The following is a 123279-nucleotide window of genomic DNA, read 5'->3' as shown; positions in this document are numbered from 1 at the left end:
ACCATTACACACACTCTTACACAAAGCTAACACACTACGAAAAAAAAGAATAAATGAAGGAATACAGTGGGGCACCGCCTTGGAACGGTCAGTGGCAAAACCACCACTGGGGAGCTTAAAGCAGTTTATGGTGCACCTAACCTTACTCTTACCCCCCACCGCGTCCCAAAGTCACAGGAAAGTGTAAATAAGAGTTAGGTGAAACCCTTACATACGCAATGGCAACAGAAGGCATGTTATGTAAAACACAAAAATGCTCCTTAAGAATCTAAAACGCATCTAAAGCATCAAAATCTTACGAAATTTGTAAACCACATCCCCATAAAAATCGGGATTTGATACACCTTCTTGCAGAAGTGTCTTTAAATTATTATTATATTTTAAAACCAAATCTGAATTACGACAGTCAAATTTGCAAAAGTATTTACGTAATTTATAATAACGGTAGCCTTGTTGAAGTAGCTTCTTTGTAATATATTGATTACGTTCCTTGAAATCCTCAACATGACTTAACGCTCTTGCAAACCGAATTAATTGAGAAATATATATCCAATAAATGTTACCTGGGGTACATCCCCAGCCAAATGGGGGAGATTTACAATACTAAAATTAAAATCACCTCTCTTGTCATAATTTGTTGTATGTTTAAAATTGTCGTAAATAGAAAGATGTAAATCTAGAAATGAAGCAGTAGTATCCGAATTGTTAGTTTTATTTACCTGGAGCTCCTGTGGATAAATAGTATCCACCAATTGAGCAAAAAAAAGAGCAGATTATCCATATTAAGAATATCATCCAGATAGCGTGATGTGTTATTAAATGCAGTGATAATGGCTACCTGTGTATATGGAGAAAGGCCCAGCATAAAATCCCTTTCATAACTATATAAAAACAAATCTGCGACAAGGGGTGCACAATTTGTTTCCGTGGAAATACCAAGTACTTGTCTGAAAACTGCATTCCCAAACCTGACGTAAATATTGTTCAATAAAAAGGAAAGGGCTTTACAAACTTCGTCACAGATCCACATACATGTATTATATTTCTTTACCAAACAACTAGTAAAAAATTGCTGTCAAGAAAAGTAGCATTTCCCTGGCAAAACTCTTTTGAATTCGGGCAATTAATTTTTCATTTATCAATTTATGTAGTAAAGTGGTATTATAAAGTAGAGAAATCGTATGTAATGACTGAAGACACCTTGTTATTATTAATTCTAAACTTATCCAGGATTTCGCCAGAATATTTTACCAACCAAAATAAATTTTTACCAGAGTTTTTGGATACTTTATCACAATATCTTTTCACGTGGGTTTCGACAGCAGTAAGGCATGGTGTTAATAACTTAGAAATATTTGTAGATTAGCGATAAAACGAGCTTTATATATGATTGTTTATGCAACTTTGGAATCCAGTACATTGATGGAAGTTTAAATTGCTGGCCATCTATACGAACTTTAAAATTTGTGATCAGTGACCAAATGTTGTTCAACAGAAGTACTCAGTGTAAAAGCTCAACTATTCACTTCGTTTCGTAAAACATTAATATAATGTAGGCGTTAAATGATAATAATATTGTTAGCCACATTGTCTGCTGGAACTAGAACATACATAAAATGAAACTCTTTGATTTCCTTTTTCAGATGTCTTAAAGTAAACTTGGGTTTAGGTCGAAGTAGGTGCTCATTTGTTTTATAAAATTTTATAAGAGACAAATTTATAGAAGATAAAATTAAAAAGCAGGCACCATATCAAATGGATGATTATACCATACCCAAAGGTATAAAAGCGGGAGCACTGGAATCATCCAAACCGAAACGTTCAGGTTGAAAACTAAATAGTACCACTAATGCAACATTACTGTAATCTTGAATGATCTGAAATAATAGAAATATATCAATTCTGAGTGAATGTACAAGTGTCGCAATAAGGACTATCTCATCATTATGCCCTAAGACATCCACTTATCAACATTCCAACAACCCCGAATTTAGAAGGCTAGGAATCCTGTTGGAGATTGTATAGAGTTTGGTGCCGGCAGTGGACATCCGTGACTTTTTAGTCGGACACATAATCAAACTTGTCCAATATAAAAACAAAAACATTCTTAATAACCATTGTTTCATATTGCAAAGTGCACGCAAACTGATAGTGTTACATAAGTACGGGTTGGGGTCTCCTATGAAGTCAACCATACTTTCACAATTCAGAAGAATTCCAATCAATACATAATAATGGTAGCTATGCTTAGCTTTTTACAGGAAAAAGGTCAGTAATTTGGTCGAAAAAGTGCTTCTTTAATGTAGTCGAAATGTGTCCAAAATAAATAGGTCCTAATTTTCCATTTTTTTTTTGGTGCAAATTCGTGTAAAACGGGTGCTTTAATCACACTTTTTCACTGCTAAAATACATTTTGCAGGAAATGAAATGGTTTTCATGTTTATACTCCAACGATGGCGAGTTTTGCAGATCGTAACCATAAATAGGGCTTATTGAACAGACAAGTGGAAATATGCACCATTTTCAGGGTAGCAGACCTCCACTGACTGGCATTTCACTACGAACTATTCAACCCTCTATTTTTCTTTCATTTTTGATTAATTTATGATAAAACTTTCATGAAATATAAATGTAGGAAAAAGTTATGTTCTATAAAGATACATAAGTGCCACCTGAAGATGACGTTTTACGTATGAAACAAAAAAGGATATGAATTACTGACCTTTAACCTACAGACGCCTGCAAAGAAATAGAGGCTGATCACAACCGAAACAAATGTAAGCCTCTGCTGGTCTAGTAGTCCAAATATAAATAGTGCTAATCTTTTCCTTTCCTAGTGCTTTTTCTCAACAGCATCGTGCTTACTTTTACTCTACCGCGTGTCACTATGTATCACTTTGCATTCTATTGAAATTGGCATGTTCCTATCGCATGCTAGGTAAAAATGGTAGTGTAAGAATTTAATGTCTCGAAAAGAGAAATTGAAAGAAGCGAAAAATAGTAAATTCAGCGGGTTGTATTTAACGAACTGTAGTTTTCTTATATAAAAATTAACACCCTCTTATGTTTTTGTTTTTCTAAAGTAGCGATATAGTTCTTTATGGGATTAAAAGTCTTTGAAAATCTGATATGCTAGAAAATGTCGAAAAACCGTTATGAAGTAAATGGATTTTATATGAAATAAAGAACAGCTAGACTTAGAGGTGTTCAGCCTAGATGCCCCGAGCGCATATTGCTGATTTTCACAAAAAGTAATTCGTATGTACATATACGTCACGGGCACCTGCTTTATTGTTGGTAACAAATATGGCGGCGGAAGATGATTCCGATATTCCAGGTAAAATTTTTATCAAATATTTGCATACTCTGTGTACATTTACGACTTTTAATGGCTTCATGCATAAAAAATATATTTCAAGTTTACAACATGTCATACTTTCATAAGAAGTAGATGGTTCTACTGTTTGCATATGCATTTTGATACTGACTTGGACGATTTTTTCATGTCCAAACCTCTCCTCTTTTTTTAGTCTTTCGACTAAGTTTTCCAATTTTCTTGTCATAAGTTAAAATTGTATGAAACTTTATGCATCATATATTTTCTTTGACCGTTACAAATGTCGCAGGGTGAGAAAAGTGTGCAGCCAGACTGGGACTCGAACCCGGGGCCTTGTGATACTGAATTCCGATGCTCTACCGACTGAGCTACCTGGCCACCTACACATTTTCTCCCTGTTAAAATATTCAAGTTATATACCTTGACATATTTCCCCACCATTTTGAAATTTCTCAGTCAGTCAGTGCAAGAAAAAGATTTATACAAATTTATATTTAAGTATTGACAGTGAGATGTCAAAGTGATAAAGTGAGACTGAAACAAAAGTTAAAAGTGTTAGATATACAGACAAGAGTAGTAAAATCTGCTTAAAAATGCACTTTTTCGGATGGGAGGTTGTTCCATAAGACCCGGGTCTATAAGATCATAGCAGGGTTCTCGCCAGGCTATTATCGCCTGTCGCGTGCGACATGCCTTCAGGCTTTGAGTTGTATATTCGACATCCCTTATTTGCCCCGTCATCCCTTAATTGCCGAAGCGACTTGTCATAAAATCATCCCAATAAACACCCCGATTAATCCGATAGTATATTCGAAAAGCTTCCCCGTGCTTACCCGATAGTTTAGGTAAAGCGATGCCAGTTAAGATAACCGATAAACCAATGACAGCTTCCTATATGTGGAACGTGTGACGTAAATTTCATCGTAGCTCCGCCTTTAAATCCTTTGACAGGCGGTATCTTGTGATATGTACATGAAAGTGACTGTTTTTGCAAGTTATAAGATTATAGATACGTTAGATATGACAGATGATTCAACAATTATCGTCCGAATGTTTTTTGCAGTAAAGGAAAGACACTGTAAGGAATTAAGTCAAAAATTGTGCAACACAGTAAAATGCTTCTAACCAATTATCGCTGTAATATCAATGTTTTTCACATGTATGAAATGTGTTTTATCGGGCGGAATATCGAAAGACAATGCAAGAATTAATGTTTTCTGTCGTCAGTGTCAAAATAGAACCTGTAGAGAAAAGTTTAAAATACCCACCGTGCATTATTTCATCACGAACGGACACTTTGGTAGAACCGCCGACCTTCCGTAAGCCACCTGGATGGCTTCCTCACATGAAGAACCTCACATGAAGAATTCAACACCCCGAATGAGGTTTGAACCCACATCGATGAGGGGCAAATGATTTGAAGCCAGCGACCTTAATCACCCGGCCACGGAGGCCCCGATCACAATTTCAGAATCCCTCACAGCCACGCCAAATGGCCAAAGGAAATCGCGCATTGATCCAAAATGGAAACCAGTGTTTCCCTGGATGACAGTCTCAGATTGTGTTGTTTTACATGTATGTACAACAAACAGTTGACATTTTCAAAAACTTAAAATGGATAAGTTTTCAGCAAATTAACTTCGCAGGAATAGAAGACATAAACTTTAAAATACAAATAGATCTGTGTGCAGTGCTAAAATCGTGCTGTTTTATGTACAATAAATAGTAAATGAACATTTTTAGCAACTTAAAATTGATGAACTTTTAATTGCCATTCAGCAAATAAACTCCATAGGATTTTTATGACCTAATATCTTTTCTTGTTGTACATGTAAATGATGCTTATTAATCACTGACAATACCACTATGTTTTTCACCTAAAATGCACCAGAATGCACCAAAATGAGTTGTAGTAGCACAAAATTTTCTGGGGTATCCCCTCCCGCACCCACCCCTTAGCTTGTCAAAAAATATCCTTCTGCTACATGCCTTCAGAAATTCCTGGCTAGAATCCTGCATAGTTATTCAAACTACAATAGTGTAACAAACATGTTATATGATCTTAGTTGGCAGACACTCGAGGACAGACGGACAATTGCTAGACTTCTCATGTTCTACAAAATCGTTCATGGTTAAGTAGCTATTTTAATCTAGTACAGACATTGAGACAAACTAGTCATATGCACAACTATTCCCTCAGGCAGATCCATACAAATATTAATGTTTTCAAGTTCTCCTTCTTTCTGTACACCGTTACTATATGGAATCAACTGCTACCCCTGAGCGTTAATCAGCCTGATCCTGAACATTTCAGACAGGCTGTTATCGCAATACTACTTAATGACCACACCCTGTTTTTATCCTGATTTTATTCTTGTTAATACAGTTTTGTCTTTCGCTATCTTCCTTTGACATCTTACTGTCATTCTTTTAACTTTTATTCTGGCACAGACGCGCACCTGCTACTTATACCTGAAAAGGGCATCAAGCAGCATAGATACATACATAGAAGCAATTACAGGCATCGGAAACTAACCAGTATAATACCATCACGGTCCCTTGTTGGGCACCAAATGTCATAGGGTGAGTAAAATATACAGCTAGACTGGGACTCGAACCTGGGGCCTCGGAATACCGTTCCGATGCTCTGTCGACTGAGCTACCTGGCCACCAACGCACTTTCTCCCCGCTTTAATATTCACGTCCTATACCATGACATACATGTATCTTCAGATAATATCTAAGCCTTTACAGTGGCATAGACACTGCCATGCAAACAAGCCACTAAGATTGTTAGTAGAAAATAAAAGAAAATCGGGCCAAATAAAAGGGATAGGAAAATTTGTTATTGATGTAAAAGATAAAAATGGGTGGAAAGCAAGGTTATGGTGAAGTATGTTCAGTGTTGCAAACAGCCACATTGAACTGCTCAGGGGTTGGAAGGAAGGGAATGTCAGGAGGAAGATTATTCGATAGGGGGGAAAAGAGTATTTGCAGTGGTTGCAGAGATTAACCTGTAAGACAGTGTATGGTAATGACGTGATTGCCTTGTTCTAAAGGGGGATGAGATGATCTTCCAAGGGGATTGTCAAGCCTCTGTCATCGTTACGTTTGCAGATGATACATCACTGACATCTTCTGGACACACCATACAAGAAGTTCACAAAAATTTCCAAACAAATCCACTGAATAATCTTTAAACTTGCATGAATGACAATAAAAGTAGGGTCTATTTATCTTCTAAGCAAGAAAAAACATGTGTTTTTATGAGCGGATAGTAATACAGTACTGCTGCTTCTGAAATTGAGTTTTATTGGGCTAGATCCCATCTCTGTAATGGTAGTGTACCCGCCTCAATTGTAGGAGGTGGTGGGATCGCTCCCAGGCCGTGTCATACTGAAGATGTGAAAAATTGTACAACTCGCTTCATCACCTAGTGCTCAGTATTAAGAGGATAGTTCTAGGATAGGTTAGCCCAGTGTCAGAATAATGTAATTGGTAGGGGTATCATGTCATATCTCCACGGCATGATCTTCCAGTAAGGCAGCATTATAAAACTGGGTATTATACTTACTGCTACAAGTAATCACTGTAGTTTCTATGACTGAAAAATTGATGAAAAAGATGCATAACACAGACAAAAAATAAAAAAATTTGGCAAAATACAACCTTCTGTCTCAGATTTTTCTTCCAGAAATAGATTCACAATGAAATCTTAACAAGAATGGGTCATACATATCCAGCTTTGACTATCTCAAATGGAAAAAAAAATGAATTTGATAACTGCCATTCATGATCCTTTTACCAGCTACCTGTAAGGTACACTAACTTGTATTCTAATTAGCATCAATGTTAATATTTTGAACGCATTGTTCCAGATAAAATAAGTTGAACTATTTGTTTTCCATATCATATTATTTCAGATTCTGGAGCAGTTTTCACTTTTGGAAAGAGCAAATTTGCAGATAATTTGCCGAACAAGTTCTGGGTAAGAAATGACAATGTACGAGATGTGGCTTGTGGAGACGAACATACAGCATTGGTAGCAGGTAAGTGATATGAAGGATATTTGTCTATATCAGTGTAAGTTTGAAATATCTTTCACCAAATGAACACTAGATGGTGGCAGAGGCACTAACATGAAGTGAATATATATGTTCTGGAATTTATGAGTTAAAAAATATTTTGATCATATATGTTAAACAAACAAATTTTCTTTTTAGTTTGTATATTTTCAATTGTTTTGACCAAAATTTACAGTAGGATAGTTTGATACCCATTTTGTAATACTGTACTAGTAAAAAATAAATATGGTATTTTTCAGTGGGAAATTATCAGATATATTTCACTGTGGTATTTAACTAATTCACCATTAAAACATTAGTTAAGAGTCATAGTACTGTGTTTTGTTTACAGATCAAACTTCTTTTAAATAAATTAGACAAAAATGTAATTTTTTCCCTTAGATATCATACTTGCAGTTTTGTGATGATGTTAATGTATTTCAGAGTAACTATTTAAGAATATAATGTTGAAAAATAATTTTTCAGAGAGTGGGAGAGTATTCACATTTGGTTCCAATGACTGGGGCCAACTTGGACTGGGCACCAGTAAAACAGCGGATAGACCCAGCTGTATCAAATGTAAGAATTTATTCTTAGAGTTACATGTATTAGTACAAAGTTATGTATTTCTGTAAAGGTAGGTATCATGTTAAAGTGCTGTTCTTAGTGAAATACTCACAGCAGCACACTTTTGAATTGTCTGTATGCACAATGTAGTCAAAGCATAGTGCCATAATGACAGATACATGTACACATCAAAAAACATTTTACAGACTTCGGAACAGTTAGTCAGACAAAATGTATGTTGTATATGTCCAAGAACATTTTGCTTGAATGTTTTGTTTTATGATATGGCTTTTTTTCTTTCTATAGCACGGGTTGTTTACAGGTGTCTTCTTCTTAGAATTTTTCTTTCACACAATACCCTCAGTCTACGCAGGGAGCATTAAACTTAATTTTTTTCTTTTCAATTTTTTTTCTTCATTGACCAACTCTGTAAATCATTTCCCCTAAAATTGATTTTACACTGGGATTCCTATTTCCCGTTGTCCAGATACTAAGTTAACTCCCCTAGTAACAAATACAGGCCTCTTCCCCTTTAAGTGAAAAAAAGCCTGGGCCTATATGACGTACAACAGCAGAACTCTGTGCCCCTAAAAAAATTTTAATGGAGGGAGGTGTGGTGGGGGTACTTAGATTTGTCCCTGTCTGTATCTGCACTGTATTGCAGATATATAGTAGAAGTTTCTCATTTAGATATACACACGAATATACCTTTTTCAAGTTTTTCAATCATCCAGTCACAATGTAAACTCTTTTATAAATGTCAAAATGTTGTTTTTCCTGAAAAATGACAAGTACATGTATACTTTTGCAGCATTAAAGACAGAGAAAGTGAAGTTGGTAGCATGTGGAAGAGTTCATACAATTGTTGCAACAGGTAATTCTGAATCCGAGATAAAATGTGGAAGAGATACTATGTCCTGTTATACACCATACTGTCACATATTTTGTTTCTTTCATGTGAAATTCTCTTGCACTAGTAGTCCTGACATTGTACTACAAATTTAATTTCTTGCTTATGGTTCTGAATTTTCTGTATTCCTTTATTTAAAAATGGGACAGGAGATTTCAACATTCTCAAAAGCTTGTATCAGTTGTACAACATCATTTGACCATAGGATTCATGACATGTAAATTGTAATATAATAAAAAAGTTATGATATGTACAAGAAATATCCAGTCTTAGAGTATTTTTGCACTACCTTATGTGTGTAATAGTATCACTATTTCATAACTTTAGCATAATTATGTCTCAGAACAAATCTAATAATTTATTGTTATGTACAGTAAAGTTTTAATAATGGTTGTTGTTTTGAAATTTGTTGTCTGGTTGTTTTATCCTTAGTCAGTTAAGTAGGCATCAGAGCTGAATATACATGTATTGTATAGTTTTAGGTCTTGCTGACTTAAAATAAAAGTTATCTGGTCTTATCTTTTATTTTACCAATGTTAAACTATCAACAATACTATACTTGTTACATTCTATCTTATTTTACAAATCTTTTCCAGAATCAGGGAAGATTTATTCATTTGGAGCCAATGGAGAAGGGCAGCTGGGTGTGGAAGATTCACCAGCCAGCAATGTTCCCAAATGTATAGACAGTTTAGTAGAACAGCAATACAAGATGTTAGCAGCAGGGGCAGATCACTCTGTTGCTCTCACAGGTACATTGCTTTTTAATTCAGATTTGTCTGATGGGTGTTTTAACTTAATGTGAAAGTCGCCATATAATACAAAATTGTGTCAGTGTGGCGCTAAACCAAACAAAATACAAAAACCCACAGTTTATTGTATGGATATATAGTGTAAAGTTACTTTTAGTCAACACAGTCTGCATATTCTATTTTATAAATTGTACACTTACTGTCACTTACCCACTTCTTGGATATTTCATGTTTCTTGAAATCATTTGGTCAAATCATCACTGGTAAACGAAATCAAGAACAGAGGTTCAGAATGAACAGCCACATTTCAAAACATTGTATTGAACATAAAAGCATGGATGTGGTTAATGTTTCTACTGTGTTTGTTGACCATTTGTTAAACTTGGTTTTTATGGTGTCATTTTAAGTATTGTATATGATAAGTTTTGAAATAAAAAAGTTAGCATTGGCTATAATTAGAATCAAATAAAATAGAAAAAAGATTGCATGTTATTTTTTTTATATCTGTTTGATACATATTAAGACTTGAAATAATAAAAAATTAATTTTGTATGTTTATAGAGGATGGTGCAGTTTTTGTTTGGGGAGGGGGCAGTGAGGGACAGTTGGGCCTAGGAGGAAAGACAGAATGTCCAGACCCAGAGGAATTACAAATAGAGGATGTGGTTACTTGTATATCTTGTGGATATTACCATACAGCAATGGTCACAGGTAACTGAATTAACTTTTCTAATCTAATCTGATGTTGATATTGGTCACAGGTAACTAAATATCTTAACTTTTCTAAATCTAATCTAATGTTGATATTGGTCACAGGTAACTAAATGTCTGCTTTTTAAACCTTCATACATAAAGATTATCCTAAGAATGGTTTTTATACCCCCACCAAACAAAGTTTGGTGGGGTATATAGGAGTGAGCTTGGCGGTCGGTCCGTTGGTTTTGCATGGTTTCTGGATGATAACTCAAGAACAGCTTGACCAATTTAAATAATTTTTGGTACACAGATGTAACATCAGAAAATACAGGTCAGGTTCGAATTTGGGGTCAGTAGGTCAAAGGTCACAGTGACCCTGAACAGTTAAATAGTTTGCGGATGATAACTTGAGAACGCTTGGGCCTAGGATCATAAATTTTGGTACACAGGTGTAACATCCTGAAATGCAGGTCAAATTCGACTTTGAGGTCTGTAGGTCAAAGGTCAAGGTCACAGGGACTCGGAACAGTTAAATGGATTCCGGATGATAACTTGAGAACTCTTGGGCCTAGGATCATAAATTTTGGTACACAGATGTAACATCCTGAAATGCAGGTCAAGTTCGACTTTGAGGTCTGTAGGTCAAAGGTCAAGGTCACAGTGACTCAGAACAGTTAAATGATTTCTGGATGATAACTTGAGGACGCTTGGGTCTAGGATCATAATTTTTGGTACACAGGTGTAACTTCATGAAATACAGGTCAAGTTCTACTTTGAGGTCAGTAGGTCAAAGGTCAAGGTCACAGTGATTTGGAACAGTTAAACTGTTTCAGGATGATAACTTGAGAATGCTTGGGTCTAGGATCATGAAAATTGAAAGGGAGGTTGGTTATGACTAGCAGACGACCCCTAATGACTTTGAGGTCAGTAGGTTACAGGTCAAGGTCACAGTGACCCGGAACATTTAAACAGTTTTCGGACAATAACTTGAGAATGCTTGGGACTAGGATCAGGAAACTTAATCTGGAGGTTGGTCATGTCAAGCAGATGACCCATATTGATTTTGAGTTCCAAAGGTCAAAGGTCATTTAAACCTTTTACGGACAATAACTTTAGAACGCTTGGGCGGAGGATCATGAAACTTCATAGGCAGGTTGATCATGACTAGCAGATGACCTCTATTGATTTTGTGGTCAGTAGGTCAAAGGTCAAGCAAGTTTGGCTTTGACATTGGCTTAGTTCTGTGACAAGGCCATATTGTGGGGGTATAATTCGTCACTCCTGTGACAACTCTAGTTAGACTTTTCATGAAGAATGTCAAATTGAATTTGTTTGCAAATTTTGCTTAGTCTCTCTGCATATAAGTTTAGTTTCTCTTCAACTTCCACATGGGTCAGTTTTCATATAGGATAGTTTTCACTACCAGTGATATATTCATGCATTCGGAAAAATAATTTTTTATGAGTTAATTATGTGTGAAGAAATATGTCTTGTGTATAATCTTTAAACTATACGATTTATCAAATATGTATTTATATTTAATTTCTAAAATTTTACAGATGTTTTTTTATTCAGCTATTTGTGGCACGTAATGTAGTAAGTTTTCCTGCAAGATGGAACAATATACAAATTCTGTTTTTATGTTTACAATTGTTGAACAAGACTGAGGCTGATAAGTTTACTTGTGTATATATCATGAATTCTTTAACTTGTCTATTTCAGAATCGGGAGATTTATACACATTTGGTGAGAGTGAAGGGGGCAAGTTAGGGTTGGGCGATGACCCTGATGATACAGATACCCCACAGAAAGTAGACATACCGGAGAGGGTCACGGGAGTCGCATGTGGGGGTTCACATACTGTAGCAATGACAGGTAGGAAAACTGAAATTTTTAGTCAGTCCTGAAAACAGGCTATTCTTTAAAAAAATGTTTTTTGTGTATTTTGAAGAAATAGTACCTACCAGTATATCAGGCTTGCGTGTGTAGACTTTGAGAAATTGTCCAGTCCTGAATAAGGGCTTGAGATGACATACATGTACCTTCCTATTTATAGTATGCTCACTGTTGAGACATGAATGGATTGCAATGGTGAACAAAATTTGACTTTTTACTTTAAAATTTTAGTGCAATTTCAGATTATTTACATTTTTATATGTCGTCTGAATTGTTTATTTGGCAGCATCCATTGTTTTTAACGGCAGCTCTTGTTTTTTTTACTTTTAAAGCTACTGTCATGATATTTGAATTATATATGCAGTTTCTTCTAGCAAGCTCTTGACGGGCGTATTTTGTGACTATGTGTTTATTCTAACATTACGGTAGTTTACTTCACAAAAATTTATGAAAATGCTTTCAACTAAATTATTTTTATATATATTTTCAGAAAATGGCAATGTTTACACATTTGGTGATGGACCAAGTGGTCAGCTAGGCCACGGAACTCATTTTTTGCAAATATCTACGCCAAGAAAACTCAATATAAACTTTAAAGTAAAATATATAGCATGTGGGGAAAGTCATTCCACACTTATATCAGGTACAATTGCCCTTTTTGTCTCTACTATTTAGGGTGTTATCAACATACTGTATTGTGTTGTGTTATTAAAAATAAATGTTTCATACAGTATTTGTTTTTTGAAATAATAGTATGCCATTTTTGTATTACCAGCATAACACTAGAAAATCATTTTAAGAAGTTGTGACAACAATGAACAAAAAGCTGGAAAGTATTTTTTTGAAATTCAGAATGAAGAATTATTAGTTGTCAAGTGAAGTATGAAGGTGGCATACAACACTTAATTGAATTTTATGCACTAAAACACTTGCGTTGGCGTTTGCGTGAGCTTTCTTGGTTAAAGTTTTTTGGCAACCTTTGTTTTTATGTCATATCTTTGTTCCTATTTCTTATATCTTACTGTAACTTCACATAAACATTGTCCAGCATACAAACAAAATATGTGCAGGGGCTGGGCCCATTATACCCAAGGTCAAGGTCACCAAGTTATATTACTTTGAATTATTTTCATGTTAAATTTTTTTGAAAGCTCCATTTAGAGACATAGCTTTGGTACTTTAAAAGATAATGACTTGAAATAAAAAATATTTCTTTATTATCATCATCTGCATGTGTGGTTACAATCCTCATAACTCTTATTGTATTTTTGACAGAATTATGCCCCTTTCATACTTAAAGTTTTTTGGCAATTTTCGCTTTCTGGATATAACTTTAGTATATTATAAGATAAAGACTTGAAACTTAAAATGTATCTTTATCATCATCATCTGCATGTGTGGTAACAATCCCCATAACTCTGATTTGTATTTTTGACTAAATTATGCCCCTTGGTATATCTTCCTTTTAAAGTAGAGGTCTCTTATTGAGATGTATATTCATTTTACTGTCATATCGCCAAATTGTGGAGTGCACTGTCCTATGGACAGCTCTTGTTTATTATATTATTTATAAATTTTTATGTCACCTAACCTGTTTTGTATGGGGTTGGCAGTCAGTAGTACAAACTTTTTATGTATTGGTTCATACTTATTTCAGACAAAGGGCAGCTTTACACATTTGGAGATGGGAGACATGGGAAATTAGCATTAGGACAAGAAAGTTTTTCAAATCAATTCATACCATTTAGAGTTAAAAGATTTTCAAAATTTACTGTACAGAAAGTAAGTATTTCCTCTTCCTAATTTAAGCTATTACCACAATGTTAGCTAATCTTAGTACAAAGTGCTCAGGGTGAGCTGTTGTAATCACTCACAGTCCATCATCCGTCTGTCTGTCCATTTACATTTTTCTTCAAATGACATCTCTGAAATTAATGGTCAGAATTTTGCCGAACTTGGTTAATAGTAGCATCTTGGCATGGTCCTGGATCAGCTTGTTAAAATGTTCAAGTTTGGCCCCTTTCAGGGACGGCCAGAGCTGAAAATAGAAAAAAAACTTTAAATGACTTCTCATGAAGCGCTTGATCTATCTTCATCTTTGTCTGTGGCGTCATTATAAGGTCCTCTCCAAATTTTATTCAAATTGTAGGTACTTGGTTCAAGATCTTCCTCCACCTTATCTATAACATCATTGTCAAGTCTGCTCCCAATATTATCTTCAAAAGGGTGGCACCCAGCACCTTTTAGGGGCTGCCAATGTTAAGAATAGAAATACCCTTGAATGCTTTGTTTCATGAACTACTTGACAGATCTTCATAAAACTTTGTAAGTTCATTATAATTCCCACTCCCAATTTTGTGAAGATTTGGGGCATGAACTGCTGGATTGATCTTCATTAAACTTGATCTGTAGCATCACTGTAAGACCTCTTCCTAAATTTGTTCAAATGGGGGCACTTTGAGAGGTCACTAGGGCTAAAATAATAATGCCTTTAAATGACTTCTTCTCATGACAGCTTAATGGACCTTAACCAAAATTTATCAAATGGATGCACCTAGCCCCTTTTTTGGGCCACTAGAGCTAATTATAGAAATACCTTTAAGCAACTTCTCATGAATTACTGGATACAGATAACCGTTTTAAAGAAACCTTCCAAAACACCTTCACCTGCTCCAGTGGCCTGTGTGTATTTTTCCAACCAGTTTTAAACACCTAAGAAACCTATAGTGTTTGAAATTGTTTGTCATCTCTGTCACCAGTTTATGTAATCAACTTCAAGTTGCACACTCTCTAGCCTGTTAACTCTAAAACTCTGATGAATGATCTAAAGTCATCGTGGCCGTTTTGTTGTTGTTCCAATTCATTTAATGGTTTGCAAGATTCTGATGCCATTGTACCTGGCACCAACAAGTATTTTGCCTAGAGATTGTTATTCTGTAATGTGAACTTGTGCATCTTGGTGTTTCAATCGGGATTTCAGAGTTATGGCCCTTGACTTAGTCAAAAACATGCAGACAGTGACAGCAGTAGGGGCATTAGTGAGTCATTTCCCACTGCATAATTGGGTGATAATGAATATTTTATGTTAAATATGATTTGGTTGTTATAAATATTTCCATCGGTATGATTTGGTTGTAATGAATATTTTTCCTTCTGCAGGTTATGTGTGGTGGTTGTCACATGATTTGTTTAGCCAAACCTAATAGAGGGTGTGATGAACAGTTCAGTTCAGAGGATGAGTTGATAGGTGAACCAAAGATGAATGGTATGCTGAACAGTAGTTTACGAGCCGATGGATCTATAGATCTGAACAATAGTGTAACAGCAAGAGTTAGACGAAGAAAAACGAATGAATCTGTAAGTGTTTTAGTGCTGCTCTGTTTCAAATCATTTCACAATATAGCTAGGTGTGTCTGGTATAATATAGAAAGTTTAGTGTAGTGTTTATAAAGTTATGCAAATATTTTTAAATAACCAAAACAACTTTTTTTATTTGAATATCCACAGAATTGAAATGGTCTGGTCAATATATTTGAACCCTGCTTAACTTCGTATCATCACCAAGTAAATACATATTCTAAGTTCACTAATAATATTTTTGTTTGCAAAGTCGGCGTTATTTAGAAATTCTAGATAAGTGTCATTTTTTATTGCAAAACTCCCAGTCCATGCCGATTGTAAAACCAAAGTCAGTATTTTTGACCAATAGCTCACAATTGTTTTGTTGTACATTTGTCATTGAAGTAATAAGCAAAACAAATGTGACAGAATAATTGAAAACATGTAGTTGTCATTTTCAGTTTAAGAATGATTTAAATCGCACCCTGCCTCCACTTGCTGGTGCCCACAAGGTGCCATCAGAGCAGTTACACCAGACAGTACCAGCACCTAAGTCACGCAGAATAGAGTCAGCTCCAGTACAAAAACATACAGGTAATACAAACTTTCTAAAGTTAATAAAATCCCTCTATTTGTGAAAATGTCCCGAAGCTAAGTTTGTACATTTTTACCTAAGACTTTTTTTGAGCTGGGAAAATTGGTAATTACAATAGAGACAAAACTTGTAAACAGTGTCCTGTATTGAAAGAGCAGTCAGATTGTAATCAGTTTACTTAATCAAGCTGGCTATGATGGTTTTTTTCTGAAATCTTATTTTTTCACACCTTGATGATAGTATGCAGTCAGTGAATGTTATTGCAACAAATTCTTTACGTCATAAACCAGATTTGGGCATTAATTGTTTATATATCTGTACCAAATTTACTTGACATGAATTGTTGATGTATCTGTACCAAATTTCACTTGCTATAAATTATAGATATTTTTTTCCATGAATTAATATAGTTGTACCAAAGTCACTTGCCTTAAATTGCTGATAGATCTGTAGCAGATTCACTTGCCTTTAATTGTTGATATATCTTTACCAGATTCACACCAGGCTGAAGATGAAGTTCATGAAGAAGTTATAAAGGTGAGAGTTTGTATCATATTAGCAAGAGATTTGTTTGTACCAGTTAGCATTTGTATACATATACAGAACTTGAGTATTTGTTGAGATTTTTAAAAACAAACAAATAAAATTCCAGTTAATTTTTAGCTTGACTATTCGAAGAATAAGGAGAGCTATCCTACTCACCGTGGCATCGATGTCGGAGTCACACCTTGGTTAAGTTTTTCATACTTGTCCGCATTTTGACCAAACCTCTTGATATATAGCTTTAAAACTTTCAACACTTGTGTACTATCACCATGTCCAGTTTTAGGCAAGAGTACACAACTCCATCAAGGATTTTGTCTGTATTATGGCCCCTTTTAACTTAAAATCTTGTTTTTAGCTCACATGTCACAAAGTGACAGTGTGAGCTTTTGTGATCGCGCAGCGTCCGTCGTCCGTCGTCCGTCCGTGCGTCCATGCGTCCGTGCGTAAACTTTTGCTTGTGACCTCTCTAGAGGTCACATTTTTCACGGGATCTTTATGAAAGTTGGTCAGAATGTTCATCTTGATGATATCTAGGTCAAGTTCGAAACTGGGTCACGTGCGGTCAAAAACTAGGTCAGTAGGTCTAAAAATAGAAAAACCTTGTGACCTCTCTAGAGGCCATATTTTTCAAAAGATCTTCATGAAAGTTGGTCAGAATGTTCAACTTGATGATATCTAGGTCAAGTTCGAAACTGGGTCACGTGCCTTCAAAAACTAGGTCAGTAGGTCAAATAATAGAAAAACCTTGTGACCTCTCTAGAGGCCATATTTTTCATGGGATCTGTATGAAAGTTGGTCTGAATGTTCATCTTGATGATATCTAGGTCAAGTTCGAAACTGGGTCAGCTGCGGTCAAAAACTAGGTCATTAGGTCTAAAAATAGAAAAACCTTGTGACCTCTCTAGAGGCCATATTTTTCAAAAGATCTTCATGAAAGTTGGTCAGAATGTTCATCTTGATGATATCTAGGTCAAGTTTGAAACTGGGTCACGTGCCATCAATAACTAGGTCAGTAGGTCAAATAATAAAAAAACCTTGTGGCCTCTCTAGAAGCCATATTTTTCATGGGAACTATATGAAGGTTGGTCTGAATGTTCATCTTGATGATATCTAGGTCAAGTTCGAAACTGGGTCACATGCGGTCAAAAACTAGGTCAGTAGGTCTAAAACTAGAAAAACCTTGTGACCTCTCTAGAGGCCATATTTTTCAAAAGATCTTCATGAATATTGGTCAGAATGTTCATCTTGATGATATCTAGGTCAAGTTCGAAACTGGGTCACGTGCCTTCAAAAACTAGGTCAGTAGGTCAAATAATAGAAAAACCTTGTGACCTCTCTAGAGGCCATATTTTTCATGGGATCTGTATGAAAGTTGGTCTGAATGTTCATCTTGATGATATCTAGGTCAAGTTCGAAACTGGGTCAGCTGCGGTCAAAAACTAGGTCATTAGGTCTAAAAATAGAAAAACCTTGTGACCTCTCTAGAGGTCATACTTTTGAATGGATCTTCATGAAAATTGGTCAGAATGTTCACCTTGATGATATCTAGGTCAAGTTTGAAACTGGGTCACGTGCCATCAATAACTAGGTCAGTAGGTCAAATAATAAAAAAACCTTGTGACCTCTCTAGAAGCCATATTTTTCATGGGAACTATATGAAGGTTGGTCTGAATGTTCATCTTGATGATATCTAGGCCAAGTTCGAAACTGGGCAACTGTGGTTAAAAACTAGGTCAGTAGGTCTAAAAATAGAAAAACCTTGTGACCTCTCTAGAGGCCATATTTTTCACAAGGTCTTCATGAAAATTGGTCAGAATGTTCACGTTGATGATATCTAGTTCAAGTTTGAAACTGGGTCATGTGCCATCAAAAACTAGGTCAGTAGGTCAAATAATAGAAAAACCTTGTGACCTCTCTAGAGGCCATATTTTTCATGGGATCTGTATGAAAGTTGGTCTGAATGTTCATCTTGATGATATCTAGAATAATTTCGAAACTGGGTCAGCTGCGATCAAAAACTAGGTCATTAGGTCTAAAAATAGAAAAAGCTTGTGACCTCTCTAGAGGCCATACTTTTGAATGGATCTTCATGAAAATTGGTCAGAATGTTCATCTTGATGATATCTAGATCAAGTTTGAAACTGGGTCACGTGCCGTCAATAACTAGGTCAGTAGCTCAATTAATGAAAAAGCCTTGTGACCTCTCTAGAGGCCAAATTTTTCATGGGATTTGTATGACAGTTGGTCTGAATGTTCATCTTGATGATATCTAGGTCAGGTTCAAAACTGGGTCACATGAGCTCAAAAACTAGGTAACTATGTCAAATAATAGAAAAAAAATGACGTCATACTCAGTTCAAAACTGGGTCATGTTGGGACAGGTGAGCGATTCAGGACCATCATGGTCCTCTTGTTTATCAGTTCATATTTTGTGTAAACTGTTTGACATATGGCTTTAAAACTTTTATCACTTGTTTATTAAAACAGTCTCTATCTGTAGGCAAGAGTACATAACTCTTTCAAGTATTTTGGCTGAATTATGGCTCTTTTTGGACTTGGAAATCGGTTCAGTTTTGTCAAATCCATTTGACATGTGGCTTCGAAACTTTGAACACTTGTTCAATGTGAAGATCTCCATCAGTTTTCAAGGGTATGTAACTGTGTCAAAGATATTTGGCTGAATTTTGGCCCTTTTTAGCTCATCTGATTTTTTGAAAAAAAATGATGAGTTATTGTCATCACTTGAGCGGTTGTCGGCGTCGGCGTCTGCGTCGGCGTTGCCTGGCTAAGTTTTATGTTTAGGTCAGCTTTTCTCCTAAACTATCAAAGCTATTGCTTTGAAACTTGGAATACTTGTTCACCATCATAAGCTGACCCTGTATAGCAAGAAACATAACTCCATCTTGCTTTTTGCAAGATTTATGGCCCCTTTTGTACTTAGAAAATATCAGATTTCTTGGTTAAGTTTTATGTTTAGGTCAACTTTTCTCCCAAACTGTCAAAGCTATTGCTTTGAAACTTGGAATACTTGTTCACCATCATAAGCTGACCCTGTACAGCAAGAAACATAACTCCATCTTGCTTTTTGCAAGATTTATTGCCCCTTTTGGACTTAGAAAATCAGTTTTCTTGGTTAAGTTTTATGTTTAGGTCAGCTTTTATCCTAAACTATCAAAGCTATTGCTTTAAAACTTGCAACACTTGTTCACCATCATAAGTTGACCCTGTACAGCAAGAAACATAACTCCATCCTGCTTTTTGCAAGATTTATGGCCCCTTTTGGACTTAGAAAATATCAGATTTCTTGGTTAAGTTTTATGTTTAGGTCAACTTTTTCTCTTAAACTATCAAAGCTATTGCTTTGAAACTTGCAACACTTGTTCACCATCATAAGCTGACCCTGTACAGCAAGCAGCGTAACTCCATCCTGATTTTTGCAATAATTATTGCCCCTTTTGGACTTAGAAAATCATTTTCTTGGTTGAGTATTATGTTTAAGTCAACTTTTCTCATAAACTATCAAAGCTATTGCTTTAAAACTTGCAACAGTTTTTCACCATCATAAGTGGACACTGTACATCAAGAAACATAACTCTATCCTGCTTTTTGCAAGAATGATGGCCCTTTTTAGACTTAGAAAATCATGGGTAGGACAATATTTCTATTACACAAAAAAAATCAGATGAGCGTCAGCACCCGCAAGGCGGTGCTCTTGTTGGACTTGGAAATCAGTTGAGTTTTTCGCACCCCTCCATATTATGTCTGAACTGTTTGACATATATGACTTTTAAACTTTGACAACTTGTTTATCATCAAAGTAACCATATGTAGGCAAGACTACATAACTAGGACAAAGGTATTTGCTCAGTTATGGCCCTATTTTGATGTAGAACTTAGTGTTTCACGTACTATTCCATATTTTATCAAACTGTTTGATATATGGCTTTACATTTACATAATATCATTACACATTGCCATATAAGCAAGACTTATCCAGTTCCACAAATACAGGTACACATTGTTCGTCTTATCTATTTTCTTTCTTTTGTCTGAAAATCTCCGTACTCCCGTACTCACATCAGTTCTTTGAATAGTGGAGAGCGCTGTCAACAGTTGTTGTTTATCAAAGATTTGAAATCAGTGGTTTCATGTACCAGTGAAATACTGGTACCCACTTATTTGCTGATCCACATAATTTTTTTGCCAATGAATTTATATGATTTCATAGTACATATTTTTTGAAACAAGCTCTAATTTTCCTTTATAGGCTGAAAATATGAAACAAACTATATCTTATCTTTTCAGGCTGAAAGTAGAGAAGTAGAGTCTTCCCCGAAAGCTCTTCCACGACCCTTACCTAGACGTCATGCTGGAATGGTAATAGATTTACAACAAGAATCACTATTTTATTAGTCAGGTTTTCTCAAAGTTCAAAACCTGTACATTGGCTATATCATTCAGTAGGTGGACAGGCAGGCGGATGGGCGGTATCAAACTTATTCTGTCTGCTCAATAACATTACTTTGCGTTGAATTATTGAAATCAGACTTAAGCAATAGTTAGCTTATAGTAAGAGCAAGGTTGAGACTGCATTTTGGTTTGACTGGGTCTGGATCAAGGTCTTTGTTATAATTAAAATACAGAAAGTGTCTGCTCAATAACAAGTTGGATTGTTATATTGAAATAAAATTTGGCTTATATGTAGCTTATAGAAAATAAAGATTGGGACCGCATATGGATGGGACTAGTAGTGTCAATGTCAAGGTGAACATGGCTTAATTTTTCTGTATATTTGAAAAATATCATATGGCATGAATGGCTAAGGCTTTAGTCTATGTATTTTTAACTCATATATTTGAAATTTTTCAAATAGTAGAGCTATTATAATCACCCTTATGTTAGCATTGGTGTTTCGCATACGAGTCAATGTCATTAAAGGTTAAAAAAAAATTCATTTAAGCAGGTTTCTCAGAAACTGCTAGGCCATATGCTTTCAAACTTCTCACATCTTTGGCATTATTAGGTGATCTCATTTGGTAAGTTATATAACTCTAGCTTTTATTTTGTCAAAATTATGCCCCTCTTTAACATAGAAATTTTGTGACTGTTTGCATGAAAGCATGTTCCTCGGAGATTACTTGACCAAATATTTTTTCAGATTCTCCATTCGTCTTAGGTATCTTGGGATGACCTCACATGACATGTTTCATGACTCTGGCTTACATTTTAGCAAAATTATGCCCCATTTTTACTTAGAAAATTTTGCTAAAGCTTTTGTATGTAAGCTGATATTAGGTGGAAAGGCCACACTGTCAACTCTTGTTCTAATGTGCAGTAATAACTGTAACTCTGATGCATTTATTCAGTGTTATGGCCCGTTTATATATAGAAAATTAGTATTTATAGAATATATTCTATGATTACATTTTCTGTTAAAGTTTACTTTTCTCAAAAACTATGACTTGTATAAGAGCTATATCTTTGAAACAATGAATTTATCATCATGAGATGAATAAAGTACTTCAAGAATCATAACTGTCTCTTTCCTTTTTGTTAGAATTATGGCCCTTCTTGTGTTTTTTGCTGTAAAAGAACCATTTACATCATGGTCAATGTAAATGAAAACAAAAAAAAGTTTGAGGTAACACATGTCCATATTTTAGAATTGAAGCATATTAAAAGATGTTATCTTAAGTGTAAAGTCAAATGACTTGCCCACACGGCTGTTGCTTTGAGTCGTGCAAGGATTTGTATTTTGATAAGAAAAAAATGATCAGGGTGCCTTGCTGTTAATTGTTCATAAAACAGTAATGTTATCTAGTTAACCTGTACCAGTAAAGCTGGAAAACCACATGAGCATAGCTGACTATCGTTTAAAACCCAAGATCTTATATTTTCTTACATGTAGCCTGAAGCAAAGTCAGAAGAGGAGGAAAGTGAGGAAGAAGAGAGTGAAGAAGAAGTACAGGATATGTCACAATCTACTAGGGTAAATCAGCTTTACAATATCATGTTTAAAACTTCAAGCAAATAAACATACAGTTACAGGCTTTTCTTCTTTAGCTGCTAGTTAAAGTATGATTTATAGCTCAACTATGGGAAGAATATTGGATGCTATTATACTGGCCGTTGCACTGCCATTGATATTACATTCAGGTTAATGCCTAAATGTGCATATCTTTGACATGTTTTGCTCAGATTATTTTTGGCAGCATTGTGGCCTCAAATGTCATTTTTAGCTCACCTGTCACATAGTGACAGGGTGAGCTTTTATGATCGTCCGTCGTCAGTCCACAATTTCTTGTCTGCACGATAGAGGTTTCATTTATGATTTTATTTTAACCAAACTTGCACACAACTTGTATCACCATAAGATCTCGGTTCCTTTCTTGAACTGGCCAGATCCCATTATGGGTTCCAGAGTTATGGCCCCTGAAAGGGCCAAAATTAGCTATTTTGACCTTGTCTGCACAATAGCAACTTTATTTATGATTTGATTTTTACCAAACTTGCACACAACTTGTATTACCATAAGATCTCGGTTCCTGTCTTGAACTGGCCAGATTCCTTTATGGGTTCCAGAGTTATGGCCCCTGAAAGGGCCAAAATTAGCTATTTTGACATTGTCTGCACAGTAGCAGCTTTATTTATGATTTGATTTTTACCAAACTGACACACAACTTGTATCACCATAAGATCTTGGTTCCTTTCTTGAACTGGCCAGATTCCAATATGGGTTCCAGAGTTATGACCCCTGAAAGGGCCAAAATTAGCTATTTTGACCTTGTCTGCACAAAAGCAGCTTCATTTATGATTTGATTTTAACCAAACTGGCATACAACTTGTATCACCATAAGATCTTGGTTTCTTTGTTGAACTGGCGAGATTCCATTATGGGTTCCAGAGTTATGACCCCTGAAAGGGCCAAAATTAGCTATTTTGACATTGTCTGCACAATAGCAGCTTTATTTGTGATTTGATTTTTACCAAACTGGCATACAACTTGTATCACCATAAGATCTCAGTTCCTTTCTTGAACTGGCCAGATCCCATTATGGGTTCCAGAGTTATGGCCCCTGAAAGGGCCAAAATTAGCTATTTTGACCTTGTCTGCACAATAGCAGCTTCATTTATTATTCGATTTTAACCAAACTTGCACACAACTTGTATCACCACAAAGTCTTGGTTCCTTTCTTGAACGGGCCAGATTTCTTCATGGGTTCCAGAGTTATGGCCCCTTAAAGGTCCAAAATTAGCTATTTCGGCTTTTGCAGCCATATAGAGACTTCATTTATGGCTTTATTTGATACAAACTTCCAAAATAACTTCAACAATAATAATTCTTGGATTCCATGACAAATCAGATCCAAGCGTAGGTTCAGAGTTATTTTATATCTGATTACCTCCCCTGATTGTAATCAAAATGGATTTATATCAGTAAGTACTTATAGTACTTATTTGAAATTTCATTATTGTCATTAGTTGGACTGAGCCAGTCAGGGTAGATAACTATGGACTGATTTTATGTCAAATTACCTCCCTTTATTTCAAATTAAAATGGGTATATCTCCGTAACTAATGAAGATACTGATCTGAAATTTCATTTATGTCAACAGATTTATTTGGCAGATCCTTCTTTTCTTCACTTACAATAAAAAAAATTTTTTAATTACTTCCCTTTTACATTACTATAAATAGCTTATTTTTAGTAACTTTTTTATTATTGGCCGTAGGGAAAAACCGAGACCACTTTTCTGTGGTACAACATGGATGGTACCTCCAATTTGTAGGTGTATTTTGACATACCTGTACCTTGTAAGAATTTTTTTTTCTTTTTGGTTAAATTTCTTCCCTTTGTTGTTACTGTCCTTTGGACTTAGTTATTTTTTCTGAGGACCTTCTTGTCCTCAAGTGCAATGATAACAGGTGAGCGATATAGGGCCATCATGGCCCTCTTGTTTAATAAAATTTGTCCAGACTACTTCTCATATACTATTGGTAGGATTTGATTGAAACTTCATAGGAATTATTCTTTTTGAGCCTTGTTGTGAATATTATGTGGGTTTGAATGTTTAAGGACTTTTCACTGAGTTTTGGTCCTTTGACTTTTATACACAAGGTCTACATAGAGATTCTTGTTAGCACACAGTTTCAAAATCTGCTGGTTGGATTTCAGTGAAACTTCAAAGGAGTGATTGATAGTAATGATAGTTACACATATCATTGTTACATTTCATTAAAATTAGTTATTGCAGTTTTTCAGAACCACAGTGGCAAAATGATCCACAACACAGATTAATTTTGGTTAATTTTACCTATTTCAGGCATTGCCTCAAGCTCCCGTTCCTCCGCCAAGAGCCTTACCAAAGATTGGCGATATGGCTGAATCAGACGAAGATGCCGATGAAGAAGAAGAACATGAAGAAAAAGCTAAGAAAATAAAAGAAAAGAAACCAAAGAAAAGTACGATAAAATATTTTTAATCTAAATAGTGTTTGGTGTCTTACAGTTAAAATATTTTAATGTTATAAAGATATGAACTGGTCAGAATTTCCCTGTTTACATGGTCTGGAGTTTTCTAGTGTTGATTTGAGTGCCTAATGTTGTACTTTAGTAGAAGCCCGCCTGCTTAGTTGGCAGTTACTTGCGAAGAACAGATTTTTACTGGTACAGAATCCAAGAACACTGGTTAGGTTAACTGCCCTCCGTTAATTAACTGAAATACTGTTGAAAAATGGTGTTTAATCCAAAACAAACAAACAAATTGGCACAGAGCAAGCTTAGTACAGTTGTAGATGTTATGTCATACAGAGTGTAGTCAGTCAGTTTACAAGTAATACAGAGTGTAGTCAGTCAGCTTATAAGTCATTCAGATTGTTAATTACTTTTCTAGGCATTCAGTCTAGCAGTCATACAGTTTACAATCAGATAGTTATGTTTCATAATAGATATTTTGTTCACCATTGATTTTACTAGAAATTCACCTGTACGAGCAATTAATGTGAACCAGAAACATGTACATGTATTTTTACCTATTCATAGCTGTACCCATATTCATTGGAATTCACAACCTTCCTGTAATGGTTTATGATGTGCTTGTAAATGAATTATGACAACAGAAAAAATCTGCCTTATTAAAAATGTACATTCTTAAGGCTAAAGTTAAATTAAGATATATGTAAGGAATACATGTATATAAAAATACATAGAAAAAATGTCAAAGATTTATTAGTGCTACAGTGAGAACATGTAAATGATGTCTTCAGAGAAAAAAGACAAGAAGGGTGGAATGGGAATATTTGGTAGGAAAAAAACGGGTATATCAGATGATGAAGATGAAGAAGAAGGAGATGAGGAGGATGAGCAAGATGAGGAGGAAGAAGAAGATCAAGTAGAAAAGGCTGAGAAAAAAGAAAAAGAGGAAAAATCTGAAAAGGAAGAAGATGAGGATGAAGAAGAAGAAACTAAAGGTAAAGTTTATTATATTGCAAAGTTTGCTGCATATTAGGACTTTCATTGACTGAAAATGTTTGACATACAATTTGTCCTTGCATAATTTATATGGATAATACTTCGATATATATGGATTGACTCCTTATCTGCGATTAAACATTGAGCTGAAGAAGTAGAATAAAAATGGGATGGCATTTCTGAAGTGGTAAACATCTAAATATTGAGTTGGAAGATATTAATTTGAATCACTTTAGGGTAGAAAACTTGTGCAGTTTTTTTCTAAATTCCCATATAATTTTTATGTACTGGTCTGACAGAAGCCTAGGAAGCAGTCAGGGTGTTACGAATCATTGAAATTAATGTTTCAAGATGTATTGCTCCAGTGATGTGCATATGTTAAGCCTGTTTCACAATACTGAAATGATACGGTAAAAAGTAGAAAATTTGAATGTAAAGATCTATACAATCAGTTGTAAATAAAGTAACTCAACACAATATCATTAACTAACATTCATTTTCACATTAAAGCAAATTTTCTAATGCTATCCAACTGTAGGAACCTTGAATACTTTTTCATTTTGTTTCGTAAATGCTGACTTTTAGTACTGAATTTGTATCTAAGTATGTATTGCAATGTTGGTTCTGTATCAAGATACATACAGTACCGTAACACCCTGAGTTACAAGAAATTTTATACAAGGGGTGTAAACATTATCACAGTTTACTAGTTTCCATCCGAGTATAAAATACATGACCATGTTTTGCGTATCACAAATGGAATTTACTTGGCCACAATTTGAATCTTTTTCCGTTTGATATTATTGATCAAGTGTTGCATACTTTTTAAGTTAAATAGATTTTTTACAGGATGAAATCGTCAATCAGATGCAACTTTTTGTAATAGCTGAAGTTCTAGCATTGCAACACAATATATAAGCTTTTCCTAACATGTACATATCTCATATGATAGTGTGACATATTATATTATAAACTATTGAAACATATTGACCTCTGGAATATTTTGTCTTCATATTCAGTGGATTTCATGGGAATTTGAAAGTCAACCGGAAAGAATTGCAATTGGTATTCCCTCTTGAAACATGGTGAATGTAAAGAATATTTTGTCTAAAATCAAAATATTTTTTGCTCCCCCAAGGGCGTGTATATAGTTGCTGCTTTGTCCGTCCGTCAGTCCGTCAGTCTGTCCGTCACACTTTTGTCCGGAGTATAACTTGAAAAGTATTAATGACATTTGATTGAAACTTCACATCATAGAGGCCATTGGGACAAAGTGCAGTGTCAAAGAATCATAACTCTACCTTAAACTAGTTTTTGAATTATCTCCCTTAATTATACAAAATAAGGCTTGTCCGGAGCATTACTTGAAAAGTATTAATGGCATTTCATTGAAACTTAACAAAATGATAGAGGCCATTTTTTGTTTGTTTCTGATATGTTATTCCCCATATTGGGACTCACACATGTATCGGGGAGCATCATTCGGTTTTACCGATTCCTTACTTATACATTTGAGGAAAGTGCCACTCAATTTTATTTGAAACATAAATTGAATGAACTTATTTTAGGAAAGAAGAAGGATAAAAAAGATAAAAAGAAGGACAAAAAAGATAAAAAGGACAAGGAAGATAAAAAGAAAGATAAGAAAAAGGATAAAAAGAAAAAAGATGATGAGGAGGAAGAAGATGAAGAAGAGAAGGATGAAGAAGAAGATGGTAAGTTATTTTTCTTGAGAAAATCATTGACAGTTTCACATGGTTTCACACTTAATACACAGGATATAATAGATTCTAGACAACTTTTATGCTACCAGTATAACGGCTGAAAGACAATTTTCTAGGCTTTTCAGTGTTATGCTGTTTATTTTGGTGAATCAAACATGCTTAATTTCCGTAAGCTGTACTTGGTACTATAGCATTACAGTATCAGACGTGTTGCTTTGAAATTGCTGATATAGCTTTAAATATGCAAGTATTTTACAAGTCTGTTGGTGTTTTTTCCAGTAAAACTGGTGTATTTCACCTGGTTTCTATGGAAATCATTCAAAACAGAGAGACAATACTGTAAAAGAACATATTTTCGCTGGGTTAAAATTTTGGATTTTGAAATCTTGAGCATGTTCAGGAGGTTTACTATTGCGATATTGTTAAAATGGTATCCTACTTTACTTTGAATTATATACATTGTAAACATTTACACGAGGATTACTTTTCGCGAGATGTAGTACCTCGCGAATATAGCGAAAAATTAAACCCTCGCGAAAATTTCTGCTTTTACAGTACATGCTTGATTATAAATACGACAAAATAATTTTTAATGGACTAAAAGATTTTTTCTATTCTAGATGATGAAGAAACAGACAAGAAAAAGAAAGGAAAGAAAGACAAGAAGGAGAAAGACAAAAAGAAAGACAAGAAGGATAAAAAGAAAGATAAAAAGAAAGACAAGAAGGATGAAGAGGAGGAGGAAGATGAAGAGAAAGGTTCAGAAGAAGAGGTAAATCTAAATGACGCGTCCTATTTAAAGGGTATACAGAGTTATCTTTAAATAGATCCATTTTACATTTATACCATTTTATTGGAAATGGAAAGTCCACAAATAATTTTCATTAGAGAAATGAAATTTTTTGTAGCAGATCATATGATAAAAGATATGAGCTGCTAAAAACCGTTTATCTTTGATATTAATGAAGTGGATGGTATATTTTATTGATAGCAATTTATAGGTAACATTTTAATCTGGCATATGTAGGCCTACCTGGTCTTGGAAATATGCACTTTCTTTATCTTTGTTAGAAATTATGTTAGCCATCTTTGTAAGAACTAATATTAGGAGAAGGCTCATAATGAGCTTCTGTGTGTTTATTAGTGTAACACTGTTATTTTAGCAGTCTTTCTGTTAACAACAAATTTCAGTTAAAAGTATATGTGGGAAGTCTAGTGTGCATCACCCATCATGAGCATTTTACTTAAATTAATCTTATAAATAGCTGGGTTAATCTTCACGCAACTTAGTATGTGGCATCTTTGCATGATCCTTTCAGAAGTAAAATTGCAAGGGCCATATTGGGGCTGCTGTGGGTTGGTGTCCTTTTGAATCATGTAGTCCATGCATTTTGTTTGTGGTAGGTAGAGGTGTTGCACATAATATTGCTGCTCATGAATAGACTCAGTGAAGCCAAGTCTGCTATTACTTTTCTTGATTGCGTTTTATACTTTTAAGAGATCATCTTCTAGATTGTACCTGCAGAAAGAAATGACATGGGATTAATGGTTATTTTCATTTTGAAATTCAGGATGAGGACGGAAAGAAAGGTGACAAGAAATCCAAAAAAAAAGACAAGAAAAAAGACAAAGATAAAAAGAAAAAGGTACTTTTTTAGACAAGAGCATGTGATACTCAAATAGAAAATGAATGAAATTTTGTCTGTCCATAATTATATAGTTTAACCCAAACACGTCATAGTATCTTTAATTAAAAGCAGGTCTTCTTACAGAGCGTAATAGTAGGTCAAAGCTTGTCAAAATGTTTATATTACCTAGCACATGAAATTTGAAGTGGGGGGATTGGTATACAGCCAGTCTGTCATAGTTTTTCAAGGTCATACCAACATTACAGAGAAATAAATCTTCAGCTTTGAAATGTGTATACTTCATTATTGTGAATAGAAGTTTGTTGCTCGAACTACTTCAAGTGTTAACTGTATTTCCATGAAATTTCATATGCCTGATGATCCTAAAGTGTAGATGTGGTTGATATATTTTCTTAGGGTCAGTGGAGGGTTTGCAGGGGTGTGCACCCTTCGGATTTAGACAGATCTTAATACTGCATTATTGGTACATTCAGTTTGTTTGTTACATGTTCTATTTATTAATAGTATCGCTGTTCTTATTACCTGTGGCAAAGAGGTATTGTGGGAGTATTAGTCACTTTACAAGTTCGCTCTACTTTACCGTATACAGGTAGAAAGTCAATTTTAGTAATAACTGTCTCAGTCTTTGCTAAGGGATATTTAGGAGTGCAGAATTCATGGCAGCTGGGTTAAAATTGTGCAACATACTTTCCTAAGACAGTATTTTATAGTTAGAATTTCATTTTAACAAAACTGTAGTCTCCCATTTTTGCTTTAAAAGCGTGTAAATGATGACTATATTAAGAGACATATGGTTTGAACACTTTCTGTATTATCAAACAAAACTCATTGGGGGATACAGTGATCCAGTGATTAAGGTGTCAGCTGCTTAGCCTGGTGCTCATGGGTTCAAGCCCCACTGGGGTCATGTGACCTCGTGTGACACTTATACTGGTTTTTCCAGAAAGCGGACTTGAGAGTGGTTCAAATAAGCTTGAAGCTTTCATTATAATTGAGCTGAAATAAATTAGTGTACCGGTAAACTACCAATACTGGTAAACCCATTGGTTTATGATAAACTATTATATGTATCAGGATAAGGACAAAGATAAGGATAAAGAAGATGAGAAATCGGAAGATGAAAAGGAAGAAGAGAAAGATAAAACAGAGGAGAATAAAGAGCCAGAAAAACCTGCTGAACCTCCTAAGAAAAAAGTGAGTACATTTTCCTTTATTTCTATATTCATTCCTGTATCGTTTTCAATAGGTCAAAAACATTCTATAAAGTATAAAGAGGGCTCATGAATTGCAAAATTTTACTCTGATTGGTATTGTTGTTCAAAAACATTTTTAGTATAAAGAGGCCCATAATTCTTAAGGATTGCAAGATTATAGTCTGATTTTTAAAAGATGATTAACAAGGTATTGTGAATGAGAAACATTCTAAGTATAAAGAACACCATAATTCTTATGGATTGCAAAATTTTTGTCAGATTTGATAAAATGATTATTGTTGTTGAAAAAAACATTCTTAGTAAAAAGAGGGCCATAATTCTACTACATAGATATATCATTATTGCGGGTGCCAGTGTGATCAAGTGGTTAAGACTGCTGAACTTGAATTGCTTGGCCCTCACTGCTTAATTCAAAGAAGGATTTTTCCATATTAGGAAACTATCAAGGTGGCATGCAGAAATTAATTGCTTTTACCTGCATGTCCACCTGTGACTGGAATGATTAATATTGTCCAAATGGCACTTGAGCCATCTAAACTAGATAGTTGCCATATGACTCAATACACAACAAAAAAGCATTATTGTGACTTATATACATTACTGATAATGAACACACAATAACTGTTTATACATTGAAAAGTTTTAAAATTATCGCCTTAAGTTAATTTTTCACAGAACCTCATTAGTAGAGTTTGTATTTGTGCACCCACTTGCTTAAAAAATTAAATAAATCAGTTTGTTATTAAATTTGTATTTGTAGTCATATCCATTGGTCTGACAAAGTGAGTTGTTGCCTTTAATCAGCTTCACTAAAAGGCAGTAGGCATGGGCATGCAATTTCATTGTTTTTGTCCAAAGAAATGAATTCACAGATTTCTCAGGATAAAATGGATGGATTTGACTTGTTTGTTGGGATTTAATTTCACGTCAGTTAGTCCTCCATGATGAGTAATAATTTCACAGATTGCAAAATTGTTTTCCTTCTGTTTTCAGTCACGGACATGTACAATATTGTGATATTCCAAATACGTTCCAAGCTTAGAGATGTACTGGATTCATTACACATGCAGGAGTTTTTGGTACAGACAGAGAATATAGACAGACAGATGTTGAAGAGCTTCTGTGAAAGTCACATCCAAATGTTAAGAAAGTGTAGTGTTGATAAACATTATATCAAGTGATAGGCTGTGTCAAAGATGATACAAGTAGTAGTGTGAGATAGCTTTGGTGCTACAATCTTGGTGATATATGTACGTTTGTCCATCTGTATTTAAGCTCAGCTGATATTAGCCATTTTAGTTCTGTGTGTCTAGACTGGTTGTAGTTTTCACTTCTAGAAGTAGACTGGTTGTAGTTTTCACTTCAAGAAGTAGACTGGTTACAGTTTACACTTCTAGAAGTAGACTGGTTACAGTTTACACTTCTAAAAGTAGACTGATTATAGTTTCACTTTTAGATGTAGACTGGTTATAGTTTACATTTCTAGAAGTAGAGGGTAGAATCACACATGCATTTGCTGTGAGTTACCTATTTCACATTGATATTATAGGTTAGCATCTTGCTGCATATGGGCTTTAAATGTAAATCCTTGTTATCTTTGATTTATCATTTATTTTTAACTAACTTGACATATATTGCTGTGTAAGTTTCATGTTCAGAGCAAATGGCCTATCAAAATACCAGAGATATAGATTGTTTCTTGCCAGTCCTAAATCATCTATTATAGCACAATCTGTGATTTGTTATTTTATGACACCATAGTTACTTTAAAATTGTAAAAGGTTGTGAAATATTATTTTGATGTATCAAAGGTAGTATCCTTTGGTTGTTTATACAATAAGTTGTTGCATCAAAGTTGATAAATAACATATCCTCATTCTGCAGAAGTTCATATATCAGGGATACATTAATTCCAGCAATCTTTTTAAATGAGTTGAGCTTTGGACAGTTTAGTATGTAGAAGTTGCTTTTATATAAATGTGTATATGTTTTACAACAAATATAGATATATAGTACCAAAGAATAAGATATGAGAATTGTATTTTGTTATACAATTAAGTGCCTAATTAAAGTTCACAAAATATTTTTCCTATAGACTTGCATGTATTTCTCACAGTTTTGTAAAAACAGCTGCATTTTTTTATATTCACCAGCATTTAATGATTTATAAATATCACATATTAAGAAAGATAATACATTTTTCAGCATTGTACTTTGATTTTTAGCTTACCTGAGCCAAAGGCTCATGGTGAGCTTTTGTGACCGCTGAATGTCCGTCATGCATCAGTCAACATTTTCTAAAAAAATCTTCTTGAAAACCAATAGACAGAATTACATCAAACTTCACAGGAATGATCCTTGGGTGGTCCCCTTTCAAAATTTTTCAAAGAATTGAATTCCATGCAGAACTCTGGTTGCCATGGCAACCGAAAGGAAAAACTTTAAAAACCTTCTTGTCCAAAACCACAAGGTGTAGAGCCTTGATATTTGGCATGTGACATCATCTAATGGTCCTCTATGAAGATTGTTCAAATTATGCCCCTGGGGTGAAAAGAGGCCCCGGCCCGATGGTCCCAAGTTTTACATAGACTTATAAAGGAAAAAACTTTAAAAATCTTCTTGCCTGAAACTGCAAGGTCTATGCTTTTGATATTTGTTATGTTGTCCTCTACCAAAATTGTTCAGATTATGCCCCTGTGGTGAAAAGAGGCCCTGCCCTGGGGGTACCAAATTTAACATAGACTTATATAGGGAAAAAAACCTTGTCTGAAAGTTCAAAGCCTAGGCCTTTGATATTTGGTATGTAGCATTGCCTAGTGGATGTCTAACAAGATTGTTCACTATTTTCTTGTTTTTTTAAGATACAACCTTGAAATTTGGATAACATGTACAGTTCTGCACACTAATCATAAAACTGACTTTCATTGACCATGAATATGACCTTCTGACCTACTTTCTAATATTTTAGCATCAGTTTACCATTTTAAACATGTGGCTTATATTACTCAGGTGAGCGATTCAGGGTCATCATGACCCTCTTGCAATATTTTTTTGCCATAAAGCATATAGAGAAAACAGATTTTAAAATTTTTGAGGTCTGATTGATGTCACTGGTAAACCCAGGGAATATTGACAGTAATTTCTCAACTTTACAACACTTCATCAAAAAGACTTGTAAATCTTATGTTTATTTTTGTTTTGCAGTGCTGTGTATAGGTATCATTGTATAATTTGAAGAAAAATACAATTCAAGAACTTGTTGAAAAAGTCTAAAATGCATGCACGTTTATTGGAAATTCTATGTTATGAATTTTTATTTGACACATAACTGTAGTAGAATTGAATATGTCAATGTTAAATTTCTACTGAGGTGTTTTAACAGGGGAATGTAAATGTTGGTTATTACCTTTATTATTGAGGTATTTGTATAGGGGAATGTAAGACCGGTTGTTGCCAAGCCATATGCTGTGATACAAAGGCCAAACTAAAATAATGTGGTGGTTCTGTTGTTGTTGCTTATATAACACAGTTTAAATATCTGTTTCATACATTTATGCAAAAAATACCTCTTATTTGTCTTGGAATTATGCAAAAAACACTTGTCTGGCATTTATCCAAACATTTTTCTTACATTTATGCAAATACATTTATTTCATGAAAAGTACTTTTTTTTCTCTAAGACTATATTGAGGTACATTTATGCAAAAATTACGTCATTTCTACATGTACTTATAACACTTCTGATAATTAATGAACAGTAAGGTTTAGAGATTATAAAAAAAATCCTCATGCTTCAAAGTCGAGAAGTTAAAGGATAAAATTGTTATCTGTTGTTTGACAAGCTGATCCTGCATTTATCGTTGATCAGTTTTGTGTTAGAAAAGAAGTAATACTGATTGTTTACCTGTTTAACCCTTACCCTGCTAAATTTCAATAATGAACTTGTCCATGTTTCAGTTTAGACAGTACCATTAACTGTTAATTGGGGTGCTTACCAAAAAGATACTGACTGAATGGTGAACAGTGCAGATCATGATCAGACTGTATGGATGTGACATTGTAGAAAAGAAGACAGTAACCACAACAATATTTTGTTTTGGTCATTATAAATTACTTTTTCAGATGTAGTTAATAAATGAAAAAACTCATTGGAATTGTAATTCTTGCTTATTGAATGTTAATTAATAAATTATATGGTATATGTTAATGCATTTTACCAGTGTTACATGTTACTGTTTATGTCAAGCTTATATTTAGTTAGTTATTGTCTGTAATTGTTGTATAGCAATGTTTTAAATATTTATGTCTGTAATTGTTGTATAGCAATGTTTTAAATAGTTCATGTCTGTTGTATTTTTGTATAGTTTATATCTGTTTTGTCAAAAACATAAAGTGCTATATGTCTTTTGTAATTGATAGAGAGAACTTGTATAGGTTGCCATTTCAGGTTGGCATTTCATACTTGTTAGGTTGCCATTTCAGGTTGGCATTTCATATCTGTATGGGTTGGCATTTCATACTTGTTTGAGTTGGCATTTCATACTTGTATGGGTTGCCATTTCATACTTGTATGGTTTACCATTTCATACTTGTTTGAGTTGGCATTTCATACTTGTGTAGGTTGCCATTTCAGGTTGGCATTTTATACCAGTATGGGTTGGCATTTCATACCTGTATAAGTTGCCATTTCATACTTGTATGGGTTCGCATATGTGTACAATTTCATTCTTTACTTTAAAAAGCATCCAGTGTGTCAAAATTCAGAACAAAATTCAGTTATATGCACAGTTCCACTTTTTGCATTCAAAATATACTTGTATTACCAAACTCTGAAGTTTTAAATTGATCAGATACTTATTTACTCACTGACAGATGCTTCTTGTTTATAAAGAGGGATTTATTACACGTATTGTCTACACACATAGATACTGAATAACAATTTCTCTTGTTTCTAAGTGTACACTTCTACTAATGATCCCACATAACATGCACGTTTCCATATAAAGTTTAAAAGATTTTGATAACCTTTTTCAGAAACCACATTTTCTGCATTTTTCATTTTTGTAGCAATGAAACAAACATTAATTATTTTAGTGGCATAGTTTTAAAATATCTCGTATATATTGAAGCTAAGGGGTTGAGTTTTTTTTTTTATTTACTAGATATTCACAAACATAATTTGCCAAAGTCTTACTTCTTACATAATTTCATATATGAGATATTAAATTGGGTTTGTGTACTGATAAAAGAGAGATCTCTTTCTGTTTCTATTTTTATCAGGTTTTTCTAAAATCTAGGACAATGTTATATTCTACATACATTTTCAATACAATTTAGCACCTAAAGGGCAAAACTTTTATAATTTCATGTGAATAAAATGTGAGAAACAAAAGTTTTATGTCGAGAAGTTTATTTGTTTTGTGAAAAAAAATGTTAATATATATATATTCCGTCCACTTATTTGTATATTTTTAGCTTAGGTCGTAAGTGCCAACAAGTTATAGGTTGAATCTTAAAATTATATATATAAACAGACCGAGTTTATTTTACCTACCTAGATTCTCAATATAGTCAGTATTGCCTAGGTTTACTGTATAAATGTAATTATTTGGTGCATATACTGCTATACACTTATTTAATGGCTTGCTGGTCATTAGTCAAAACTATTGCCGGGGTCAGAATCCTTAACTGTTTTATCACACAACATCAGAAATTAATTTTAACAAATTTATACTTACTAAACCAGCAAAATTGTGTTGAATACAGACTGGTCATGTTATATTGGGAACTCTTTGATTCACCAGCTCTGTTTACAGGCAAGCCTGCCCGCTTAGCTCAATATAGAGAGTGCAGATCTACGGATCACGGGGGTGTGAGTTCAATTTCCAGGTGAGACATGTTCTCCATGACAATTTGATAAAAGACATTGTGTCTGAAATCATTCGTCCTCCACCTCAGTTTATTGTAGGGAAGTTGGCAGTTACTTACGGAGAACAGGTTTGTGCTGGTACAGAATCCATGAACACTGGTTAGGTTAACTGCCCGCCGTTACATGACTGAAATACTGTTGAAAAACGGCGTTAAACCCAAAACAGACAAACAAATCTGTTTACAGGCATTTTTTAAAACTACTTTTAAAGATATATAAATTGTACATTATTCTAAAGGGTTTCATATTAAGGCATTTGGGTTGTTTAGAATGATATATAATACCTTTCTTCTGTTTAATATTAAAAGTTAAAAACAATAACTTTGTTATGGAATAGCTGAATCAGGTATTACTGTATTAGAATACAGTGATTTTCTTTTTGGGAAAGGAAAGAGAAACAGCTAGCTCCTTATATCCTCTTAGTGACGAAATAATTTTGAGCAAAAATCTTAGTTTTATTTTTCTCTTTTCTAAAAAACATCTGAAAGCCACATCTGAGGGTGCAAGGAGCTTGGAGAAGAACTTGAGACATTCATGCATTGTGTTTTTTAGTTTAATATACAACATAAAGTTAGTAACAGAGTAGAACAAAACAGAGATGATCTGTTTTGAAGGTGTGAAATCCGATAATATAATCATATAATATTTTAGGAATATGTAGAATACATAACATATGTTCTGTAGAACTAGCAATTGGTATACGATATATAAAATGCTCATGTATATATTAATGCCACTGTCAATATTTATTTGCTCATTTTTTCAGTCATTAACTGAATCATGAATAAATTATATACACCATGAGCAGTTTTACTTATTTATTCTTATTGTTCTGCATGGCATGTTTCTTTGTCAGTTTGCCTTGTGGCTCCAGGACTAGCTTTTGTTTTATAACAACCAACTTACTTATGAGGTTGAATCATTGTTTTGTTGCGTTTAACGTCGCGCCGACACATTTATAGATCATATGGCGACTTTCCAGCTTTTATGGTGGAGGAAGGGCCCAAGGTGCACCAAGTGCATTAGTTCATCACAAGCGGGCACCTGGGTAGAACCACCGACCTTCCGTAAGCCAGCATGGTTGCTTCCTCACATGAAGAATTCATCGCCCCGAGTGAGGCTGTAACACACATTGGTTGACTCATCGGGGCAGAAACTATCCCATTAACAATTTGACCAGAATGGCTATTTATCGACAATGCCATAGTGCTAGAAATCATTCTAATCTTGTTTTGGTTGCTGTATTTGATACGTACTTGCAAGAACGTAGCACTTTTATACCTAAGATTTAAAATTACTATCTTAAGATTGTTTTGAGGTTTGAACGCAATACTGTCGTAAGTCCTTTATCTAATAGAAGTTACTACAGTATTGCGTTCAACCGTCGGTTTGGTTGATCAAGATATTGCTATTATCTAGTGTTTGCAAAGAAACCCTAGTAATAAAGATTAAGGCATCAACTACTCCATTTTTTGTGCCTGTTTGGTAGAAACGGACATATGTAATGGTGTGTGCATCTGTCCGTCCATTTGTCTGTTTGTCCCTCGTCGTTAGTGCCCGAAGAATAACTAAATAACTATTTAAGGTATTGACTTTAAACTTGACTTACGGGTAGGTAGTAATAAAATAATGTGCAGAGCGCTAGTGCCCAGGTCAAGGTCACAAATGGAGCTCAAAGGTCAAATTTGTCCCTCATATTTTGTTTCCAGAGCATAACTTAATAACCATACAAGGTATTGACTTAAATCTTGTAATTAGAGTGGCGATGAGATCATGTGCAGAGGACATGAACCAGGTCTGCATCTCCTCTTTGACTGTCATCTGATGGGTCATCATTATCTAATAAACTTGCATATCTCTTTATCAAATTTCTTGTTATTTCTCTTTATCAAATTTCTTCTAACTCTAGGATATTCATGCTTGAACTCATTTTATTTGCTCTATTTTTAGCTCACCTGAGCAATGCTCAGATGAGTTATTGTGATCGCTCGATGTCCGGCGTCTGTCTGTCTGTCTGTCTTTCGTCTGTCAACATTTAGCTTGTGTATGCGATAGAGGCTGTATTTTTCAACTGATCTTCATGAAATTTTGTCAGAATGATAACCTAAAATAAAATCTAGGCCAAGTTCGAAATTGAGTCATCTTGGGTAAAAAACTAGGTCACTAGGTCAAATCAAAGAAAAACCTTGTGTATGCAATAGAGGCTGTATTTTTCAACTGATCTTCATGAAATTTTGTCAGAATAATAACCTTGATAAAATCTAGGACAAATTCGAAAATGGGTCATCTGGGCTCAAAAACTAGATCACTAGATCAAATCAAAGAAAAACCTTGTGTATGCGATAGGGGCTGTATTTTTCAATTGATCTTCATGAAATTTTGTCAGAATGATAACCTTGATGAAATGTAGGCCAAGTTCGAAAATAAGTCATCTGGGTTTAAAAACTAGGTCACTAGATCAAATCTAAGAAAAACCTTGTGTATGCAATAGGGACTGCATTTTATACCGGAACTTCATGAAATTTGATAAGAGTGTTTGTCTTGATGAAATCTAGGTTGATTTTGAATATAGGTCATCTGGGGTCAGAAACTAGGTCACCTGGTCAAATTAAAGCAAAACCTTATGTACGCAATAGGGGCTGCATTTCATAAAATTTAGTGAGAATGATTGCCTTGATGAAATCTAGGTTAAGTTAGAATATGGGTCATCTGTGGTGAAAAACTAGGTCACTAGGTCAATCAAAGAAAAACCTTGTGTATGCGATAGAGACTGTATTTTTTAACTGTTTTTCATAAAATTTGGTCAGAATAATAGCCTTGATGAAATTAAGGTCAAATTTGAATATGGGTCATCTGGGGTCAAAAACGGGGGCGCTAGGACAAATCAAAGAAGAATGTTTTGTATGTGATAGAGGCTGTATATTTTAATTGAGGTTCATGAAATTTAGTCAGAATGATTGCCTTGATCAAATCTAGGTCAAGTTCGAATGTAGGTCATCTTGGCTCGAAAGCTAGGTCACTACCCTAGGTCAAATTGAAGAAAATACTTGTTTACACTTAAGAGACCACATTTTTGGTCCAATCTTAATGAAAATTGGTCAGAATATTTGTTTCCATGAAATCACTAGGTCAAACATGTTTACACTGTGTGTTTCTCAGGTGAGCGCCCTAGGGCCATCTTGGCCCTCTTGTTACATTTGAGATACTTATGCTCATCAAAATATCTATTCCGCATTTCAAAGGGTATCTGATTCCACTAAGGTTTATATTAAATTTTCTTGTTCTGTTCTTTTAAAAGAAACGTTGGATTTTTATGGATGTGTGGGTTTAAAAGGCAGTTTATGACACATTTCAGATTTCAAAAAAAGACCACCCCATCCATTGCACGTTATACCAACAATCCGATTTCGAGTGGGAAAATTTGACATTCCATTCATTGCATAAATGGATTCCAAATAACTGTGACAGTCCCAAAAACAGTGCAGTTCCACCAAGGCCTTTGCAAAAAGCTGTACATGACTAATTACAATGTACTTCTCTAATACCAATTCAGAAACATCAATCAACACATTGCTACACATATATTAGATGTTATTTACATATATTCACATGTTTATGAGACCAACCAGCGTATAAAACGTTGTATGAATGTAGACATTTTCATGTTATAGGCTGGTGGCCTTCATCCGTAAATACTTCGTCATAATAAATAATTGTCATCGCATTTGCAAACATAAATACATTTTTAGAAAATGTCCCAGTTCTCCAAACCTGTTTCCCTTACAATTAACTGCATAAATTTCAGACTGCATTGAATTCGCGTTTTCTTTCTGCCTTCGACCCAGATCGTCGGTTGTCAGCATAATCATCAAGAACATAAATTCTAGAACACAAAGTAAGGCACTGCTATCATCAAATTGTAAAGATCAAAATTAATGTTTAAATTCTTCAGTAAAACATGATTAATACATAATTATATTCAGAAGGAAGCTGTATTGCAAATCATAAAGAATTTCTCATAACAATAGTAAATCTGACACTTCCAAATTCATCAGCTTCTTCGGGAGCAGAAAGTAAATTCGAGATTTTTAATAAATAAACATCACTGGTCAAGTGAATAATTCAATAAACGGAAACATAAATTATGTAGTTTTCCTTGAACCACTTATTCCTTATACACTGTATCAGCATGTAGATGGCAGAAATCGCACGTGTCTGTCAAACTTGTTGTAGTGCCACTTATTTAATACGATATACGCGTTTGCTCTGTAGCATGTACTGGATTATATGCAATGATATATTTAAACAGGTTTGAAAACTGCAGGAAGTCACAATAGAGATACTACTTCTTTTTTCAGAGAGACCAAAAAAAAACAAAAACTGTGAAGAGAAGATAACTGTTTTCTCTCTAAGTTCAACTTTGGCTAATCAACGGAATTCTGAAAAAGCAAAACTGAAGGTTCGTCGACTGTGACTGTTAACGAAGTTGAGTATCTGGTGTAATTCTTGACTTGACATTATAGGAAGAAAATGTAATTTGACTTCAACTGGGTGCTGACATGCCTCTACAGTGTGTAGAAACTCTTCCATTGATTCGCTTGTTATTGTTACCTCTTTCAGTTCGAACTGTTTTCGTCCGTATCTGGAACTGCCCCCTGTAACTGCTGATGGCAAAGGGATATCATGTTTCGTTGCGTCTGCCTGGTCATCAGTGTTGTTATCTTTCAAGACAACCATGCAAAGTTTCATTTTTACTGCCTGTTGATAATTCAGCATGTGGAATTGTCTGTTTGTCATCCTCAGAGACGATAATTTCAGGTGTTTAAGATGAAGGAGCTTGGAAATTGTATCAATCAGAAAGGTCACATCATCCTGATCTTCTATGTTTTCACATTCTAGTGTATGCAGCTTCGTTGCCATTGAGAGACATCTAAATACGGCTGTACCAGAACCAGAGGGTTTGTGAGAAATATGACATTCTTCCAGAGACAAAGGATTACCTTTTAAATCTGATACAGGTACATTACCTAGATTAAGCTCCTGTAAGTATTCATTCAGGTGTAATGTCGTCACAGGAACAGATGTCAGGCGAAGTTTCTGCAAATGTTTATTTGTTTGTATCTGTGATAAAGGTACAACACTCAGACGAAGTTTCTGCAAATTGTTGTTTAGCTGTTACTGTGAGACTTGTACTGTCGATAGTTCAAGCTCCTCCAGATGTTCATTCAGTTGTAACTGCGTCAGAGGAATATCCATCAGGTTAAGTTTTTGTAAGTGCTTATTCAGTTGTAACTGCGGTAATGGTACTTGACTTAGCTCGAGCTGCTGTAAATATTCATTCAGTCGTAACTCTTGTATAGGCATTCTTTCCATGTCAAGCCGATTTAAACTTTCAAAACAAGTGAAGTCTAAGGATGTGTCAAAACATTGCTGTCTATAATACATATGCTTTCCAATGTGTTGAACGATCTAGGTAATAGGACTGGAAGTAGACTTTCAAGTATCCTGTATTCGTCATTTTTTGAGAGATCCAGTTGCGATTACACTGTCTTCATCCTTTTCAAAATGTACTGGAAATAGTCCCAATGACCTAATTTTGCCAGCATTGGACTGAATAATATTCAAATATTCTGGGCGATATGAATCTACAAATATGCAAATATCTTGTAAAGGAAACATAGAAGCAGGAGAGGTTAAGTGGCCATTGCTTTTACTTTCTGAAACACAGTCGGCAATCATGTTCTGGATCATCAAGACCACCTCCCGGTTGAATATTCCACCTCTATATCTATAGTCCTGTATTATGTCATCATCACTGATCGTAGTTTGCAAGCTCTCCAAGAGGCTACTTGATATTCTCGGGCTGAATCCACTGAGGAATATGAACAAAGTTTCCATTTCCAAAATTGTAGAAACTTTGTTGCATCGTTCCATGATCTTTCACCTGTTTTCCAATTAAGGTGGAATGCGCCCCAAATTTTTTTGCCGAATTTTGTCCTGAAATTTATACTGTACAAAATTCAAGATATATGCGATTGAGCTCTGGTTTTACTTTGTCGCCATATTGTTCGTGTTTTTTGCTATTGTGTCACAAACATGGCCCCTGACGTCACTTTTCGTGTAACTCCCAGTTTCGGGAGCTTTCGGCATTTTTCCTTTCCTGCGCTCTGAATGTCATATCAATGATTTATACAAAATAATTGTCACTTTGCATTCAGAAAATGCTACTTAATGGTATGAAATTCAGCGAATTAAGATTTACGCCTAGGACGTGAGAGACGATATTGTGACGTCAGAACGGAAAAACTCACATCAAGTTTTGTTACAAATTTTGCCTTAAAATCCAGTTTATGAAAAATTGACTCGATAAAAAACCATAAAATTTTGGTATGTTGTTTCGCAGTGTGTGTACGTCTAGTAGACACATAAATACTTTGAGGTCACCTACTTTAATTTTTCAATATTTGACGATATTTTACCCCTACCCCATTAAGAAATGACGCGTTTAATCGTCATTTTTTAAACAAAATAATCTAAAGAATATGCGAGGCTGCATGTATTAACGGTAAATTCGAAATGAATTGATGAAATGAATCAACATGAAAGTATTGAGAGACATATGGTGAGATTTGCTAAAAAAAGTGTTAAAGAAAAAGTCGAATTTTTTTAAAACATGTAATAACATTCAGGTGATTACGGACATGTTCCGAAAAGAAGAGTTGTAGATATGAAATATCTTAATGAGATATTTGATAAAGGGTGTAAATTTTGTAAACGACATTTCGCATCTATGGATACTAGTATTATCGAAAAAGACTTTTGATCATTGGTTAATCAACATGTATTATGTGTGTTGATTCCTTGATATGACTTAAAATTATTTAAATTCAAGTGTTCACATTGTGAACACGGAACTACAGTTTCTACATCTATACCCAGGGCATCCGGAGGAACAGATATGGCTTTTACTTGTTCCGTACTTCTTAAATCTGAAAGCTGCAACTAGTGAGTGTTTTATGACTGAATATTTTCTAGTATTCATTATTAAGAGCTTGTAACTGCTCTTGATCAGAAGGTTCCCGCTAAAAAATAAATTACTTGCATCGGAGCAGCCGTTGTGCTTGATTGTAATAAAAAGACACTGTCTCAAGAATAAATTCTCTGCGTCTGACCAGCAGCAATGCTTTATAACCATCTGAAGATCTTTGTTTTTAAGAATAAAGTCTGTTCGCTGGACTAGCTACTCTGCCTTACTATGACCTCACTGTCTTTGTCTCTTTGTCTCCCTCGTGCGGAAGGTCGGGACTTTGATCGCTAGTCGTTTACCAAGGATATAAAAAAAATACCAGTTGCTCAGCATTATGCGTATAGAACAGACTCTTCTCTCAACTCGTAATCTCGCACGAATGAGATGTGGAAATTGATGTCTAAATTGGTAAAATATTAATTTCATATCAGATAGAGGATCTGGTATACTATTTTCTAACATCTTTTTTTTTTTTCAAATTTCACTACAAATTTTACAAGCCGGAAAATTAATACACTTATCTATTTATTTTTATGGTTCATTTATTAAAAAGAAATATACTTGTATTCAAGATATTTTGTAGTAAGTGTCGAATAAAATCTTTAAAGGTATCTTAGATAAAAAGATAAATTACTCCCGAAAATATATACTACAAGAGAAAACAATTAGATTTCGTGAAAATCGTTGCAAAAGACATTGTAAGAATAAAAGCAAATACGGTAACACTTCATTTTATTGAATTTAAAAAATGGTCTGCGGTAATTTCGTACCCGTGGTAACGTGCGTGGAAGTCAGACGGATAACTATAAAGGTTATTTGTGTAATTATAGATCTTTTCAGGATACAATATTGCGTAAAGTAACGAAAACGTCCGAAAATATCAGCGAAGATTGATGAGTGTCAGGTCAAATACTTAAGGACAATAAACATTTTGTCAAAGGTGTTTCCTTTCACTAGTACATGGCATCCGAAGTTGAGATCGAATATATTGTAAAAATTTCTTATAATAAATACATCTCGTTTTAAACACGAACTGAGTTGTGTAGGTTGAAACACATTCTTGTTTACTCTAACGTCATATAGCCACAAACCATGTGGGGGTGAGGGTAAAGTTTTGTTATATTGCGAAAAAATAAAGTCGGTGACCCCAAAGTATTTATATGTCTACTAGACGTACTCACATTGCGAAACAACATACCAAAATCATACGTTTTTTTATCGAGCCGATTTTTAATAAACTGAATTTTAAGGCAAAATTTTTAGCAAAACTTGGTGTGATTTTTTCCGTTCTGACGTCACAAAATCATCACTGACGTTCTAAGCGTCAATTTCATTTCACTGAATTTTATACCATTGAGTAGTATTTTCTGTTTGCAAAATGAACATTATTTTGTAATTTTCATTTATATGACATTCAGAGCGCAGGAAAGGAAAAATGCCGAAAACACTCGGAACTCGGCATTGCACGAAAAGTGACGTCAGGGGCCATGTTTGTGACACAATAGCAAAAAACACGAACAATATGGCGAAAAAGTAAAACCGGAACTCAATCGCATATATCCTGAATTTTGTACAGTATAGATTTCAGGACTATATTCGGCCAAAAAATTTGGGGCGCATTCCACCTTAACTTTAAAGTTGACGTCTCCCTGGATACCATCGGGAAAGGAGGGACGTAAGTCTCAACAATGGCACATCTACTATTGCATCTGATAGTGGTGACAGGAAAAGTTTGTTACATGAATTTCTGTAATGGCATGGCTGATGAGATCTTCCTGTAAATCTTGAAGAAAAAAAAACAACAACATTAACACCATTAACAGTATCAGCAGATTAAGCATAATAATTATATTTCTACAACTCCTCTATTCTATATACTGAAAATTGTTAAATGGACTAACAAAAATTGCGAATACCACTCACTGAGTTAACGTATCCACATGTGGTATACTTGTATTATACATACAAAAGAAAACATTAAACTGTAAAATAATTGTCAAACTTTCATTCCAATGTCATTCCAAAATAACATACGGAGTCGGCGTCTAATTTTTTAATTGCACAAAACCATCTCTCACAGAAGCAGACGTGAAAAGGTATCAAAATGAGGAAATAAATGAAATGATTATGTAAAGACAGATGAAAGAACTATGGTTCCTGCACATTGCACTCTCTCTGAATGTCCTCATTACATGTGTTATCAAATACACACCTTGAATAGCTCAACAGTGCACATCACTATCAACGCCCTCTATCACTACGTGAAATTTGAACCAAGTCCAAGTTCTTGCCAGGTACAATATAAAGATAATTCGAAGATTGGCGATTGAGAAATGACACAAGATAGATTTATTGTTCTTAAAGACTGCACTTCTGCTTCTTGTCCTGTAGATTTGTATGAAATTTTAACAAACAAGATATGCCAAGAACAAGACTGATAATGGATAAGGGAAGATAATTTGTAAAACGTAAACAAGGTACAGTTATTGTTCTTATATAAGGTAGGTCTAAAAATCCAATAGTTGGTCGTAACCTTTTAACAGTTAATATATGGATTAAAGTAATCCATCGGAAGTTTAACTATTGATTGAAGTAATACATCAGTTCTGAAGTTTTGTAAAAATATCATTTAAAAGTGAAAATAATGTCCAGGTTAAATAATTGTTTGCAAGTTATAGCTATTTCTATTTTGTATGCCTGGTCAAGGTGCTTCATGTGTAGTGACGTCGGCGTCAAGTTTACGTTATTTGAATGCACAACTTAGTACTTCACAACGTTCTAAAACAGAGCTCATATTTTCGCTTATTTGCAACCTTCTGCCACTTATATGTAAGTAGATTTGTAGTAGTAATATGAAATTAACCTGTGATTATATGTTCAACAAAAGCGTGAAATGAGTAAGATGTATAGTCAATATGACGTCATGACCCTTGCACAACCTCGACGTTACATAAAAAAAGCGAAAAGATATAAACTAGATATTACTTGAGTTTCAGCTATTATAAAGAAGATATAGACTTAACGTCCGTGCGATAGAACTTGTTTGTTGTTAATTCAAAGACTTTGTCCGTAAATAAGGATACCAGTCAACTATGATAGTTTCAGCCTATACGGAGTTAAACTGAACATCATTTCTTGCATGTTACGTTACTGAGTGGTTTGTCCGATCCCTCAAAATTTAAATCGTTAGATATCATTGATACTCGAATCATTAAGGTGAGAGTCAGAGGAAAATTTTATGTAGGAAATACATATGAGCTGTGCCATGGAAAAACCAACATAGTGGGTGTGCGACCAGCATGGATCCAGACCAGCCTGCGCATCCGCGCAGTCTGGTCAGGCTCCATGCTGTTCGCTTTTAAAGCCTATTGGAATTGGAGAAACTGTTAGCGAACAGCATGGATCCTGACCAGACTGCGCGGATGCGCAGGCTGGTCTGGATCCATGCTGGTCGCAAACCCACTATGTTGGTTTTCCCATGGCGCGGCTCATATGTCTTACCAGCTTAGACATCCAACATAACATCTTCAAGCTTAGTGCAAGTACTTCTTTAAATTTAACATTTTCTAAGAACATTATTATGTTGGCTGATTTCGTTCATTTTGTTCTGGTGTGCTAGTGCGTTTGAAGAGCGCCAACACGACAATTAGCGCGCAAATACAACATATATGACGTATTGGCGCGCTAATTTGTCGTTCTGGCGTGTTGAGCGTGCTGGTGCCCTTCAAACGCACCAGCACACCAGAGCGGCAAATTAGCGCGCCAATACGTTATATTTATTGTATTGGCACACTAATTGGCGTGTTGGCGTTCCTCAAACGTTTCTGTGGTATTGGCGTGCCCGTGTTGGCGTTCTTCAAACCCTCAAACATGCCAGAACAAAATGACAGAAATCAGCCACTGTAAGAACATTATGATGACGGTAATATTTTTATATTTCAGCATATTCAAATTATGCCGGCGCTTTATGACTTCAACCAGTGCTGACTTGAAGATATAGTGAAATTTCCAAAAAAAGTATATTCAGTATATTACAGTTTTAATATAATATGATACAATACATAGCTTTATCACATGTTTACATAAATTTGATAATACACTGGTGTACTAAAGCTTTGACGTCGACTTGCCGACGAAGGATAAATTTTGATGTTTGATCAGGAGAAGCTTACAATTGATAAAAAGAATCTGACATTTGTGTCTTTCCACATTGAACTTATTAAACTCGTTGAATAAAATTGATAAAATGCTCGGCAGAGCCTCGCATTTTATCATTTTACCTGACACAATTTCTGTTTTGCGTTCTGTGCATCCTTATTACTTGCCAAGAGAACAGGATCAGCCAAAAGATTTTGTAAATCTGTGAAGTACTGCTGAAGATCTGCATGAGAGATTTCAAAATTCGGCGAATGTCGCACAGCCTTGCCTATTTCTCTAGCCTGATAAATCAAAATCAAAGTTCATTACGATCTTTTTATTCTAAATCTATTCTATAATTGCTTTTATTGGTTTTCATGTAATTAAATCAAAACACTTAAATGACCGTTGTAGCAGAAGACACGATATATAGTTTTCCAAATAGCTACATCAGTGGGCATTTCATCGGAAAGTGATCATGAAATTCTGAAAAACACTTGATCATTGAAGGTGTGTGCAGAGAGTGCACCCCAACTTTTGGCCAAAGGACAAAGACCCTAGGGGTGCTATGTTGCAAAAAAACTATTATAACAAGAGCACCGCCAAGCGGAGCAATATACGCCCGAAGGGTTACATCAGAGGATGGGAGCAAAATTTAAAGAACTTGACTCTTGAAGCCCAAAGGACAGGAACAACAAAAAGAAGAAATTCAAAAAAAAAAATAAAAAAATTCAAAGTCCACAAAAAAATTAATTCTTACCTGAGGTAAAGTTATGTCAAAATACATCTATAAATCGGATGTACCATCCATGTTGTACCACAGAAAAGTGGTCTCGGTTTTTCCCTATGGCCAATAATAAAAAAGTTTCAAAATAAGCTATTTATAGTAACAAAAAAGGGAAGTAATTCGCTAAATATTTATTGTAAGAGAACAAACAAGGAGCTGTGTTCAATAAACGCTTGATGCCCCCGGTGGCATCCTTGTCGATAGATTTTGCACCTAAGTCCAAAATGAGGTCATGGTCAAAATGAGGTCAGGTGATGTTTGAAGATGAGGAATGGTCACAGGTTACATCTGCATTAGTATCAAGTCATTCTAGTAAGGGGTATTGATGCTAGACGAAACGGTCCCATTCGGTTAACCAAGAGATGGCCCATATAAAGCAACCTAAGTCCAAAATGAGGTCAAGGTCAAGGTCAGACTGAGGTCAGGTGATGTCTGAAGATGACGAATGGTCAAAGGTTACATCTGCATTAGTATCAAGTCATTCTAGTAAGGGGTATTGATGCTAGACGAAACGGTCCCATTTGGTTAACCAAGAGATGGCCCATACAAAGCAACCTAAGTCCAAAACGAGGTCAAGGTCAAGGTCAAACTGAGGTCAGGTGATGTCTGAAGATGAGGAATGGTCACAGGTTACATCTGCATTAGTATCAAGTCATTCTAGTAACGGGTATTAATGCTAGACGAAACGGTCCCATTTGGTTAACCTCGTATGGACAGACAGATGAACGAACGAACGGACAGGTCAACCACTATATGCCTCTCGCATCAGTAGATGCCGGGGGCATAAAAAGGGATCTGCCAAATAAAAACAAGAGTACTGCAATGCAGAGCAATATACACAAAGCAGTCATATATGACTTTTGACCCCTTAGTGTGACCTTGACCTTGAAGCGAGTCATCCAAAACATGCACTCTGCATGTCACCTCAGTGTGATGAACATTTGTGCCAAGTTTCTCTGAAATCCTTCAAGCATTTCCAGTTACAGAGCGGACACAGCAAAGTCATATATGACCTTTCACTCCTACGTGTGATCTTGAACTTGGAGCTAGTCATCCGAAACAAGTGCTCTGCACGTCGTCTCAGTGTGGTTAACATTTGTGCCAAGTTTCTTTGAAATCCTTCTAGCGGTTCAGGAAAGGACAATCTTGAGAAACCAGTTATCGTAAAAAGAACTCAAAGTTGCAAACAGGTTCTTTACAGTTTTCTTCAATTCAAAGGGCCCTTTTGTTGAAATACACAGTGCATTCTGCAGATCTCTTACTGGAAACTTTTACAGGGACAAGATTCTAAAATTGGAAACAATACGTTAAACATCGTCAACAAACTGTTTCACGTGGCATCTGCCCACAAGAGCAATATTGTACAACAATATTTACAGGCCTCCATATTAGCCTGACCTAGAATTCTCTGTGATTTTTTCTCTCTTTCCTTTGCTCAAAAAAGTATAAAGTATTTATTTATATACTAGCTCTCTGTTTTGCTCAAGAAAATGCTGGCACCCAGAAGCGTCCTTGGTAACACAGTGATCAGTGTTTGCATAATACATGTATACCAAAGGCAGACTATTCTGCAGATAGCGCTATTTCAAAAAATATCTATTTGATTATATTCGTGTAGGAAAAAATGACTTAAAGGTAGCTGACTTCTACTGCTTTCTGTGGTGGTTTTGACAGTCGGGTTACCACCGGTTTATATGTATTGTTGGAAAGATAATGACAACAATAGCTCGTAGAACACGAAATCCTCACCCCCACCCCCTTGATGCATTTAGCAACTGCACAAGGAACAGAAATTATATGGTCACTGTGCACTGGACTTTTGACGTAATGACCTCAAATCAATAATTATGGGTCACAAGTGACCTTCATATTAAAAGTGATCTTATACAAAAGCATTCTCTAGTTATTTGGCAAAAAAGTTCTACTGCTCTGGGTCAATGTCACCTTAACCTTTGACCTACTGACTTCAAAATCATAGGGATCATTGCTAGTCATGATCAACCTCCCTACTAAGTTTCTTGATTCAAAGCCCAAGCATTCTCAAGTTATCGTTCAGAAATGCTTTAACTGTTCTGAGTCACTTTTACCTTGACCTTTGACATACTGACCTCCATATCAGTAGGGGTCTGCTGGTCATGATCAACTTTCCAATCAAGTTTCGTGACCCTAGGCCCAAGCGTTCTCAAGTTATCGCCCTGAATTCGTTTAACTGTTCCGGGTCACTGTGACCTTGACCTTTGACCAACTGACCTCCAATTCAATAGGGGTCATCTGCTGGTCATGATCAACCTCCCCATCAACTGATCCTAGGCCCAAGCATTCTCGATTTATCATCTGGGAACGGTTTAACTGTTCCAGGTTAATGTGACCTTGAACTTTGACCTACTGATCTCAATATCAATATGGGTCATCTGCTGGTCATGACTGACCGCCTTATCAAGTTTCATGATCCTAGGTCAAAGCGTTCTCAAGTTATCGTCTGGAAACGGTTTAACTATTTCGGGTCAGTGTGACCTTGACCTTTGACCTACTGACCTCAAAACCAATAGGGGTCACCTGCTGGTCATGATCAACATCCTTATCAACTTTCATGATCATAGGTCCAAGCGTTCTTGAGTTATCATCCGGAAACGGATTCGTCTACGGACGGACCAACATACCGACCGACCAACCAACCAACATCTGCAAAACAATATACTCCTCCTTTGAAGCGGGGTATAAAAATATATTGATCACATTTTTTTTCATCTTCAAAATAACTCTTGGGAAAACTTAATTTGTTCCAAATAAATGCAAACTTAATTTTAGCTCAGTAATCACAGTAACTTTATGGAAGGAAATAATGCACCCTTTATTAGTTTAATATAGATCTATAGCAGAAGTTAGGCAGAAATACATTTCAATGACACTGGTGTTTAGTTCTTACATATCTTGTTTAATATGGTGTGAATGCATACTCAACCCTATCTCTAAGTTTCCTACACTAGATCATAGAGACCATTGTCTGCCTCGAGGAATTGCCCTCACATCTGAAATTTTAAAAGTCTAATGTAGGATACTTACTGTTAGTCTGAATAAATAATTTAAGAGAATAACCTACTCCTGTAAGTTTCAGGAAAAAATGTCATGTATCTTGTAAAAAACTTCTGGGCCAAGTGGTTCTCAAGTTATTGATCAGAAATGGTTTTCCATATTCAGGTCCCTGTGACCTTGACCTTTGATGGAGTGACCTAAAAACAATAGGAGTCATCTACTCCATAAGCCCTACCACCCTATAAAGTTTGAAGGTTCTAGGTCAAATGGTACTCCAGTTATTGATCGGAAATGAAATGTTACAGACTGACAGACAAGGCAAAAACAGTATGTCTTGGGGAGACATAACTAACGGTGGAGAGTATAGCAGCTTAAACCACTCTGCCAGGAAACATTTAAAAATGAGACAACACAGTTTGTTTCATTACATTTATTGCAGCTTAATCAGTACATAAAACTGGTAAAGTAGAAAAAGAGAAATAACAAAATCATAGTGGTAGACACAATGTCAGGTTCAATCTAAATATTGTTCTGGTACAAGACTCAGTAACTTCAAGTTATGTTGAATTCAGCTTACATAAGTTTAAAGGTAAAAAGAAGTTCACATGTGTATGTTTTAAGGCTAGAATTAAGTTTCAGAAGCCTGAGTCAATCTTTTTTGTGCTGCAGTTTCACCAAAAAATCTAATGTTGAAAATGCTGAAGAAAAACAAATTAAAAAGTTACCATAAGAAGCCAAAATTAAAAAACTTTAATTTTGAGCTTTTCTACAGGTTTAATTCTAAAAAGCAAGAGCTCCCCAAATTATCTATATTCCTGACATTTTTTTCAAGCTTTTTTACGGATTCAACCTTACAAAGCTTGATAATAAAACCCTACATTTTCCATACAGTCTCAATTAACCAAATTATCTTCGTTTTTAAAAAGAGGTATATAATCATATATAGGTTTATCATTCATTTTTTTTTTTTTTGCCTTATCTACTACATGTACAAATCTGAAAAGAACTGAAGTCAATTAATCCTTCACCAAGAGCTATAGTTACAGAGTTTTTTCAAAAAAAAGTATTATATATAGTAATCTCAACTTAATTCCTATACAAACAATGATTCTCTAAAGATTCTTATCAGAAGAATTGTAATGTATGTTATCAATGAGCGACTACCTACTATAATGTTAAACCATGTGAAACTGACAAACAAAAACAATTAAAGGAATATCCAGATGGTGAAAACTGACTAGTTACAGAGGCACTGGTATATTCTATTTATTTCCTCGCAATGGTCTACTGACATATCCTTTGAGAAAAAATTTGTGACTTACTTCTTGGAAGTATACACAAGTATTTCTGTTGTATTCTCTACATTAATATATTATCATTTTTCATGTTAGTAAATATTTAAATACACTTTAAAATCAGACATTTTTGCAGTTCTACTATAAACACAATATCATGCCTTTTCTGAAAATGAATTTAAGTCATCAGTAATAATATATACCCTGTTGAATAATGCTCACATTCCTGGTTGAGTACACAGCACATGTGGATCCGCAACAGCAGATACTGACTCAGAGACAGTGACATTAACTTTTAACCACGTAAAAAAAGGATAAATAAATGTGAAAAGGGACATTACACCATTGGTAGTTTAATGTTTCAATCAGTGTACAGTTTTTGTTGACCTGCCTGAAGGTAATATTGACTTCAAACTACTTCCTTGGTCAATGTTACTTTTGGGCAGTTTTACAAAACTACACACGGACTTCATCATAATTCTATAATTATATAATATATAAACATAAAATGTATTTTTTAATCTTCAATGCCTGACTTTTAAAAAGACCAGAACTAATTCTTATTAAATTCTTAACAAACAGTTTATCATATACAATCAACAAACAAATAACCTTGTGGCTTAAATACTACATTAGTACAACACTTTATAATGATCATTTCTACATCAGCTCTCATTCATTGCAGCACACGTGTTACATAGTTAGTACACAATGAGGTATTCGTAAAAAAAAAAATCATTCTCAAATGCAACTGAGCACCGCCGTGAAAAAAGCATTAGGGCTTGGTGACCAGTATCTGTGCAGTCTAGTCTAAATCTACACTCAGGCTGTTAGATTATCAGTTGCACACAATGCTGAAAATGATAAACAAACAGTATGGATGTGGGAATTAACGAACAGTATGGATGTGCACGGTCTGGATCCCTGCTTGTTCTAAAGCCTGAACGTTGGTTTTTGCACAGCAGTGCTCAATTATTATTTTTATTTCACCTAGAGAAATTTTCTGTAGAATATCAAAAGCATTAATTTTAATCAATAATAAAAATTGTGCTGTAATATCATAATACCAGACAGATTTGCACCACCTCAATCTTGTGCAAATTAAGAAAACACTTTCTACAGGTAAGCCCCGTTCATATTTACAATTACTGTCACATAATTTTTTTTACCTGTTCTAAACAGTGTGAAACATGTATGAAAATATCTGTATTTTTGTAATCCATATATTTTTTATTTCTATCTGTATTTTTGAAATCCATGTATTTCTATCTGTATCTTATATTTCTATCTGTATTTTTGTAATCCATATAATTTCATTTCTATCTGTATTTTTGCAATCCATATATTTCTATCTGTATTTTTGCAATCCATATATTTCTATCTGTATTTTTGTAATCCATATATTTCTAAATTGTTATCAGTTAAGTCTACATGATACATTATTTTGCCTGTAAAATTTAAGAAGTTGTAGTTAAAATTGTTTTTCACAGCTGCTCACTTACTAGATGCATATACATGTAATATCTGCTGTAATGCGTAAAACACACAATACTACGGAATGTTTAATCACAAAGCTCATGGCACAAGATTATGCAACAATATAAAATCATTGATGATATCAAAACAACATATTCAGTACAGACATGTACATTAAATACCTGACAGTATTTACAAATTACATGAATATATTTGTTCAACAAATTCACTGACAGTTGCATTAACATTAAAAATCACAAAATCAATGCATTTAATTTTACCACACTTAAATCTACAGTTCCTAAAATTCAGAAAAAAAATTTAACATTGGAAAAAAAACCTGCCTTTGTACCTAATTCAAACATTTCTAAATTTATACTCTTTCCAACAACTTCACAATTTGACTGTCAACAGGAAAATATCAGCATTGCTTTTATGTTTGCTCATACTCCTGAAGGGTGGAACTCACAAATTTTAGTAAAGTTTGAACTTTCTGATTAACCTTATATTCAAAATAATTACCAGTATACCAATATGAACCATGATTAATAAAACTGCTAACTATTAACCTTAACCCTGCTAAATTTCTAAAATGGACTGGTCCATCATTCAATTTGGGCAGTACCATTTACTACTTGAAGGGATGTTCACTGAAAATTTACTCTGACTGAATAGCAAACAGTGCAGACCATGATCAGCCTGCACAGATGTGCAGCCTGATCTTGGTCTGCACTGGTCACAAAGGCAGAATCAATTGCCGGCAGCAGGCTAAAACTGCTAACAATTAAATTACAACTGAAATATATCCTTCCAGCAATACTTGTCAAGCATTTTCTTTCAATAACTTTCAATAAAGAAACATCAATATTTCAATCTGAACTGAGACTACATCTTCCATGGATTTTGTTCTGCATGAGTAAGGCAATAGCAGATTATTTAGGTTTAGGACCTGATAACTTCTGTTTTCATATAATAAATTCCTCTACAAACATTTATACAGAACAAGGTGACATCAAAATGACTAGTAACACTGTCTGTAGATAAAAATCTAAATACTAAATACATAATTTTATGTTTTTGTTTGTTTCTTTCCTCAAAGATTCGTAACAGAAATATTAAAAACCATTTTTATTTATCAAAAAAAAAAAGAAGATAGGAGTTAAGTATTTTTCATTTAGGTATGAAATACACAGTCATGTTTGAAGTGTGTGTCCAGCATATTTACCTATAACTCATGTACAGTTGCATACACTCAGACCATGGCTACATCAATGTTCATAAAATGCCACTAAAATCACTACAGCAAGTTTCTATACAGCCAAATTACAACACTAAATATCACATGAAGCGTAAAAATAATTACATCTGTACTGTCAATTTCTCATCTTCAAGTTTTAAACACAACACATGTATGAGACAGCAATTATTTAAAATAAACATTTATTAACCTTCTGACTTTTCTTGTTTCTCAGTAAAAAATATACTTTTATGAGTCTGTATAGAACTGTGTATTGAACAAATGGCTAAAGAGCTGCATATGTTACATAGCAAAGCTAGGGCCAGGTAACAGTAAGAGCATATATACTGTGTTCTATGGTGATGTTTTCTCTCAACAACACTGAACATGACTGATCACTGATTTAACTCATCAAAAGTGAGTTTAACAAAACATAAATATTGAACTGGATTTTATTTGAACACCATAGGTAAACCTTCAAGATACATTTATATTTAACCTTCACTGAAATATATAAATCACAGGGTTAAAGGCTACATTCTCACCCAATCAGATGGCAGCAGACTGTTCAAATGCTACCTTAACAGCCAATCAGATTGCAGCTGACTGTTCAAAGGCAACCTTTTCAGCCAATTATGTGGCAGATGACTGTTCAAAGGCTACCTTATCAGCCAATCAGATGACAGGCTACATTAACAGCCAATTAGATGGCAGCTGACTTTTCAAAGACATTCTTATCAGCCAATCAGACTGCAGCTAACTGTTTGAAGACACCTCCTTAGCCAATCACACAGCAACTGACTTTCCAAAGCAGTGATTTGATAAAGTGGAACTACGAAATTAGCAAAATACTGAATGAGATAGACTACTGTAATGTTAGTAGACATAGCATTTGGATTATTACGGAGTAAATATGGAATAAAGCAGCCCTTACTTCTTATTTAAAACTACCTTGTAAATTACATATATACATGATAAAATACTGACTTAAGAACTCAACACTTTGCATTGATAATGGTCCCTTCTTCTCTGAACAAACAACAACAAAAGTATCGTAAGAAAATTCAACAAGTAAAAAATTAAGTCACTGGTTGACAGAAGATGTATTTCACACTTGATACCACACTTGAGATATAAACTGGATTTCAACTTTGAGCAGAATATTTTTTTAACAAATAATTTCATTTAATAACTGAATTTCATTTTGAATGGAACATACAAAATGACATAATTTACTTAAATTTTCCCCATTATTGCACAGCTGGAAGTAACAGGACAAAACTAACTTTCATATAAAGTACTTAAACCAATTAAATAAATACAAAAATGACTTCAACAAGCAAAACCCATTTAAACAGACTGCATGTATTTCACTTTATATACATCAGTGTGATTCTAAAATGAAAATGGAGAAAACCAAAAAAATTTAATCTGACTTTGCAGAATCTTCAACAACATTAACATTTCATCATCACAGTAAATTTCAACCTTTACAATTATCAAACATGTACAAGAAAGTCAAAATTTCACACTACAACATATTCCATGTTACACTTTTTCAATGAAGTCTAAAATCTCATGATGTATTTACACATAATCATGCTGTCTCAGTAACAAGGTGATTTTGACTGCTGGTCACATGGTTTTCAGGAGAGTCATTGTTTGGAAAAGCTGAGCTGATAGTCATATTCTGATTGGCTGGCTGGACTAGCTTCCGATTGGATGAGAAATTAACAACACTTTCCTGATTGGCTATTTCTTGTTGCTTAGCATCAAGTCTGGACCAGACCACTTCAGGATGGGGGAGACCTCTAGATGTATACTCTGCAAAACAATATTTGAAAAATGATAGTACAATAATTTAAATGACTAATTTAAAAATAACTTTGTTAAATACATTTTATGGTGATAAAGTGTGTATGAATTTTATCAATGATTTAAGATTTTTGAAAAACATAAGCAATTTGCTGACCCTCAACTTATGGGCTATGCTGCTGACTTCCCTCCCTAATTGTCAATGGTATGAACAAGATCTGTCAGATATGACGGCACACTTGACTATTTTAATGTTTGATAGTGAAACAAGGCATATCTGAGGAAACTAGAGCTATCACTGAGTGACTAATCCCTCCATGGTGGATTATCATGTGGGACAAAAGCTCAAGTTCAAGTCAAATCAATTTGGTAAAAACAAAGACAGAGCGAATGCGCATAAAATTAACCAGAATTTCTAATTTCAATGTACCTTTTGTCATACAGTGTAGTAGATGATGGGGAACAACTATTTTAAGTTTAAATCAAATCATTTAGTAAGAACAGTGATAAGTGAAAGAGCATTAAACCTTAACTTGAAATTCTAAGTAAAAAAGGGGCATAATTCATAAAATATTGGTGCAAGAGCTATGGACCTTATGTTATATGATGTGTGTGGTGATGTGGAACAAACATTTTAAGATTGAATTAAATCAATTCAGTAATAACAGGGATAGTATGAAAGTGCATCAAAACTTTAACATGAATTTCTAGGTAAAGTAGAGGTATATTTCTTTTCTTTTTTGGGGGTTTAACACCGTTTTTCAACAGTATTTCAGTTATGTAACGGCGGGCAGTTAACCTAACCAGTGTTCCTGGATTCTGTACCAGTACAAACCTGTTCTCTGCAAGTAACTGCCAACTTCCCCACATGAATCATAGATGGAGGTCGAATGGTTTCAGACAAAATGTCTTTTTATCAAATCCTCACGGAGAACATACGCCTTGTCCAGGGCTCAAACTCACGATCTCCAGATCCGTGCTCTCCCTATTGAGCTAAGTGGGTGGGCTTATAATTCAATAAGACAGTTAGTATTGGTGCAAGTTATGACCATTGTGTCATATGATGCAGGTGATGATGAAGAACAACTGTTTTTATGTTTGAAGCAAATTCCATCAAGTAACAAGTGAATGAAGTATTGCCATGCAATACAAAGTCCCCTACTGGAAGGCACCTAATTTTCTCTACCGCAGTATAACATAATGAACTGATATCTGTCAATGATGTATAAACAATATTATACTACATATACAATACGTTATAACAACACACTTGGATTAAAATGTGCATATATAAACAAGAGGGCCAAGATGGCCCTAGGTCGCTCACCTAAGAAACACTCCATAACAGTGTAAAACATGTTTGACCTAGTGATTTCATGGAAACAAATATTCTGACCAATTTTCATTAAGATTGGACCAAAAAATTGGTCTCTTGCGATAAAACAAGCATTTTCTTAGATATGACCTAGTTTTTGACCCTAGATGACCCATGTTCAAACTCGACCTAGATTTTATCAAGGCAATCATTCTGACCAAAATTCATGAAGATCAACTGAAAAATACAGCCTCTATCACATACAGAAGTTTTTTTCTTTGATTTGACCAAGTGACCTAGTTTTTGACCTCAGATGACCCATATTCAAATTCGACCTAGATTTCATTAAGGCAATCAACCTGACCAAATTTCATAAATATCAACTGAAAAAAACAGTCTCTATCGCATACACAAGATTTTTCTTTAATTTGACCTAGTGACCTAGTTTTTGACCTCAGATAACCCATATTCAAAACCGACCTAGTTTTCATCAAGGCAATCACTCTGACCAAATTTCATGAAGATCAATTGAAAAATACATTCTCTATTGCATACACAATGTTTTTCTTCGATTTGACCTAGTGACCTAGTTTTTGACCCCAGATGACCCATTTTCGAAATCAGCCTAGATTTTATCAAGGTAATCATTCTGGCTAAATTTCATGAAGATCAATTGAAAAATACAGCCTCTATTGCATACACAAGGTTTTCTTTTATTTGACCTAGTGACCTAGTTTTTGACCCCAGATGACCCATTTTCGAACTTGGTCTAAATTTCATCAAGGCAATCATTCTGACCAAAATTTATGAAGATCAATTGAAAAATACAGCCTCTATCGCATACACAAGGTTTTTATGTGATATGACCTAGTGACCTAGTTTTTGACCCCAGATGACCCATTTTCGAACTCGGCCTAGATTTCATCAACATAATCATTCTGACCAAAATTCATGAAGATCAATTGAAAAATACTGCCTCTATCGCATACACAAGGTTTTTCTTTGATTTGACCTAGTGACCTAGTTTTTGACCCGAGATGACCCATTTTCGAACTCTGCCTAGGTTTCATCAAGGCAATCATTCTGACCAAAATTCATGAAGATCAATTGAAAAATACAGCCTCTATCGCATACACAAGGCTTTTCTTTGATTTGACCTAGTGACCTAGTTTTTGACCCGAGATGACCCATTTTCGAACTCGGCCTAGATTTCATCAAGGTTATCATTCTGACCAATATTCATGAAGAAGAATTGAAAAATACAGCTTCTATCGCATACACAAGGTTTTTCTTTGATTTGACCTAGTGACCTAGTTTTTGACCCGAGATGACCCATTTTCGAACTCGGCTTAGATTTTATCAAGGTTAACATTCTGACCAAAATTCATGAAGATTAATTGAAAAATACCACCTCTATCGCATACACAAGGTTTTTCTTTGATTTGACCAAGTGACCTAGTTTTTGACCCGAGATGACCCATTTTCGAACTCGGCCTAGATTTCATCAGAGTTATCATTCTGACCAATAATCATGAAGATTAAATGAAAAATACAGTCTCTATCGCATACACAAGGTTTTTCTTTGATTTGACCTAGTGACCTAGTTTTTGACCCGAGATGACCCATTTTCGAACTCGGGCTAGATTTCATCAAGGTTATCATTCTGACTAATATTCATGAAGATTAATTGAAAAATACAGCCTCTATCGCATACACAAGCTAAATGTTGACAGACGACGGACGACAGACAACAGACGACGGACGCCGGACATCGAGCGACCAGAAAAACTCACCTGAGCATTGCTCAGGTGAGCTAAAAACCCACAGTTGTTTTCATATTGAATTTTTTTGGCTGATTATAAAAATGTTATCATGTAAGTTATTTATAGTAACAACAAAGGGAAATTAATCTTTAAAAAAAAAAAAAAAAAAAATCTATATAATATAAGTCCACAAGAAACTCTTTACCAGGTAGAGATAGGTCAAAATACACCTAAAAATTGGATGTAACATGCATGCTGTACCACAGAAAAGTGGTCTCGATTTTTCTCTACCGCCAGTAATAAAAAAGTTACAATAAAATCTATTTATAGTAACAACAAAGAGACGTAATTCTAAAAACAAGGGGGCCTCATGGTGGTGAACATTTGGTCCAAGTTACATCAAAATCCCTCCATGCATGAAGAAGAAATGTTCCGTACAAAGTCATTCTTGAATTTGACCTTTGACCTCTAAATATGACCTTGACCTTAGACCTAGGGACCTGGTTCTTGCGCATGACATGTTGTCTCATCCAGGGGAATATTTGTGCCAACTGATATCTAAATCCTGCTTTGCATGACAAAGTTATAGATCGGACAGGAAAAAAATCCTCTTGACATTTGATCTCAGTGTGACCTTGACCTTTAAGCTAGGGTACTGGGTGTTCCGCATGACACGTCGTCTCATCATGGGAAACATTTATGCCAAGTAATATTGTAATCCCTTGATGGATGACTGAGTTCTGGATCGGACAGGGAAAAAACCTTATTGACCTTTGACCTCCAATTGTGACCTTGACCTTTGAGCTAAGGGTCTGGGCTTTGCGCACAACATGTTGTCTCATCATGGGGAACATTTGTGCCAAGTAATATTAAAATCCCTTCATGGATGGCAGAGTTATGGACCGGACAGGAAAAAAACTCTGTTGACCTTTGACCCCCAATTGTGACCTTGACCTTTGAGCTAGGGGTCCGGGATTTGCGCATGACACATCGTCTCATCATGGGGAACTCTTGTGCTAAGTGATATTAAAATCCCTTAATGAATGTCAGAGTTATGGACCGGACACGAAACAGACCCTGTTCATGCTATGTTAACATTTGACTGCTAAGTGTGACCTTGACCTTTAAGCTAGGGGTCTGAAAGTTGTGCAGGACACATCGTCTTATTATGAGGTACATTTGTGCCAAGTAATATTAAAATCCCTTCATAGATGGGAGAGTTATGGACCGGACAGGAAAAAAGCCTTGTTGACCTTTGACCTCCAATTGTGACCTTGACCTTTAAGCTAGGGGTCCAGGTTTTGCGCATGACACGTCGTCTCCTCATGGGGAACATTTGTGCCAAGTAATATTAAAATCTCTTCATGGATGGGAGAGTTATGGACCGGACAGGAAAAAAGCTCTGTTGACCTTTGACCTCCAATTGTGACCTTGACCTTTGAGCTAGGGGTCCGGGATTTGCGCACGACACATCATCTCATCATGGGGAACATTTGTGCCAAGTAATACTAAAATCCCTTCAAGGATGGGAGAGTTGTGGACCGGACAGGAAAAAAGCCCTGTTGACCTTTGACCTCCAATTGTGACCTTGACCTTTGAGCTAGGGGTCCGGGTTTTGCGCAAGACACGTCGTCTCATCATGGGGAACATTTGTGCCAAGTAATATTAAAATCCCTTCATGGAAGACAGAGTTATGGACCGGACACGAAATTGCGGACGGACAGACGGACGGAATGACGGAAAAGTGCATTCCTATAGTCCCCGAAACTGATTTTCAACCAGTAGGGGACTAATAACCAGAGATAAAGTTAAAAAGGTTTTGATAAAAGCTTATAGCCTACTCCTCAATCATGTCACAATAATGTATGTTTCCATGTAACTCATATTTGGAAATAAAGATAGTTTAATCAAGGTGAAAGTGCATCAAAACTTTAACCAAGCTGTAGCTGGGGATGCTGTAGCAACTAGGATATTTCTCCAAAATACTTTGTACAGTCAAGCCAAAATAAAAACAACACCTGCAATTACGCTTGGAACTGATCTTGGCGGAAATTTCAATTGCAGTATATGAGAAGTAGTACAGTACAAACATTTTTTAATTACATAGTACATTTGATTCAACATACAATAATTATGTAAAGTAGCTTTCAATCTAAAACTACCATATAAACAATAGTTTTGGTGCTGGTTCCTTTGCCAAAATTGGTTCAAGTCCAACAAGCAAGTATTAACGAGCCCCTGAAAACCTCTACTTTCAAATATTTCAAAAGCTTTCTTTTAAAGAGTGACTTTTATACTGAACTGAAATCCCCAACAGTATTCCCAACTTGGCTTGGTGTTGGTCCTTTCTGCTAAGTTGGTCTGAAATACAGACAGCCAACAATTAGAAGTGTGGATACACTTTTCTGATACAAGAACAAAATGATAACATCAATTTTGTAAAAGAGAGAGGGACACAGTGAGAGATTGACCACTCTCAAATATATTTCATGGTGTTATTTTTAAATTTAACAGAATTGTGGCTAACTGTTGATTTAGTAAATTTAAGTATAAATACATAAATTTACATACACTTTACCAAAAAACAAAAGGATGTCACAGAGTTTATACTAATTCAGAAGCATGCCCCAGCTCATCTTTAATCATGATACATAGATCAATATGCAACTGCATGGCTAGAGATGAATGGATAGTGCAGGTATATAAGTGTATAAGTGTGAGATGAGTATACAGGCTGAAGTGATAATCAGGTAATGGTCCAATAAAGCTGACTTGTACATTAAATTTTGTGGGGCTTTTGTGTCTGGATCCAGATACAATGATTTAATTTTCTTTTCAGATAATAGAATGTTCTTGTTGTTCCTCATACAAATTTTTTAATATCATTAACAAACATTTACTTCATTTTGAGAACGATAAGAAAAATATATAAATATCAGAATAGGAGAAAAATATCATTCTAGGAACATTTTGCAACATAAATGAAAGTATTGAAGTTGCCAGGATTTGTGGTTGATCAGAGCCTATTAACATGCATTTAAATGAACACAAATTTTGGTTCTGAAAGTATACTGATAAAGTCTGTTTCTACCAGTGGAACAAAATGACAGGACTTTTTTCCTCGGGAACTGAATGACTGGACTTTATGCCTAAGGAACTGAATGACAGGACTTACAGTCTGGGTGAATGAATAACAGGACTTTATATCTGGGAAGCTGAAATGAAAGGACTTAAGCCTGGGGAGCTGATATGACAGGAATTGAGCCTTGGGGATGGGGCTTAAATGACAGGACTTAAGCCTAGTGGGAGAGGGAGCTGAAAGACAGGACTTTATGCCCGGGGAGCTGAAATGACAGCTTTTTATGCCTGAAACTGAATGTCAGGACTTCCTGCCAAGGAAACAGAATGATAGGACTTTCTGTCTGGGGACTGAATAACTGGACTTTCTAACTGGGAAACTGAATGACAGGACTTTCTGCCCAGGAAACAGAATGACAGGACCTTCTGTTTTTGGGACTGAATGACAGGACTTTCTGCCTGGAGAACTGAATGACAGGACTTTCTTACTGGGAAACTGTATGACAGGACATTCTGCCCAGGGAACTGAATGACAGGACTTTCTTACTGGGAAACTGAATGACAAGACTTCCTAAATGGGGAACTGAATGACAGGACTTTCCAACTGGGAAACTGAATGACAAAACTTCCTAACTGGGGAACTGAATGACAGAACTTAGGAACTAAATGACAGAACTTTCTAACTGGGGGACTGAATGACAAGACTTCCTAACTGGGGAACTGAATGACGGACTTTCTAACTGGGAAACTGAATGACAAGACTTCCTAACTGGGGAACTGAATGACAGGACTTTCTAACTGGGGAACTGAATGACAGGACTTTCTAACTAGGGAACTGAATGACAAGACTTTCTAACTAGGAATCTGAATGACAAGACTTCCTAACTGGGGAACTGAATGACAGGACTTTTTAACTAGGGAACTGAATGACAAGACTTCCTTACTGGGGAACTGAATGACAGAATTTTCTAACTGGGGGACTGAATGACAAGACTTCCTAACTGGGGAACTGAATGACAGAACTTTCTAACTGGGGGACTGAATGACAAGACTTCCTAAATGGGGAACTGGATGACAAAACTTCCTAAATGGGGAACTGAATGACAGGACTTTCTGTCTGGGGAAATGCATGACATGACTTTCTGAGGAATTGAATAACAGGACTTTATGCCTGGGGAAATTGAATGACAGTACTTTCTGCTTGGGGAACTGAATGACAGGACTTTCTTACTGGGAAACTGAATGACAAGATGTCCTAACTGGGGAACTGAATAACAGGACTTTCTAACTGGGAACCTGAATGACAAGACTTCCTAACTGGGGAACTGAATGACAGAACTTCCTACTTGAGGAATGAATGACAGGACTTTCTAACTGGCCAGGAAGCTGAAATGACAGGATTTTATGCCTGGGGAACTGAATGTCAGGACTTTCTAACTGGGAAACTGAATGACAGGACTTCCTACCCAGGAAACAGAATGATAGGACTTTCTGTCTGGGGGACTGAATGGCAGGACTTTCTAACTGGGAAACTGAATGACAGGACTTTCTGCCCAGGAAACAGAATGATAGGACCTTCTGTTTGGGGGACTGAATGACAGGACTTTCTGCCTGGGGAACTGAATGACAGGACTTTCTTACTGGGAAACTGAATGACAAGACATCCTAAATGGGGAACTGAAAGACAGAACTTTCTAACTGGGGAACTGAATGACAGAACTTTCTAACTGGGGGACTGAATGACAAGACTTCCGAACTGGTAAGTATACCACTGAAATATATCTGACTTAGTTTGAGCATGAATATTTGACACAATGTTACCTTCTAAATTTGCAAATTTCCCAAAATACTAAATTGACAAAGTTTTTTGAGTCACCTGCTGCCACCTCTTCACAGCAATTATAAATGTTACAGATATAAAGTTTTGTGAGCAAAACCAAACAAAATTTTGACTCAAATGACCAATGTCTCAATTCCAGGTCATCAAAAATTTATGCTTGTCAATTTTCACTCCTTCCTCTTCTCAACAAAAGATTATCTGACTATGTCTTTGCTTGTAAGCAGTTTTATAGTCACCACCTGTAAGCTATACGGGCGACTCCTCTAGAAGACTGTTAGTTATGTTAGTGGGAATATATAGTGAAAGGTATAGAAGAAGCTCTTATTCCAGAAGCTTCCCTGGTTCTTCAGCATGCCAGGTGAAAAAGCACCCATACACAGAACTCTTATCCCAATGTTAGTAATTTTTAGTTGGAGGAGTGGGGGCTGGAACTCACGACACCTGGTTTCATAGTCAAACAGTGTTACCACTTGTCCACTGAGTCCGCTCTTAGACTACATCTACCTAGTAGTACATTTGATCTATAAAAGTTCTAAGGTGACCACTCTCTTACATATTAGAGCGCTCTAAGCTTGTAATTCTAAAGTCTTTATGATACTAAAATGTTATAGCAGCAAAGTGATGGTAAGAAATAAGGAAGGGATATCTTTGCAGGAAGTGCTTCAATAAAACCAGTAATTTACTTGTACACAGTGCAGAAAAAATACTAATACAATATTATTTTCTGTTAAATTTTCCGTTATTTATTTTAATCAATATTTGATAAAAAGGGAAAGTAAAAGTTTCACAAAAATCTGCTAAATAGAGCACAATCAGACTTTTATTATGTAACTGAAATGAGAACTTTGCACAAAAACCCAAAAACAATGCCTTGTGAGATTGAAATTATGAAATGTTGTGAGCTATGATAAAATGTCTACGAAGAAGGTATTGTGTTATTCTTACCTTTTGTAAGAAACTGCTATGTAGTTTTGGGAAACACATCCCCTACAACACACATAGAACAATTAATCTGTTTGTGGCTCACTTTTTACATCAATTTTTCTACTTAAAAGACCAATGTGTAAATATTAAATGTTATATTTATCAAAAAATACACCTGTACAGTGATTATTTTAGTTAAGGATCTTACATGTATCTCAATTTTATAATCCCCTTATGGTACTCTATCCATCAGATCTTTTTTTCTTTTCAGGGACCAAATTACACAAACAAGCTTTTACACCAGCTTTGCTAGAAGACTGGTACACAGCATAAAGAAAGCACTTTTATGATAAACTTCAATACCTGTGGGGTTGTTCTTGAATAATTACTTCAAATAAAGCAATGGTTTTGTCTGACAAATACCCAGGTGAAGGATAATTGACCATTCTATGACAAGAGCTTTAAAGTTTCTATGTAAAACTTGGTGCCAAATGAAGTCTTTTTTTCAGATTTAAGAAAAGAATCTTCATCAGCCTTAAAAAATATGAAATATAAATGATACTTTCAAAAAATCTACAACATCAAGACCAAAAGCAATATGAAAAGTGTAGAAAACTGTAACATAAATTCAAAATCAAATTGAGAACTAAACACCAGTGAAAAGGATTGTTACAACAATACAACTTGCATTGCCTAAAAGTCTGAGTCAGCTTGTATTAAAACAATTATCGTACTATGTAATGAAAACAACGCATGTCTTCTCCCTTTATTTCTGGTCGATATTCCAAGTCAATTGCCCAAAACACTTACCCTTTGCACTCAAGTGAATATATTCATATTCAAAATCTTTTTTCCAACATAAATTTGTTTTTGTTTTTTTTTTTGCTTTCTTAAAAATTGTTTCAGATTCTGTAAAAGGCATGTATTTAGTCTATCCAACTGCATGACCTGTTCCCATTCTGTGGTTAAAATTAAAATCTGTTATCATCTCAAAATTGGTTAAAATAGTATTAAAAGTTAAGTTTTCATGGGATTCTTTTCATATAATTCAGTTGGAACAGCGGAAGTTTGTAACCATCTTTCTAGTTGTCATGAATCTTTGCTTATCCAAGCAGAACCAATTTGAAAGGCAAATCCCTTTCCAAGGTTACACAGATCTGCAGAATCCAAGAAATTACCCTAACCAAGGTAACAGTGAGCTGAAAATTACAAGAAGTTGCCCTTCCTCAGGTTACAGTCAGAACTGATGACATTACCCTTCCAAATTTAAGGTAACAGTTAGCTGAAGAATCAAAGATATTCTTCCCAAGATAACACAGAACTGCAGGGTCCAAGATACTACCCTTCCCAAGGTAAAAGCAATCTGCAGAATTCAAGACATTGCCTTTCCCAAGGTAACAGTGAGCTGCAGAATCCAAGATATTATCCTTCCCAACATAACAATGAACTGCAGAATCTAAGATATTACCCTTCCAAAAGTAACAGTGAGATGCAGAATCCAAAATATTATCCTTCCCAAGGTAAATCTGAGCTGCAGAATCCAAGTCATTTCCCTTCTGTAACAAAGAACTGCAGAATCCAAAATACTAAATTTGCCAAGGTAGCAATTAACTGAAGAATCCAAGAGATTACAGTACCCTTGCAAAGGTTATATGGAACTGCAGAATCCAAGACATTACTCTTCTTGCAGAAAACATCTGTAAACATTTCTGAGAGCCCAAAAATCATACAATATACTATACTCTACATCATTACTAGTTTATTAAAAGCAAAGAAAGCCATGCATCTAAACTATGATCCCAAGCCAACTCAGCTATACTCCTCAACCAGCTTCCTTGTATGTCTGTAATTACATGCCTTTACCTACTGTAAGTGTATTAATATTAGCGGAGTACTAATTTTCAGGCTATTAGCGGGATAGGGCATGCGCTAATTCATGTCTAGCGCTAATATTAGACTGAAATGAAAGGCTTAAAAATGTGATATTTATAGTATTGAAAATACCGTAATCACAATGCAACAGAACACAGAGAACTGTATACTAACTGTGTAAATATGACAATAACTGCATTCCTAACTATTATTCTGCAGAATTTTTTTAATAGTTTAACCTGTTTGAATATTAGTACAAAAGTCTTCTATTTTTGTAAATTAAGCTGCCTTTTTTTTCTTCGCCACTGTCCATAAACAAATAACACCTTAGGAGTAGATCGCCAGTTTGTCTGGTCGCGCTAATAACAAGTGTCACCATAACATTATACTGCTTTGAAAACCAAGTGCAAATTTGAAAACAAACAATTATCACCATTCTGCACTGTGTACATGTACAAATTTACAGTATACAGATTAACACTAATCTAAACGAATGTAGATTTCATGTCATACTGTAGACCTATGCATTTCTATCTGCGTGCCTGGTCAATTTCATTACGAATACCATTCAGCCACCAACTGGCTATTTTAGCGCTGGTGATACTGCGCTAATACAAGTACGCGCTAATAAGTCGAAATTACTCAATTCAAGGCGTTTGTGCTAAAATTTAACTGCGCTAATATAAGTACACTTACAGTATATTTTTAATGAATATTATCACTACTGGATCTTCCTTTATACCCAAGCTGTCACATACTACCAACACATATTTCACTTGCAATTTTTTGTAGAGATTAAGTAATTAACTAATTATGAAAGTAATGTTTCTCCAGTTAATGAATTGAATTAGTAAACAGAAGAATCTGGTAAATTAGAAAATGTCACTGATTAATTTACAAAGAAGCAAAAATTTTCATGAAATTACGTCAATTCTCAGTATTTATTTTGAAGCAATTTCTAGATCTTCCTACTTCTTACTGATGGAATAGTTTTCAACTTGAATTTCAACCACAACTAGAGATGCTTTTGAGAAAAGCGCATGTCTCCCACAACTGCCCCTATGAAAAATGTTAGTTTCTCTAGATGTTTTAGACGAGTGGATCCAATTAGATGGTCTGGATGAGTGGATCCAATCAGTAATTCAAGGGCCATAAATCAAAAGTGCCTGGGCAGATTTGGCTAGTTATCAAACTTGGGTAAGGTCTCATGGCCAAACACATTTTGTTCAAGTTTGGTGAAGATCGGATGAGAAATGTTCGACTTAGAGAGTGGACAAGAGTAAACAGACGGATTTTTTCGGTAATTCAAGGGCCGTAACTCTAAAATGCCTGGACCGATTTGGCTAGTTATCGAACTTGGCCGAGGCCTCATGGTCAAACACATTTTGTTCAAGTTTAGTGAAGATCGGATGAGAAATGTTCGGCTTAAGAGTGCGGAAAAGAGTAAAAAGGCCGATTTTTCGATAATTCAAGGGCCGTAACTCCAAAATGCCTGGACCGATTTGGCTAGTTATCGAACTTGGCCAAGGTCTCATGGTCAAATACATTTTGTTCAAGTCTGGTGAAGGTCGGATGAGCAATGTTTGACTAAGAGTGCGGACATGAGTAAAAAGGCCAATTTTTCGATAATTCAAGGGCCGTGACTCCAAAATGCCTAGACCGATTTGGCTAGTTATCGAACTTGGCCGAGGTCTCATGGTCAAACACATTTCTATTAAGTTTGGTGAAGATTGGATGAGAAATATTCGAATTAGAGTGCAGACAAGAGTAAAAAGACCGATTTTTGGTAATTCAAGGCCCATAACTCCAAGACGCCTGGACCGATTTGGCTAGTTATCGAACTTGGCCGAGGTCTTATGGTCAAACACATTTTGTTCAAGTTTGGTGAAGATCGGATGAGAAATGTTCGACTTACAGTGCGGACAAGCTTTGTGACCAATAGACACACACACACACACACACACAGAGACTGGAGTAAATCAATATGTTTCCCACACCACTGTGTGGCACAGGCACCAGTATCGGACCTGGGACAAAAATATGTTTGTTTTCATCCTAAATGAGTTAAAAATGAAAAATATGTAGTGAAAAAAAAAAACCCCCATCAAAATATACATAATGTCTACTGAAGGCCAGAAGCTCGAGAATCGAGCCTGCGAGCAATGGGTTCACTTCCCGGGCCGTTGTGAAATAAATTCTCTAGACAATTAAACAAACTACCTATCAATATTTCACATGTACATTTAGCTACAAAATGAGACCGACCCCAAGTCTCTAGCCCTTCCTGTTCATGAAATATCTATCAGAAAACGAGTGCCTATCTGTTGAAAGTTCCAGGTAGATAGAAATGTGGCACAACGGAACGGTACGATATCACGGACTAAAAGATGTTTGTCAGCCTAGCAAGGGTCAAATTCATTTGACATTAATAACAAGTATTACTAAATATGCAAATTATGGCCACTCACCACCGTCAGTATCATCTGCTACACGCGATATTTACTTTTTTATTTTTCCGTCGGTCTTTCAATTGTATTATCCATTGAAACCGATACGATACTATCAGAGTAATTTTGTGCGAAACGATGCGGTTCTGTCGGAGGTGTGTCGCTATTGGCCAATCAGAAATTGCGTTTAAAAATACCTTACGAATTCTGTTCAATGGCGTAGCATTCAATTGAAAGACCGTGGAAAAATTTGAAACGCCAATATCACGTGTTTGAGATGCTACTGACGATTGTGAGTGGCCCTAGTTTATGTATTTATTTATACTATTTAGTATTTTTTATTGAATTTGACCCTTGCTTGGCTGACAAACATATTTTAGTCCGTGATTTCGTACTGTTTCGTTGTGCCACATTTCTGTCTACCTGGAACTTGCAGCAGAAAGGCACTCATTTTCTGATAGATATTTCATGAATGGGTAGGGCTAGAGACTTGGGGTCGGTCTCATTTTGTAGCTAAATGTACACGTGAAATGGTGATAGGTAGTTTGTTTAATTATCTAGAGAATTTATTTCACAACGGCCCGGGAAGTGAACCCATTGCTCGCAGGCTCGATTCTCGAGATTCTTGCCTTCAGTAGACATATGTATATTTTGAAGGGGGCTCATATTTCACTACATATTTTTCATTTTTAACTCATTTAGGATGAAAACAAACATATCTTTGTCCCAGGTCCGATACTGGTGCCTGTGCTGTGTGGTGGGAGACATAAATATACTTGTTACCAAAATAAATGCCAGAATAGCAAGAAAACGTAACATTCAGTGATAAAATATAAAAAAAGCAAATCTAAGTTTCTACGATAGATTACAATAACAACTTAAAAAATGAAAATGTGTAGAAACAGCAGAATATATATATGTGTGTGCGACATTAAGTCTTACCATTGGCATAATTGAGTTGGGACATTGTCATGTTCCACATAGTATTTTTGCCACCTAATTCAACAATGGAAAATTAAAACATTTTACATCATTTTATTTTTTTAATTGATCTGTTTTTTTCATTATCACAATAATATAAATGGCAGATACAATCGGTTTTATATATATATGAGCCGTGCCATGTGAAAACCAACATAGTGGCTTTGCGACCAGCATGGATCCAGACCAGCCTGCGCATCCGCGCAGTCTGGTCAGGATCCATGCTGTTCGCTAACAGTTTCTCTAATTCCAGTAGGCTTTGAAAGTGAACAGCAAGGATCCTGACCAGACTGCGCAGATGCGCAGGCTGGTCTGGATCCATGCTGGTCGCAAACCCACTATGTTGGTTTTCTCATGGCACGGCTCATATATTATCTAACAGTTGCTTGATCTGGTTTGTTGTATTCAGCTCCGATGGATTTTGCCAGGATTCAGCTTGGTAAAACTGATGAGAGCTGAAATTACGTAATGTAATAAATAATCCTTTAACTATAAACTTCCACCCTTTTTCTTATTTGTTGCTGAAACTGACTTAAAAACTATAAAACAAAGAACTATTTCATTACCAGGTCAGGAATATTAATGAAAGTAGTCCAGCACAGGCAAAGTATGCAATACATGTTTAAAAATCCGTTTTTGTGAGGTATAAGCCAATTTTTTCACAGAATATTTACAGGTATATAAATAAGTATCAGTTCAAGATCATATAAACTAGAAACATGCTGTACAATCTGATGGTTCAGGGATGCAACATCCCACTATCAGCTGACAACTGTGTAAGCTATACATTTATGCAATTAAAACTGCTGTGCAGTCATTATACAAGGCACTAGATCACTGCCATCATAAACACAATGCAGTTAGTAAATATGCTACAGCTTAACAACTTTCTACCAATTATGTATCTATCAATTTCTACTTTGAGCCTCTCAAAAAAATGTCCTGTGGATCAATATTGATGGAGCATATTTAGTTTGCAGGACAAGAAAATTCTACATCTATCATACTTGCATTCCCTGTTATATTCATAAAACAAGAGGACCATGATGGTCCTGAATCGCTAACCTGTTCCCACATGACCCAGTTTTGAGTATGACGTCGTTTTATCTATTATTTGACATAGTGACCTAGTTTTTGAGCTCATGTGACCCAGTTTTGAACCTGACCTAGATATTATCAAGATAAAAATTCTGACCAATTTTCATGAAGATCCATTGAAAAATATGGCCTCTAGAGAGGTCACAAGGTTTTTCTATTATTTGACCTATTGACCTAGTTATCAAAGGTACGTGACCCTGTTTTGAACTTTATCTAGATATCATCAAGGTGAACGTTCTCACTAATTTTCATGAAGATCTCATGAAAAATATGGCCTCTATAGAGGTCACAAGGTTTTTCTATTTTTATACCTACTGGCCTAGTTTTTGACCGCACATGACCCAGTTTCGAAACTGACCTAGATATCATCAAGGTGAACATTCAGACCAATTTTCATGAATATCCATTGAAAAATATGGCCTCTAGAGAGGTCAAAAGATTTTTCTAATTTTAGACCTACTGACCTAGTTTTTGACCGCAGTTGACCCAGTTTCAAACTTGACCTAGATATCATCAAGATGAACATTCAGACCAACTTTCATACAGATCCCATGAAAAGTATGGCCTCTAGAGAGGTCACAAGGTTATTTGACCTACTGACCTACTTTTTGAAGGCACGTGACCCACTTTCGAACCTGATCTAGATATCATCAAGATGAACATTCAGACCAACTTCCATACAGATCCCATGAAAAATATGGCCTTTAGAGAGGTCACAAGGTTTTTCTATTATTTGACCTACTGACCTAGTTTTTGATGGCATGTGACCCACTTTCGAACTTGATCTAGATATCATCAAGATGAACATTCAGACCAACTTTCATACAGATCCCATGAAAGATATGGCCTTTAGAGAGGTCACAAGGTTTTTCTATTATCTGACCTACTGACCTAGCTTTTGATGGCACGTGAACCACTTTCGAATCTAACCTAGATATCATCAAGGTGAACATTCTGACCAATTTTCATGAAGATCTTGTGAAATATATGGCCTCTAGAAAGGTCACAAGGTTTTTCTATTTTTAGACCTACTGACCTAGTTTTTGACCGCACGTGACCCAGTTTCGAACTTTACCTAGATATCATCAAGATGAACATTCTGACCAATTTTCATAAAGACCCCATGAAAAATGTGACCTCTAGAGTGGTCACAAGCAAAAGTTTACGCACGCACGCACACACAGACGAAGGACAACAGACGCTGCGCGATCACAAAAGCTCACCTTGTCACTTTGTGACAGGTGAGCTAAAAAAGAATGGAAGACTATACAATATCCATAGTGCTTACCATCTATCAACCCCATAACTGAGTTGAAGACTGCTCCACTGAACAGGATGACAGATTCTATTACAAAATTTTGGGAAGGATATTTACCATAATATACTAACCCAATCTATTAACTGCAGACTGTTCCATTGAACAGGACGGAAGAATCTATTACAAAATTTTGGGTATAACCTACCGACCCCATCCATTTACTGTAGACTAATCCGCTGAAGAGGATGGAAGATTCTATTACAATAACTAGGGGACGATACTTACCATTAGAAGGTGGTAATCTGTTACTTATAGTACCGTCTGGGGACTGGTAACTAATCATGTCATGTTTTACTGGTGATACAGTGTCAGTCTGTGTATTTGTACCCATATTACTGGTTTGCTGCAAATACATAAAAGTTATCATTAGGCCGTATTTAACTTGGGTTCTCATAACATTTGCTTGAATCTATGATGGCAATATATCCCTTGATTTAAAGTACATGTGTACTGCATTTAATGATGATTCCTAGAAGTGCACAGAGATGAGTAAAATGATAAAGTTACTTTTGTGAAAATGGTATCATGAATGATTCTAACATGACTCAATTCATTTTCCTATTAAACAAAGACGGCTGAAATTTGTGTGTTATTTTACAACAACACATTTTTCTGATGTTACAAATATTACGTCAAAGCGTGAAATGGCATGCAACAGAAAACAGGCTGCGCCCTTGTGATATAATTCCTTCGAATCTGAAATCCAAACAATGATTTTATTCAACGACAAATCACAAAGTGATATTATATTTTACACATGTTGTGTACAGTTTGTTCACTTTATTTACTACTGATAAACAAGCACAGAAAATGATGCTATGGCAATAATGTTAACAAGTGATTCCTACAAAAGTGACATTATGTGACATTACGCCAAATATACAATATTATCCAGTAGTAAATTACAAACAGATAATATTGACAAGAATTGCTTAAGATAGCTGGCTGCTCAATCTGTTCATGCTTGAGCAGGAGATTTGTCATTCTGTCTTTTTGATAAACTCTATATAATTCAATACTAAATGTATGACACTTTGACACATACAAACTAACACACACAAAAGTTCTCCTCTGTTCCAGAACTTCCCATGAAATTGTTAACCCTAAGTATTTAGCAAAGCTTTTATAAGGTGATCATTTATGTTCAATAAACATGGCTGATTTTTCCTGCTTAAATTTGTCTGGAAATCCTTAAAACTGTTTAATGCCAAGGATAGATAAATAACTTTATTTCGATTGATGCCTCTGGGAATTATCCTCAATGTAATATTTGCATATTAGTTCCAAGACTGATAAAACAGAATATCTGCTTCTATTTATTAGCCCTGCAATGTTAATGCTGAATACACACAGTCAGCAGACTTTTAATCTCAACTGACATTATCTTTTATTATTCAAGTGATAAAAGCCATCAGAAAATTAAGTTTTCATGTCACAGTGCTAAAATAGTTCCATAAAATTACGTGAAAGAAATTTGTGAAGAGCAATATTTTATCAAAACAGAATTTTTACTTGATCATCACTTTGAATAATTTGCAAGTTTCTGCTTCCTTGTGGACATTTGCTGTCAAGTGACTGAGATAGGAGACCAGTCTCAAAACTCCACTTTCTGATTGGCTGATTCTGACCTCAGTTTTGAAATTGACCAATCGCAAGGCTTCATTTTGAGACTGGTCTCAAACCTCAGTTTTATACCCTTGGTGCCAGTTCTTACTGTAACAAGATGTGTTTTTCATAACCAGAATGGCAAAATACATGGACAAATAACTACAAATAATTTAAGAAGTTTTGTCCAGTATCTTTCCAATCATAAATGGACAATTGCAATTTTGTCTTGATATCTTTCTACACAGACTGTTTTTATTGTAACTTTGGTACATAGAGAACACAAGTGTTCAGACTGGACATGTAGAATACACCATTAGATAAGAGCGTTACCTTTTTCCTATTATATACTGAGCTCTGTATGAATAATGTGCTTTAATATACCCCTTAATATACATCATTTCTTAATAGGATTACAACCGTATCTTGACAATAAAGTTCCACAGCATGCAATCATAACAGAACAGGAATATACTTATTACACAACTTCAGTAAATTAATCCTGTTATCTTTATTACAGAACAAGCACAAGCATTTTTATAACAGAATGTATGGGTCTAATATAGCTTTGTATTCCTCATAACACAATTTTTATAGCATTGCTAAACAGCTGTCTGTAAGACAGCCAATGCTCGACTATTCGAGTTTTGTCCCAGAAGCAGGAATATTACACTAAATGTTAAAATATCTATAGAGTTTCAATCCAGTATCTGCACTAGCCTGCATGCAAAACTTTAACCAGAAGTTTTTAAGTTCAAAAGGGGACAAAATTTTGCAAAATACATGTCAGAGTTAAGGGACTTGATGCTATGACCTAGTTTTATTAACCCGAAGAAACATATGCAGTTTCATTAGTTTCTGAGATAGCAACTTGCATGCAAAACTTTAACTAGGATTTTCTTAGTCCAAAATGGGGCATAATTTGGCCAAGTGAGGTTGGTAATTGACTTAGAAAAAGAAAAATTAAGTTTCAAAGCTATATGCCTTTAAATGATAGCTATATTACTTGCATGCAAAACTTTTAACCAAAGTGTGACGCTGACGCCAACACCATGGTGAGCAGAATAGCTCGGACTATTCTTCGAATAGTCGAGCTAACAATGTCAGTGAAAATACTTAACATATTTTTTCTACATGGGTTTTCACACAATTTTACAACTGGGAAACTATGAAACATGGTCAGATAAAGTTTCCAATTTCCTTGGATTCAGGTAGTGCCCTAACCAAGTACTGATGTAAATAACTGCTAAATAACATGAACTTCACCACTGAAAATGATGATGGAAAACATTTTAAAATTTTGTCTCGCTAAACTGGATTGGCAGTCTTGTCCACCTCTGTGCTTAGGCCTTGTCACAGAGTACATTAGTTTTCTTGACAGTCTTGTGACTCTTGACCAAACAGGATACAATTTTTTTATTCCTTTAAATAAAATTGTTCACCTACTAGTAAAAAGTAATGTAAAACAACTACTAACCTTTTGTTTAGTGACTGTGGTTGAACCATAATAATCTCTTTTAACGGAGCTGTCTTTACTGACCGGGTGAACTTGTGAGTTGTCTGAAGTTATCAATCCTGTTCTATCTATCAAACTGAAATTCAGAATTTAGAAACATTAAAAATAGATAATTTCAATCATAAAGTAATTAGGGAATTCCCCTGGCTCCCAGGTGATCTATAGCAGAATTTCCCTGGCCTCCTATAAGAGAACCTGCCCTGGCTCTCCAGTTTTGTCCATAAAATATATTGGCGCCATACCAGACAACAAACAATTCTTGAACACGCAACATCCTACATCTATTGAGACATAGTCAAACAGCAGTCTATCTTAATCTTTTATTTCTCTTCTAAAATACTCAATATTCCCAAAAGGTTGATGAACTGTTATCATTTTTCTTTAACATACTTTTCCCCTAGAGGGGGCTTTGAAACCAAGGTTTTCTTTAAAAAAAATTTGTACAACACCCTCACTTGAAACAGAGGGGAAATTCAAACAAAAGTTGTGTTAAAAAATGCAAAAAAACCCCAACTTTACAACATCCTCGCTTGAAATTAAGGTAGTTCTGCACGTTTGGATCGAAACTTTTTCTACAATGTAGAATTTGATTAAACTCCAATTTTTCAAAACTTCAGAATATACCTAGAAAATTCAGCAAATAAAAAAGATAGGGTCGTGTGCTTGATTTTTTGCTAGGCTGATTTGAAAAATTTGGACCTCACGAAATATTTCATAATGGGAGTCTATGGGAAAATCATAACTTTCATAACTTTTCGCGGATAGAATTTTTTCTACAATGTAGATTTTGATGAAACTTCTCACAGTTGTAAATAAACATATGGCCTATAATTTGGTGAAATAAAATGTATAGGTCTGTGTGCTTATTTTTGAGATATTTGACCATGATTAAAGGAAACCGGGCATTTTACGTTAATTTATAGCAGATATTTTGACTCTATAAACGTGGCTCCATGTTAATTATATCATACAAATTTTGACACCATCTATAGAACATATCAACACAGTCATTGTAATATATTTGCTCACAAGATTCGATTCAAATTATAACTGATTTTCAATTTCCCTAGCTGAATCCAGGTTTTTCTCGTTAATTCGGAAAATGCACGTTGAACAGGATCAACAAATTCGTGTTTTAAATGCAAAAACGTTACAGAACTACCTTAATACCTTGGTGGAATTAGTTGACATAAAACACTTATGGAACGAAATTTACCAATGAAAACCAAAACACAATCTTTAACATTTAGCCTGCTGGCTGCAAGGGATTCTGCCTTTTTCAGTCAACATCCCTTCGATTAATTAATGGTACTGCCCGAATTGAATGACAGGCCAGTCCATTTTAGAAATCTAGCAGGGTAAAGGTTAACTTACCTTGGTGGATTTGGTCCACATAAAACACTTGAACAATTTTTGAATATAGAGCCATGACTGTACGGATTAAAATTTTCTTGATTTCTTTTAGATGAAAATGAGCCTTTTATCTGGAAAAAGAGAGAGTAATAAACTCAATATCATAAAAAAAAATACATTTTCACATCTAGAACATTCCTCACCATATCTTGACTTGTTCCAGTGAAAATATTCTCAATTCCATGTCATTGGTTAATGAGAAAGGCAATGAAATATGAAACTATTTGTAAGTAAAGTCTGTCACATTTATCTGTACTAGATGAACGTTGCCCTAAATCTTGTGTTAAATACATAAATCTCAAACTCGCTTATCATAAAATTCTGGTTACCTCGAAGACATTTTAAAGTCCCATCTGGAAAACATTTGTACAAAATATCATTTTTAAGCTGAATTTCAGTTATCTCGAAGTAAAACGCTTCATCCCCTGGAATTTGAGATCCTGAGTATCAACTACACAAAATTATCCATTTCACTGAAGGAATTGCCATTTATATTTTCTAACAGGCATGAGTTTTAATTATACAGACTTAAAAAAAATGGCCAATTCAAGGGCATTAAATTCAAAATCAAAGAAATACTGTTGTTACTTCATTGACCGGAATCCATAAATTTTGCAGTTTTTCCTGATTTTGGCCTCAAGTCATAATATCCTATTCTTAATCATGATTAACCATCAACCAAGCTAAGTTTTATAAGCTGATTTTGACTAATATTATTCATTTCATCAACTAAGAAACTGACTTTTCTACTCACCTTCAATACAATTTGTCATATTAATTAAATGTTAATCATAAACCAGAGATATATCTCTTCATGCAGATTACAACAGATTTTATACAAAAATAAAGCAAAACAGAATCAGTTGGGGGTAAAATATCAGACATATTATCCTACCAAACAGCCAGCAGACATTCAAATCAACTTCTAGAATATTCTATGGTAATATCACTTAAAAGGGCTTTATCTATCTTGACTGATCACCAATATTGTTCTTGCACTTTTAAGTCCAAAGACATAAACATTTACATCAAGGTTCAAGGTTACTGAAGATATTTTCATACAGAAGACCTAAAAAGCAGGCATGGGAGGTGGCGGGGAGCGGGGGGTCTCAAATTTGTTTATGAGCTTCCACCCTATATTACAATATTTTGGCCGATCTATTTGATTTTTTACATACTTTTATTTATAATGACTTCGATATAATAGGGTCATTATATCAGTAGGTAGATCTGTGAATTTGTATTCGGCTCTTGTTGGTTATGCAAGGTGGGATCACACCCGCCTTGTGAGATTCGATCTGGCAAAAATCCACTCAAGCCGAATCGAGCTACTGTTATAATAACCCTATTATATCGAAGTCATTGTAAATAAAAGTATGTAAAAAATCAAATAGATCAGCCGAAATATTGTAATATAGAGTGGAACTTCTAGCAGTCATTAACAACATGTGGACCAGTTTGTCTTTGTACATGTTTGTTAAATCCTGGTATGTCTCTTTTATGCAGCATCATTTGACCTAGTCAAACTGTGTGAGGCAAAATACACATCAAAGGCAGGACTTATTTTAACCATACTAAATTTTACTCTGCTTGCATTATGTCATGGATTTTTAACCTGCTTTTCTGATCATCCAAAGTTAATCTAAATAAGATGTCAGTAAAAAAATTGCTGTTTTCCATTTCAAATAGCTCTACAGGCCTCAATGAGAAAGACATTCCACTGCAGTAGCATTACCCATGTTTCTGTGTGGATGTGTCAAGGCTAAATATATTTAGAAAGAATTCTTGCACTAAACTAATCCAACAGAACAGTATACCACTGCAGCCTTATAACGGATAAGACAGTGTCTGAGAGATCATTCAGTAATTGACTTCCATCTACCGTCAATTCAGCTTTTTTGCAAAGCAAAACACATCCAAATGAGGAGAAACATGCATTGATGATACTAAAATAGAAAACTTTTTTAATCCAGGAATGGAAAGGTTTGATAAATGCCACAAGACTAAAACATTTCCAATCTGATGTCAAAGCCTACAGGATGTACCTGCCACTAGTAAACTTCATCTATATTTGAGGAAATTTTTGAAAACCATAAACTGCAAAGAAACCAAAAACATTTTAGGATGACAAAAGCCTAATGGCTACACAAGTAGCCATTAAACTGTGTTGATATAGTGAGGAATTTGTTCACCTTAAATCAGTCTGATATTTCAATCCATCTGGGGAGGATTCACACCTCTACAAATCAAATGTGTCCACCTACTGACCAGACATACACTGATTTACGGACAGAAACTACGAGGAATGAAACAAGGTCGCTATTCTCCAGGGCTATATATTTATGAATATATATACATAGGAAATAATCAGGTGTCTGCTTTGTGTAATCTATATTTTGCTTTAAATGTAATCTATCTTTTGCTTTATGTAATCTATCTTTTGCTTTATGTAATCTATCGTTTCTTCTTTTAAGAGGGAGGGAGATGAGTTTTATCCCTATAACTTAATGAGCCCCAAAAAAACTATTATCAGAATTTATTACTTCAAGACATTCTTTTTTTATTTCAGTAATGTAATGCCTATTTAACAGTCTCATATGTATGTCTTCAATACAAATTATTTTATTTACGATGTACAAAATATAAATTATACAATCTGGCTTGGTTCACTTGAGCTCAATGTATTCATAATAATTTGTTAGTCTAAGAGGTTTGGTAGTTCCAGCCATTCGTCATTTTTGAGTTTTCATTGAACATATCAAGAGAAGCATTCTGCTATTATAAAATCTACATCAAAGGAAAACTCGTCCATGACTTCTTGACTGAGCACAATAACTCTATTTCTTGCTAATATTGAGTTGTAAATTTGAATTTATATGTACTTCTTTTGTCAAATAAATTGTTAACATGCATAAAATAACTAGAGCTTAGATAACTAAAGCTGCGTCATACATCAATTGAAAGCCTTGTTTGCAAAGTATATAATGGTAATAAATAATACCCACTGTACCCTTTTAAAACACTTGTTGTCTATAAAGTGTCAATAAAATACCTTCTTAAATGAGTTTTTTCCAAGTCCAAATACTTGATTTAAAATCCAAATGGGGCTATAATCTATCAAAAAAAAACAACATTAGCTTGAATAAATACATTATATACACAGATTTACGTGAAGTTTTATTCCAATTCAAGCATATGTTAAAGGATTTTTCAACTCTCAAAACTGTATCATTTCTTAAGGCTGGACATGACTGAACATGGACAGGACAAAGTGATTCCTAAATAGCGCCCAGCCCTCATCAATGAGAGTTTAAGTATGGTTATTATTATAACTATGATCATGTGACATGCAAATACTGGTCATGTGACTTACATCTTCGTTTGTAGTTTGCTGTGATGATATAAGGTACGTGTGAAATCCTGTTAGTCCTACCACAGACCATACAGAGAAAAAACATATAATGATTTCTATCACAGTGAAACACAGTTAAGGCAAATAAATCAAATAGTACAGTAAAAGCAAAAATATCAAACAGTACAGTAACAAGGCCACCGCCTGAAAGTGTCTCGTCCACAGGAGCTTTGACTCATGAAATAGGTGCAAAATGAGTTTTAAAACCATCTTCCAAATTTCAAAGCTATATCTGTAACTATTTTTGAAAAATTGTAATGTTTGTGAATTTTCAAAGGCTGATTTCTTCAAAGTCAAGGTCACTAGGGGGCCAGGACCCACCATGGGGGTATAAAATGATTTTTTGAACCAACCTACTAGACTTCAAAGCAATATATGTAACGTTCTTGAGAAATTGTCCTTTTTGTGACTTTCAAAGGCTTCAAAAAAAAACGTAAAAATACTAATTTCTTCAAGGTCACGGTCACTAGGGGGGACAGGACTCACCATGGGGGATGTAAAATGAGTTTTGAACCATCCTACAAGGTTAAAAAGCAATGTATGTAATGGTTTTCCAGAAATTGTCATTTTTGTGAATTTTCAAAGGCGTCCAAAAAATCTAAAAAAATGAAAATCTAAAAAATGTCTCACCATGGGGGTGTAAAATTAGTTTTTAAATAATCCTACAAGGTTTAAAAGAAATATATGCAACAGCATTTTAGTTATTTCCGATTGCTGACGCCGTCGCCAGAATTTGGATTCAACTAAAAGTGGGCGAGACAATAAAAACATCTATATACACAACTAGAAAATCTAACTTACATAAAACACAACACACAACAAATAAATATACAGAAAATTCATAGGCAAATAGTCAACAACTTGTCCTTTTTAAACTCAAGCCAAAGAAAACTGTGATATTAACCAAAACTGCTTCTTACACCTTTGAATTACTCAACATTATCTATATTCTTCTTTCAAATATAAAGTACCTGCTAATATTAAAACAGATATTCCAAAAGTCTGGAACTGTTTAAAATCAAATGTGCACATGTTGTGCCCGAGTCGTAAGGCCACTGTTCTTATTGCGCACACCTCCGAGATATAATTACAACAGATCTATAGATGATTCGAATAAAAAACATAAAGCAGCAAAATAAAGATGTAGAAGCAAGTGAGAGTTGCTACAACAACAGTAAGACTCACATCCTCATTGGTTGTTTGTTCGCTGGCCGCAAGGTAAGTATGAAACCCAGCAAGGCCAATTATAGACCACACAGAAAAGAAACAAATAATGGCCTCAACAATAGTGAAGCAATGTTAAGGAAGCAACAACAGTCCTTTCTTCAAAATTCTTAAACAGTTTTATGTTAAAAGCACTGGTCTCCAGATCTTACAACAAAAAAAAAGAAAAATTTTCAGTATCAGGAAATTAATGCTTTATTTCTTAAGAATGCTTTGAAACAATTACAGACTGTCTATATGTTATGGAAACACATGAGAATTAGTTGTTTTTATTAATTTTTACGTTAATTGAAAAGCGTTTGTAATGCTTTACTCTAGGTAAACTGCCTTAACTATAAATATATATATGAAACAAAGGTGAAATACATATCATCATGTCCTCGCTGTCTTTATCAATATTACCTAGAGACAGTGAGAAAGTTTTTGTTGCCGTAGCGGCCCAGATTCGATTCCAGACTCTGGCAAATTTTCCCCCTTGATTTGGCATTTTTAAAATAGTTTAAGAACAAAATCTCAAATTCTTATGTTCACAATATTACCAAATTTTGATTCAAAGAAAGATTTTTTTTAGCCAAAATCTGGAGGTCAGTGCCTTTGTGTACCAAAACATCAAAGTTTAAACATACATCTTACATTTTGTTGTTTTTCTGTACAGAATTTTTTTTTAATTCAGACTATAGTGTTTACATTTACAATTTGTTTGATATAGGTACAACATTATCTGGTATGCACTGTATAAATGACTTCAGGTGTACTGTCCTCTGTCAAAAGGAGAGATTGTCACAAAAACCTTTTCAGGGAAACAAACTCAGGACACCGTTGCACTCTTTGCTCTACCTACTGATCTAACCTATGATGCTTCAAAATATTTCCTTGACATGCTATCATGTTTCAAATTCATGTACCTGTCTTAAAATTGACAACAAAATCTCTTCAATGGGTGAAGAATTTGAACATCTTAAACTGCTGCAGAAAGTCCATTGATACTAACATCATTTAAGTATACTAGATATATGGCCTGGCATAATGAATAACTTTCTCAGATAGTAAAAAGTTCCCTTTCTCAGAACGACATCAAGTTTTGCATTCAGACAAATAGTTCCTCTTTCAATGAGTGGGAGAAACATTAACAATTTTCCATAATTTTAAAACCTGTTATTACAGCCATACAGTAACATTTTATATTAGAGTAGTACAGTATCATTTTACTGAAGCTGTAAAGTATCATGTTACTGGAGAAACAGAAACATTTGCAAAGATTTCAGGAATTCTTAGCTTTCCAGTAAAACTATTTAAATTTCTGACATATAAAATATAAAACTTTTTTGTAAAACTGCTGAACAATGTTAATGATATGAACAACCTTTTTTAAGTAGAAAATCATGAAAACAAGAGCTGTTCATAAAACATTTATGTCTGCCATGATAAGCTGTTACATGATTACTATGACCTTGGCCTTTGACCTACTTCCCCTCAAAACAAGTGGGTTAATCTACGTCATAACCCAAACATGCTATCAAATTTGAAGATACTGGGTCAACAGTTTCCCAAGTTACTGAGCGGAAACTGTTTTCATGGTTCAGGCCCCTGTGACCTTGACCTTTTACATATTGATCCCCAAAACAAAAAGGGTCATCTATTTTATAAGCCCAGTCATGCTACCAAGTTTGAAGGTTCTGGGTCAAGTGTTCTCAAGCTATTGAGCGGATTCAGGCCCCTGTGACCTTAACCTTAAACCAAAAAAATTTTAGGGTTCATCTACTATACAGATAACAGAGCGGACAGAAGGAGTCACTGTTAACCCTGTCTGAAAACGAAACCAGGGGTCTTCAGTTACATCCCCTTCTCCAACTAAATATTAATAATGTTTGGATAAGAGTCCCATGTATGGGTGCTTCACTCCTGGCACACTAAGAACCAGGGAAGCTTCTGGATTGGAAGTATACTATCTTCTAACTAAAGTTTATAACAAGACTTTCTGCAGGAACAACCCATACAGGTTATTGCTGGCAACTATAAATAAGCTTACATAAACAGTGTTGGAGAAAGATCACAAAAAATGACTCTGTGACTTCAAAATCGATATAAAAGAATTTAATGTCCCCTTGACAAAATCTAAATCTAAGGAAACTAGACAAATGAAAATAGTTCAAATGAAAATCACCAGCAACAATATCTTTTTACAAACATTGAGATAGATAAGAAGAAAAATGTCTCAGTGAACAAAATCAATACAAAAGGATATCTTGCTGGAGAATCTCTCATGGCATGAAGAAAATTCTCGGCTTGAGAACCTGAAATATAAACATAATCATTGATTAGTTCTATAAACTTTCTAGTTATAGAAGGAAAGCAAATATGTATTGAAGAGAGAGGCAATATTCTTATTTTGTGGTTCACTGTAAAAGATTTTAAAGATGTAACAATATAAAACTTTTTTTTGTACCTGCAAATTACTTTTGACTATAAAAATACGTTTGTACCCTACTTATTGAGCAGACTAGTTGTCAATTTTCTGAATTCCAACTAATTCAAGGGCCACAACTCCAGAGCAACAGAGATTATCTACAAATATATCTGGTTACCAAACTTGGCCAAGATAACATGCCCATAAACATTCTGACTACATTTGGTGAACATTGGATATGTGCTACATTGTTTATTAAATGCACACTGTCCATTTTCAGTTTCAAGTAATTCAAGGGCCATAACTTAAACAGTGACTGGGGGTATCCGGCTTGTTAGTTAATTTGTCCAACATATTACGCCCATAAACACTGAGCAAAATTGGTGAACTTGGATAAGAACTACATGTACTCTTGTTAAACAGCGGAACAGTTAATTTTCTAATTTTCAGTAACTGAAGGCTCAAAACTCCAGGGCCCCTGTAACAATCTGGCTAATTATCCAACAGAGCCAAGATATAAGCCTTAACCTTGACCCTGGGGGTCTGGATTTTATGTATGATAGGTCATCTCATGGAGAACATTTGTGCTAAGTAATATTAATTCCACTGATGGATGACAGAGTTATTGATTGAACATGAAAATGTGTACAGACAGACTTCCAGACAGATCGAGGGCAGAAAAGTGCAATTCTATAGTCCCCTAAACTGGTTTTCAGTCAGAAGGGGATCAATAATGATTTCTCCCTAGGATTCAGATCCATTCAAATCATCTATGTATCAAGTTAATCTAATAATGTTGTCTGTATCTAATCTATTAGTCACCATGGTGAGAAATATTACTACAGTGGACAGACAGTTCCCTGACTGAAGAAGCAGTAATTCAATTGTTACCAAACACTTTTAAACATAAGATAAGAAACAAATGGACAGAACTGTATTAATGAAGTCTGTTGACTCCCTTAAGTCATAAGGTCTGATTCGCAAAATATTTTGTCAATATACTATATACACAGCGAATTTTTTCCTTCTTTATAAAGTACCCCTAAAAGGACCTTTTCCCAATTGAAAAATGCAATCTTTTTTCCCAATTATCATCCAAAAATTCCCCAAATGACCAAATTAAGTTTGCATTTTGATGATTGCAGAAGGAAAATTTAGTTACATTGACATTCACCATGATTTAACCATTTAAACAGTTTGTTTGATGCTGTTTACATGGAATTAAAGGAAGAATCATTCTAAATGATTTTATCAATTAACTATATAAATTCCCAATCTGAGTAAAAATACCGCTAAATTTCCCAATTTATCCGGTACCAGACCTTTTCCCAAAAGGGCAAAAAAAAAATCACTGTTAATACTAACACAAGGCAGACAGCAAAAAAGTCTTGAACTTGAAATAGTGTAGAGCTATCATAGATGATACAGTGTTCGAAATTCACGGTAGTCCGACAGCCCGTGGCTACCAAATTTCAGCTCGGGCTACTGATTTTCCACAGGTACAAGCCCGACTGGGCTACCGTATTTTCCTCATTTGTTTAAAAAAATGCTAATTAAACGAGTACTGCATCATGATTTTCCAGACTGAGAAACGCTTATGGAATTATTGGTTTTTGCACTCTCACGTGTTGAGAATCAAACGCAGTGTCAAAGACATAACCGCAGCACTAATTGGCTGAATACAATCACCTCTAGCGTAACGGATAATTTGATTAGCTTTCACACTTCTCGCGAAATTCTCACAAGTACCTGCAGTAGGCGGAGCTTAAATTATGTTATCAGCGTGTGTGTAAATGTGTATTCAGCACTCGGTATTACATCTTACAAATTGTCAACAGTCCAAGTTGCAGTAATTGGCGAGTGCGGATCCTAAAAAATCGGGCATAACAGTTTAGATTTCGTTTTGGCAAGGAGTGTCATGTCCGATGTTTTTGGACTCTGACGATGCTGATCTGGACTGGAGTATTTCAAGTTAAAATTTTTCAAAAACATGGCAAACATGTACTGTATGTCTTTTTTATTACTTCAAACATGCATAGAGATGTGTGTAAAACAAAATGTTACATGGTGCAAAAAGTATGTATTTTAAGGTGTTAAAGTTCGGGCTAGTGAAATTGGTGTCGGGCTTGGAAATTTTTTAATCTGGTAGCCCGAACGGGCTATTGGATTCAAATCTGAATTTCGTACACTGATGATATGACTGCCAAGGATCAAGTTAAAATTTAAACTTTAAATGATATATAACTGGAAACGGATGTCCTTTACTATGTGATGTTTGGACATAACAATGTGTCACCATGACACAGATGCCTGCCCCTTCTAGATAGTGTTAGGACATAGGAAGTGTGTGTCCCTTTAATAACGGCACTTTGACAGTAGAACATAAAATGAACCAATAGTAAGACCCTGACCTTTGTGGTGGGGGTCTAAGTCCCGCAAGGGGCATATAACCTTATTATAGTGAATTAGGGATGGACAAGAGAAACAACCTTATTTGGCCTGTAAATGTGACCTGGGTTTTGTATCTAAGTCATCATTTTGTACAGCTGAATATTAAAGTTATCTGAAAATCATTCTATGCAAATAAAATTTTAGACTGATAATTTGAACTAAAATCTGTCACCTTTTAGTGTAACCTTGACCTTTGAACTAGGGGTCTGGTTTTGTATGTGACTTGTCTATTTATGGGGTGAATGTTTGTGTCAAGTTTTGAATATCTGTCTATTCAAACAAAAACTTACAGACCAGTCACAAAGAATGGGGGAAAGGGGCAAAAAGATATCTTATATTGATATGACGAAAGGTATTTGAATACCGTATCCTTGCATGTTTAAGAAATTAACAGAGCAGACAAGAACAAGGAGCTGCGTTCAATAAACGTTTGATGCCCCCATGCTTGTCGATAGATTTTGCACCTAAGTCCAAAACGAGGTCAAGGTCAAACTAAGGTCAGGTGATGTTTGAAGATGAGGAATGGTCACAGTTTACATCTGTATTAGTATCAATTCATTCTTGTAAGGGGTATTGATGCTAGACGAAACAGTCCCATTTGGTTAACCAAGAGATGGCCCATATAAAGCAACCTAAGTCCAAAATGAGGTCAAGGTCAAGGTCAGGTGATGTCTGAAGATGAGAAATGGTCACAGGTTACATCTGCATTAGTATCAAGTCATTCTAGTAAGGGGTATTGATGCTAGACGAAACGGTCCAATTTGGTTAGCCTTGTACAGACGCACGAACAGACAGACGGACAGGACAATCACTATATGATTCCCACACCAGTAGATGCTGGGGGCATAAAAATAACATTACATCTTTGACCCTTGAAACCTTTACCTGAGCTAGGTGTCTGTACCTTGCACTTGACACATTGTCTGGTTAGACCTTTCAAAAATTATCTAAAATCTCTAACCTCTAAATGAGACTTTGACCTTTCAGTAGTAAAGAAATTCATTACAAAATTTAAGAGCAAATGTATGCCAAAGTGGCTATCATTTGACTGGCATATTGAGGCCCCAAGTTAAAGTCTCAACGTGACTGCATACATTTTCCTGCTCTGTGATATTTGTATTTCGGTATTATGCATAATCACTGATAAAATCTTATCCTGAATGTTTAACTACAAAAAACATCCTGGATATAAGAATGTGACAAACGTACAAAATACTTACGTAAAATAAGATGCGTAAGAACACAGGCGAATATATAAATACAGAGAATGGATAACGATAAGATGAACAAGTAAAAGTAGCGATAGTTCCGCTTTCCAACACAATTCCCTAACCATGGACAGTGATGGTCAAAACGCTCTGAAATAAAATAAAACAAAAACTATATAATTATGTATGTTATACACAGACTTCAATGAAGCATTTAACAAAATAGTTTATACTAATTTATTTTAGGTCCATTTTGAAGCAAGTTCTACAACTTATTTTAACCACTCTTGGCACCTCATTTATCAAAATATGCTTATAAAGCAAACTGAAAACAACAAAAACAAAAAAAACAGTATATGTAGTTCAGTATTTGAAAAAATGCCATTAAAATGCATGTTGGAAACTATACTGAGAACTGAACGCATAAATATGTTAAGTGTTCTTGGGAAGAAACTTGATCTGTAAATATGGAAGGGTTTATGAGAGGAAAAAAAAAATGAATGTGTAAATTATGGAAATGTTCGAGGGAAATAACTTGATGTGTAAATATGGAAGTGTCCACGTGTAAATATGGAAATGTTCAACAGAAGTAACTCGACTTATAAATATGGAAGTCTTCTGGAAAAGTAACTTGTTATATGTTAGTCATCAAATTTTTCAGTTAACTTCATCAATTGTGAACAAGAGCTTTTTAAATCTACGTAGTTTAATAATGAAGCATAGAAAACAAGAGCTGTCACTAATGGTGACAAATGCCACCACAGCACCTTGACCTTTGACCTGGTGAACCCAAAGTCAGTAGGGGTGGTGTACTCAATAAGTACTATCAGCATGTGAAGTTTGAAGGTCCTGGGTGCAGTGGTTCGTGAGTAAAATGCCTTCATGCAAAAAGTTAGCGTTGGCCCCCGTGACCTTGACCTTTGACCTGGTGACCCCAAAGTCAGTAGGGGTGGTGTACTCAATAAGTATTATCAGCATGTGAAGTTTGAAGGTCCTGGGTGCAGTGGTTCGCAAGTAAAGTGCCTTCATGCAAAAAGTTAACGTTGGCCCCTGTGACCTTGAACTTTGGCCTGGTGACCCCAAAGTCAGTAGGGGTGGTATACTCAATAAGTACTATCACAGGGGTTCAAGTATAAAATTTTGAAAAACCTGAAGATATTGCTGGGGGCCAGGGGGCCGCATGGGCCCCCGGTGGGTCCAGGGCAAAGCCCTGGCCAGGGGTTCAGGGGGCCGGAGGCCCCCGGAAGCTGTGAAATTTTAGTAATTTCAGAGTCATACAAATCATTTTTTGAGGTTCTTCTAGGAGTGTATCTACACAGAGTATTTCATCTTAAAAATTCTAATACTATTGAATCTAGCAAGATATTAGATTATGTCACTTATAACAATAACAAAATATTTCAAGAACATCATAGATACAAAGGTTTTTATTTACTTTTTTGTTAGAAATGCCATTAATTCAAGTAACACATTTCTTTAATTTATAAATTAATTAATGACTGTGAAAACTACATGGTAGGATTGGTGCATTAAAAGTCCGAACAGGGGTGTAATAATAATCTTAATAGGTTTTAACTATAGTTCACTTGTAATACCACTGTCCAGTCAGTGAGAAATGCTGCGTAATAAATAGTTAGGTAGTCAAAACACTTCTACCAGCCTTGAGGTGACATTGTACATCTGGAGAAATCCGCTGCTGATTGGTCTAATAAGATGCTTGGATATTTCAGCATTCATCAAAGTCATCATTTCATTTACAATTTCCTTCACTTTTGGTACTCTGAAGAACACTGTCTACATTTTTCATCAATGTTTTGGCCACACTGCTTATCATGTGGACCGTGTCCCCACTGACATCAAGAAGACAACCATTTTCCCCTCTTATAAGAGTCTCAACTCCTCCTTTCACTCCCCTCATAATGCTACAGTTGTCCATCAAAACATTTACAACTTGTGTCCACTTTATTTCATAATCTAACAGAACACTTTCTATAGACTTCACAATTTCAGCAGCTGCAGCAACATTCTGAATTCTTGAACCTAAGTGGTCAAATACAACTTTGTTTGACTCTTCATCATAATACTGCACTATAATGTTAAGCACTTTGTCAATATTTCTATTAGTTGCCTCATCAATGTTCAGTGACACAAAATTTTTCTTATGAGTATTCACATATATGCTGCACTGGTCCTGGATAATTTTTTTTATTTTATCTAGTGCTACCTTGTCTTCAGCAAGTCATTTCACTAGATCTATGATGTCACCTGCCAGAGAGAAAGGCAGACAATGTTCACTTACAACTGCTGTAGTAAGGATTCTCTCCTGCATTGACTCTAGAGAATCCACAGCCAGGAAGTACCTGAAAAAGGATCATTGAAAAATCAAGCTGTGTTAAAAATGGTCCTATAAATAAGACCTGACATATTTTTACATTTTGATATTTATCGGTTATGTTACAATGCAAACTAAAAATGAAATGTAAAATAATGAATGTTGAAGGTAAAATGAGCATGTACACATCTAATATGCCTGTTTCTCGTAGATTCGAGCTTTCTCTTGTGTTTTAGTAAAATTCATGCCCAAGCAGCATGTTCTTCCATCAGAAACTTGTGTCATTTACATTTTAAAATGCCTTGTAAAATATTAGTCATGAAACCACTGGAAAATTGAGTAAATACCTCTTTTAATATTTTACATCAAAAATTATTTATTTCAAAAGGAAATTACACAGTGGGCAATATTGTGACCCAAAATTTCAAATTAAAAGCATCCTGAGCATATTTTGACTGTTTTAACAACTGAAAAAGAAGTCAATCTTTATAGACATTTGCTTTATGGAAATAGACTGTGCAAACATTAACACTTATTGACCTACCAAACAAAGGGCTCGAATCAATGAGAAAGTTTTAAAATGATGTGGAGTTTGACCTTCTTCAGTTTCTTGCAAAAATGTTCATATAAAAGATGATAACATTGTAATTCTTATTGTCTATTGTTAAATGCAAATATTTTTGTACCAAAAAAAAACAAAAAATATTTAATTGAACAGGTTTACAAAAATATACACAACCCTAAAAGATTTAAGCGAATCAAGGAGAAAGCAGCATAGTTTGGAAACCCTACACCTCCCCCCCCCCCCAGGGGCATAAATATAAATTATTTATTCCTGCCCCCCACCAAAAAAAAAAACTAAGTCCAGCTCTCTCAAAAAATTGGGCAGAGGTTCCCCATGGGCCATGCCAGCACATCTCAACCCCCAACCCTTTCACCCAAGCCATAAAAGTTTGGACAAGAGAAGAAAAACAAGTGGGTGGGGTGACATTTGTACCCAAAACCTAACTAACCACTTGCTTCAACTACGATACAAAAAGACTGGAAAATAATGCAATAAAATGCACATACCTGAATAGTTTTTACAGTTTTGGTGTGTTTTATCCTTTGAATGATTCTTCACTGCCTTTTTCCCCGACGACTGATCATCGTTTTCCCATATTTACGACTGGAAGGTCTGTTGTTTTTTTTTTCAACCAACTCTCGTATTTGTTGCCAGACGAGTCCTTCTAATTCATCCAATCCCATCTCTACTCTATTTTTACACTCCTTGTCCAACACTTTCATGTCCGTACCGGGCCGTAGAAATTGCATATTGGATATTTCGAACAAATATTTAGACTTACACAGTCTGTTGAGATTAAACATTTCCCATTTATTTATTCATTTTTTTTTAAATATATATCAAATTTTCTGTAGCTCTCTTTTACTGTGGCTTATCTCAACAGACTTATAAAATGCGATTTCGGCTTACATAACCTCGATGAGGATTCATCAGTGTCCTAACAGTACAAAGGTTTATTGCCCAATGAACAAGTCAGTGTTATGCCATTGCCACTGACCACAAGGTGATAAATGAGGCTTAAAACTCCAGCCAGATGTTGAGCTGAGAGAAAACAAACTCTGTTGCTCCATTAACAAGATACAAGTTTTATGTGAGTATTAAACTAGATTGTGATTCCTTTAAGAAATGTGCAAAAATGGAGAATAAAATGTAAAGGTAATTCATATATTTTATTAACAAGATCGACATGAAAGTGTATTTACATATTTCCTATCATTGTTTCTAAAACATTTATTATGGAATTTGACTGCCTAAGATAGTAAGGTAACTAAAATGGAATATAAAACACCGACAATACCGGTATCAAAAATCCAGTTGACACCTACAAGTAAGAAAGCACTGTGTATCATGTGTGGTATAGCGTTATTGGTTACGATGACAGGAAAATTTATTTATTGCCGCGGCGGTCCGGGGTTCGATTTCCGACGCGGTCGGTTTTTTTTTTCTTGATTTGGAACTTTTAAAATATTTTAGAAACAAAAAATCATATTATAGTATTCATAATATGACCAAGCTTCAATTTGAAAGAAAGAATATTTTTTAGCCAAATCTGGAGGCATTGCTGCTTTAATGTTTGAAAGTAACAATAGGTCTAACTGTATGAAAACTTACGAAAATTTAAATGAAGACATGAATCATTGTGTATACAGTTTTATTGTAACAAGAGCTACAAGTCAGTTTTATTTTTAGAAAGTTATGTTTATTGGGAAAAACCCACTAGCCATTAAACATGAAATATGTTTTGCAAGATGATGAACGATTTCCGTCAAAGAAATTTGGATATAATAAAATAAAATATTTGTGAATATTTTGAGCCGTGCCATAGGAAAACCAATATAGTGGGTTTGCGATTAGGATGGATCCAGACCAGCCTGCGCATCCGCACAATCTGGTCAGGATCCATGCTGTTCGCTAACAGTTTCTTCAATATTCCATTAGGCTTAAAAGCGAACAGCATGGATCCTGGTCTGGATCCATGCTGGCCGCAAACCCACAATGTTGGTTTTCTCATGGCACGGCTCATTTATGATAAATAAAGTTTCTTTCAAAATATGAAAATTAGAGAACTTGTAGCGTTTTTTCCAGATAAATATCCTTCTACTACTTCTTTCTGATTTTCACGAATATTTGTATGTCCTAGTTGTTGTAGTCCATATGCTTATTGCTTCTTCCATATTACATACAAAATTTTCATGAAAAAGTTAAAATCACATCCCTTAAACCACCTTATCATTAAATAGGCTTAATTTTAGCTATGATCGAAAAACAATTCTGCACATATGACATGTAAACTTTCAGATTGATATGATTTTCTGAAGTTGCCAACTACATGTACATGTCTATATATATAAGAATTATTGTTGGTCAGTTTTCAAGCTATTATTATGTTACATTTTGTTACTTAGCACCCTGGTGCACAGCATGTCTTCACTTTGTATCTAAACAGAATCATAATTGATGTAATACATTGCACCATGCCATCAACAAGAGACCACTAAAGTCTAATTAACATGAATCTGCAATCAGACATGAAATTACAGGGACTATAGATAAGAAAATATTTTTTGTGATTTATAGCAGATATTAATCTACCCTCTGATATAAATTAATAAAAAGTCTTAGAAGGTATTTGAATAAATTGTTTTTAATTCATTCACAAAATGATTTGAAGGTATCTTGAAAAAATATTTGAAAATGTTTTTTCTTTCAATTTCAAACCTTTTCCCTCATTTTTTTCTTATCAATTATTCAAACAACTCATAAACAGAATTAAATTGATACTATTTTGAAAAATACATTTTCTATATATTTCAAATTTAAAGTGTATTTTATACACACTTACTGAGATCTTTTACAATTAATGAAAATTGATCCCTCTCTGGCTTATTCACCAAGTCATAAAAGCAAAGCACCTGTTTATTGAACCCTTGGGGCAGTCGGCCAAAGGTTACATTACATCATGAACATGTCTGCAATGATTTCTAATGAGATAGTGATTATCAGGGGGTATGAAATTTGTCCGGCTCAGCATTTGTCCAGTCGTTAGAGACAGAGGCTAGAGATATTGTAAATTTTATGAGAAAGTGGTATCAGAGAGGATTTTATGGCCAAGTGCTTTACATGTAATGACTCTAACGACTGATGCCAGTCTAACAAATATTGTGCGTTTTTGGATTTTTGAAGAGTGCGCGCGCGAGAACGGTGTACGGGAAGTCGCATAATGGTTGTTTCCCTTGCAACGAACGACAACTGCTCCTGCACTTGCACCTCCGCGAAACGGTCAGTTTCTGTCTTCGTGGTCTCGCGTCCATCACCCCCCCCCCCCCCCCCCCCAAATTTCTCAACGGATTTACACGATTTGGAAAAATGATCTCTCGGACCCTCGAAAAACCGGAAATCCGGCATAAACCGGAAAACTTGCACCCCTGCAGTATCAGCATGTGAAGTTTGAAGGTCCTGGGTGCAGTGGTTCGCGAGTAAAGTGCCTTCATGCAAAAAGTTAACAATGTGACGAACGGACGGATGGACAGTTGAAAACTAATATGCCTCCCTTTGGGGGCATAAAAAGAGGAGATGAAATGCTATGTTATTTGTGTGGTGACCAAGTATCAATATAAAATTATATTTTAGTGCTCATGGAACAATAATTATCTTAAATTATATTTCAGTGCTGCAGCATGATAAGCAGTAGAATCAATACATTTCATTGGGAATTACAGCAATCACCTTTACTTCATTCCTAGATGAGTCATCAAGCTGCAGAAATGAGGTCATAAATGGCCTTTTATGACTAGGCATAGAATCGGACTCCATACTTTAATGATAGATATTTCTAGTCTATTGTAAAGTTGTCAATACGATTTTGGTCATGTAACGGATTGGATCAAAACGTCTGCAACTGATCATTCATATTTATTCAGCAGTTAATACCCGATTTTGTATCAAACACTGAAGGGAAACAGATCAATGGCCTCGTAACTGACAAAAAATCTTTCTTACAAGAGTAAAGATTACAGAAAATCTGTGACTTTTCATTCAAAGAAAAAACATTCATTAAAGCCATGACTTTTTTGTAACACATTTTCTCAAACTAAGCAATTTAATACCTATCATTAAAGGTATCATTAACTAAAAGACAAATCTAGAATTAATGTCTGTATTTTGTAGCATATCAGGAGACATTATTGATTGAAGCATGCACGGCACATCTTTAAGGAAAATCTTTATAAAGTACTATATCTGTTTACATCTACATCTTTCAGTTTATTGATTTTTGTAAACCTACTGCAGTCGTGAGGAAAATCAATCAGGCATCGTAAGCTGATGCGGCTTGCCTCATAACTTGAAATATGTGAAAACTTATTAAAATCTCTCATGACGGCATTACCGACAATAAATGCTTTTGGAGTATTGAACACAATTACAAATAAACACTTGCAAACTGAACCCTTGCCAGTAAATATTCAATAGTTCGAAAGCCATTCAATATGTGTTTTATAACATGACATCAGAAATTAATTTTCACAATTTTATTTCCAATTTTGACTAAGTACCCCAGTAAACCTGTGTTGAATACAGGCCAGTCATATGCCTAAAACTATGGACTGGCAATGTCAACTATTGACTGGCATGCCATTCAGTAAGTATTTCATCACATGATATCAGAAAGCTTTATTTTAACCTTTACCCTGCTAAACTTCTAAAATAGACTGGTCTATCGTTCAATTTGGGCAGTACCATTTATTATCTGAAGGGGTGTTCAATGAAAATTTACTGACTGAATAGCGAACAGTGCAGACCATGATCAGCCTGCAAAGGCAGAATCACTTGTTGCCAGCAGGCTAAAGGTTAAATTTTTTGACTTATTAGCCCATTAAATATGTTTTCCAAAATAGACAAGTCATACAGCACAAACTATGGATCAATGATTTATATAAAATGTAACCAAAGCTAACATTAATGAAACACATTCATAATTATAGTTTGCATAAATACTTTTCTTTTTTAAAATTGCCTTTTGCCTCTGTTGATATGTAGGACATTGTACACTGAGAATGGTGTAACCTATAGCAAGATGGCTCTGCCATATACAGAGATGTATATATTTCTAGAGTTCTATGAGATCATCATGCACCGTTACCTCGGTGAACTGACTTAATGAATAATCTATGATTTAACATGAATAATCAATAGCAAAAGTCTACATTTCAACAAAAGTGGGATTTTTCCACTTACATTTCCTTTTTACTACAATGATCTGTATCTCAGTTTCAGGTGTTCAGTTGTGTCAGAACTTTATATTTAATGTACAGTAAATCCCAGTTTCAAATGGCTGTAAGATTATTGTATCATTCCTCATATCACTAAATGCAATGCTGTAGTACTGAACTTTGTAACACTAATAAAAGAAATGTAGTAGCTGTGCTTATGGTTATTTTCTTAATGACGGCAAGATGGGAGTGTTTCAGCCTTGTTTAGGACTTGCACCAACATGAACCTACCCACTGTTTCTGAGACAAAGAAGGGCAGAAAGACAAAAACTGAAATATCAAATACTTCTTTCTGTCACTCTTTTCTGCGAACATCATGTCTTAAATACAACGAAACTTAAACAAACTTAACATAATACCTAAATGGCAGTCCAAAGTGAGAAATTTGTGTTCCATAACCTGTCCACCTTTAGTATATACATGTATTAACAAACATTTTACATGTGAACAGTATTTCAACTTACCTACAAACTTACTGCAACAACTACAATGTGAGGCCATTGGAGGCTGGAATAATTAACATGAAAAGCAGAATACTTTAAATGTAAAGATATATTTCTACTAACCTGCACAATTATCACAACGACTACAATGTGAGGCCCTGGGAGGCGTGAATATTTTACATATCAAGCAGTAATTCAACTTACCTACACAATTATCACAAAGACTACGATGTGAGGCCCTGGGAGGCCTGAATGTTTTACATGTACAATGTAAAGCAGTATTTCAACTTACCTACACAATTATCACAAAGACTACAATGTGAGGCCCTGGGAGGCCTGAATATTTTACATGTAAAGCAGTATTTCAGCTTGACCACCTGACCCTTTATAACCACCTCCTTGGTACGTGGAGGTGGTCTGTATGCCCCAGGAACTGCGCTGTTTGGAATATCTGAAAGGATTCAAAGGAATATAGCAGATACTGCTTTAATGCATGTATTTTAGAAAAAATGTCACACATATCGAAGTTTATGCAACAACTTGTAAGAAAATAATGGAAGTATTCAATCTGTTTATGTTTTGCTGTAAGTATTGTACTTTCACTTCAGAAGTTTTTTCAGGACTGTCAACACAACTAATGTTTATTAAACTGTTTGAAAAGTAGAAAAAAAACTTTGGCTGAAAGGGCAAAAGGGCGTTGAATAAAGGCAAAAGGGCTGTGATTAGGACAGAAGGGCGGCACTGAAAAAGGGCAGGATGGCCCTTCTATTCCGCTCTAGTAAAATCCCTAATGTATCACAGCCAGAATGTATAAATAGTGTTCAAACATGGTTTTGATATTTATAAATCAATTTGATTCTTATAATATTGTCTGTTATTGTAAAGTTGAGATCAAATATGATAGAATTAGAACTGTTTCTTCATTTATGTATGGAGCCAAATGGTAGGTTGTCACGCTCCTTTGTTTATTCACGCCAGGACTGGAAATGGTAATATGTCTTGCGGAATGTTCCATTAGGATGCAAATGATGGCGAATTATTCTGCACAGTAAATAACAAACTCAGTGTGCGTGTGTGTGTAAATTAATCAAAACAGTTGTGCTATGTGTGTAAATTAATCAAAACAGTTGTGCTATTTGACCATTTCCTTTTAAAGATGTATTTGAAGTAAAATATTTGTTCAAATTTGAAGTGATGAGTTGGGTTTTACGACAAATCGACACAAAATGGTCATATATCGCCGAGTCAAATTTGAAAAGTGCTATTTCCCAATGCATACATGGCGCTAAATATCACATCAACGTGACATCAACATAATATCGTTGTGATGATTTAAGCATTGCTTGTCATATAAGAATCTTTTATAACCATTAAGAACCCAGATATACTCATGAATCAATATCATTTATGTCCATGTACTGAGAATAATCTGTAGAAATACTAGAATACAGATAAAATTTTGCCATTGCACATGATGTTTTTACTGTGTGTCAGACTTAAAGCCACATCTCTGAAATTTGAGAAGACAACCTTCGAACAATTTAAAGTTTTAAACAAAAAAAAACCTCAAATATGTGAATATCATTACTCACTTCAGACAAAAGTTATATAAAAACGCAGTGGTCTCAGTTTAAAAAAAATATGTCTCATCTAAACGGTCGAATGATGCTTGCCAATGAGGCTTGATTCAGGACTGTCAAAAACATCCCAACATCGTTCAGAATTTTAGGTAAGTAGTGTAACAATGCAAGCTAAGAAATATCAAATACCAATTTGTCTTTCAATGTCAGCAGCTTCATCTGGTGTTGCCCTGGGAATAACTCCAGGATCACTGAAGCTCGTACGAAATAACGTTGCCATGACGAAGATAAACAATGCCCCACCCACTGCGGGTATAGCTGGTGTCACATGCTTCGCTAAATATGGGCAGCTGAAATATACAGATCACAGATTGGATAAATATGAAAATAATTTGTTTAAAACTTGAAACTAAAGGGAGTTCAGGGCACTAGACAACTTTTGGGGACAGGTACCCATACCCTCAGGAAGGGGGATTTTTCGACATTTTAAGACGAAAAGGGGAAGTTTAAGCCATGTATATGTAACTACTTTTCACACTTATTATAATTAATACTGTTTTCAATCATTCCTAACTGATGTGACTATATTGCAACAGTAATCTTCCTTAGAGGCACTATATAATATTAAAAGAAAGAACCACATCTATTTGTGTCAAACAACCTATCATCAGGTGAATTTTCTTCTAAGAAAGGGGAAAAAAACATATTATTTTAGGAGGGGAATGGTACCCATATTCGGCCCCAAAAATGGCCAAACGAGTGCCCTGGAATTATAGAAAAGCATTTAATAATTACATTGATCATTAACAAAAACAGAATATGTACTTGACTACAAATAACATCCCTTTGATGGTGGTATGATATTGACTAGATTATGCTTATTACTGTTCAAAGCTATTACTAGGCTATGCTTAAGTAGCTTTTAAGTATTTCTTACTAGATGCCCACAGACATCATGTCGAGCCCGCCCTTTGATCTCATACTGTGACCTTGGCATTTGAGATAGGAACCTGAGTGTTTGCACATGACGCTCCGTCACACTGAGGTTAACATTCATGCCAAATATAAACAAGATAGCTCCATGCATGTCAAAGTTATGGTCCGGACAAACAAATCTGGACACACGCACGCACGCACATACACCGAACAGCCATTCGGGCGACTATGTCTTCGCTTCCGCAAGCAGGCTCGACAAAAATGCAGGTATTTAGTCTGAGAATTATACAAGAGGGCATGATGGTTCTAATTCGCTCAGCTGAGTACATGAAAAGGAATCAGTAGTCAAAAATGTTTTGCTAAGATGTTTTTCTGCTAATTGACCATGTGACATACATCATTACATAACAGTAGTTTTTGAACCAAAGTCAGTGAACTAGAGTGTCAACAAGGTTTATACACAAATATTTATTTCACATACATGTTACAATTTGCTATAGATGTACATGATCTACAGTCACATCAAGAGAAGAAACAGAACATTTTCATTATAATCATGAAGACTTCTTAAAGCTACCTTCCACAAAACAAATTTTGTTACAGGAAAAAGCTGTTCTACTTGTTGTATCTGGCCAAAGAATTTTGTTTTCAATATTGAGGCAGTGAAAATTGTTAAAATCGCCATACTTTTAAAGATTTCAATGCGAAATACCACAAAACCACAGTTGTTATAAAAATAGCACAGTTAACCTCGCCGTATGCACAGACATCTATTTCAAGATGTAAACAATGTCATGATGTCAGACGGCCGAAAGAAACTGTGACAGAAACAATTAACAATTGAGGAAAAAATAATTAATACTTCGTTATAACATACAAGTACAAAATAGTGTACTGTATGGTCAAATTATCTCAGCGAAATCTTAGAACTGCTGCTTGTGGTCACCATTTTTGATTGTTTAAATCTGTATGGGAAAGAAAATACTCTACTTTCAATTTCATGTTCTAAAGAAAGGTTTCAGGACTCTGTGAAAAACAAGTAATTACAAAGTAACAAAATGGAATTTCAATTACAACTGCTATAAAATTTGCATGGTCTAAAACCATAACATAAATAAAAGATATATATAAATGCTTGCAATTACACGGAAGGTTAACTTAAAATTTTGAACAAATCTCCCAAGACTTTAGTTTCTCTTCAAACTAGTTTTGATAAATGATCCTATAATAAAATGATAATTGCAGTTAATATACAGTGATATACCAAATAAAGTTAGTATTAGGGACATGGGTAAATTTATAATTACCAGTATAATCATAAATACGTTCAAATTTATATAAATATTCTGATGGCATGTTTATACTTATCAAACAAATTTGCCATGTTGGTCATACTTTACAAGTTTACATGCCTATGTTATTATGTAAGTTCCAAAGTTATTATATGATCATGCAGAGTCTGTCCTTAAAGCAGCATGCCTCCAGATTTGACTAAAAAATAATCTTTCTTTCAAATTGAAGTTTTGGTCATATTATGAACATTAGAATATGAATTTTTGTTTCTAAAATATTTCAAAAGTTCCAAATCAAGAAAAAAAGATGACCGCGTTGGGAATCGAACCCCAGACGGTCACGGCAATAAAGACATTTTCCCGTTGTCGTAACCAATAGCGATATAGCTGAAGTAGTGAATAATGACTTCAAAATATAGATATTTATAATCAAGACAGTTTACCTGGAAACGCTTTTCGATTTTCATCGTATAAAGTAGTAAAAACAGCAAATTCTCACTTGTTTCCATAACATAAAGTTTGTCAGTAATTAAGTTTTAAAGCCTTCTTAAGAAATATAGCATTTATTTCAAGATATCTAAAAAAAATTATTTTTTTTGTTGTCGAACGATCTGGAGGCATACTGCTTTAACAATAAACCAAACATTACAACAGACTGGTTAAATAATGTTCGTTTTCATAAAGGTCAAGATGGCCAAGATTTTACTAGAATAGGTTGGTTGGTCACATTATAGTATGGTTAATCGACAGCCAAATTACACCCCAAAAACGTGTAAATTCCAAACTGTCAATAATTATTTGACAGCAGTACTGATCTAGCATTAATCTAACAGTTTTTAAATACTTCTGGCATCAAAGCACTGCTGCAAGCCTGGCATTCAATTACTGTACACTAATTTTGATCTGTTGAATGCCCATTGTTTTTTTGTCATCTATAGCTATCATTTAAAGTGTTTGATGAAAAGTACACACCTGCTTTATAACCAGGAATTTACAATGTCAGGCAGTGAAGTTGTGTCACCATCTCAGTCTGAACCCACAACTTTTCAGTAATTTTCATATTATTATTATTATTATACCAGATTTATATAGCGCCATTTTCGTGATAAACATATTCAAAGGCGCTTTACATATAGCAAACGCAGCCACACAGGGCACAAAATTCATCCTCTACTAGTACAGACACTGAGCGATCTGACCAGAGAGACAGAGTGAGATAAAGCCCCCAGAACAGAAAGAGAGAAATCCTGTTAGATACAGGCCTGTCCGGCTAACTTAGTCTAACTCTTTACGAACAGACAGTCTGGTTCTTTAACGTGCCCGGTGTATAGCACCAATACACGCGAAGCCGTCTTTCCTGGGAAGAATCAGTACAGGCCTCTTAGTTAGGTGGGAGACACTCAAAGAGCATCTCAGAAATTTCTAGTGCCTGGACCAGGATTCGAAACCCAGACCTCTGGATTGACAGTCAAGTGTGTTACCACTTGACCACCGGCCCACCATACATCTTTAGCACTATAATTAATTTTAATTATGTCATGCCCTTACATAATTGTATCACTATGTACATGATGTACAATTGCATCATTCCAACATATCCAAGGATCATCACTTTAATGAAAATTTAAAGAAAACAGAGTATACATATGTATCATTATGAACATAATTATATCTACTACTATAATTTAGACATTCTGCAGTAAATTTTAAACAGAGATACAATAAGAACCGTTTATTTTCTCCAACTTCGATGGGAGCTATTGACCCTGTTAATTAAGTCAACATTTTAACTTTTTATTACACACATGTACCTGTTTTATACTGTTACAAAACTGATTATTAAAAAAAAAATTGGGTTATAAGTTGTCATTTTCTGAAGCTGAAGGAAATCTATCTATCTTCATCTACTGTTTAACTCTCCTTTTCAAATTATTATTAGGCCTAAAAAAAAAACTGTTTGTTTCCAGTGACATTGCCAAAAAAAATAGGGTAGGTAGGATTTTTTTTTTTTTTTTTTTAACCTAACCCCATCGTAGTTTCAAACATGGAGATTATAAACCTTATATACATGCATCCTATTGTTATGTTTGAATTACATCTGAATGTACAATGACTTTGATGATGTTTTAGCAATATAAAATGCCATTTGATTGTGTATTTTAATATTACGAAATAAATACTTGATTTACATGTTTGTGTTTTGTTGCTTATATATTAACAAATGCACCGGCAGTGAGAAAGTGAGACTAAAAATAGTTAACAGTGTTAGATATATAGACAAGAGCAGTCAAATCAGTTTAAAAACACAAAATTTTCTTTTTAAATTAACATTAATGCATATGTCATTCCCAATCAATGAAATTTTCATGTTATGTATATCTTTCAGTATTTCATTCTGACTCATATCATTCATATGACTTTAGATGTCTGCTATCTGGTTGCCTAGTCTGTCCTCTAGGGTTTAAACTTTTTCTTCAATGGTGTCCAGTTATCAATTCATTTATGAACTATATTTTTGTATTAAAATACTGTATTATACTTTAGATAATAAGTTGTTTACCTACATCTGATCAGTATGTGTGTTAACAAGAGCTCCGCCAAGCGGGGCAATATACACCCAAAGGGTTACATCAGAGGCAACAAAGGGAAGAAACTAAAAAAAAATAATTGCAAGTCCACAAAAATATCCTTACCAGGTACAGGTAATGTCAAAATACACCTAAAAATTGGAGGTACCATCCATGTTATACCACAGAAAAGTGGTCTCGGTTTTTCCCTACGGCCAATAAACAAGTTCCAAAATAAGCTATTTATAGTAACATAAAAGGGAAGTAATTCAAAAAAAAATTATTGGAAGAGAACAAAAAAGGGATCTGCAAAATAAAAACAACAGCACTGCAATGCAGAGCAATAAACACAAAGCAGTCATATATGACCTTTGACATCTAAAACATGGGCTCTGCACATCGTTTTGGTATGGTGAACATTTGTGTCAAGTTTCTATGAATTCCTTCAAGGGGTTCAACAGTTACAGAGCGGACACGAAATTGCTAAAGGACACTGGAGGTATAACATAATACGTCCCTTCGGGCGTATAAAAATGCTGCTTTTTATGAAGTTATATTTGTTGTTTAAAAGCTTCCAATGTTGTTGTTTTGAATTAAGAGACAAATTTTGACAGTGATTTTTTTCAGTTTTGGGGGAAGGGGGTCGGTGCCCTTTGGAGGGGGAAAAATACGACGTAAAACTAAGAAAAGGGGAATTTTCATTTGTGTGTAAATAAACTATAGTTTCAAGTTTATTGATAAATTCAGGGCCCATAAGAACATTGTGACATGACATATCATGCATATAACACAATGTAGCATATCAATACCAAATATCTGAATAAATTTTTCAAATGTAGAGGATAAGACATCCATTAGACTACCAAAATTTACAGCAGACATCTGGTCCCTTCCTAAACCAGTCGGTGAGTGGCCGTTTTTTTTTTATTTCTGTCAAATTCTGACATTTGCAGTCACTGTTACATTTGACCTGTCACAATAAAAAACAAACTGTAAAAAAAATTGCGTTGGACTAGTCCCTTCCCAAAGCATAAAATCAAATCCTGACTGACTAGAAGATGGAAAACTCAACACTACCCGGCCAAACAAATAGAATGCAAATCATTTACAGACTATCATTCAACAGCGTTGTTGTGCAGAATAATAAAGCGCTTCGATGATACTGATTTATCAAGGGAAGTTACTCCAAACGGTGTCGATGTAAACAAAACGCGAGATACCGCGGTGAACTGTTTTCTATATGAAAATAAATAAAATAAACTAGTGAATTATGATTTAATTAATTGGCATTTTATTTTTTATTTTCGGAGGGGAATTTTAGGCATCGGAAAGGGGAAAAAAACATACTATTTCGAGGGGGGAATGGGGCCGAATTTCGCCGAATATTTTGGTGAAAAAAAACGCTGTTTGATGAATAGACGATTCAAAGTTAAAGGAAGGATGAAGATTTATAACACTGAGAGTTACAATAAGAAATGCAGAAATCTTCTTTTACAAATGATATATGCCACAAACATCACATAAATTAGAACTTGTTTTTCATTAAAACAGTGACACTATAAAACATCTTTTGTAAAATATTATTGTTTCAGGCTAACTAGACATTATTCACATTATTCAAAAACCGTGTATTGGTGTCTATAAATAATTATTAATCTAATTGCTTGCAAAAATGCAGTACCTGGTACACTAACATGTATGTATACCTCTTTTGATATGTATTTATCTTTCACATTTAGTATTATGCTGCCTTAGAATAAAGAGCTCATAATTATGTTCAAACAAACAATTAGAACCAATCAAGATTACTGACCATGCTGACTAATAAACAAATTGGCTGGAAAATTATGTAGTAATTAATTAATTAAAGATGCACATAGAGGTGCGAAAGTGAAGATCACTTAAAATTAAAAAAAGGCGCACGAAAGGATCAAATGCTGGTAATATATGTTCAGTAGAGCCTCACAATTTAATGTACTATGATGCTCTTAAAGAGCCTTTTTGTTTTGCCCTTCTGTTTTTTTTTAATATTTTGTTTCGTTTTAAGAATGAATCACGGTATCTCAAATATGTATCAACTACTTTTTAGAAGGTATAAAAACTCACGTTAGCAGTTCACGTGTATCATTTGTGTCAAATAAAACAAATTAAGAAAACTTTAACTGCCAAACTTTGATAAAACACGCCTGCACAGATCACGCTTGCAAGCATAAAATTTACAGTTAAATATTTAGGGCCAATTTTTAAGGTAAGATACATTGTCATGTCTGTTCCTTTCTGTCCATTCATCCGTCCATCCGTGTGTCAACACAAAACAAGAAACCTTTAATAAATCACGCACAAGTAAATCATTTATGACTCCTTTTTTAAGATACAAATTACAATGTCATGTCTGTCTGTTCTTAAGATACAATGTCATGTCTGTCTGTTTCAATAACGACAATCTGTCGTTTGTTGATAACATAACAAAATGTCGACCAATGCATAAATACGGTGAAATAAACTGGTAAATCACAAATAGTAAATTATAAATCATAAAAAATGTAATTTATTTAACTAATAACTAATTCTCAGTATTCATATTGATTACCGGACCTCTAGCCTGCCCTGTGTGGGTTGTCTAGAGGTCTGGTAACTAGACTACCAAACCCCTAGCCACTTCCCTCAAAAAAACTAATAACTCACTCAAATCCAAAGAAAAGCCCGCATGTGGCAATAATCAGTGTACAAGTGAAATAGAAAATTCCATTTTGTCGAGCCATCATAATCCTTCCGTTACAACAAAATTTATTTTTTCCAGGAAACACTTCCCACTTCCTGACATTTTTGCCCATCTTCCCCTCCAGCTTAGATGGGGAGTCTGAAGACACTGGTTGGTAACATTTGTCTTTTTTCATTCCAGCTTTACTCACTGATAGAAGAGTGTCTCACTGGATTATTAGATATTACAAAAATTATCAAAATTAATCAGCCTAGTAGTCATATCCACAAAATATCTGTTATTTAACCATGTCAATTGATGTTTTTCCAAAATTTATTATTTGTTGCCATTCACATAATTAATGCGCATGCGCATATTTACTTCCGTACATAATTATTTTTCAACAAACTTGTTTGGAAATGACTTTTAACAGAATTTGTTTCATTATAAAAATGTGACAGTAGTTCTAAATGATTTCAAATAAAAAAATATATGATAAATTGAGAAAATATAGGGCCCGGCATGCTGACCTTGACCTTGTAAACAAAGATGGCAGCTCCCATGGGTGAGGAAACCGAGAAGAATGAAACACCAAATACATCAACTGCTTTAAAAGAAATAAAAGCTGTTTCAAGTCCAGATAAAAGAAATGGTATTTTTCTTGTATATAATTTGAACAATTTCATTTATTGTCATTGTCAGTTAAGTTAAATCTATTGCAACGGGTGTCTCTATCAGTATCAAAGTACTTGAGATACCACTTTATCCTACCTTCATGCAAAATAAAGGCAAAAATCAAGGAGTATGATAAATTTTGCTTTATCATGTCAGTGACTTGATAAAGCTTGGCAGACTCCTTTTTTTCTTTTTTTTTTTAAACAACGCTATAGATCTGGTTTTTTAGAGTAACTGCTAAAAGACATATTTATGCAATTATTTTTATAAACAATTTTTATTATTATTTAAGCTTTTATTAGGTACGTGAGACCATTTCACTAATGTATAGCGTATGCATACCATATTTGCAATTACCACAGAAAGTTTTTATAATGGAAACACTCAGAGAAACAGAAAATGACTAGTCTACTGTACTGTTACTGATGATAAACCCGGACAGATGATAAAGTCGACAACCTTGGAAATATTCAATTGCAATTAGTTATTGATAAAATTGAACACACCATCTAATAGTTTCCACTTACAACACCAACTGATGTAAACAAAAACAAAATTGGTAAATATTCTGTATAAATAAATGACTTACATTTACATGTATTTGTATAAAAAAATAATTTATCCAAAATTACTGGGGAAGAGGGTGTTTTTTGCGCATGCTCACTGTCGAAAAATGAAGTTCTGACATTGGGTCACTTTTCATTACTTGATCAGGAATGACTGTTGCAGCTTTTTTGGGAAAGTTTCAACATAATAATACGAAGAAAATTTTGTAAATGACAAAGTGGTCGAATTTATCATCAGTCAACGTTCATACAGTCCCCATTTTACAAACCCCATTCAGGGCCTCACTTTGTATGAGTTTGCTTACTAAATATAAATTTGAATTATGTAAAGTTTTCAGCAAATGTTAATCTTTATTTTGATACCGACCATTGATTACAATTTGCAGAAATAAAAAAGTTACAGGTAAAAAACCTCATTTTCTGTTTGGGTTTATCATCAGTACCAGTATAGCCTTTGTTCAGAATTTTAGCTTTCTGCACTTAAATCAAGGAATATAAATGCATCTGGAATGGAATGTTACTGAATAAAAGCATTGAGGAATCGGTTTGCCGATTTTTTCTTTCAAGCGGCGTTATGGCGTGTGTATAAGTTACGTCTAACATTTGCTTGGTGAGTGAATTGCAACTGAACTTCGGATAAAACTTCACTTCGCAGCAAATTAAAATTATTCATTCATGTTCAGCAGAACAGAAAGGTTTGGTACAAAACAAAACAAGATTAGCCTTTGTTTTGCAGCTTTTATTTTATAATATTTGGGATTTTAAAGACCTATTTGTGTAATTTGGACCGCATATTAATTTTTAAATTTCTATGCAAGGCAGACTTAGATCTAGTTGGTGGTATTAATTTTGAATTTTAATTAAAACTGATTTTAGATCAGAAGGTAGGATAAATAGAACATTCAAACATGGCTCAAATTGATTTCCAGTTAAACAAAGAAGAAAATCAAACGCAATATATCCTGCGATAAACAACGGTTGACGCACAGACCGGTAAGAGAGCATTATGATGTCAATTTTGACGTCATGTAGCCGCCTGACGTCCGTTACATTACTCCTCGCGTAAATGAATTCCAGCATAATATTTATTGAAATATATCAACGTGCATGTCAGAATGAAAACAGTCAAGGCCTTCTTGTGATTTATCGTCTAATTTACCATGGTTCATCGTTCAGATGCTTCAGTATTTAACTACTCGGGCTAACACCCTCATGGTTCAATTCCTACGCATCTGAACTCTGAACCGTGGTAAATTAGACGATAAACAACGCGAAGGCCTCGATTATTTAATTAGGTTACTGTCTTATAAATTTAAATTTCTTAAGTTCATCTACAAAAAAATATTTTTTTCAACTGGCACTTATAAATATGAATTTATAAGACAGTAACCTAATATTCTCTATTCATCAGCTCTTTAAAACTGCCACAAGCCTCTTCCAAGTTGTATTAAATTAGATGCAGTACACAGCCTACCTGACTGTGAAATCTGATTAGGTGGACTCATTTCAAGTATTTGAAAGGCCGCAATGTGAAATTTGGCAGGTACTTGTGTCATATCGTCGACCTACTGTTTTCAAACCCCACTTGTTTTCAAACCCTAATCTTATTCTCTGTTTATTTTACTTGTAGGCAATAAATGATACCCTCATTAACAGTTGCAGGTACTTGGTATCTGCTACCATTATCAAAATTAAAAATGCACGAAAAACAAATATTTTATAAATTTAATTTATTTCAAAGGATGTGCAAAAATGATGACTTTTTGCATGTTTTGCATATATCTGCAGTATATTATTTCTTGCCTACCTAGTGGGGACATCTACATCTACTGTGTAATGCCCAATTATCAATGCTGATTATAACTGGGGAAAGTATACATTTGTCCGAGCACACGCCAGGGATAGATATTCCTGCCTTTCCCTAGGGAAAAACCTGGTCTGAATTGGCTTGTACTTAGGTGACGTCACATAGTATTGGCACTATTATGATGTCATAAACTATAAAAATACAAACGTAATGCCAAGAAATACCCAAATGTATTTTGTCAGTGCGATCTATTTTGAAAGTGATAGGCAAGAAAAATTATCTTACATGTCTGCCTGTGTTTTTCATTCCACACTGTCCCTCGGGGAAGGGGAAAACCGGTCTTACACAGGCAGGCATGTAAGATCCTTATATTCTGTTTTATCAATAGCAGTATCTTTCATGGAGAAAATTAATCACTGTCTACTCTTCAAAGTCATATAAGTTATGTGACATAATCAAATATATACTTGTACAGTCAGATTTAAACATTTGGCTTATATGAAGTGAATTTCTGTAAAATTCGACAAAAATATGCGAGCAAGGTGACTGAAAAAAAGTTTAATAATTCCAGGTCTAACGATTCTTACTATTCTGAAACAATTTTGATAAAAAACTGTAAACTGTAATGTCATTTTGCTTTTGTTTCAATTGAGAAAATATGTTTCCGAGTGTTTGGATACTTGGTCTAATTAAAGTACCACTAAAATATTAATAGCTTTCAGACATTATTCTTAATTTTCCTGTCGTTTGATTTTTAGCTCATCTGATTTTTTGAAAAAAAATGATGAGTTATTGTCATCACTTGAGCGGTTGTCGGCGTCGGCGTCTGCGTCGGCGTTGCCTGGTTAAGTTTTATGTTTAGGTCAGCTTTTCTCCTAAACTATCAAAGCTATTGCTTTGAAACTTGAAATACTTGTTCACCATCATAAGCTGACCCTGTATAGCAAGAAACATAACTCCATCTTGCTTTTTGCAAGATTTATGGCCCCTTTTGTACTTAGAAAATATCAGATTTCTTGGTTAAGTTTTATGTTTAGGTCAACTTTTCTCCTAAACTATCAAAGCTATTGCTTTGAAACTTGGAATACTTGTTCACCATCATAAGCAGACCCTGTACATCAAGAAACATAACTCCATCTTGCTTTTTGCAAGATTTATGGCCCCTTTTGGACTTAGAAAATATCAGATTTCTTGGTTAAGTTTTATGTTTAGGTCAAATTTTTCTCTTAAACTATCAAAGCTATTGCTTTGAAACTTGCAACACTTGTTCACCATCATAAGCTGACCCTGTACAGCAAGCAACATAACTCCGTCCTGCTTTTTGCAAGATTTATGGCCCCTTTTGGACTTAGAAAATATCAGATTTCTTGGTTAAGTTTTATGTTTAGGTCAACTTTTTCTCTTAAACTATCAAAGCTATTGCTTTGAAACTTGCAACACTTGTTCACCATCATAAGCTGACCCTGTACAGCAAGCAACATAACTCCATCCTGCTTTTTGCAATAATTATTGCCCCTTTTGGACTTAGAAAATCATTTTCTTGGTTGAGTATTATGTTTAAGTCAACTTTTCTCATAAACTATCAAAGCTATTGCTTTAAAACTTGCAACAGTTTTTCACCATCATAAGTGGACACTGTACATCAAGAAACATAACTCTATCCTGCTTTTTGCAAGAATGATGGCCCTTTTTAGACTTAGAAAATCATGGGTAGGGCAATATTTCTATTACACAAAAAAAATCAGATGAGCGTCAGCATCCGCAAGGCGGTGCTCTTGTTTATTTTGCTTTGGGAAAAACAGATAGATCTATTTCGTTAACTATAACAAGTGATGATTATCAGGAACTACATTAACATAAAAAGTTCAGTAACTTTTAGGGCTCTAACATCATTCTAACAATTATAAATATTGTATGTATTTTAGAAGGTGGTTTGAAAATAGGTTATTGAATATGGCGTCATGTTGTAAATATATGTGTTTTAAATTTGCTTATTAATTTATAAAGATGTATTACTTTCTTTATAAATTAACAGTTTTTAAATGTGCAAGTCATCATTTGACTTGATAACAATTTTATCATGTCTTGTTGAAGTCAATAGTTAAAAGTAATTTCCCTAAATTCCTAAGGGGTTTGAAAACTTGGTGGTAATTGTGCAGTGTACCACACAGACACTTGGAGGTCAGGCCCCCTCCACTCTGCCCCTGCCAAATTTCAGTCAGTATTTTTAGCCTTTTAAAACACTCTGAGCATATGTCTCTATAATTAGATATGTTTTGTTACAAAGTCAACATGTTTTAAAATACCCTTCAGTGCAACAAAAAGTAAAGATAACTTACTGTTAGGGTTACAACACAATTTACATGTTTTTTTGTACTTGTCCAAGAAATTGTAAGGTCAATCCAAGCTCATTTGGTGTTTCACAATCAAGAGCCGGGCACAGATGCTTTCATCCACGATTATGATAAAATGTCAACTTCCCTGATGGTCAGGAAGTGTAACACGCTGGCTTTTACTGTTGCCATTTTTTTTCAGGGCTGCACTGGTTCACTCTCTGCTGTAAGCAATCAAATATTTTTTTTTCAAATATAACAGTTTCCTTTTCTTTTACATGACATAATGTCAATCTAGAAATATTATATTTGTAAAAAGGCACAACACTATCCCTGTTATTGCCAAACAGATTTGAATCAAACTTGTTTGTTGTTTCATATCACCACCAACACCATATGACACAAAGGCCATAACTCTGGCACCAATTTTCATGAATTATGCCATCTTTATATAATTTAGAATATTGCCATGGGATAATTTTGATGCATTTTCACTATATCTATGTTATTACAGAAGGGATTTGATTCAAACTTAAAATACCGGTAATTTCCACATCATCACCCACATCATATGACCAAAGGGCCAAAACTCTGGCACCACTATTTTATGAATTATCCCCATTTTTACTTAAAGTTTCAGGTTGAAGTTTTGATGCTTTTTCATTCTATCTCTGTTATTATCAATTGGGGCCCCTTTTGAGTAAAGTTGAGAGAGGACCTTGCTAGGATGCTTTAGACCAACTTTGGTATAATTATGTCTCCCCCACACTGGGAGAGACATATTGTTTTTGCCCTGTCAGTCTGTCCTTCTGTCTGTCACACTTCATTTCCGATCAATAACTGGAGAATCATTTGACCTAGATCCTTCAAACTTCATAGGGTGGTAGGGCTTCTGGAGTAGACAACCCCTATTGTTTTTGAGGTCACTCCATCAAAGGTCAAGGTCACAGGGGCCTGAACATGGAAAACCATTTCTGCGCAATAACTCGAGAACCACTTGACCCAGAATATTGAAACTTCATAGGATGATTGATCATGTAGAGTAGATAACCCCTATTGATTTTGGGGTCACTCTGTTAAGGTCAAGGTCACAGGGGCCTGAACATGGAAAACCATTTCCGATCAATAACTTGAGAACCACTTGACCCAGAATGTTGAAACTTAATAGGATGATTGGACATGCAGAGTAGATGACCCCTATTGATTTTGAGTTCACTCTTTTGAAGGTCAAGGTCACAGGGGCCTGAACTTGGAAAACCATTTCCTGTCAGTAACATGAGGACCGCTTGACCCAGAATGTTGAAACTTCACAGGATGATTGATCATGCAGAGAAGATGACCCCTATTGATTTTGGGGTCACTCTATTAAAGGTCAAGGTCACAGGGGCCTGAACATGCAAAACCATTTCCAATCAATAACTTGAGAACCACTTGACCCAGAATGTTGAAACTTCATAGGACGATTGGACATGCAGAGTAGATGACCCCTATTGATTTTGGGGTTACTCTATTAAAGGTCAAGGTCGCAGTGGACAGAACATGGAAATCCATTTCCAGTCAATAACTTGAGAACTATTTGACCTAGAACCTTCAAATTTCATAGGGTGATAGGACTTACAGAGTAGATGACCCATCTTGTTTTTAGGATCACTCCATCAAAGGTCAAGGTCACAGGGGGCTGAACATAGGAAACACTTTTCAGTCAATAACTTAAGAACCACTTGACCCAGAATGTGGAAACTTAATAGGATGATTGGACATGCAGAGTAGATGACCCCTTCTGATTTTGGGGTCACTCGATCAAAGGTCAAGGTCACAGGGGATTGAACATGGAAAACCGTTTACAATTCATAACTTAAGAACCACTAGGCCCAGAATGTTGAAACTTAGTAGGATGACTGGGCATGCCAAGTAGATGATCCCTATTGCAGCCAACCATCAGTGTCTCTTTGACTTTTGCTCCTGTCCCCTATTGACTTCTTGCCTATATGACTGTGCATTGGGGGAGACATGCGCTTTTCTACAAAAGCATCTTCTAGTTCTGAGTAGTAGTTTCAGTGGAGAAGATTATTAAGAAAATTGTTGACAACTGACGCAGAGTGACGGACGTTGGATGCCTGAGCGTCCGTCTATACTTGCAGCTCACCCTGAACCCGTGGTTCACGTGAGCTAAAAAGAAAGAATACAATGTACATTAAGATTTCAAGTTAATTGTTGGTTTCAGGGCATCTCAATGGTGTCGTATATACTATGTTGGTGGGGTTTGTTTGTGAAAGGTTTCTAAGTGAGACATGTCTGAATAATCTTACTGATTTTATTGCAGCGTTATTGTTTGGAGCAGCCAGTCTTTCAGTCCTGTTTGGGTTTGGTGTGTCATTGTACAATGCTAGAAGACGAGATCCACTATTTTTTAAGAAGGTAAAGTTCTTAAAATCAATTTTATTTAACTAGAAAGCATAAAATGAAATTAAATGTATGAATATTTTTATGTCAGAATTTTCAGTTATGTTTGGTGTATATTGAAATATTGGTATCTATTTAATTAAATGTTGTTGAACAGAGTATGACATACTTCCTGGTATTATTAAGGTGACAATGTCTGAATACTTCATCAATTTTATTTCATTGATATATTATAGTATTTCAATGGAATTCAATATTTGAATATTTTCATGTCAGAATTTTCTCAGTTATGTCTAAGGTCTAATGAAATATCTATTTTATTAGATATTGTTGAAGTGAATATGATGTATCGTTAAGCTGTCTGGTATTTAATTGGTATTTACGGTACATAATATTACATGGTTAATCGATTCCATTTGAGATGGATGCCACATTCATCCATAATAAGCAGCCTCTAAAATAAACTGATTCATTGGCTAGAAGCAGTGGTGTATGAATATTATATATAATATTGTGATACAGTTTGTGATAATTTGGATAAATGTACATATCTTTGGTACGACTTGCTAAAGCCGATCGTAGAGAATTTTGAGAAGTGGCTAAAAATATTAACCATGCCAGCTAATGTGCTAATTTGTATTGATTTATGTGAAATGTGTTGTAGTATTTGTGAAACAGACTCAGGGGAGTGGTGGTCTAGTGATTAATGTGTCAGCAGCTCAATTCGAGGGTCATAGGCTCAAGCCCTACTGGGGTCATGATCACGCCTTCTCATGTACTGGTTTTTCCAGGAAGTAAACTCGAGAGTGTTTCAAATAAGCTTGAAGTTTTCACCACAATCAAGCTAAAATAAATAAGTATAAACTAAACTAAATAGAGTCATGTGTTAGATGGCACAATATTATAATATGACCAGTTGGTATCTGTGACTGAGTGGTCAAGGTAGCTTGATTTGCACCTCTGTTGGTTGGAAGGTCTTTATGCAAGAAATCCATCCAGCTGGCATTCAGAAAGTCAGCGGTAGTACCCAGGTGTTGGCTTATGACTCCCAAAGTGCCTAAATAAGGCTGTTGACAACCAGATGGAGATGCAAAATACTAGTATAAGATCTACAGTATGATAGATATTATTGCTTTACCATAACTTAATGGTGAATGTATTCAAACAGATGAAGTCTGATGATGTTGCTCCAGAGACAGGTACAAAACTGGCATCGAAAGCATTAGCAGTGGCAACTATATTGTCTGTATCATCGTTTGGTCTCATGGTTATTGGTTTCTTCAAACTACTTGGTGTAAATGATGTAAGTATTCATTGTGCAAAGGGCAAGAATTTAATTATGAAATTGTCTGAAGTAACATGGTCAAAAGTACCATGGTCTGAAGTCACTTTCTCTTAAGTAACATGGTCTAAAGTAACATGGTCTAAAGTAACATGGTCTATGGTCTGAAGTAACATGGTCTGAAGAAACATGGTGTCTAAAGTAACATGGTCTGAAGTAATATGGTCTCAAGTAATATGGTCTGAAGTAACATGGTCTGAAGTAACATGGTGTCTAAAGTAACATGGTCTGAAGTAACATGGTCTAAAGTAACATGGTTTGAAGTAACATGTTCTAAAGTAACATGATTTGAAGTAGCATGGTCTAAAGTCACATGGTCTGAAGTAACATGGCATAAAGTAACATGGTCTAAAGTAACAAGGTCTGAAGTCACATTGTCTTAAGTAACATGGTCTAAAGTAGCATTCTATCATACTGTTTGTTTTTTCTTGCAGTTTCACGAGTTCCATTCCAAAATGAGAGAGTATTTTCCAAAGAAAGAGACAAAAGGAAGAGTTCATTTTAAAGACCTTCGAGAACTGGCTGATTACTTAATAAGTGAAGACAGGAAAGCTGAATTAGCAAAAAACAAGTCTGCAAAAGACCAGTCCTGATGATGATCTATATGTAGCTTGAGTTTTAATTCTACAAATTAAACTGCCATGTGTGTGTGACTGGCAGGGGAAAGGCGTTTACCAGGAAAGTCATTCACACCTGGAGATGAATATTCCTTGGTGCGTGGTCAGTGGTATTATACACCCTGATTAACAATAGTGACAGTGCTACATTACACATAGTAAAAATACAATGGGCAGTATGAGAATACACATTGTTAATGTATTTCTCATAGCATAACTTCAAATTGCTAACAAAACTTACAGCTCTTTATTTGTACAGGTAGAAAAATGAATTAATGTTAACATGGTTAATGAAAGAAATCAGTTCAACCCTATCCCTCCTGAAGTATTGGGAGATATTATTGACTTTGTAGTTTATAGTATTTAGTTTTGCTCAGTTATGTTGACTCAAGTCTGCATCTGGAGAAAACAGTGTTCTGATGTCATATGAAAAGATGTTGTCATCACACAATTGGGTCTCCACTAACAACCAATACACACCTTTGATTTCTTATCAATAACTGAACAAATCTATGGTAGACAGTACTCATCCTTCATACACTAATATAAAATGACAGTACATACACTCTGAAACTGTGAAATACTTTGGCCTACTACCTGTTTTTACAGAATGATTTTTCATGGTCTGTAGATTACCGCTTTTGTTATAGGAGTCTTTTTAAGTCAAAGTCACAGAAAAGTCGAAACTATTGATAATTGCAGAATGCTTTGGTCCTATCCATCAAACTTCATAGAATGGTTGCATTATTGTCAACAGATGACACCTACTAGCTGAGAGTCAGAAGGTTGTAAGTCAGCCTGCCAGCTTAGCTCTGTAGGAAGAGCACAGATCTGCCGGACCAAGGAGCCTTGAGTTTTATCCCAAGGTAACATGACAATTTGATAAAACACATTGTGTCTGAAGTCATTTCGTCCTCCATCTCCGACACATGTGGATAAGTTGGCAGTTCCTTGCAGAGAACAGGTTAGTATGAATCCTGAAAAAAAACTGGTAATGTTAACTGCCCACCATCACATAACTATGGAAAAACAGCATTAACCCAAAACAGTCTAAGGTCAAAAGCCTAGGTCACTGTGACCTCGAGATTTGAGAAGATTCATATCAATAACTAGCATAGATTTTGGCCTGCCGCAGTCAGATTTCACAGAATGTTTGATTTTGTTCAGAATATGAACCCTATTTTGGGAGGTCAAGGTCATGGTTACCTCCAGACTGAAAATGGTTACCGATCCTCCTTAAGAAGGAAATACTTGAGGATATGACTGTTTTAACATTATAGAATGAATGCCTGTGGTCATCGTCTTGGGTGTCATTAGGTCAAAAACCAAGCTAACATTGCTAAGGGCTGAAAACAAGTCATCTAAAACATAAGTCAAACTTTATAACATAATTGCATGGGGCAGACATCTCCTTGTGTTTAAGTCAGTAACTAAAGGTCAAACTCACAATGACATTGATACAGAACATGGTTTGGTATCAATAACTTTCGAACATACAGTTGACTGTCTGATGGCAGGAGACAACCCACATTGTGTTCAGTGTGTCAAAGGTCAAGGTTGACATGAGAATGAAAATAAGTGTAAACCTTTGGATCTAAGGCCTACAGACTTCATAGTTTAATATTAACTGAAAGTGTTTACACGCATAGCAATGAAATTTCATAAAGATATTTTGTAGTCATTAAATGCCTTCTGTTTTTTTTTTGTTCACAAGACCAGGTCACCAAATCCTTGAGACTGAAAATAATATAACTATAATAAGTTATCTTTTTGAGCATATGAGCCGTGCCATGAGAAAACCAACATAGTGGCAAAGCCTATTGGAATTAGAGAAACTGTTAGTGAACAGCATGGATCCTGACCAGACTGCGCGGATGCGCAGGCTGGTCTGGATCCATGTTGGTCGCAAACCCACTATGTTGCTTTTCTCATGGCGCGGCTCATATGTGTTTTACAAACAGCTCTTGTTTCAAGACAGATCAGTTGAAAGCCTAAGTTACTAGTAGTATTTCATAAGATGTGATGTAAAGTGATGTTGAATACAATATACTTTTAATGTCAGATTGTGCAACCTTTCAGTTCAGTGTTCCCCTGATCCTGTAGAGGGAAAGTTAAACTGTGTTGTTGCACTGAAACAAATCAGCAGAATACTTCAGCGAGTTACTTTCTTTGCTAACATGTTGTATTCCATGTCTTGATAATTTCCTTATTATGATAGAAAATATATAATAGTAATTAATTGAAAAATGTCTGTGATAAAGAATATTAAAATTTGTATAAGATATTGTTGTTGAATTCTTCAATGCAAATGTTTTGCTGTCCTAAGATTTGGAGAGTTGTGATACATAAAATTGCTGCTGTGTCTGTCTGTCTCAAAATGCTTGTGGAGCCCTCTGCAGTTTAAAGATGGTTAATCAGATTTTTATCAAGTAAGGGATTTGTTTAAAAGTTTAACAAATCATCGTTTGCACTTTATTGTGTTAATTTAGTGATTAATACATGCAAGATTTTCACCGGAAAATTTGATTCCTGTCCTGGTTGCCCAACCAGGATAGAGTTATTTAGCATTTGAAGAACTTTCGTATTTTATTTGTTGAAGACTTTAATACATTGACAAATATATAGCCAAAATTGATTAGAAATGCAGGTTTGTAAAATTATTATTACCTCCCTTTACTTATCTTGGTTGTGCAGCCAGGATAGATTAGAAATAAATGAATTTAGAAGATATACAATGTTTTAAAACTTGCCTTTTGGTCCAGAATTTTGAAATATCCCAATAAAAATCATACGTAAAACTAGTATCGTATTGAAATAAAAAGAAAAAGTCCTCTTTTTTAATACTTCCATATTAAAGGGGAGTAATTACAAAATTTCATAGAAATAATAAAACATTTTTTTTTAAATAGTTATCTAATTCTGCGTTATTGGTCTTTTTGTTCATTTAGTAAATCTCTAAACAGAATATATGAAAAATGTCATAAAATATTGCTCAAATGTGATTGACAACCTTTAAAGGGACATCTTACAATAACCTGTCAGCACTGTCAGGACGGACACACGGAAGTTCCTACATACGGATACTTATGTGGCTACTCTTTTGTTCTCTCTATTGTTCTTTTAGCCACATAAGAGAAAAATAGCCACATAAAAGCCTTACGGAATGAATGACATCAAAGAAAAAGTACAGTTACCTATTGTCCCTATAGTCGCTTAAGTATGCAAATGTGAGCTCAGACCAACTGACGACGGATGAAGGGTGATCACAAAAGCTCACCTTGTCACTATGTGACAGGTGAGCTAAAAAAAAACTCTAGGAATGACCACGTTACAAACCTGCCATGAAATCTGGATGTACAAGATTTTATTGTGGATGACAGTTTGACTAAGTGTCATCGAGATTGTGCCAAAATTGTGACTTCTCCAGTGTCAAAACTCAAATTATTGATGACAGGTAACACAAAATGCACGACCACCGACTACAGGGTGATCACGATAGCTCACCTGAGCACATGTCCTTTGAAGTAAGAATGATACTTGCGGTTTTTGCACGCAACATTTCATCATGTCATACAGATGAACAAGTTTATTAATTCAGATTGGGCCCAAATTGTTACCTAGCATTTTAAACAAAGCTGTTGATGACTACCAAAAACAGGCAACAGTCTACCTTCAGTCCTTTAGGCAGCTGACAAATGAATGATGGATCATACCAGCTCACAATAAAATTTCTGTGCCAGGTTTGTTTGTTTTTGTTTTCTTTAAGAAACAGAGCCATGTTAGACATGGCCAATTTCCCCACTGAAGCAAATTTTTTACATGAAAGGGAGGGTAATTTAAAATCAAAGAGAGATAATTAACAAGAGCTGTCAGTAAGACAGTATGTTCCACTCTTCGGTGATTAGACAGTAAAATGGATTTGTGTCAATGATAAGTACCTTCATTTTGTAAATTTTAAAAAGGAATACACTAAGATTTAGAAAGACCCTACTACTAATAGGGTTTAAAGGTCAAGTATGAAAGGGCATAATTCTGTCAAAAATGGAAATTCAAGTTATGGGTATTGTTTCTACATTTGTGACTGTTGATGGTTAAGACATATTTTGAGCTTCAAGTCAATATTTTTCAAAGTAACAAGTATATGTTCAGAAAACAAAAGAGTACCCTAAAGACTTAAAACCAAGTATGAAAGGGGCATAATTCTTTCAAATAGGCAAATCATAGTTATGTCAATATTATTTAAAATATGTCCAGAAAACAAAGCTTATCCAAAGCTTCAAACAAAGTATTAAAGTGGCATAATTCTTGTTAATTCTAGTTAAATATCTTAAATTAAAAAAAAAAATTAACAAAAATTCTGAACCTGTCAAATTTTTACTTTTCTAAAAGGCTATAATTTAACAAACAAAATGATAGGTAATTTACAATTTTATGACCTGTGGCTCCAAAGATATCTTGTGCTAAAATGTGCCACTGTCTGGTCCAGCCTCTGGCAGGCTTGTATATTGTCCAATACACAACATTCCAGTAGAGACAAGCTTGACTTCTGTGTCACTTCTGTGAATCCAGGAATTTCTGGGATTGTTGACAGGCATTTTCCGCATTCTTTGAAATGCCAAGTTTAATATAAATAGGTATCAAATTTTTGGTAATCCTCCGAAAAACACTTACTTTTACACAATTCACTTCAACTGCACAACTATGGAAGGAGAGCACAATAAAAAGTCTTCTAGATTTTCTCTTGGCAGCATCCCATTGAACAAAGGTCTACAGCTGAGTAGCATGAACTGTGGAGACACTGAACAGAAGCCGTCTACCTCAAGGATGACTGCAGAAGAATTCTCTCTAGTACTGGCAAGACCTACTGCTGATGGTGGGGAGACCTCTGGAAATGTCCGGGTGCTACGACCAAAAGTGACTGAGACATCAGCCCTGAAAAAAGAAGATACAACATCATGTTCAGGCATGCGACTTGTAGACTGTGAAAAGATGTCTGAAGCCTTCAATGAGGCCTTCCAGATTCACCAACAAGAGGAGTTAGACTGCGAACAGGCCAATATCATAGTGGCCAAGGAGAGAAAACTTGGCATTAAAAATTTTGTTGGAAGTTCTCCCTAAAATGTACACACTGTAATTATGTTACACCACTGAAGAAGCTATATCAAGAGGCACTATCTCCGAGGCGAGGACCGAACCCAGCTGCACCAAATCTTGGACTGGCAGCTGACCTGCAAGACACTCCACTTGGGAACACCAGATGTAGATACCTACTGGCAAGCCGACATCCCTCCACCCTCAAAAAGGGCATGCAGAAGACAGGTGGAAGAGGAATACCAGAAGAAGTACGCAAAGCAACCTGAAAAAGTGAAAAGGAGGTTACTATCCAAGGGGCGGCAACTAAAAGATCACCTAAAATACCTGGCAGCAAAACCTTCAAGGTCAGAAAACCGCAAGGGACAGCTAGACCCAGTGCCTTCAACATCAAGGGCAGGAAACTCTGCTGACCATAGCTATTCACAGTGACACCTCTAGTCATCTCCCTTGTGTTGGAGAAAATAGACTAGAAAGAAAAAAATCTTATGTTGGATATGGACAAATAAATAAATAAATAAATATCTTCAGCAATCACTGTGTTGTACAGACATCTTTACCTGAAACTTATAAAATACGTTGTTTAGAAAGTAATTATGACTGTTGTTGTTGTTGTAACTGTATATTCTGTAATAAAATGCTATTTTGTAAATATTTAAAAGTATGAACTGCAACCAAATGAGTTTGTTTTTAAATTATAACAATTGCAGTCTCTTTTTAGTGAAATTAAACAAGTTTTCACGGCAGATGTCAAAGAAAAAAAGAAAAATATCTTGTGATGACTACCGTGCAAACTGACGAACTTCAATGGAAAGACACTGCAATTGTATTAGTAATACCGTAAAAAAAAAAAAAAAAAAAAAAAAAAAAAAAAGTAGCTACCGCAAAATCCGTAATAAATGCTCATCTTTAAACAAATGCCAACACTGTCTTCTTTAAAACATTGAAAAAGAACATCATGAAATGCTGGTAATATTTCAGTAAAAATACCATATAACTCCGTATTAACGCTCCCCCCCCCCCCCCCACGTTTTTTAGGGAAAATAAAAAAATCTTACCTTCAAAAATTGGTCCTAGATCCAACACAATAATATCCAGATAATAACAATTCTGTTACAATACAAATGAATTAAAAAAAAACCACACTTAATATGGGGTTATACGCAAACTTTTAAACACGACAACATCCTGAACAGGCATGGCACAAATAAATCTACTGTGTGTAACTACTTAATATGCCACGTGCAGGTAAATCCACATAAAGTTAATGACGCTACAGTATTGATCGAATTTAACTCGGATCACGTCACTCAGTGTGCGACTTTTCACAGATTCCCAGTACAATTATGTATCGGGTTATGTCAGTGCATGAATTTGGATGAATAGGGGGG

General features: G+C 35.0%; 3 protein-coding genes across 7 annotated transcripts; 2 read left to right on the top strand and 1 right to left on the bottom strand.

The window, feature by feature from the left end:
- Positions 1 to 3280: 3280 nt before the first annotated feature.
- On the top strand, positions 3281 to 36923 carry LOC123552974 (X-linked retinitis pigmentosa GTPase regulator-like). Its single transcript, XM_053541639.1, has 21 exons — positions 3281 to 3337; positions 7261 to 7386; positions 7888 to 7980; positions 8780 to 8842; positions 9475 to 9630; positions 10192 to 10341; positions 12049 to 12201; positions 12713 to 12865; positions 13880 to 14004; positions 15382 to 15579; positions 16023 to 16155; positions 16650 to 16693; positions 21008 to 21079; positions 22611 to 22691; positions 25027 to 25165; positions 25969 to 26172; positions 27742 to 27888; positions 28518 to 28669; positions 29469 to 29543; positions 30621 to 30740; positions 31754 to 36923. Exons 1-21 carry the CDS (start codon positions 3307 to 3309, stop codon positions 31775 to 31777), a joined length of 2439 nt encoding a protein of 812 aa, XP_053397614.1. The 5' UTR covers positions 3281 to 3306; the 3' UTR covers positions 31778 to 36923.
- Positions 36924 to 54311: 17388 nt separating this feature from the next.
- LOC123552094 (palmitoyltransferase ZDHHC14-like) lies at positions 54312 to 107403 on the bottom strand. 5 transcript variants are annotated; one of them, XM_053541637.1, is made up of 12 exons: positions 107039 to 107403; positions 99748 to 99908; positions 98271 to 98429; positions 89381 to 89518; positions 85548 to 85596; positions 82040 to 82142; positions 78628 to 78737; positions 77215 to 77329; positions 74358 to 74475; positions 71678 to 71731; positions 66438 to 66479; positions 57369 to 57505 (listed from the first exon to the last, which is right to left on the bottom strand). In XM_053541637.1, exons 1-11 carry the CDS (start codon positions 107248 to 107250, stop codon positions 66454 to 66456), a joined length of 1245 nt encoding a protein of 414 aa, XP_053397612.1. In that variant the 5' UTR covers positions 107251 to 107403; the 3' UTR covers positions 57369 to 57505; positions 66438 to 66453. The 5 variants fall into 5 exon arrangements, with proteins under 5 accessions (XP_053397611.1, XP_053397610.1, XP_045197413.2 ...); XM_053541636.1 differs by lacking the exons at positions 66438 to 66479; positions 82040 to 82142 and adding an exon at positions 83264 to 83366 and having other exon boundaries at positions 54312 to 57505; XM_053541635.1 differs by lacking the exon at positions 66438 to 66479 and having other exon boundaries at positions 54312 to 57505.
- Positions 107404 to 107483: 80 nt separating this feature from the next.
- LOC123552096 (transmembrane protein 242-like) lies at positions 107484 to 119079 on the top strand. The gene is made up of 4 exons (XM_045341479.2): positions 107484 to 107706; positions 114759 to 114853; positions 116007 to 116141; positions 116615 to 119079. Exons 1-4 carry the CDS (start codon positions 107604 to 107606, stop codon positions 116771 to 116773), a joined length of 492 nt encoding a protein of 163 aa, XP_045197414.2. The 5' UTR covers positions 107484 to 107603; the 3' UTR covers positions 116774 to 119079.
- Positions 119080 to 123279: the final 4200 nt, after the last annotated feature.

The sequence above is a fragment of the Mercenaria mercenaria genome, chromosome 4, assembly GCF_021730395.1.
Source record: "Mercenaria mercenaria strain notata chromosome 4, MADL_Memer_1, whole genome shotgun sequence".
In the NCBI taxonomy this organism is placed as follows: Eukaryota; Metazoa; Mollusca; class Bivalvia; order Venerida; family Veneridae; genus Mercenaria; species Mercenaria mercenaria.
Note: the sequence above shows the minus strand (reverse complement) of the source record. Positions and strands in the feature narration are given on the sequence as shown.

What these genes read in the sequence shown, in the direction of transcription:
- LOC123552974 (XM_053541639.1), top strand. Translation starts at nt 3,307, where the DNA reads ATGGCGGCGGAAGATGATTCCGATATTCCAG. An exon ending in AGAAAGGTTCAGAAGAAGAG is followed by an intron (nt 28,670 to 29,468) that starts GTAAATCTAAAT and finishes TTTGAAATTCAG; the next exon opens with GATGAGGACGGAAAGAAAGG. An exon ending in ACAAAGATAAAAAGAAAAAG is followed by an intron (nt 29,544 to 30,620) that starts GTACTTTTTTAG and finishes TATATGTATCAG; the next exon opens with GATAAGGACAAAGATAAGGA.
- LOC123552094 (XM_053541636.1), bottom strand. Translation starts at nt 107,250, where the DNA reads ATGAAAAAAGACAAATGTTACCAACCAGTGTCTTCAGACTCCCCATCT. An exon ending in TCTTACGCATCTTATTTTAC is followed by an intron (nt 85,597 to 89,380) that starts GTAAGTATTTTG and finishes TTTATATTTCAG; the next exon opens with GTTCTCAAGCCGAGAATTTT. An exon ending in ATGAGAGATTCTCCAGCAAG is followed by an intron (nt 83,367 to 85,547) that starts ATATCCTTTTGT and finishes ACATTGCTTCAC; the next exon opens with TATTGTTGAGGCCATTATTT.
- LOC123552096 (XM_045341479.2), top strand. Translation starts at nt 107,604, where the DNA reads ATGGCAGCTCCCATGGGTGAGGAAACCGAGAAGAATGAAACACCAAAT. An exon ending in AAGTCCAGATAAAAGAAATG is followed by an intron (nt 107,707 to 114,758) that starts GTATTTTTCTTG and finishes ATTTTATTGCAG; the next exon opens with CGTTATTGTTTGGAGCAGCC. An exon ending in ATCCACTATTTTTTAAGAAG is followed by an intron (nt 114,854 to 116,006) that starts GTAAAGTTCTTA and finishes GTATTCAAACAG; the next exon opens with ATGAAGTCTGATGATGTTGC.